General features: G+C 47.5%; 1 protein-coding gene across 1 annotated transcript; it reads right to left on the bottom strand.

Annotated features, from left to right (window-relative positions):
- Positions 1–29,254: 29,254 nt before the first annotated feature.
- LOC149356147 (uncharacterized) lies at positions 29,255–115,846 on the bottom strand. Its single transcript, XM_089577750.1, has 6 exons — positions 115,734–115,846; positions 72,457–72,618; positions 68,364–68,452; positions 55,481–55,569; positions 43,581–43,638; positions 29,255–29,387 (listed from the first exon to the last, which is right to left on the bottom strand). Exons 2-6 carry the CDS (start codon positions 72,557–72,559, stop codon positions 29,331–29,333), a joined length of 396 nt encoding a protein of 131 aa, XP_089433876.1. The 5' UTR covers positions 72,560–72,618; positions 115,734–115,846; the 3' UTR covers positions 29,255–29,330.
- Between the last annotated feature and the right edge of the window lie 28,333 nt (positions 115,847–144,179).

Here is a 144,179-nt window from a genome sequence, read left to right as displayed (position 1 = left end):
AAGCAGTAGCCGGCACCACAATCAGGCACCAAGATCTCCGTTTATGTCGAAGTCAAAACGTTAGAGGGCACTGCGGAAACCGCATCGGAGTAATGCAAAAGCTTTGACGCCTCCTCTGCACTTCGCCTCTCTTTGCTCTTAATTGCCTCTCTTCGCTAATAAATGCGTATGTCACGCACACAGTTGTCCATTTAATTGGCTTATCGATCACATACCAATCACGTATCGATCACGTGTCAGCTGCTTATCAATCACTTATCAATTACTCATCGATCACTTATCAAGCACTTATGACTTATCAATCAGTTATCGGTCACTCATCGATCACTTATCGATCACGTATCGATCTCTCACCGATTGCGCAATCATCTAGTTGTCTGTGGGAATCTGTAATTTGTCCAATTCCATCGCGCTTTATTCAAATTTGGTTCCGCGCGTTGGCTCCGCCCCTATTTCCGGTAACGTGGGCCAATCACGTGGTACGTCACGTGGTACGTCACTTCTGGCGATTCGAATTTCGCGCCACTGCCGACCCAACCACGGCCACTTTTGGTCACTTTTTTTGGCTCTAATTAATTAACTAACGATCTGACCAGTAGCAGACTTTTTGCGCCGCATCCTCACATCATACTCCTGTGATTATAACCACTTTTGAGGCGGTCTCCCTTTATAGTTTCCCACAATCGCTGCGGCCGCGGTTTTGATGACATAAACCCGCCGACATAGCCCCGTAATGCTTTCGCATCAAAATAATAATTGGCGGGGGCTTAGCTTTGGTTCCTGGTAGGTTGCGAAAGCAGGTGTTTTATACTGCATATGCAGCGCCTCTAGTGGGAAGAGCACGGCGCGCCGTGGCAAGCGTCCGCCGTTACCCGACGAGCCGAGTTGGTAGCCCGTCTCTCGCTCCTGGTATGACGTAACGCCATAACGTCACTAGCGCCTCTAACGGGAGGAGCGCGGCGCGCCGTGCCAAGCGGCCGCCGTTACCCGACGAGCCGAGTTCGTAGCCCGTCTCTCGCTCCTGGTATGACGTCACGCCATGACGTCTCTAGCGGGAGGAGCGCGGCGCGCCGTGCCAAGCGGCCGCCGTTACCCGACGAGCCGAGTTGGTAGCCCGTCTCTCGCTCCTGGTATGACGTCACGCCATAACGTCACTAGCGTCTCTAGCGGGAGGAGCGCGGCGCGCCGTGGCAAGCGGCTGCCGTTACCCGACGAGCCGAGTTCGTAGCCCGTCTCTCGCTCCTGGTATGACGTCACGCCAAACGTCACTAGCGTCTCTAGCGGGAGGAGCGCGGCGCGCCGTGGCAAGCGGCCGCCGTTACCCGACGAGCCGAGTTCGTAGCCCGTCTCTCGCTCCTGGTATGACGTCACGCCAAACGTCACTAGCGTCTCTAGCGGGAGGAGCGCGGCGCGCCGTGGCAAGCGGCTGCCGTTACCCGACGAGCCGAGTTCGTAGCCCGTCTCTCGCTCCTGGTATGACGTCACGCCATAACGTCACTAGCGTCTCTAGCGGGAGGAGCGCGGCGCGCCGTGGCAAGCGGCTGCCGTTACCCGACGAGCCGAGTTCGTAGCCCGTCTCTCGCTCCTGGTATGACGTCACGCCAAACGTCACTAGCGTCTCTAGCGGGAGGAGCGCGGCGCGCCGTGGCAAGCGGCCGCCGTTACCCGACGAGCCGAGTTCGTAGCCCGTCTCTCGCTCCTGGTATGACGTCACGCCAAACGTCACTAGCGTCTCTAGCGGGAGGAGCGCGGCGCGCCGTGGCAAGCGGCTGCCGTTACCCGACGAGCCGAGTTCGTAGCCCGTCTCTCGCTCCTGGTATGACGTCACGCCATAACGTCACTAGCGTCTCTAGCGGGAGGAGCGCGGCGCGCCGTGGCAAGCGGCTGCCGTTACCCGACGAGCCGAGTTCGTAGCCCGTCTCTCGCTCCTGGTATGACGTCACGCCAAACGTCACTAGCGTCTCTAGCGGGAGGAGCGCGGCGCGCCGTGGCAAGCGGCTGCCGTTACCCGACGAGCCGAGTTCGTAGCCCGTCTCTCGCTCCTGGTATGACGTCACGCCAAACGTCACTAGCGTCTTTAGCGGGAGGAGCGCGGCGCGCCGTGGCAAGCGGCTGCCGTTACCCGACGAGCCGAGTTCGTAGCCCGTCTCTCGCTCCTGGTATGACGTCACGCCATAACGTCACTAGCGTCTCTAGCGGGAGGAGCGCGGCGCGCCGTGGCAAGCGGCTGCCGTTACCCGACGAGCCGAGTTCGTAGCCCGTCTCTCGCTCCTGGTATGACGTCACGCCAAACGTCACTAGCGTCTCTAGCGGGAGGAGCGCGGCGCGCCGTGGCAAGCGGCCGCCGTTACCCGACGAGCCGAGTTCGTAGCCCGTCTCTCGCTCCTGGTATGACGTCACGCCAAACGTCACTAGCGTCTCTAGCGGGAGGAGCGCGGCGCGCCGTGGCAAGCGGCTGCCGTTACCCGACGAGCCGAGTTCGTAGCCCGTCTCTCGCTCCTGGTATGACGTCACGCCAAACGTCACTAGCGTCTCTAGCGGGAGGAGCGCGGCGCGCCGTGGCAAGCGGCCGCCGTTACCCGACGAGCCGAGTTCGTAGCCCGTCTCTCGCTCCTGGTATGACGTCACGCCATGACGTCTCTAGCGGGAGGAGCGCGGCGCGCCGTGCCAAGCGGCCGCCGTTACCCGACGAGTCGAGTTGGTAGCCCGTCTCCCGCTCCTGGTATGACGTAACGCCATAACGTCACTAGCGCCTCTAACGGGAGGAGCGCGGCGCGCCGTGGCAAGCGGCTGCCGTTACCCGACGAGCCGAGTTCGTAGCCCGTCTCTCGCTCCTGGTATGACGTCACGCCAAACGTCACTAGCGTCTCTAGCGGGAGGAGCGCCTTGCCAAGCGGCCGCCGTTACCCGACGAGCCGAGTTGGTAGCCCGTCTCTCGCTCCTGGTATGACGTCACGCCATAACGCCACTAGCGTCTCTAGCGGGAGCAGCGCGGCGCGCCGTGCCAAGCGGCCGCCGTTACCCGACGAGCCGAGTTCGTAGCCCGTCTCTCGCTCCTGGTATGACGTCACGCCATGACGTCTCTAGCGGGAGGAGCGCGGCGCGCCGTGCCAAGCGGCCGCCGTTACCCGACGAGCCGAGTTGGTAGCCCGTCTCTCGCTCCTGGTATGACGTCACGCCATAACGTCACTAGCGTCTCTAGCGGGAGGAGCGCGGCGCGCCGTGCCAAGCGGCCACCGTTACCCGACGAGCCGAGTTGGTAGCCCGTCTCTCGCTCCTGGTATGACGTCACGCCATAACGTCACTAGGGTCTCTAGCGGGAAGAGCGCGGCGCGCCGTGCCAAGCGGCCGCCGTTACCCGACGAGCCGAGTTGGTAGCCCGTCTCTCGCTCCTGGTATGACGTCACGCCATAACGTCACTAGCGTCTCTAGCGGGAGGAGCGCGGCGCGCCGTGCCAAGCGGCCGCCGTTACCCGACGAGCCGAGTTGGTAGCCCGTCTCTCGCTCCTGGTATGACGTCACGCCATAACGTCACTAGCGTCTCTAGCGGGAGAAGCGCGGCGCGTCGTGCCAAGCGGCCGCCGTTACCCGACGAGCCGAGTTGGTAGCCCGTCTCTTGCTCCTAGTATGACGTCACGCTGTGACGTCACTAGGCATGGTATGACGTCAGGGGTCATTCTAAAGGTCAAACGTGCCAAGTGGCCGCCGCTACGCGAAAGGCTGTTCTTGGGAGTAGTATTGCTTTCGCAATAAAAAAAAAACAGACTAAGCTCACCGAGCGGCGTTGTATCGGTCTTCTTTAGCCCTTATGAAATGAGAGGCCAGGAAAAAGCTTTTTTCAGGCAACACCGATTTGAAAACTCTAGACACATAACAAATGGGCCGTGGAACCTTCTTCTGGGACAAGAGTCAGGGCTGTTTTCTCATTGGACAAGAAAACATGTGCGTGTGCCCTAACATTTGTGTATCTAACAGATTAGCGGAATTCTGAGAGACTATACGTCGGCGCCAGGCGTCTCAAATGCGCTGGCAAAATTTCAGCCTTCCTTGGAAATGTACCTGGGCGCTTCTTGAGTTAGCTTCACCAACATACTTGTTTCCCAGCGAAAATAAACCGGTACGATAATTAAATCTTTCTGGATTTGCATAGGTATGGACCCCTTAACCACCATGAACTTCTGATGGTCATCATCTGCCTCCAAGAGCGCACAAGGAGCGAGACAGCGGAAAACCCTGTCGCTTTTTCGTGCCTAAGTACGCATTTTTTCTTTTGAGAATAAGCAACGTTAGTATTAACCCTTGCACCCTCTTAATAGCTGTCTCTAAATCATTCCGATGTGGCCACCGTCCGGAGTTTCCGCAGAAGGGTGCACGTGCCGCTTTTCTTTTTTACGAAGAATTGGAGAATGCGGTTTGAGGTCGAGACGTTTTCGTCGATTTCGGTTATAAGAAAAGATTTGCTGAAAAGGTGACAGAGATCTTCACAAATGGACTTAAGAGCCGGCATTTTCTTATCATTCACATCCTCTCTCTTTCCAAACGTAGACAGTCTCAAAACAGCCGGTTGCTCAACGTAAGCGGCTAGCCACAGTTTATTGTGAAAATTGAAATGAAATGAAATTAAATGTGTATGAAATGAAATGTTTATTCGGCCATATTTACAATATGCCCCCGGGGAGAGGCAAAAAGGAGGCAGACAAAGCATGCCTCCTGACGAGGCCAACACCCCGGCCAACACATCAGGACAGAGGTGACAAGACGGCAAATCACATATGCAAAAAAAAAAATCTTTACAACAAAAGAATAGCATACTTTAAGGTAACCTGCCTAATCTCAAAGAGAAACAAAGAAAGACACTCCTGATGTCTTAAAAAAGCAAACATGACACCGTTACGCCCGAACTATCTAACCAGAAAAGTACAGCATAATGCCAGCAAACTGAAAATCTTTTGCAAAATTGACAACAGACAATGGAGTACAAATATGCAATGAAGAGAGAAATCCACAACACTGATAAAACAACAAAAAACGGCAAAGAACAGTGCCAACCCACTCAAATAAACACAAAATTACAAAATAGGAAAAGTAGCTTCAATTTCTTTTTGAAAGCAATATAACTCGTAGCTTCCTGAGCTATTTCCACTAAAGATGGGTGCGCATTACACAAAGCTGCAATTTGATTATTTACACTTTGCGTTCTATAATTTGTTCTGGATCTTATGGTAGATAGAGAAACCGTGCAGTAAATTCCCACCTTGCGTTTATTCCTGACTCTGAGTCAGTGATTAGCATTTTTCTCACAGGATGCGCTAATATTGAGGTGGTAACAGTAGGCATGATGACCTTTCCAGTAGCCGAGGGGAGAGATAAATTCATCCATAATCTGCCTTCCGGGGCTCTCCACCAGCAATGCTACTAACGTGAGAGCGTTAAGGCTCCCGCTTTGGAGATAGCGTAGTCGTCGGCAGTGTTGGGAGTGAAAACGCAGGTCGTTTACCTGCCTCCTAGTTCACGTGAACTTGTGGCGTCATCACAACTTGCCCACACGATTGTGAGCAAACTGCCCACCTTGACAGGCGGCAGTTGATGGGGACGGTCGCGAGGGGCTTCTCGGGAAGAGCAACGTGGCGGTCTCACAAGCACCACAAGCTGTGTTTTAAGCAGCCGGGGCAGTGATCGCTTAACCGCTGCACCATGGCACGAGGAGTGCTGTCGGATCTCCCAGCGATCCGCGATTGCAAAGCAGAGAATGACCGATTCCGCATATACTGACATTAAACACATTTTCGTTATCGTGTCATATCCTTAAGACGGAGCTTAAGTGTGGCCTCCAGTTTTATTGTTCATATTTGGAAAAACGCAGCGCACCCTTAAAGGTACACTGAGGAGGAATTTGAACTCGTCTTTTTGCCGCGGGAACTCGATCTACACGTTCCCAGCATTCTTAGAAACTTCGATTTATTGCCCTGTGCGGCCGATTTCTCTAATTCAATGGGGTTAAAGTCCGGCTCCCGCCTTTTCTTTAATTCCCCGCATTCGGTGGGATGGAGTCGACCAACGCATGGAGTGCATGGTGGTTTCCGTGAATAAACAGATCTAGTCAGAGACTACATAGCTACAAATTAGGCTCACGGAAATAAAAACACGCACGAACTCTCTGCTTTTGCCGATCACTACGTATCACTACGCCCATGGCAGAGCGGCAAGCCGCCACGGGACTGGCTGAAAGGTTGGTGACTCCTCCCACCGTTTGCGGGAAATTCAAAAAAGAAAGGCGGGAGCAGGGCGTTAACGCAATTTAAATTAGGGAAATTGGCACACAGGGCTATAATTCTAAGTTTCCAAGAACGCTCGGAACGTGTAGATCGAGTTCCAGTGGTAAAAATACGAGTTCAGATTCCTCTTCAGTGCACCTTTAAGACACGCACTGAGCACGATAGGACGACATAAGATTTCGGTGCAACCACATTCCGAAGGGGAGACAGGCAACAAACGAAGGTCCTCAAGACGCAGAGGGCGCAGCTTGCATTGCACACAAAGCATACATCTGTCTTAGGCAGGACGGGCTGCGGGGTTTCCGTTTGAGCAAAATGAAATCAGGACTTCCAGGCGAGTGTTAATACACACTGACTGACGGCGAACTTAGGCTGGCCACCACCTTTGCTTTCTTCCCACAGCGCCCTCAGTGAGTGTCGCAGAGCCATGCAAGCGTTCCTACAAACTCATGCAGTTTGGATTAAGGAGTGGCCAGCTCAGCCCGAAGTGCTAGTCTCCTATATCGGAACGTGAAACTCCACATACCGCGTACTACATTAGCATTTTTGTACAGGGTTTGAAATCTGTTTTACCTGTTTCTTTTCACCTCTTGTGACCCTCTTTGCGAAGGTACATTAGCACGCATCACTATGCAAAATGCCAATCGACGAGAGCCTGCTTGGTAAATACCTTTTGGAATAGGAACATAGGGTTTTTACATGCAGAGTTCACGTTGGAATGTCGCTGTTAAAAGTGATGAGCGGTCTTTTCAGCCTGAATGGGAACGGTCGTATTTGCGCACCTAATGGAGGACCAGGCTATGAGTTTAATCTGCCGTCAGGTTGTGTTTGTGCCGAAGGAGCATAACGTGTGACACCACTTCATGTCCTGTGACAAGCAGAGTGCACTAACTGAAAACATCCGTGATGGCAATGTGGCCGAACTGAGGGCGTCACTCGGAAAACAGCAAGAGTTTCTCCAAAACCCTACCAAAAACAGACAAAAAAAGGGGAAGGAGGAGGGAGAGCAAGCTTTATTGTTTCCCTTCTAAGAGAAAAATCTAGAAAGCCTTTCACTGACGGGTTACTATCGCAGGAACTCATTTATCCGCTCCGCTTTCACCACTCTTTCTCCAAAGATTTTCTGTCCGTCCAGTGTCCGTCCGTACACACCACGAGAATATGACTGTCCCTTCCACAGTCAGAAAGGACGCATCGGCTTGCAGTGGGAGCGGATGGTCGGTGTGGCAACCGATGCTGTTGGCTCATTCCATGCCAAACGAACCAGAGTTTTGCGCTCGACCCGCTCCGATCTTTTCCATAAATTTTGTGGCTCTTTATTGAACCGTATAAAGTATTCACCCTTAATAACTGCGGGGGAAAAATTTCCTGGTCATGTGACAGCTTTTTGAATTTGTCAGACAGCTGCAAAAGTTGGTCTCACTTAGCGAACTACAAAAATCAAATATTTTACCTTCGCGCTCGAAATTTTTTTTGAGGTTATGCATAGCTATTGCGATGGTTTACTGCACAGCAACAAAAAAGATTTTTGCGTGTTTTAATTCATTATTTAACTCCGACAAGCTTCTTTCTTGTTTCTTTCACTACGGCGTCCCTCATATCCTGAGTTGCTTCGGGACGTTAAACCCCAAGAAACCAACCAATCTTGTTAGTTTCGAAAACTCTTTCGGCAAATTCGTGAGCAATATCCTATTTTTCGACAGTTCTCTACAACATGTAATATCTCATTAAATGATTTAAACTATATTGCAACACGATCAATTACGGAAAAAAACACACTTCGAAAAAAGTGTGCTGTCCCGCGTTTTCGGCCATAAGTTTCATACAGAGGCGTTCCTAGTAAAAATGTGAAATGGGCCCGATTGTTAGCTAGCCTCAATGTAATTTTGCTCGCCTATTTTTATCCGAGCCTTTTCGTTTTAAGCGAGGAAAATGTTTTGGAATTGCAGCGCCGCGCCTTGACCCATGGTTGCCCCGTACAGCCGCTGCACTCCCTGGCATGCTTTCGCCGGTTCCCGAGAGTCATCCGCTGGCCGGGGAGCGCGCTGCAGCAAACATTAAGGATATAAGAGCACTCCAGAAGATCTGTCTCGGCAACGAAGCAGGCGGTTGGGCCGGCTGAAAAAAATAACAGATCCACTGAGCTATGACCAGAAAGTTGTGCTGAAGAAAAAGAAGCCCAACTCAATCAGTGGTTTGTAATTGTTGCGCCTGTGTGTTCTGTAGTGCAGTGGCAGTACGGGTCAACCATGGCTCGAGTCGCGGCGTTGAAGCTCAAAAAATTTTTGGTCGCTTAAAAGAAAAAATTGATACGATAAAATTCGCTGAGCAAAATTACAACACAATGAGCTATTAACAGGGCTACATTTCATATTTCTGCTAGAAGCTACTAAGCGCAAAATTTATGGCATAAAACGCGGCACAACGCACTTTTTCAGTTTCCGGACTGCCGGCTATTTTCAAAATGATTGGTACTTATTTAGAGATAAACAGCATGAACTTATAGAATTATATACCTCTCAAGCAAACATTACAGCTAACCGTCATTCCCTTTGGTATAGCAGCCAGCAATTAAAGTGTATCAATAATAAAAAGAGACAAATTTTTCGGAAATCGAAGTCGTAGGGTAAAACAGAACTCTGGCCGCAGGTAAAAGATATTAGAACTCTACAAACAGCACTTAAAGAAACGAAAGTTATGTTTTTTAAATGTGACGTTGTCTTCACTGTTAACAAGCAACCCTGAAATTTTCTGGAGCATCATAAACAAGCAAGAGCAATCGGACATATCACTTCGTAATTCCGAACCAAATCCAGTTCCAGCGACTGACTGCGCTAATATGCTCACTGAAACTTTTGGTAAAGCCTTTTCACGCACTTCTAATCCAACTCCCATTTCCGACTGACCGGATAAGTTTTGATTATTCTTGAATCATTAAAATTATTGACAACATAAAACTGAGTTCATCTTGCGGGCCTCTAACATTCAGATTAATTGTCAAATATTAAAGAACGCTAAAGTTTCGCACCGCTATTGTATTATTCCAGCAATCGCTTAGGCTTGGTGTACTACCAGAGGACTGGAAATTAGCTAAGGTGGTTCCACTGCGTACATATCGCGACAAGCACGCATCAACTAATTGTCGACCAATATCACTAGCCAGAATTTGCTGAAAAATCGTAGAGCATGTCATATTATCTCATCTGGTAAGATTTCTTTAATGGAACTCATGTTACACCCATATGCAACATGGCTTCCGAAATTTTTTTTCTTGCGAAACACAGCTTCCCACTTTGACTAACGTCATCCATTTTATGCGAAGCATACTACTTTAGCTACCACTTCAGCCCTTCACCGTGGTTATGCGCCTCCAAATCACGTGATACATGACGTCACACCACGTGACACGATGACGTCACGACAGTAGAGAAACGGGGGCCCACCTAGCGCCGTCGCTGTGGTTGTGCGCCTCCAAATCACGTGATACATGACGTCACACCACGTGACACGATGACGTCACGACAGTGGAGAAACGGGGGCCCACCTCGCGCCGTCGCTGTGGTTGTGCGCCTCCAAATCACGTGATACATGACGTCACACCACGTGACACGATGACGTCACGATAGTGGAGAAACGGGGGCCCACCTCGCGCCGTCGCTGTGGTTGTGCGCCTCCAAATCACGTGATACATGACGTCACACCACGTGACACGATAACGTCACGACAGTGGAGAAACGGGGGCCCACCTAGCGCCATCGCTGTGGTTGTGCGCCTCCAAATTACGCGACACGATGATGCTTCGCATTCTCCAGGCTTAACCAAGTTAAGCCTCAGCCTTTTTTTTCTTGACCATGGTTCTGAAGTGTATTGTATTTTTTAGATTTTTGTACAGCATTTGACAAAGTGCTCCACAAATTGATTATTTATAAAGTCAGAAAGCTTAACATTGGAGCTAACGTACTGGCGTGGATTGAATCCTTCCTAATAGGTCATTCACAATCCGTGCATGCTTACAGCTGTAACTCTTCGTTAACTACAATAACATCTGGTGTGCTGCAGGGATCGGTTCTCACTCTTTCACTTTTTTTTTCTATTAACAGTCTACTTACCAACCTTCTATGTCCAATGAAACTTTTTGCTGATGATTGGGCTGTTTATAGCGCGATTAAGAATACCAATCACGTTGCTTTGGTACAAACCGACCTGGACGCATTCTCAAGCTGGTGTTCCAAATGGCGCAAAGCCATTAGTACATCTAAATACAAAGTATGCGCTTCTCATGTCACAAAACCACTTATTCTGCAATCTATTTCAGTAAAAATACATCCTTACAACCACCTGCATCCTATATATATTGTTTTTTCTTTAAACCCAAACCTCACATGGAGTGATCATGTCAGCCACATCATGGCTAATGCCAATCGCATGCTGGGGTAATTAAAAAGAAACAAAGAAACTTTTCCCATAACTCCTTCTGCCCAATGTGCGTCCTAAGCTAGAATATGCTTTGTCAATACGGGACCCCCAACTAAGTTACTGACAGCGGCTATTGAAGCAGCACAAAATCGCGCAGCCTCTTTTATTTTTTCCTAACTATAATCGTGCATCATGCGTAACACTCATGAAGCATACGTTATCAGTTCTGCCCCTTGAGGTGCGCTGGAAGGCGTCATATCTGAGAACTGCTTTAAAATTTATCACACGAGCAAGGATCTAAAAAAAGCGCTGTTCTTCTCACTTACCTGCATTTGATCACGCATTGATCATCTGCACAAGGTCGGCATCCCACTTTGCCGCAGCAGAGCTGGCTTGGAATCTTTCATCCACAGGACGTCACCAGCGGTACCAGCTACCGGCAGCTTTAGTTACTACTAACAGCTTTGAGATATTCAAAAATCGGTTAAGGGAACACACTGTAGCTGATTAGAACACACTCTTCTTGTTTTTCTTCACACTGTTATCCCGTATAGCGATGGAGCAGACTTTTCATGTTTAAGCGCTATTTTTATTGTTCTTAGTATCATTTATACATTGTTCTTGTTAACTGAATTGTCGCTGGTTTGTATTATAGCTGCTGTTATTACTGTTTCTAAGAAACTGGAACCTTTGGATACCACGGCTTATATCGTTTTTTCACCCCAATATCTTAATTGTATAACGTACATCTTTATAGAAATATGTAATCGTCATTTTATTTCCCCGTAATCCTGAATAGTGATGTCGCAATATATTAATCTACACGTGTTCATTTTTACTGGCAAAACCTGTTCAGCATTGTTCTGATGTACCACTTTGGAACCGCTCACCATCCTCTCTGATGCCCTTTGCATGTGAACCATGAGGGAACTTGAAATAAATAAATACTGGGCCCGGCGAAGACCTAACGTGCACAGCGCCTGTTTCAGTGCAGTGAGCTGTTTGCCAGTGGCACATCCTGCGTGGTAAAGAAAAAGGCTCTTAGTGCGAAACTTATGGTTGCGTTATTGCTTTGTTACTAAAGGCAATCGCCTAACTATTTTGTGGTGCAACATCTTACAAGATAACACTGTGTGAACTGCCAGATGATCGCTGAGGCCACGCATACACGTTATCGAAGAAACGTTGTCGGGATGAGTAGTTAGAACAAGGTCCAATATGTTGGCGGAGTGATCTGTGTCACGCGTAGGAGAGGCAACTGTCTTAAACCGAAGGTAAGGCACGTGTTAAGGAAATCGCGTGATAGAGTGCATTTGGTTAACGTTTACACGGTGTAAGAACAGGTTATCGACGGGAAGTTAATCACCAAAAAGCATAATAGGTGTGTTTTGGTGTTTAATTGTTACAGTAGTGAGTGCTTCACGAAGGAGGGGTAGAAAAGAAATGTCACTGTTGGGCGGATGGTAGTAGACACCAAGAAGGACGTTTCGAAAAACTGTCGTGCAAAGAAGCCATATTATTTCAAGCGGAGATAGAACTCTAAGAGAGAACAATGCATTTTAAATATTGTAGCGATAAGTACACTATTAAAGGCGCAAGCCATCCATTCTGTGCTTGCGGATATTATAAAGTTCTGATAGGAAGGCAAAACCTCAGAGTCGCGAAGCTATGTTTTAGTTAGTAGGACAATATTAGAAGAAGACGAAGATATTAGGATGCATAACCGATCTTTTTTAGGGATAAACTGCGTATATCGGTATAGAAAAATCACAAAGGACATCGGCCACGATGTCTTGTTTGGCGCTGCAGTGCGAATGGTTGCTATTCAGTCTAGAGCTTGATAGCGCTATCAGAAGCATGATAAAGTACATAAATTTTGTCTAAAACCAGAAGCCTGTGTGGTTGGAGTTTAAATTCTGGGAATTTCTACGAGGTGTTTGTGAGCAAGGCAGCCTCGGTGCGAAAAATCTTCGACAGTACTGAAACCACTCTTCTTCAGTTTGACGCTCGCCGAGAAAATGCGCCACCTTATCTACGATGGGCCTGGCCTTGTCGTTTGGAAAGATGCTGTAGCGTCCCGTGCGCTGAGCTCTGGTCACCGACCAGAACTCGTGGCGTGCGCGGTCGCGGACAAGGAAGAAGTTGGCACTAGGCCGCTGTAGCGCGACCAGCGCAATAAAAACGTGATTCAAAGCCCATTGCTGTCGGAGCTAGTTCTTTCTCACCTTAGCTTCGACAGATTTGGTGACCCGACATGGAACATGCAATTTCACTCTCCGACATGGATCCTGCTGACTTCTCCGTCCTTCCTACCGGAGGCGACACGCCCCAGGACGCTCGGCCTAGTGGCGCTTTGTTGGCCGCGTTATACCAAGTAAACCTGCCGCCATTTTGGCCCAACAGCCCCCGCGCCTGGTTCCTGCAGGTTGAGGCGCGCTCCTGTGTGCGGCGTATCACCAGCCAGGAGACCGAGGTCCTCTATGTCGTGTCCTCCCGGCCTCCTCACGTCGCCGAGGAATTAGCGGACATCACTATGTCGCCGCACACGGTCCACACCTTTGAAACGTTGAAGGCGGCTATCGTTGACCGCAAAGCAGCGTCCGGGTGTAGCAGTCTCCAGCAGTTTCTCACCGCTACAGATGCCCAGTGAATCCCGTCGTTCGCAGCTCCTCCGCGGCATGCGTCCGCTACTTGGAGACCCCGCCGCCCAGAAGGACACGTCGCTGCGTGAGTTGTTTCTCCAGCGCCTTCCTCAGAACATGGTCCTGGAGTCCTCGCGGCCGCGGGTGAAGTCTCACTGGAAAAGCTCGCCAAACTCGCTGAGCGAGTTCCGGACTACACACGGTAACCAGCGTCATACCGTTATTTCTCTGCCTCCAGCTACTACCACAGCCTCCCAGCTTGCGAGCATAGCATGTCGTTTGGATGGCCTTGCCAGACAGCTCGATGTACTCGCGCTTTTGTCAAGCCGTCGCTCCCTGGAGCTCCAACCATCCGACGCGCTGCAAGAGGCCATGCCCTCGGCTGTGTGCTGGTACCACCATACCTTCGGCAGCTCTGGCTGCAAATGCACCCACCCAGCTCCTGGTCGGGAAATGCTGCGACCGGCCACTGACGGCTGCAAGTGGTGCTGGTAGATGGCCATGCCGCCTATTTTACGTTTCGAACAACATCACTGGCGCTTATTTTCTCGTTTGCGTGTTGACACGGGGGCGTAGGTCAGCGTCATACAGGCCTCTTGGGCAGATCGCTGTCGCTACGAACCGACCTCCCCGCTCCAAGCGATAAACAACTCCCCCACCCGCACGTACGTCCAACGGTCTCTTACGCCTAACCATGGATTGCGCCCCACGCTTCGCTGCATTTTCATGATCCTGACATTTCACAAGCTGTTGTCGGCGCTTACTTCAGTTTCTTCAACATCGCGGTCGACATGCATGTTCATCGCCTCATCGATCTCGGCACGAGCCCCATCCGTCAACGGCGTGCTCTCCACCACATCGGCGACGGGGCTTCCAGCTTTCGTCTACGTTTCGCCGTACGGGAAAGTTGTCGCTGATTTTCCCAACATTACGAAGCCGCGCACCAGAGTGTCACCGTTGAAGCACTCGATCACGCCATACGTTGTGACCTGTGGACCTCAGTGTTTGCTCGCCCCCCGGCGCGTGCCCGGAAAACGCCTCGCTATCGCTCGCCGCGAGTTCCAGCACATGCTCGAGCTCGGTACCGTGCGCCCTTCCTCCAGCAACTGGGCATGCATCGCCTCTCCATATGGTGCCGAAGAAAGATCCGGGCGACTGGAAACCATGTGGAGATTACTGCGCCTAACCAGACCGCTACCCACTTCATCACATACAGATAGGATTAATGAAGGTTTACTATCAAATTTCCGTGGAGCCCGCTGATATACCGAAGACGGCTATTACCGCACCATTCGGCTTCTGAGTATGTGAGGATGCCTTTTGGATTCCGCAACGCTGCAGAGACTTTTCAGCGAATATCAACGCGGTCACGCGAGGACTCCACTTTGTGTTCGCCTACATCGATGATCTCCTCGTCGCAAGCCACTTTGGTTCTGAGCTAGAAACTCACCTGCGTGCCCCATTCCATTGGACTGATGATTACGGCCTCGTAATCAACTCTAACAAGTGCCTCTCCGGCGTCGCTAGAATAGGTTTCCTAGGTCATCTTGTCACTCCACAAGCTATCCGGCCTCTCGACAGCAAGGTGGATGCCATTATGATGCTCCACCTCCCACGTCACTTGAAAAGCTCAGAGAATACTGGGGCCCTCTGAACTTTCATCGTCGCTTTCTACCGAAGTGTGCTTATTCCCTGAAGCCTCTGACCGACCGTTCGGCTAACAAAAAAGATCCGGCTGCGCCACTTTTGTGGACTGACGACGCTGCACCTGTATTCGCTGCTGCCACGAAGGCGCTCGCAGACGCCACCTTGCTTACACATCCCGTTTCTGACGCTTCACTTCGTCTCGTCACTGATGCATGGAGCACTGCAGTCGGTGCAGTTCTCGAGAAGCACGTCTCTGGTTGGCAGTATTTCGGTTTTTTCTCACAAAAGATGAAGAGACTGGAGGCTAAATACCGCACCTATGATCGAGAACGCCTCGTGGTCGATCTCGCCATCAAGCATTTTCGCCACTTAACGAGGGCCGGGACTTTCACCTCGTCACAGACGTTATTGCCTTCCAGCGGACTCACAGCACCTACACTGCACGCGAGATGCGCCAGCTGCACTTTATCTCCGAGTTTACAGTTATTCTGATTCGGCTGCTATGGCTCCTTTAGTGCATCGTCATCTCGTTGTATGTAACTAAGCGGTCCTTCCCCAATCTGAGGTCCGGATCGACCACTGCCTGGCTGATAAATCATTGGGCATCGTTGTGGGCGGCCTAATTTCCCGGCGTGAGGAGTGCGCAGGCACCCATGATTTCAATCCGGCTGAGTGGTCTGGTCCCGCTCCTTCTTTTGATAATTCGAAATGCCGTAGAGTATATTTCCCTTTTGCTAAATTTCTGATTGCAGTTTTTGAATCGCTAAAGATAATTTCAGATTTCGTGCACGCGATCGGTAAAGTAATTCTATCTTCCGCGTCTCCTTACGGGCACCGCGTGGCTGCGCATACGGCCCCGGTGATTGAGTATACCTACGCAAAAGGCATCTCTATCAGGGTGTCCTGCCGAGTCACTGTAAACTGCTCCTTTTTTTAATCCCGTACTGTTCAAGCATAGCGTTTTGGCTTTCCCTGCTATTCTCTCTTTGATAATAAAAATAATTGGTTCTTGAGGCAAGGAAATGGCGCAGAATCTGTATCACATCTCGGTGGACACCTGAACCGCGCCGTAAGGGAAGGGGTAAAGAACGGAGTGAAAGAAAGAAGAAAGAAGTGCCACAGTGAAGGTGTGCGGTAATAATTTCGACCACCTGGGGATCTCGCCTTGTTGGGCATTATTCGTTTTAGGGATTGGTTTGATTTTTAGATTTTCGAGACGCTCTTAGGTACGATTCTATCCTCTCATTGTCAAACCTTGCATTCCATTCCACCCACATTAAAAAAGCTCTCCCATGCTTGGTCTTAGATAACCTCCAAGTTTGCGAAGTGAAAAGCGCTTCTTCGTGCACTGCTACTGTGTTGTGAATATTTAACTACTTTGCTTGTAGCGGTACTTATTGGTAGGTGTAGGGCCAAGCCTGCCGGATGAGGATATTTTCTCCTCTTCCATCTTATCAAGGTATGTATATACGGTATGATGTATAGTAGTCCTAATGCCAGACATGAAGTTTTGGCCTCGTGCCCGGCGGCCTGCAAGAAGGCGACAATACACATCGGCAGCTCTCGAGGGACGGAGTACTTGCGTGGCCAGGAAACGCGAGTCGCCTGTGAGGTGTACGCGGCTGATGATGAACCATGAAAAGCCTGCCCTTACGAACCTACCTTCTGAACGCCACACAACGAGGCAACGTGTCAGGCAAGCCTCGGCTGAAGGCACTGTGTTCTTTCCCCGTGCTTGCTGGCGCACTCAGACTATTGCTTACACGCTCTCCTGCGCAGATAGGCGGCTGTGTGCCTGCAGCGACTGAGACGCCTCCGGGAGCCCAAAGGACCGCGCTTTATGTTTTCCTGACTTTCGTTAATTCGCGGAACTCCTTAGAGCTTGCAGTCGTTTTCTGCGCCCCGCGGCTGTTTTCATGCCTCGCATGGGTGCCACTTCGAGGCCATCCTTCTTCGCTGAGAGTGCTTAAAGTCAGGGTTGGGTCTCAGACCCCCCACCAATATTGACAAGGGATGTAGACCCCCCGTGCAAGAATATGTAAGGACTGCATGAATCAGAAGCAAGCTACCATTTTGGGGCGCTAGCACTTATTCCGGCTATTTCTCACATTTAGCTGTGATGTGCTAGTTTGTCTTGCTTGTTTGCTTGCCGCATAGATGGGGCACTAATTAATTTACGCTATGCCCTCGTATATCCTTAAGGCGGAACTTGTGTTCGCTATAATTTTTTATTCTTGTCATTGGTGCTCGATTAGAACGTTTCTTCTCTGTCGTTTAAAAAATTTTGCTGTGATTTTTAGTAAGGGTCACTAACAGGTTTTCTAAAACCCGAAAGAGAGAAAAATAGCTAATTGGTAGCGCTACCCAAAGGGTAGAAGGAAAGGAAACCCGTATCCTGACGCCACGAGTCAGTCCAGAGCTGGCCGCTCAGTTCCAAGCCTAAGTGCACAAAAAACAAAGTGAGTTTCCTCCTATATGGGACCATGTTCACATTAAAAGTGCGTACTGTGTACGCCTGGGGACTCTGACGTCGGGTGTCTGAATCAGGATGAAAGCGGCCGCTGGATTTGATAGGGCTAAGCGCAACAGCCGAACGAAGAGCGAGTGCTGTGATCTTGGCGAGGATCTCCAGTTACTGAAGTGTGATGCTTTTGGCAGCTATAGACACAAGTTATATGCTATAGACACATAGCATTAGAAGGGCCTAGGGACCGGAAATTACGATCGCCGTCACGCCTGACGCGGCGCGAACCTTGTGACGCCATCACAACCTGTCCATCGAAACTTTCAGGCGTCAACAGAAAAGTTTTGGAGCTCCACAAATATTGTCCAACCCAGGCACTTCCAACGAGATAGACTTGGCGTGGCCGTTTTTATTCGGGAAAAACGAAAGCCCGCGGAGTTTAAAATATACCACGTGACTGCGCGCTCCGTGCGCCCGGATGCGCCGCGATTACAGCGCTCTCATCCGTGCTTTGTTAAAAGCATCGCACGCTTCGCGCCTTTCGTGCTGCCCAAGACAGGGCTTCGCGTTGTGCTTGGTTCCAAGATAAGCGCTAGTTGGTTCCGGCGGCATTTCAAAGAAACCGCAGCTCCTGTTTTTCAGCGTAATTCACACGACGTTATAAAGCTTGTCTTATACGTCTTTGCTTGTTGCGAACTTGCACCCAAATTCGAACTCTTGAGATTGTCGTCGTCCCTCCGCTTGCTTCGTGCTAACGTGAGAACGCAATTATCGCCGCAGAAACGGGAGCAGCTCTTTCCTTCAACGGCCGCCCGTACCCACTGGCGCTTATCTTGGAACCAAGCGCTACGGGAGGCTCTGTCTTGGGCAGCACGAAAGGCGCGAAGTGAGTGATGTTTTTTAGGAAGCACGGATGAGAGCGCTGTAATCGTGGCGCATCCCGGCGCACGGAGCGCGCAGTCACGTGGTATTTTTTATAATCCGCGGGATTTCGTTTTCCCCGAATAAAAACGGCCACGCTTAGTCTATCTCGTTGGAAGTGCCTGTGTTGGACAATATTTGTGGAGCTTCATCACTTTCCTGTTGACGCCTGAAAGTTTCAAGCTACATTTAAAAAGTTAATTGATTTATTTCGACTAATTATTCAAATAGGACGAGCTAAAAAATGGTGCTGTAACTTTAGATAAACGCTAACAATATCCAAGTGATTTCAGTTCTGAAGAACGCTTAAGTTTTTAAAAAAAAATCTTGGTCCGTGTTACCTGGGGCACTCTGTATAGCTTTAACAGATAACGAGAAATCGTCTGACTCCGTCCAAACCTCAGCAATCATGCAGACACTACGGAATCAGGGTGCAGATGTGCCTTACGTGAAAATACTGGAACATATATTTAACGGCTGCAGAGCCACCGTACTGCTCCATAAAACCAGAAATAAAATTCCAGTTATGAAGCGTGTCCGGCAGGTAGACACGACGTGTCCAATACTATTCACCGCTTTTTTACCAGAGGTACTCAAAGGCCTGGTTTTGCATCAGTTGGGGATCAGAATTAATGCAGAATACGTTTGTAATCTGCGATTCGCTGATGACATTGCCGTGCTAGGCCACACAGGGCATGAATTTCAGAGCATGATGAATAACTTTGACAGGCAGAGCAGAACGGTGGGTCTAAAAATTATTACACGGAAAACAAAAGAAATGTTCGACAGTCTCGGAAGGGAACGGAAGTTTACGATTGGCAGTGAATCGCTGGAAATGGTAAGGAAATACTTCTATTATGGGGCAGGCAGTGACCGCAGATCCGAATCACGACAATGAAATAACTAGAGGAATAACAATTGGGTGGAGCGCATTCAGCAGGTTCTGTCAGATCATGAATGGCAGTTTACCAATACCCCTCAAGAGAAAAGTATACAACAGCTGTATCTTACCAGTACTCACTTATGGGGTAGAAACGTGGAGGCTAACGAAAAGGGTTAAGGTTAAGGGTTATGGACAACGTAGCGAGCTATGAAAGGCAAAATGATAGGGGTAACGTTAAGGGACAGGAAGAGACCGAATGTGTCACGGAACAAACGAGGGATATTGTTTATCCTACTCGAAAACAAGAAGAAATGGGAGAACGCTAGCGTAGCAGGGGGCGGAAGAATGTTGGACGGGCGGATGAGGCGAATACAATTCAGTTCTCTGGTTCCTGCACTGCGCATGTGATAGCGACAAATTGGAATCCGTTCAAAATAAAGCAGTAAGATTTATTTGCCATCGTTAGGAAGTATAGGCGTGTTTCTGACCGCATTGTCAGGTTGCATAGGATCGTCCACCAACTGTCACCCATTGCAGTGCCTATCGCATTCATCGCTCATTCCTCGCCTTGAACACAGCGCACTGAACATTGTGCTTTTTCATGGTTTTTTTAGACTGTTTCCAGGTTTTTTTTTGTCATGTGGACCAATATCTAGAACAATCCTGATGGTTCGTTGAGTAGTTAGCCTCCTGAAGGTTTGCCAACATTGCCTTTTCATATTACGACCAAATACCCTGCTGTTATTTATATTATAATTTGTAACAACTCCAGCAATATGTCTCATCAGAGACAGTAGCAATTGTACTTAAATAAGAGAGTTTTCCGAGATAAGGTGACCGCAGCGGTGAGAGGACAGGTTTAATTGGATATATATGGGAGAGAGCTTTGTCCTGTAGTGAGCGTAATCATTCTGATGATTTCAGCTGCACCGCGAGATCATGTGGTTGTAATGCCACGACCCTCATGACCAATCGCTTAAGGCTATGGTGGTAACAACCGCTGTTTGAGACTCACGCATAGAAGTGTGTGAACTATGGGGACATAAAAATATGTCTGGGCTCAAATGCTTTGAAGTAAATGTTGGGGCTAAAGCGATCACACAATGTGAGACAAAAAGTCTGCGTTAGCATCGCACGCATCTACACTTCGCCTATGCGTATAGCCAGACGCACTTTACGCTGATAGACGCCCCCTAAAGTGCTGCCACCGGACCTCACTCAGTTCTCCTCCTGCGCTTCAAGCACGCGGAATTGTGCCATCCTCCGGGCCCAGTGAACGTAGAAAATATGCCCCCCCCCCCCCTCCCCCCCGGAGGCGCGTTGTGCGAGCGATGCAACAGCGCCCGGGAGAAGAATGACCTGTGCAGTTCCTTAGACTAAGCTTATCATACATAGGGTTGTTCGTTTTCAGGTAAAACCCGATTTTACCCGATTTTTGCACCCCGAACGTGTTCCTAAAATATCGGGTAAAACCCGATATTTCCTGATTTCTGAAACAATTGTACCCACGGAATGGCTGTGTCTCCGGTTGGCGCGCAGGCGAGAGGCGGCCAAGGCGGCCGACAGATAGACAAGACAGCGCCAAAATCTCCACAAAGTGGGACTGCACTTTGAAACGGAACGTCTCAGACAAAGAAAAAACCAGTTGACATTGTGGAAACTGGGAGCCGTGCTCGATCCGTTCCAGAAGCGGCTGCTGAGTCAGTCCCTTGATGACTACCCACCTCTCTTTATTTCCGTGATGGACGATGTAGGCTCGCTTCGCGAGGAGTTCAACCAGTACTTGCTGGAAGCAAGCCCCACAAATGAAGGTGTTGAAGTGATGGACTGTTGGAACGACGCAACTGTGCGTTAGCCAAGGCTAGCAAATGCAGCGTTGTCATTGTTGTGCCTAGCTAATGGCAGCTGTGACGTTGAGCGAACGTTCTCTGAGCTAAGGTACCTGCAGAGATCAGACAGGTCTCGGATGGAAACCGAGATGTTGCGCATGCAGATGATTATGTATGTTAATAAGGACATGTAGAACGTCGATGACGAGCCCTCGTGAATAAAATGTTTCTTTTCTCAAAACTGACCGTTGCCTCTCACTGCGAGTAATAATTAATTACCAAAGAAACGCCAAATTTTGCCATACTTTATTGAAAGCAGCCCAAAATATAGCCCTAATTGTTACCCACTGGATAGAGCACATCGAATAAATTATTAGTTTGCAAATTTAACCCGATAAAACATGAATTTCGGAGTTTTTCCCCGAAAAACCCGATTTCTCCCCTATTATCAAGCCGAAAAATATCGCCCGATTTTTACCCCCCGAATTTGAAAAAAATATAAAACCCGAAAATGAATAACCCTAATCATACAGTGTGGTCGCTTTCGCCTAAGCATTAGGGTTTTTCACGAGGCTCTGCTGCGGAATGCAGTGAAATTCTTGGAGAAGATAACGTCCAACCCCCGCTGTCTATGAAGCGTGCATCAGAACAAGAAGTGGCACCGGTTCCCCTCCAAGCGTTACGCAAGCGGAGCCGCGTTCTTTTGGTGTGTCTGTCAGGAGACGGTTGGAAGAGAGAACAAGAAGCACAGGCAGGTGTTCCGCTCCAACCTTTCCGCCGTGCCATGAACACTGGTTGCTATCCCCTCTGCCAAAGGCCCATGTGCCGTGACCTTAGCAGATAATGGTAACACTGCTAACGAAAGAAATTGTCAAATGAGACACCAATTTCCGTTTAAGTGAAGGTATGAGAGCTCGAACCTGGTAGATTTCTGGCCTTTCTTCTCGAGGCATACGCAAGGCGGCAATACTCAATGGACCTAATCATGCAACCCATCTCTCGTTTGGCGCATGATGGGTTCAGTTACTTGCGCGCTAATACAAAACAACAAGACACAACACTCACCCAACCAATCGCTCAACTCGGAATACTGCGAATAAAACAATAAAAGGCGGCCTGTTTTTAATAGGGAGTTATAGCACAGCTCGATCCACGACCAGCTACCGTGAACCGCTTCCGCGGGGCGCCGCTGCGCGTGCGCAGAACACCAGGGGGGCGCCAGGTGGCACCACGTTACCGTCCGCTGCATGCGCGCCTGCCGCGTCGTGACCAGTCAGCGCGTATGCAGTGGTGCACCGCGCAAGCGGATCGCGGATCGCGCTGTGCTATAGCCAGCTACGCTTATAGCGAGTTATAACTCGCTTTATAGTTACAACTCGGCAGCGGCGACAAGCCAGCGTGCACATCGCTCGTATCTTTCTGCTGTTACTGCAGGCCACTTGCAACGCAGCCGCACTAAGCGCCGGGGACGATCAAGCTGGATGCGTGCGTGCCAACGAACGCTAGAAGCAAGCTGACCACCCTGGTGTTCCATTAGGCGTCAATGTCGGCTCTGCTGTGACCTGCTACATCGCCATCACGTGACTTCGTCGCTTCTATACAACAAGCATTGGAAACTCTTCGGCACCACTTGGCAGCGGCGACAAGAACGTGCACATCACTCGTATCTTTCCGTTGTTACTGCAGGTTAGTGAACAAAGTTTACTTGCATTTCTTCTTTTGCACTTGTCGCGGCTGCCAAGTTTGCTGCAGTTCCTTGGTGACATCCAGTGTTTCAATTTCCTGCTTCTTCGCGTGTGTTCGTTTCCCTATCATAAAAGCACCCACACTTTAGAATGTCGAAGGACTTAGCCAGAGTTAGAGAAGAAATGAAAGCTGAGCTGGCAAAGTTAAAAGATGAAAGGAAACTAGCTGAATAAACATGATAAAAAGTAAAAATCAACGTTACCACTTATTTCTGCGCATGCGCTCGGAAGAGACACTAAAATTCTTCAAACAACTGAGGAACAAAGTAAACTCTGAGCTCCGTAGGGCTAAGGGGGTGTCCTATGAACGACAGTTATACACTGTTACCCGCCAGCACCCTAATATTGCCTGGACAGTGATAAATGATTTCTTGGGCTGTCATAAGGGCAGCACCATGCCTAATGCAATAAACATAAATGATCATGAAATAACAGGTAAAGCTCTTGCGGATTACTTCAATAACCACTTTGTGAACAGCATCGTTTCTTGCTTGAATGGTGCCAGTACAGACGATAATGAGATCAGTCTGACACAAGAGCGAATAATGCTCTTCTACAGCCGACGGATGAAACAAGTTTGCAGTGCATTCACGAGCTTAAGGAACAGTAAGGCTTTGGATATTGAAAATTTACTAATAAAACCAATAAAGCGCGTTATAGGCTTACTGTTCCCTGTGCTTACGCACATTTTTAATTTGGTAATCGAGTTAGGTACTTTTGCCCTTGCCATGAAAATAGCCAGGGTATCACTCATTCATAAAGGAGGTGATAGCAACGTCGCTTCAAACCACAGGCCCATTTCTGTACTTCCGGCTTTTTCAAAAGGATTAGAAAAGGTGACACTTGCTGTGACACTTTGCCTCCAAAATGTAAAATTCGAATTTATTATGCGCTGTTCCAATCACACTTAAATTATTGCAGTTTATTATGGACAACAGCTACAAAGACTAAGACGACTAAATTGTTCATAATACAAAAAAGAATTCTTCGTAATGTGGCAAATCTCGAAAAATTGAGTCCATTAAAAAACGCCCTCCAAGCAAATTCCATCAAGATAACCTACAGCAGTTTCGACTTCTTCAACAAATGTATTTTTCCACCACCATGTCAAAATTATTTGTCAACTTTGACCTCCTTAGAATTACGCCAGGCTTTAGTGCACACACGAAATCAATATGTATGGGTCATACCATTTTTTCGTAGCAACTATAAACTACAGTTGTTAGCCCATAACCTTCCACATACCTTAAACGCATTTCCAAACACCATTGGCTATAAAAGAAAGGAACTACGGAACTAGTTTGTAACGTTGTAAATACTTGTGTACTATTAATATCATTGTTAATATTGTTTGCTGTGTTGTTTAGCTCGGTGTGCTATTTGTGTTTGCTTCGTTGTTTGAAAGTGTGTCATCTTCAGTTGTCTGCTTGTTCTTACTTTTTTCTCTGTACAGCTTGAAGTTTCACGACATTTGTATATCACATGCCTCTGTTCTATGCTTTGTGTTGTTACCATTTATTGTTATATTATCCTTTATAGTTTCTGATGGTTTAAAATTTGTTGCCCCATGCTGTACGCTTTGCCTTGTATTGGTTTCCTGGACTTCGTCAATTTGCGTTAGCAGCTTTTATCCAGGAAACCATTCTGAAATGTCTGGTGAATAAATTGAATTTAAATTGAAATTACCTAATGGCGCAATACGTAATACTGAGTCATAGCTCGCTAATAGCGAGTAATGAGTCGCTATTAGCGAGTATAGCATAGAGCGATCCGATATCGTAATCCGCTTCCGCGGGGCACCACTGCATACGCGCTGACTGGTCCTGATTCGGCAGGCTCACACGAGGCTGACGGGAACGTGGTGCCACCTGGTGTTCTGCGCCGCAGAGTTCTCACATTCCATTTTTTCAACTTTGGCATTTCCAACTCACTGAATGCCGTTGTCTAGAACAGCTTTTATGACCAGTGCAGTTGGAATTTCTTCTTCTTGCTATCAGAAGACAAAATTATAGCAGACCACGATGTCTTTGCAGATTACAGAGGGCAAATTATAGCGAACCACTGTGCTTGATAACTATTTCCTTTCAGAGTGCGAGCTGTATCGCACTGAGGGCTTAAGAAGCCACGGTAGGCAGGTAACAGCATTTTTGAGCAATGGCTTTCATAGCATAGTTATTGCACGCACGCCCGACGAAGTACGCGTTTCTGCTTTCCGTAATCACGTGACCATCACCCTCTGCACGTGCCTCGAGTTGCCTCGGTCGTTTTCAGGGGGGCGGGAGGGGAGTACACTTGGGAGGGATGTGGGAGGCGTGACCACTTTTTGGATGCTGCCCCCTCCCCCCCCTTCCTTGTCCCTGCGTGCAGTCTTTGCCGCCATAAGGTGCGATACGTCGTAGTGAAAATACCCTAAAAGCTTCGAAGTTCCTCGCGATACCGCATGTAGCGGGAGGCAAGAGCCCGAACAAATGCGATGGATCCAACGTGTGTATACGTGGCATGCGCTTGGGACGCTGCTCACGAACGCGCTGCCCGATAACAGCAGCAAATTTATGCCAACACATTTCGTAGACTGGGACGTCATGTACGCCAGGCGGCTCGTGGTGAGAAACTCTAAGCAGTATCGGCTGTCTTAGGATTTCACTTCTGCCAAATAGTCCATTTTCAACAAAACGAACATTCGCATAAAACTCACTGCCAATGAAACACACTGTGATTTGCTTTCAAGAAATCTCGAAGTATTTGCCATTGTTCTTGTTCTATTTTTTAATTACAGCATTTTTTTTTCTTTTCTTCTTCCAGAAGGCTCCACAAACAATCGGATGTCACAGGGCCCGTAATTTTTCCCTCAACCAGTATTAATTCAGTCATTTACTAAGTGCATAATAAATATTATAGGTCGCGATGTTTTTCCCAATCACCGTACAGTGCACGAAAATGAAAAATTCGAAGGATGATGTTCTCCGAAAGGATGTTCTAGTTTTGGAACACTGGCAAGTAAAAGGTTAAGAAAAGAATTCATTAACTGACTGCGATTTCATATACACGTTATTGTGTCAATTTCATAGAAACCCGATGTACCTGTTTGCTCATTAAATAGGGAGGTATTCCCGAATATTGCTTGGAGGGCATGAGACCGCAGATCCATACCCCTCACTAACGATGAGTAAGCGATTCTAACACCCTTCCCACATCACACCCTCACCCTCCTTCCCTTCAACGGTGCGGCCTTCTGGGATGAAGGGTCCTATTTAATCCCTGCCAATGATGAACGCTTTGCCCAGACGGAGACAGGTCCTCTTGTCGAAATATTGGATAAGAGCCCGGAGGCTCCCCCTTCTCTTCTTGCCTTTGTGTCTTCCCTCCTTCCGTTTGCGACCATACCACTGCACCGCTAATTCTTCCGCTCTACTTATAGGTTTGCAGCCGTCGAGTGCCTTACTTGGACGCTGCTGGATTCCGTGCCGCTCGCCCAATGACTGTGATATACCGGGTGTTTTTTTTAGAAGGTCCAAAATTTTTAAAGAAAGGTAAATTCATTTAGATTTATTTTAACCCTGGGGCTATACTGAGGGCTACGGCGGACGCCAGGCAAGAGGCAATCTACTTCAATTAGTTCGCTGATTAACTGAATACGTTAATTAACTTTTATAATTTTTGTTTTAGGGGACATGTTGTATTAGCAGAATTGGAGATCGTCTTCCAAACAGTCCAGCCAAAAAAAAATTTTTCATGAAAAATTTTTTTGCGCGCGTTACGAAGCGAGAAAAAGTCACCCTGGTAGGCAGCTTCACACTGTAACACAGCGTCTGTGAGCGCCTGTGACGTAGTCGCTCCGCCCTGCGCTTTGTGTCTGCGTTTTTGTTCCAACGCGGCATTCCGTGAGACCGCGGAGCGAATCGAAACAAGGAGCGATATCGCAGGCCGCCCGTCCGGGCTTCGGGTGACGTCAGCCGTGTGACACAAAGCGCAGGGCGGAGCGAACTACGTCAGAGGCGCTCCCCGCCGCTGAGTTACGGTGTGAAGATGCCTACCAGGGTGACTTTTTCGCGCCTCGTAACGTGCGTGAAATTTTTTTAATTAAAATCGTTTTTTCTCGGTTGGACTGTTTGGAGGACGATCTCCAATTCTGCGAATAAAACATAATCCCTAAAATAAAAATTAAAAAGTTTATTAACATATTTAGTTAACCAGCGAACTAATTAAAGCAGTTACCCTCTTGCCTGACGCCCGCCATAGCCTCCATTATAGCCCCAGTGCTAAAATAAACCTAAAGCAATTTACCTTTTCTTAAAAATTTTGGACCTTCTAAAAAACACCCGTATACGACTTACGCCAGCATGGTTTACTTTGTGTATACCTGGCCGTGGTCGCTTTTTGTTGCTGTTCATATACAGGACGATTCCGCTGCCACATGCGCTTGAGCTTACAGTAGAACGCGTGTACTGAATCGGAACGTGGGGCGTCATTGTGGTGACGCTTCGCTCGGCTATCCTCCTCCCAGCCCGCCTGGTATAAAACACCGTAGAGCAGAACGTTGGGCCGGTTGGTGTAGCGACATAAGAGTTATTGTGCGCAGTTTTCTTGAATACAACACCGTCCTTCGCTGCCTGCATCGGGATTTGCGACCGTACCACTGCATCGCTAATTATTCCACTCTCACTTCTAGGTGAGTGTTTTTTCTAGTATGAAAAAAAAAGACCTTCGCTTTGCACTGTTTGGTCGCAGATCCCCCTCCTTTCCTGTTGGGTCCGGTAAAACGCGGAGTACTCATCATGGGCGACGATCTTGCGGTCTATCGCTACCGTATAAGCATGTTCACATGTTTTCACCGTAGAATGGATTTGTGCGCCGGTCAACTCTGCACCACTTACCTTTTGCTTTGCCCTGTTCCTAGAGTATGTGTAATTCTAACTGCTTTCCTTATAACTAGTTTGCTCTTGTGCTGTGCTGACGTTAGCTCAACCCCGGTCCTGGTGATAGCAAAATACTTGATGCTGTTTTTGCCAAGCTAGAATCTCCATATGCAAGCAATGTTGAATCCCAAAAGGAGAGCAGGCCCCAGCTGCATGACATTTCGGAAAAAAAAATTGATGACCTTGCTAACCATGTATCCGCTCTTGAAACTGACGTTAAAGATGCAGACAGGTTAAAAATCACTGCTGCTGTAAAATGTTCCAGCATCAACATACTGCAAACAAAACTGAACCAGCTATCGGGCGCCTTGGACGACCTAGAGAACAGATGGAGGCGCGACAACATAATTTTGAAAGGAATTCCAGAGGTGAAAACGGAGACTTGGGACGAATCCGGAAAATTGTTAGAATTTTTTGCTAGTTAACTAGTCCTCCAAGTTGGAAACATTGAAGCAAAAAGCGGTTTCAACAGGCCAATCATTATTCAGTTTCTGAACTTCAAAAGCAAACAGGAAGCGTTCTTTGTGTAGTTGAAACTAAAAGACTATAAAAACGAAAATGTGCGGTTTGAGGACGACTTCTTGTCTAAGATGCGTGGAATTAGGGGGTGATTGTGGGACTTGAGTAAACAACTCCGTGAGGAGGAACAAAAAGTACAACATTAGTTTCACAAACTTTCAGGCAACGGCCAAACATACAGGGTGTTTCACGTAACTTGAACCAAGGATTTAAAAAAAGCGGTAAACCGCAACCCGCTGAAACCAACGATACATTGTTCGCCACCATGTGGCGCTCCTCAGAATATTTTTTAATTGCGCTGAATTAGTCAATTAACTAAGTTGAATTATGCAAATTTTCAAATATTCATTTTAGCGCCAAGACCGTTACGTTAGGTTGTAGAGCCGGTTTATGAACAACCGATGCAGTTTATTGCAGCATCGTATCTCCTACGGGGTCCTTTTTTCCGGCACCTAAAGAAAGCCCGCGAAATATGATAACATACCACGTGACTACGCTCGTGCGCTACCAAATTGCAGCGCTCTCAACGGCGCTTCGAGCAAACGGGAGCGTGCGCGCTGCCCGTGGCGAAGTGAACGGCCGGCGCTCTTAGCAGCGGCTTGTGCGTCAGCACTTTCCGCAGCAGCGCGGCGGCCGTTCACTTCGCCACGGTCAGCGGGCACGCTCGGTCACAAGTACACATTTACTCTGGGTTCTAAAAAATTTGGGCTTTTTTTTTCAATTTCAGCTCGTTCATCTCTACATTAGAAAGCGTCGGACAGGTTCTGTATATTATGATATGTGATCATTCAAATGCTGATGAAAAAGAGGCATTTTTTTTCTATGTGCCAAGGAGGGAGGGCAGCCGCTGCGACACTTACGTGGCTATCGAGCCGCAGCCAAGAATAACCACCGAAATATTACTTTCGCATCAGGTGTTTTTAAAAGTCCTCTCGTGGAGAAGTGATAAAGCATTCCAGGAGACCCTTCGGGAGATGTCATTTATGATGAAATGTTTGGCGAGCCAGAAACAAACGGTGGGCTTGAGCTTTTTGTGCGGTATGAGACGAGCGTAATCTGCAGCAGGTGCGGTTTCAGGCTGACACAGTGCTGCATCGGGAGAGGCCGTCATCGGAGTGGGCGTCCTTGCCCTGCGTAGAATGCCGAGTCGTCGTGTGAGTCCCAGAAAAATGCAGACACTGTACAACAGAGTACAAGAGAATGGGCAGTAACATGAAGGTCTGCACATTCCGGAGTCACGGAATGAAAAAGCATTTATAAAAATATAAGCAAATACGCTAAAAATAAATAATGACAACACTGGCTAGATGCCTCGTGTATTGTCGTATGTGCCTTCCCAGCCAGTCCGGAGAGTGTCCTATGCATCTATTTTCGCGAAAGCTCTAGGTATTGACACCACATTTCTGTTCTACGTTTCCCCCTCATGAATGGTTTCTTTTGTTTAGACAAGAATAACAAAGGGGGTAGAAGCTGTATATTTTATAACAGTTTTATTTTACTGTTGATTGCATTGTGATGTACTTATATACAGTGATGCCACGGCTGCTGATTTATCAGTAGATCTACTGATTTTTAAAATTTTCTGCTGATTCAGTATCCACTGATTTTCTTGCTTTTCTACTGAAACGAAAGCAAAAGCTGCCACTTTTTCCAGTTGGTTATATTAACTCTATGACTTTTTCAGTACAGAACTTGTATTAATGTGATGCCACCTAGAGAGCGAAAAAAAATGCGGTTGGCTCCGAGGTTAACATCATTCTTTCCTTCCTCCATGGTTAACATACATTCTTGCGTTTCCACATTCTCAAACGTGGCGCTACCTCTGTCTTTGAGCAAAGTGGGGAAAAGATTAGGCGGTGAATTTGTGAAAGTGGGTGCACTACCGTAACCCACAACTATGAAGCCACAAGTTCACAACAATGAAACCAAAACTATCGAACCAGAACTAATGGCGCAGTACATACCGAGTGTGGCAGGTCACGCATTAAGTTCAGCGTGCGCGCTCATTAATATCTGTATGTCTTGAGTTCTCGATATGTTAGTGCTAATAATTTAGTGATTCACCCGTCGAGGTTATATTTATGTCCACTGCAGCACGGAGGCCTCTCCCAGCGATCTCCCAATCACCCCTGTCTGGAAGATACTATACTCTAAAGATTTCAGGTACTAACTACCATCTGACGCCTTTGAATATGCCATCAGAGGGCTTGACTGTTTTTCACTTCGTGCTTGACAATGGCTCTCTGGATCCCCGGATTTTTCAAAAGTATCGCCAAGAATCACGTGGCCAATTTTTGTACTATTTCTTAGAAGCTACAATACAGCAGAGTACTAATATAAGAGCTGAATTCGTGGGCTCATAAACTGAGTACAAAAATTGAAATTAAAAATCTACTGATTTCTACTGATTTTTTCGCGAAAAATCTACTACTATTTTTTTATGTGTCGTGGCAACACTGCTTATATATAGCATAGCATAGCATAGCATGCATATATATATATATATATATATATATATATATATATATATATATAGCGAAGTATACGCTTCGTTAAAGGAAACATATTTATTCAACTCGACGTTTCGATCGGAAGACCGATCTTCTTCAGGATCACTCCTGAAGAAGATCGGTCTTCCGAACGAAACGTCGAGTTGAATAAATATGTTTCCTTTAACGAAGCGTATACTTCGCTATATATTCTTATAAGCAGTCTAGTACTTCACGCTTTCGCAACCTATATATATATATATATATATATATATATATATATATATATATATATATACGTCACAGCAGCGGTAACTCAGGACGTTGTACGTCCGCCGCTTACGAACGTGGGTGGCGCTGATGAACACTCTCAAGGTTAGGTTTTTTGTAAACATAAGTACCCCCGAAAGCAGAATTGACAGCCGTCGCCGTAGCTCAGAGGTAGAGCTCCGGACGCGTAATTCGGAGGTCGTGGGTTCGGATCCCACCGGCGGCATGTGGTTGTTTTTTCTTCTGCTTTTCTTATCAATTAGCTTTAAGCGATAACATGTTTAGTAATATTCTAAATTAATCAACACCACAAAATAAGTAAATAAATTAAAAAAAATCCCCCGTACCCCTTGGTTTCTCTGGCTGTAGGCATCTCTCATACTTATAACGAGCCCCTCATCCCCTTCCCTTGTTTGCTTAATTGCTTAGCGAGGGCCTCGGTTCTGGCAACCTTGATGCCATAGGAAGCATAAGAGGGTTCTCACACAGCTTCCACCCTCGCCGTTCGATGGCGTTCTACGTCACACCAGCGGTAACTCAGGACGTTCTACGTCCGCCGCTTACGAACGTGGGTGGCGCTGATGAACACTCTCAAGGCTTAGCGAGGGCCTCGGTTCTGGCAGCCTTGATGCGATAGGAAGCATAAGAGGGTTCTCACACAGCTTCCACCCTCGCCGTTCGATGGCGTTCTACGTCACACCAGCGGTAACTCAGGACGTTCCACGTCCGCCGCTTACGAACGTGGGTGGCGCTGATGAACACTCTCAAGTTTAGGTTATTTGTAAACATAAATACCCCCGAAAGCAGAAGGTTTGACAGCCGTTGCCGTAGCTCAGAGGTAGAGCACCGGACGCGTAATTCGGAGGTCGTGGGTTCGGATCCCACCGGCGGCATGTGGTTGTTTTTTCTTCTGCTTTTCTAATCAATTAGCTTTAAGCGACAGTAATATTCGTACTTTATCAACACCCCAAAAAATAAATAAATTAAAAAAAATCCCCTGTGCTCCTTGGTTTCTGTGGCTGTTGGCTTCTCTCACTCTCAAGGTTAGGTTATTTGTAAACATAAATACCCCCGAAAGCAGAAGAATTGACAGCCGTCGCCGTAGCTCAGAGGTAGAGCACCGGACGCATAATTCGGAGGTCGTGGGTTCGGACCCCACCGGCGGAATGTGGTTGTTTTTCTTCTGCTTTTCTAATCAATTAGCTTTAAGCGATAACATATTCAGTTATATTCTAAATTAATCAACACCACAAAATAAGTAAATAAATTAAAAAAAAAATCCCCCGTGCCCCTTGGTTTCTCTGGATGTTGGCATCTCTCAAAACTTATAACGAGCCCCTCATCCCCTTCCCTTGTTTGCTCAATTGCTTAGCGAGGGCCTCTGTTCTGGCAACCTTGATGCCATAGGAAGCATAAGAGGGTTCTCACACAGCTTCCACCCTCGCCGTTCGATGGCGTTCTACGTCACACCAGCGGTAACTAAGGACGTTCTATGTCCGCCGCTTACGAACGTGGGTGGCGCTGATGAACACTCTCAAGGTTAGGTTATTTGTAAACATAAATACCCCCGAAAGCAGAAGAATTGACAGCCGTCGCCGTAGCTGAGAGGTAGAGCACCGGACGCGTAATTCGGAGGTCGTGGGTTCGGATCCCACCGGCGGCATGTGGTTGTTTTTCTTCTGCTTTTCTAATCAATTAGCTTTAAGCGATAACATATTCAGTAATATTCTAAATTAATCAGCACCACAAAATAAGTAAAGAAATTAAAAAAAATCCCCCGGGCCCCTTGGTTTCTCTGGCTATTGGCATCTCTCATATATATATATATATATATATATATATATATAGAGAGAGAGAGAGAGAGAGAGAGAGAGAGGAAGTGTGTGGTGGTGAAGTGTTGTGGAAGTGCACACCGTGGACTACGCCGCTGTTGACCCTCGGACGCTTTACACCAACGTGACAATATTCATATATATACACGCATTTGAAGAAAATCGATGGGGTGAAGAAACACTGCACTTTTTTAGACGTTTCCGCCGGGGACCGGCCTTCGTCTGGAGACTTCTAAAGACTTCAGACGAAGGCTGGTCCCCGGCCGAAACATTAAGTAGTGTTTCTTCACCACGTCTATTTTCTATATATTGCCGCAACGCGGGACCACCAGCAGGTACTGTGAGACTTGAACAGTTGACTCCGTTTTTCTCGGCGCTCTCACGACACCTGATATCGCTCGACAACAGCGAGATGACACCGAACTGCAGCCCCTCATCGATTAGCTCGAGGGAAGCGCCTCATCGCCACCTCGCCTTTTACGCGTGGCCTGTCGTCGTTCTGCTTGCGGGACGTCGTCCTTTACAAGAAAAACTACGCTTCCTGAGGCATTCAGTACCTGCTGGTGGTCCCAACGCCGCTCCGTCCCGACGTTTTGCAGGCATGCCACGACGAGCTTTCTGCCGGCCATCTCGGTTTCTCACGGACCTTGGCTCGCGTACGACAAAAGTACTACTGGCCCAAGCTTGCTGCTATTGTCCAGCGTTATGTTAAGACGTGCCGTGATTGCCAACGTTGGAAGACGCCGCCTCTCAAGCCGGCCGGCCTGCTGCAGCCTATTGGTCCTCCTCGAGTACCCTTTCACCAAGTCGGTATGGACTTGCCCGGGCCGTTCCCTACGTCATCATTGGGCAACCGCTACATTATAGTCGCCACTGATTACCTCACCCGCTATTGTGAAACCAAAGCTCTTCCCAGCGGCACTTCTACTGATATTGCGAACTTTTTCATCTTTAACCTAGTCCTTCGTCATGGTGCCCCTGCGGTCGTTTTAACTGACAGAAGCACTGCATTTACTTCAGCTCTAACCCAGGAAGTTATGCGGCTCAGTGGCACTTGTCATCGCAGAACAACAGCTTACCATCCTCAGACGAATGGCCTTACTGAGCGACTCAATAAGACCATCGCCGATATGCTTGCAATGTACGTCGACGAAGACCATAAGAACTGGGACCAGGTACTACCGTATGCAACATTTGCGTATAATACCGTAGTCCAGGAAACGACCCGCTCCACACCGTTTCGTTTGGTGTACGGTCGCGAAGCCGTTACCATGCTGGATGCAATGTTACTGCCCGATGTCGCCCTCCCATCAGTTGCCGGCGCTGACCAATTCGTCCAGCACGCTGAGGCCGCCCGTCAGCTAGCTCGAATGAGACTCCGGACGCAGCAGGTTAAAGACGCTCAACGCTATAACCTTCGTCACAGGGAGGTAATTTACAACCCTGGCGATCAAGTCTAGGTGTGGGTTCCTGTTCGCCAGCGGGGTCGCTCCGAGAAGCTTCTGCGCCGCTACTTCGGCCCGTACGAACTGCTGCGCAAACTCAGCGACGTCACCTACGAAGTGATTCCGCAAGGAACTGTTCATACGTCCCGACGGCAAACACAGTCGGAAGTTGTACACGTTGTCCGGATGAAGCCCTTCCACGCCCGCTAGGTCAAGCCTACGGTTCTGCTTGACCTCGCCACGCAGCATCGGGACGATCTTTTTTTCCACCGGGAGGGGCAATGCCGCAACGCATTACTGGCGCCGCCTAGTAGTCGCGCTCAGGAGGCTGGCACGCGCTCTTCTTCGCCCGAGAGCTCGCTCGCTAGTCGGTTCGCCGCCGGGCCGTTTCCGCTGGCGCTTGGACGTTGTGGCAAAATATAACCCTGCCTACCTGCTTCTGTGACAATATATATTAGTTACGACCAGGGGTTCGTTCAGACCAGGACGAGTGACTGAAACCAGCTGGGTCTGCTTCTCGAGCACTAGACGCATCCACCTCGTTCTCAGATCTGCATAGTAAGTGATGCCGACCACTTCTTGGGCGTCACACTTCCCCCTACACAGCCGAAGTCCGCAGGGTGAGTTAAAAGCGCCGCGCGAATGATAGGGCTTCAGCCGGGAAAAGTTAGCAACTTGAAATCGCGCAGAGCGACGGCCGCATGCCGTGTGATGCGGTATGCGGCAATCTCTTCTTTCTGATAGGCCGCCCCATCACGACCAAATCACCAGGGCCGTAAGTGACGTCACTGCGGTGGGTATCGTAGCGCGCTTTAGATCTTTGGAGGCGAGAACACGAAGGCAGGCAAGGCACCCGGCTTCTTCGGTGAGACAGGGTGTGTCGGTGACGGAGGGATCGTCATGAGGCTCGGCAGAAAATGGTAGGATGGCACCCAGGGTGTAGCGTGGGGTCGAGTGTAGAGTAAAAATAAAAGGGGGCTGAAACCAGGAGTCTCATGGCACGTGATACTGAACACGTAAGTGATGAACGCCAGGACGCTGTCCCAGTTCTTGAGCTGTGAAGCAACGTACAATGAAAGCATATTAGTGATCGTTCGGTTCGTGCGCTCAGCTCATTCGTTTGGAGGTGGTAAGGAGAGGAATGGCGAAAATGCGATGCCTCCTACTTCTCTTGTATTGACGTCCGGTTGGGGTACTGACAAATTGCTATGCACCCGCGGAATGAATTTAATGTGATGCCATTGGGGCTTTGCAATGTGCCCGCCAGGTTCGAGAGATTTATCGATACTATATTCCGCGGTTTGAAATGAAAAATAAACATGTGCTACCTAGACAATGTCGTAATTTTCGGAAAGACGTTCAGTGAGCACAACGACCATTTAGCTCTCGTCCTGGCGAGTAGGCGTAATGTTGGCGTCGTGTGTAACTCAAAAAATGCCACTTTGGTGCGCGCCAAGTGTTAGCGCTTGCACACCTGGTTGGAAAAGTCGGCGTCAGACCTGATCCAGCCAAGACCACAGCTGTCGAGTCGTTCAAGCCACCACAGTCTGTCAGAGAGCTGCAGAGTTTCTTGGGCTTATGTTCGCACTTTCGCATCTTTATTCATCGCTTTGCGAACATCGCATACCCCCTGACAGGCCTGCTTCAGAAAGATGTGGCTTTCGAGCGGACCCCTGAGTGTGACTTCACCATTCGCCAACTAAAATTCTTTCTAATGCCTTGCTGTGTGCTTCGCCAATTCGACCTGCCCGCCCCCACAGAGACTATTATCGACGCCAGCGGTGTTGGCCTCGGTGTTGTTCTCGTCCAGCGCTACGAGAAAAAAGAGCACGTTGTTGCGCATCCGAGTCGATCGCTCAGTAAGCTCGAACGCAATTAAATGGTCACCGAGCAGAAATGCCTCCCCGTTGTCTTCGCCACGGAGCGATAGCACCCGCCTATCTTTCTCGTCGTCCCCTAGGGTGTCGTTCGTGCCGAAGTACGTCGAGCGGTGCAGCCAGTGCCCTCTCCACTGCTGCCGCCTGCGCCGTATGCATGATGTACAGTGAAGCGACACGAAGCTCTACGCCAGTGCCATCGGTGTTTTTCTGCTCTACTTCTGCCGCACCGTATCAGCGATTCCCGAGTACGCCTGATCTCCCTGGCGCACCCCCACCCTTCAGCAAAGCACACGTGTGGCGCACTTCGAATAACCGGCCCCTGTGCTTCCATTGCGGTCAAGCTGGCCACGTGCTGCGCAACTGCCCCTATCGTCGAATGAGCCTGCGAGCGTTTTCACCAGACGCACCCCGGCCACGCTATGGTGAACGACCCCGTGACATTGACCAGTACCTGACCGCCAAAGTGTCCCCTGCGCCCTTGCCACAACCCAATCTAAGGTCGCCGTCGCCCCGTCCTACTCTTTCTCAGGTCGCCAGCCATTCCTCCGGCAGTTCTTTAGTCACCGGCGGGAAAATTGAGGACGGCTACATCTTGGGGTAAGGCCGCCGCCGCTCTGTATTTCGAACAACCTCCGCTCGCCGGCTTCACCCTTCCACCCGACGCTCCGAGCACCTTTCTGCACCCTGAGCAGCCTCTGCTCCAAGCCCAATTTCGACGAACGCCGCGAACCTGCACTCTGACTCCTTCCTCGATGCACGTACTATGGGGACATAATTCACCAGGACGTGCAACAAGAGATTTGGCTGAGAGTTGCTATGTTTGTTAAGGATCACCTGCTAACACTAGCGCACACCGTAGCATGCGTATCAGAATGCGTATCAGCCAGCGGCTAATCTCACAGCTGTCAGCTTCGGTTCCAGATGACGCGTCATGGAGATTTTCCTCATCGACAGTGCCAGAAGTGAGCTCGTTTCGTCGAAATACCACTCGTCGCTGACAACCACAATGTCACTGCCTTCATAGATACCGACGGCGATTTCTCCGGTATGACCCGTGGTCCTGCTATTCTCTAGAGAAAAGTCGTGACACCCTGACAAGGAGCACAAATATGGACAGCTAGCGGCCATGTGGTGATATGCTTGGCATCTGCAACGCTAGGAGAGAGATTCGCGGTATCACCTTCACAAGTTGCTTCGCTGTGTTGGTTCAATGCTCCAAGCACCTGATCCTCGGTCTCGATTTTCTTCGCGATAATAGTTCTATCACCGATCTGCGCAGTCATAGTGACATTTGCACCCCGTGCGCCATAGCCGACGAAAGCGAGCCGGGAAGGCCAGTTTTTCGCGTGTCAGACGACATCACCCTACAACAGCGTGTCAACTTGTTTGGTGCAATGGATTGCGACAATCCCCGCTCGTCCGACAGCATCGCAGATGCAAACTTGCCGTTGCTGCTGAGCCACCAAGTCTGTGGTACTCGCGGAGGGCTGTACACAACTCAGCTTCTAGTCATTAACTTTTGCGTCGAATACCACCATTTGCCGAAAAATGAAGCCATCGCCTATTCCGATGAAAAAACGCGCCCGTCGCCCACTGCGCGTTGTCAACGTTCAAGGACACCCCGCCAGGGAGCCCTAGTCGAACAGTTAAGTCTGATTTCAGTCCTGAGCAGTAGGGAAGTATGGAAATCATCCTTGATTCTTTCTACGACTGCTTTGCGACAACCTGGAAGGTCAGGCAGACGTCAATAACTAAAATTCACATTATTGTGATGACATCATAGTTGATGGCCCGTGTACACCCATATCGAGTGTCCGCGAAAGAACGTGAGGCGATACCGCTGCCGGTTGACGAAATGCTTCGGGATGATGCCACACAGCCCTCTACAAGCTCATGGGTTTCGCCGTTGTGTTGAAAGCCAAGAAGGACGGGACGCTCTGGTTTGGTCTCGACTATCGAAGGCTAAAAAAATTACCAAAATGACGTCTAGCCGTTACCACAAATCGATGACTCGTTAGACCGGCTGCGTCATGCGCTACATTTCCTCTCTTGACTTTTGCAATGGGTACTAACAGATTCAGATGGCTGCACGGGACAGGGAGATGATCGCGTTCTTTATTTCCCACGGGTTGTATGAGCTCAAGGGGCTCTCCTTCGGCTTGTGTTCCGCTCCTGGCACTTTTCAAAGAATAATGGACACTGTCGTAGTTGCCCTCAAATGGCAGTCCTGCCTCGTCAACCTTGAGGATGTCAATTTAAGCATGAAATGCTTTTAGCTCCCGTTGTCGGCAGTGTGGTGACGTCACGCCGAGACCGAGAGCCATCATCCGGGGACTGAAATCCACTCATCCGGGCACTGAAATCCACTCATCCGGACACTGAAATCCACTCATCCGGGCACTGAAATCCACTCATCCGGGCACTGAAATCCAGTCATCCGGGCACTGAAATCCACTCATCCGGGCTCTGAAACGAGAACATCCGGGCACCGTACGAGACTTAACGAGATTTAACGAGACTCTCTAAGCCCTCCTACGCGACCGTCATGCAAGCGCCGGTTGGTCTTCAAACGAGACAAAAAATAACTGCTGCCAGTGCCTTCTCAATGTTTATCAAGATATCAGTGGAGCTGTGGGTTTGATAATGCACGGAATTATAATTTCCGATTTCTAATAACGCGTGCAGAAAGCACATAAGTGCCACGTTACACTTCGTTCTCATACGTGATCTCTTAGGGGCTTCGCGCATCGAAGCAAAGCCGCGCAGGCGCACAGGGGCCCGGGGGAGAAGCGCTGCGTTCAAAGGGCAAGGCATCGCGCCGAACGGGTGGTGGCGTTCCTCCCTTCCTTTACGGTGCGGTTCGGGTGTCCACCGAGATGGCAGAGAATTACTGCGCCATTTCCTTTCCTCAAAAAACCTTGCGTTCAAATGGCAAGGCATCGCGCTGAATGGGTGGTGGCGTTCCTCCCTTCCTGTACCGTGCGGTTCGGGTGTCCACCGAGATGACATTAGGCCCGTAAACATTTCATGCTTACTCTACTCTCGTTTACGGGAGACGCAGAGATTTTTTTTTCTGCCTCCTAAGATCAGCATCTCAAGCGCTGAGTCCAGTACGAGATGCCATGTGATCGGTCGGCCTCTCCCTCAAACCAGAAAAATGCCTGCTTACTTTCAAACGGCTGAGGTGTCGGGGCCACGTCGTGGGCTCTGAGGATGTTAGTCCTGACCCCGAAAAGACGGCTGCCGTCGCTGCATCCTCGACCGCCACTGATTAGTGTGTTGTTCGCCGTTTTTTGGGTCTCTGCGCCTATTACAGACGTTTTGTGCAAGAATCCTCCCGACTAGCCGAGCTTCTAACTCGCATAAAAAAGACGAGCAACCTTTCATCTACGCCTAGGACAGTAGGAGGCCTTGTAGAACCTCAGAAACAGCCTTCAAACTACATCCATACTTGGCCACTTTGATGAGGAGGCGGGTGAGGAGGCGGACACGAAACTGCACACCGATGCCAGCAATATCGGTTTGGGTACTGTCCTCGTTCAGTGGCAAGATGGTGTTGAGCGTGTGATTGCATATGCAAGCCGCAGGCTGTCGCGATTTGAGCCGAATTATTCTACCACGGAAAATGAATGCCTTGCTGCCGTGTGCTCGGTAGGGAATTTCGCCCGTACCTGTATGGTGGCCCGTTTCGGGGCGTGAGTGATCACCATTCACTTTGATGGCTCCCGAACCTTAAAGACACCTTGGTGAGACTAGCTCGTTCGAGCGCCTGGTTACACGAATTCGACGTCACCATCATTTACAAGTCTGGCAAGAAACACAGCGATACTGACTCTCCATCCCGTGCTCCTACTCCGTGGCCTTCAGCTCAACCGCGGTTGTCTTCGCTCAGCAACAAAGAGACGACCTCGAGCTACGACCCATTGCAGAGTGCCTTGAAAGTCGCGACTCGTCAACGTCCTGTCTATTCACGCGCGTGCAGTCATCGTTCTGCTTGTGGGGTGGCATCCTCTGCACGAGAAACAACGCCCCATGGGCACGTTCTACCTGCTCGTGCCTGAAGGGCGCTTCGCGACAAAATTTTGCACGCATGCCACGACAAGTTTTCTTCTGGCCACCTCGGCTTTTCTCGTACGTTGGCGCCTTTACGTCAGAAGTACTACTGCCCGAGACTTGCTACAGGGGTCCAGCGGTATGTTAAAACTTGCCGCTAGTGTCAATGTCAGAAGTCGCCATCTGTCAAGCCGACCGGACTGCTGAAGCCCATTGGTCCCCTTCGAATCCTTTTACACCCGGTCGACACGGAGTTGCTGGGCCCATTTCTGACATTATCATTGGGCAACAGGGGCATTATAGTCGCCACGGACTACCTCACCCGGCATTGTGAGACGAAAGTCCTGCCCCGCGGCAGCGCTGCTGAAATTACTGACTTCTTCATCTTTAGCATAACCCTCGGTCACGGTGCCCCTGATGGCGTTTTAATGGACAGAGACACGTCAATTACGTCATCCTTTACTGAGCAAGTTATGTGGTTCAGTGGCACCAGTCCTCACAAAACCACTGCCTCCCATGCGCAAAACAAATAAACTCACTGAACGGCTTAATAAGACCATTTACCATATGATTTGTGCGTACGCTGACCATTTGCCGACGCTCACCATAAGAACAGGGCCAGATCTTACCTTACGTCGCGTTCGCCTGCAACACTGCTCTTCAAGAGACGACGCGCTTCAGGCCGTTCTGTTTCGTGCACGGTCGTGAAGCTACGACTGTGATCGACGCAATGTTATTGCCAGATGTTACTGCCGTCGCTGGCGATGAACAGTCCGTTTGGTACGCAGAAGCTGCCCACCAGCGAGCTAGACAGCGAACCCGTGCCCAGCAAGAAAGCGATGCTGAGCGCGACAATCTTCCATGACAGGGCGATACTTTGTTACCCTAGCGATCAAGCTTGGGTTTGGAGCCAAGTCCGCCTACATGGTGGCTCCAAAATGTTTCTGCGCCGCTACTTCAGCCCATACAAGGTACTGAACAAACTTATCGACGTGAACTACGAAGTGCTTCCGCAAGAATCTGTTCGCTCCTTCACGAGCAGGTGGCATCCGAAATTGTACACGGCGCCAGAATGAAGATCTACCACACCCCCTAGGACTTCTTCGAGAAAGTACCGCGCCACATACTCTGTTCACATCCTCCGTGATTCCGCAATTCCTTTCGTTTCCCTGCGGCATCGGATCGATGACGCTTCAAAGGGGAGGAGCAATGCGACACTGTTGGCCGTAATAAGTAATAGCGCGTGTAGTTGAAAAGAGCACTTGTAATGTGGAAAATGTCGGCGCATGTCTCAAACAACTGAAGTTTAAAAAGTAATTACTTTTATATAAAAAGGAAGTACACATTTTAGTGTGCATTCGAACACACGACCATTCTTTCACCAGATAAACACACTACCGACTAGGCCACTACAGGCACTTTTTTTCCCCTTTACTGTGGCCACGGAGGTGCACTTCCCTAAGCGGTACAAGTGTAGCCCCGAGGCCGAGCAGGCACACTTATCCCGCATTTTACAAGCTGGGTTTTATATGTATGCGGTGTAGTCTTTCACGTAAAGTGGTATGTTATGAGTGTATCCTGAGAGTGTGTTTTTAAATAAGGAATAATTAAGAAAACAGTAATTAAGCGAGCAACAAAGTGCGTGATGCCCTTTCATATTCTCTTTCCTTGGAGTGGTATAGTGGAGCCGGCATGCGGCGGCCACCGAAAAACTCGTGCGATCTGAGGTACGTACGCCGCTGCCGCAACAGACGGCGCGAGCAATATAAGGTTTTCTCAGCGTGGGACCTATGTCCGGGTGGAATGCTTCTTTGTGGCCACGTGATTGTGTGTGCAGTGCAGTGCAGTGAGTAGTAATCGATGTCTATGTATATAGAGGAACTTAATGTGCTTAAATTGCTAATACAAGAATGTGGAAACTTGTCATAAATATTTGAATGTGAACAATAAACACTAACAGTATGTGAAGAGACACCTCTGAAGGGGCCATTAACGTTATCGCTATAAAAGCTTAAAGGCGCCGCACATCCTCTTCGTTAACGCGCTAGGTACTGCTGGTTAACCAAGGACAACGTATTCTTAATCAAATAAAGCATTCACAGCGCCCTTAACGCTGCTCCGAGATGTCATCGTCGTCGTGCGCGCTCGGGACGCCGCTGTTGATTTACAGCGCAGCCATACATTTTCTTTTCTCCCTGTCACTTTCGGCCATATAGAGTGTGTCACCAGCACTGCAAATCAGCTCCTTTAGTGCAGTCTCAGATAATAGCGCTGATTATAAACGATATCGATTACCTATGCACGCTCAATGGCTTCCTCCTCTAGCTAAAGGCCACATAAGCCGCAGTGCAATCCAGAGGTTTCGAAGGGAGTAAATCTGGTCGGGTACCTACCGTGCATACCTCATGCCTTCGTACCGATCGCATAGGCCTCATGAAGCCCATAGGTACCAGAACGAGCGATATGATGCAGAGCGCTTGGTTCGAACTGAAAACGAAATTAACTTCGGCAGCGAGACTCAAGACCCAGTCAGGGACAGAAAACAGGAACAAAAGTCGACAGAAAACTTCTCAGAAATAAACCAAAAGTAGGCCTTTTACTCAATGTGTCGTTAACTTGAGATGCCTGCTCGTGAAGCACACTTAATCCACTGTAGCTCTGAACTAAGATCCGTGGTAATTTAGTTTGTTCCACTCAGGGCTCGTTGCTGCTGATTTTGGTCGAACGTGAGCGTGAAAAAGCAGCTAATACGCTGTGACTGAACGCATCACCACACCACATGGTAGTTTAAGCCTGAAACGTAGCCCTGTTTCGTGCCACCGTTTCTACACCCTTGCAAATGCTGCTCTAATACAGCGATTCTCTTTCAGGTACTGATCAACTGCGTCTACAAAGAAGCCGTTATGGGAAGTGCATAGCGAACATGCGTGTCCGAAAAATACTGCCCGCAATGTAGTACTGCTGCAACGTACGGCAACGTACAGCACTGTGCACAGCAATGTACAGCGCGTGGCAGCCGCAGTTCGCGGACCGCGCTGTGGCTGAGAAGCGACGAGACTAGGCGGCAAAGGCGCATGGCCTGTAAGAATGGCCGGCTGCTGTTTCCGCGCATGCCCCTCGTGCCGCCCATTCTCGTCGGTTGTTGGCGGCAAGGCTTTGTGAGTTACTGAGGCCACGCGCTCTCGTGTTCCCCCTCATATCGCTTCCACTGTACCTTTGCCAAAATGCCCCGGTACAATTTGCGGGTCATGTTGTACTATGTTTTGGTGCACTATCAGCCATACCACACACTAAAATTGGACTTGTGGTTACATATGGTTGACAGCAGGCTCATTGTTTTGCCATTTTACTTACCCTGTTTATCTTCTCCTCCAGGACCCTGAAGAACTCGATCTGGCTTAGCGACCTCTCTCTGAAATGAGCAATCAGATAAAAACAGGATATATTGCTAGCAGACTTTACAGTTGTGTTATGACTGTGTTGGTTTTTGGAAGCAGCAGCACATGTGACCGTCCGAGTGCCGTTAGTCAAGGCCTCGGTCCATTACTGCACGAATATCTAGAAGTTTTAGGACTATACCACAGCTCTGGTAAAACATGTCAGATAGCAAAGGTAGAACTCTTGGCGGAGATTCCTGAATGCTGCCAGAAGATTAAGGAGTTTCAAAAACGAATTCTACTCTGTCATTAGAAAACGCACAGTTATATTGGTAATTACTCACTCTCTGAGACATGGAACGCAGTGCGGTTTGGAGCCATCATTGTATTTGTATCGAAGCGGTAAACGACGTGAACCATAGCTGTCCTACCAAATAATGAAATGAAGCTGCACACAAAACAACTATGATGCACATCTACTTTATATCCACTGCCTGCTGCCTAAGTTCTCTTCCTGCCTCGGGCTCTTCATATCCACTGAAGCTTTTATTTCTGTGTCACCATATGACGGTGTAGTATCATGCTCTGCTCATGACCGCAGCAAGCTCTCATGTGACATAACATTGTTACGCGGCGGCTGCGGCACTAAAAAGAGCACGGCAACACGACTTACAGCGATCCACGTGGAAGCGATCCGCCCGTAACGAGCTCTAAAGCAGGTGAGGTGCGGCCAGTGAGTTCCGTGATTTCAATGCGTTACTGCCGCCGCGGTGGCTCAGCGGTTATGGTGCTCGGCTGCTGACCCAAAACACGCGGGTTCGATCCCGGCAGCGGCGGCTAGAATTTCTTTGGAGGAGAAATTCTAGAGGCCCGTGTACTGTGCGATGTCAGTGCACGTTAAAGAACCCCAGGTGGTCGAAATTTCCGGAACCCTCCACTACGGCGTCTCTCATAGCCTTACTCGCTTTGGGACGTTAAACCCCATAAACCTAAACCTAACCTAAACCTCAATGCGTTACTTAGTCTAAGAAACTCCGTCTCCAGGGTTTGCCTAAAGCACGTCGTCAGTGGCAGCAGGAAGCAATCTTTGTACCACTAAAAACGTTTTTCACCATGAAGGGAGTAAACACTGTACATGCAGCCTACCTGTCTTCTTTTACTTTAATTGCAGGGCTCCCACTAATAGAGCAACTGTAGGTATGCTCGCAGCATAGTCCATGAAACCTATCCTTATTTAAAGTATCTCAACCTTCATTATTGGAAACTAAATGGCGATTGGGAAGCTGGAATTTATGGCTCAATTAATCGTTTTTTGATTAGGTTGGCGCGTATTTTATCCTGGAGGACAATCTGAACATAGAACGCTGTTAAAGTGTATATCATTCTGCAGATATCGAGTTGCAGCATTCCTTTCCTACAAGATCGTAATGCCTGCTCAGCTTTTGCATTGCACTCGCTGCTTTGAAAGCTGGAAACAAATAATCGGATTGTTCGCATGACTTGTAACTATTTAAGTGAGTCAATCGGAGGCAAATAGCTGAGCTCTTGAGCCCGCGGTTTGTCGGGATAATTAACCGAAAGTCGTGCTTGCCTAACCAAACGTTGGCATGGCCTTGATGCAACTGCGCCCACATACTTGCTGATGGTCGAAGAAAGTTGAGCAGCTGCACTTGGACAAAAACATGAAATTCGAACAGATTGTCCCTTCTTCACGATCTGTGCTGCCATGTTTTTCTTTCTCTGTTGTAGGCCACATAGTGACGCTGCTAGAAGGAGAAAATAGGCAGCGCCCACTCTCCAGATAAGGAGGAAACAAGAAACTCGAGAAGAAAGCTTTACAAAGCTGCGCAAAGGAGCTACACTGTGTCACTTATTCCGAGCCACAAGAGGCACGGCTCAACTGATGAAGGAAACAGGCATTGCTACAATGCCATCGCTGGGTCTCAGGGGCCGAAAAAAAATAGGATGTGGGGACATGCGGTAACCATCGTTGGCATCAGCAGACAGAGTTGGGTGCAAAAGCTTAGCTAGTAATGCGTGTCTGCGTTGCCTTGGTTACGCGATCAAAGCGTGCAGAGTTATAGATTAGACTGGAAAGAAAAGGCAACCGCTCAAAACGCAACTGTTGTATATGCGTTTAGCATGTCCACTGTGTGTGCGCATGAATGCTCGTCCGACACTACCGCTGAAAAAAAAAATTACAGTCAATTTAGCTTACTTGGCGAAGGGCAAAGTATGTGCGCTAGGACGTCGCTTTTCGTTTCGCTTTCGGTTCGAGGCTTAGGGTTCCAAGTCCAGGCTTCAGGTAAAGGTCGACGAAATCGGTGCTTGGGAAATCTAGTCTCTCTTATTTTTCTCTTTCGTCTTTCACTCCTAGCGTCCTCTCTTCCCTTACGGCGCATTTGAGGCGTGCGCCGAGAAGTACTGCACCATTTGATCTCCTCGAAAAGCTCACCTGAGTGGTAGCGCACTATACAATTATGACCGCTTAACGCACTTTAAGGAAAGGGTTAGTTGGAGAGACATGGGAAAGGCCATTGCCCTGCAGTGGGCGTAGTGAGGCTGATGATGATAATGAACGCACCTTAAGAGGGCACTACGATAGCGGTGTTTTCTGGATCCACTGCGCAAGTATGGATGCTGGTATAAAGACGACGACATGCAGCGCACAGCGCGAGAGAGTGGCAGTTCAACACGAGGGTTGATTGGTTGTGGCGATAACATATTAGAACGTTCATGCAGGAGATGAAATGTATTTCAGAAGGGTATATGCTTGGGCTTGTTGGTTCATAACTGCAAGGTGAAAAGCTGCACCTTCATAACTGCAAGATGTGTTGTCCGTCTTTCTGTGTCCTCGTCTCTTTGCGCTACGTTTTTCACCATGCAGTTATGAAATGTACATTAGCTTAGCACACTTCAAAAAATTGGTTTCAAGAAACTCCAGATAAGGCTGCTGGTACAAAGACATATGAAACAAATACTCAGTAAACACATCAGCCATTTGTCTTCTGGAGAGGCGGTACAGGTAATATAAAGAAACGTGCACAGTGACGAAATTGAAGGTGTCAGCAACTTCTTTAAGGAATCCATATAAAGACCCTGCTGAGTCTGTCCAGTCGATGCGAATTCGAAACGCAGATGAGCACACATAAACACACCTATTAAAAAAAGAGTGGTTTGCCGATTTGAAAAAGAAAAAAAATGCAAAAAAAGCTGATGCACGATTAAATGAACATGGCTTGTTCCACCACACTCTAAGGAAAGAAAGAAGCTGTCAGGATGCATAGGCTCCTAGTGGAATAAGGGAGTAATTACTCATTGACATCCACCCAAGTGCAGCCATAAGGCTACAAAGGAAAGCATACAGCTTTCTCAGAAACTTCGCAGTTAAAGAAAAATTCGTCCTGGTCCTAGTGGAAGCGCCATACGAAGATAGCCAGTATTTTGTGCGTCACCTGCACTTTCTCCGTAGCATAATGTATAACCAGCAGGACGTATGCAAGTTCTGAAAATAAAAAAAAAATGTTGCGAACTTGAGCCAGAGCAAAGAATGCCACTTGCCTACCCATCGAAGCCTCTGTTTGTCGCCTCATGGACATTATTTGTAAACCCAATGTACTCCACCGTTGCGGATCTGATGCAGAGAAACTCCTAAGTACTGAAAAGCGCCGCAGTCCGACTTTATGCAACAAAAATGACCTGCCCTCTTACCCCCGTGACTCAACCAAAATCATTTGGATTTAACCAAATTAAGAGCTGCTCCTAATGCCTCGCAAATTGTTCATGCAAGTGCAATGCCTCAAGTACACTATTTTTGTCAGATCAAGAGAGGGTGACATCATTAGTATAGGCTAAAACCTTAATTTCATATTGAGCCGGGGAGAAAGTGCAGATATGTACGTTGTTAATAATGCTGACGCAAAAGAGTTCAAGATATAAGGCCAACAACGAAGGCGACAATGAACAACCTTGGCGAACAGATGATTTCAGTAGTATAGGCTTGATTAGCTCTTCGTTAACAATTAGCCTTGCAGAGAGTTCTTATAGCACACTCTTATCTCCCTGAGTAAAACAACACCAGTATTTACGGGTTCCAAGACCGCAAACAAGAAATCGCGACGAAAGTTCTTTATTAAACTGCACATATCGATGTTGCCTGTCAAGGTATGGCTTCACGCTAAGCAGATGTACGTGCCATGGACGGTGAATTCTCGCCTTTTCCATACGCTAGAGACCACTGACCATTGTTTTATTCTGTGCAGTGGTGCTGTATTCTTCTGGGACACACTACAATGAACACTTAAGAAGGGCATTGAAACCACACTCTACAGTAGGCGTTCTTAGTGCGAAAGGACTACTGCACCAGCAATCCTGGAAAATCTGATAAGTGCCCGAAGCTTCTCAGATACCTGCCGAAATATTGCCGCCACTGGTTCCTGAAGCCGCGGCGGCGTGAACAGATCAACTTCGCTGGCCACTGCACGAAGGCACTGTGCTACCGCCGCAGCCGATCACGCCTCGTATTGAACTGCAGCGCACACTCTGGCGTTGTGCATTGCACATGGTCGTGTTCATCAACTTCCATCTGTCTGCAAAAGTCACGAAAGAAAAGGAAACGCACATAACTGGCTCCCTGGGTCAGTGGACACCGCGATCGCGCTTTCAGCTACGTGGCGGCAGCGACACAGAGACGTGCGCTGCTGACGCTTGCGTTGAAAACATTTTGGCAGAAACGCGGAACTGAAGCGATAGGACGTCTGCGTTCACTGGGGTGTGTTGCATTGGCGTCCACATTTTAGACTCCGTTGATTTTTAGCAAAGGAAAGACTAATAGCCGGCCCTCTGGGTCAGTGGACACCTCAAGCGCGCTTTCATGTCCGTAACATTTGTGTCCGCCCGCAAAAACATGCTTTCGCACAATAGTCCGTGCTTAGCAATGGTAACCAACCAGCACCATTTGTTTGCCTGTTGAGAAAACTGTGTTCTGCTTTGTGACCTGTATCTGTTGGTGGGACTATTCAGTAGCTCTTGTGTTGTGCCATGTCCCTGCTTTTTGCGCTATAGAACCTCATAACTATTCAGTCTCTGGAAGAGCCGTATGATGGATCGCTACGCCGAATAATCGTGGTTATCAAAGTCTTTGTTCCATGAGAAGTGCGCTTGCATGGGGGAGTATATGTTTCCCTGCAAAAGCTGCCTAGCTGGCACTCCTATCTAGATGCATGTGTGTGCCTCTGAGAACTTTGATGCTTGAGACGGTGGGACGTGCGGGGGTATGGCGGGCTCATATTATCTGGCCCGGTGCTCTGTGCCATGAGCATATTGCCAGGAATCTTTCTGCTGTTTGTTTCTGCGCTCTCATAGCCACCAGCACAATTTATCATTTTGTTTGGGACGCGAGATCCGACCAAACTTATCTCGAATGATTGCAGCCAGGCACGATTGCTTCCACACTGTTCTAGATTATTGTAGTTTGTTTGCCGCCTTAGCTCGATGGTTCCTTGCCAGCTTTCAATTGAGTGCGGCCGACAGCGGCAGACATTCTGTTTTACGACCGCCGCGCGGGCGTATGGCTATCGCCGCTGCCGAGTCTTTGCTTTCTGTGTAGGCGCAAGTCAGCCCAATAAACTGTTTTTTTTTTGAAAGCCACATGCGCTCTGTTCTTGACTGGCAGACTGCCGTTACCACCACGTCACATCTTAAGATTTTCCTTTTTAGGACTTTCTGTGTGCAACAACAACAACAAAAAAATGCGGCGATAGCAGAGTGCTCTCGTCCAGGCAGAGTGCTGTCGTCCAGGGGCCAGCGAAGCTGATCTGTTCGCTGCATCGCGAGTTCGCAACCCAGGCGCGGGCGTATTTATTTTATTTTTGCAGGTCTCGCTGGCTTCAGGTAAACAGTCAACTAATTTTTTCTACACTGGATTACTTAGCGCTAGCGCAGTAAAAAAAGGCGTTCAAGGCGGATGGAAGCAAGAGCCCTGAGGAGAGCAGTTGTGAGGTATCCGATCGGTTCGTTTCATTTTTGTGCTGGACATGCCAGTGCCGCTTTTATTAAAGGGACTATGCAACTAATTAAAAGTCGCTTGTAAATCTTTTCATTGCTTAGAAATGATGCGAAGAAGCATTCACACCAAGAATGAGACTTCGGAACTGAGGTGGCAATTTATCATGAACTTTTAAGAACCGTGTTTTTTAAAATTCGCGGGCCGATTGGTGTCCTCGTAGTGACCTATTTTGAAACTAAAATCGCGAAAATAGACGTCACTAGTCCTGTGACGTCGGCAGGCCAACACACGCTGTCATTCGCTGGAGCCACGGCAGCCACGACGTCACGGCGCACTTCCGGTAGCGGTGAAAATCGTCTGCTCGTGCCGCCGCGCGACCCCCTCGTGCAAGCGCGAGCCAGGGCATGGCCTTAGCGCATATGGTTTCAATTTACTGTGCCTCCTCTTTCTGTTGGGAGTTCGGGAGCCACTCGCAGTGCCTTTGTCGCAGTGACAAGCGAAGAAATCCGACGCGCGCCGCAATCCAGGAAGGCGAAGAGAGACCGGAAAGACGTTGCAGACACGGCTGCTGGGGTGCTGGGTGCGACAACCAGAAGTCGCAAACCGAACGTCAGCGAATGACGTATTCATAGGCGGGCCCAGTCCAAGAGCTGTTTTCTTTATTTTTTTCTAGTACCCTGCGTATGCGAGTTGAGGGGCAGAGGATGAGCGTAATTTTTAACCGTTGCTATTGGTGCTAGCTCAAGAACTGTTGCGCTGGGGTGACGAGTGATGGAATGCCTATCTCTCGTCTGCTTACGTAATCTCAAATAATTTATTGCATAGTCCCTTTAATGCAAAAGCATTATATGGCTTATGTGACGGATTATACGGCATTGTCCACGCCAGACGGTCCGAAAACCCACGTGAGCTCATGACGTCAGCGGCAGTGCCTACATCATCAGGAAAGAAAGAAAAATAGAATTTGACGTAAAATTTTGCCCGGTGTGCTTCGAACCCAGGCCTGCGCGAGCAGATCAGCTTCACTGGCCACTTCATTGGAGCGTTGCGCCATCACCGCATAAAACACCACACGCTGAACTGGTTGGTTGGTTGGCCTCAAATAAAATGGCACCACTACGGGGGAGTGGCCAAGACAGGTGGTGAACGCGCTGAACTACCAGTCTCTAACGATCTTCCGCCGCAGGACGTCATTAGTTTGGTTTCCAGCGTTGTCCTGTGTGCTCCTCCTTCTTGTGAACGCGTCCTTTCCGCTGGTTTTCCACTTACCATGCACCAACTGGCCCAACAAGCTACGTTTCTCACGCTAGGTTTAGGTATCATCATCTTCATCAACTTCCAGTCGGACGGCGCGAACGGATTAGTTTCGCTGGCCACTGAATTGCGGTAGTACGCCATCACCCCAGCTGAACACGCCACGTGCATGCTTTCGCCTTCACAGCACTTAGGTAGCCTTAAGTGTCCTCCGTAATTTTTGTTGGCCCCCTCAAACGACGGAAAAAAGACTGAAAAGAAAACAAATTAGGGAGAGAAGGATCCCGGGGTAGCACAGCTTCGCCGCAATTGGAGCCATTTGATGATAAACGAAAGTAAGGTGTCGACTAAAAAAAAAGTAGTTTTACAGGAAGCACTTGAAAAGAAATAGGTGCCTAACGTTGAGTCAGAATCACCAAGTGGTAGCTCCAAGAAAAAATGAGCAGAAAAGAAGCAAACGATGACGCAGTTGTGATGACAGAAAACCCCATCATGGTAGACGAAAGTAAAATGTAAGCTGGTATGCGGCAGCTGAACCCTGGAAAACAAAAGAAACAAAGCACAGAACGGTGGTGATATGAGGAAAGCAAAGTGACTTGAACATTGGCTAGTCCAGCACGCTGGTGTAGATAAACAATTATGTGACTAGCATGGACTAGTTTTGATATTTCATTAAAAATGAAGCGTTGGAGAGCATGTATGAAGACGGCTGTAAGAAAGAAATGATGTGAATAGAAAATATAAAGTGAATATAGGATAAAAAGTCAACAGCACAGACATTTCGACACCGTAGAAGCGAGAGATGAGATACCACAGGTATATAATATGAAAGCGAACCATAGAATAAAAGTTCTAAGACCGCAAAATTACAGAAAATAAAAACAACAAATAAATAAGGAAACTAATAAAAGAAACAAAAAATAGGAAATATTTGCATGAAGAAAGGAATCATGAAGAAAAAGATAACAAGCCAATCACACTACTGCACTATGAAAATAAGACTAATTTCATTATATACAGCGTACGTTAAAATGAGGGGCGAAAACGGAGCAGAAAATAATGGAAAAAGAAAGATGCAGGGAGCTAAATAGAATGTACAAAACAAACGACCAATAGGGGCCCCAGAAAGAATATCAGAGGTGATATTGCGGACGGAGAGAGAAGAGGCCTATCTCTGCTTCGGTTTGGATAAAAGAAAATACAAACCAAAGGGCTGGGGAGGTGGTTGTAGAAAATATTAACTATATTACTGACCAAAAAAAGACGCGTGCAATAGAACAAGGAAACCTATAGTTTAACGAAATGATAACAGCAAAATGGCAAATGCGTAGGATTGTTTGGTGTGGTTAAATGACGTAATGCATAAAAACAAGAAGAAATAAAGCAAGAAAAATATCGAAGTGTTAAATTTAACAATTTAAAGAAAAATAAAAGGCATCAGCAAGTGTCAGTGCAGAGTGCAAGAAGGCACGAGAAATGCTCAAGGGTAAAACAGAGTGAATAATCTATAGCAAAGCATTGTGTTGGGCTTTTTGGTGAATGGTCGTGACTGGACGAACGTTCTGGGTGTACAAGTAATGTTAGTTGACAGCCGGAGCATATCCTGCTCTTTTGGACTTGTCTGTTCGCGCAGTAGTAGCATTCATTCGTTAATGAAAAATTAGTCATTCATTCTGGGATGGGCATGCCCGTAACATAAATGCAACTCGATTATAAAGCTCAAGCATTTGTGAGAAATTGCACTGCATAAAGCAGTCATGCAAACACGGTATTCATACCAGTATGCACGTGTCCCAGCCGGGCATATCCAGTGGAAGACGGTGCATTAAAATGCACAAAGCAGTCGTGGTGCACGTCGATCAGCGAGCAAGAAAGGGTTTGCAAAGCACCCATGCTCGACAAAGAAGTATGGAGCCGTCCTCTGTGAACAGCATGGTCTGAAGGACGGTCCGGTGAAACCCTCGACCCCACCACAGTTCGCCTCAAGTACAGGATCAATGGGTCCGTCCTGGTGCATGTTAAAGTCAGAGGGGATTAAGCGGTAGCTGCACAGCGCGCAAGCCATGACACGGTAAACATGTCAAAAATGCTTCCCAAGCAAGAGAGGGAGCAGCAGCAATAGCAGGTAAAAATATTGGCTATGAGGAGAAGCTGCACCGAAGTAATAAAAAACAATGTGCGCGAAATAAAATGAAAGGATATACATACGTACAGCCTTTGTCAAAAGTTTGGAGCCCAGGGGGTTTGCTTCTGAAGCACACTGTCTAGTTCGTAATGCATCTCCAGCGCTCCAAATTTGCTGAAAGTAAGAAGATTACTGGTCCTGCCTCCTCCAATGGGTAGGACTACCACGAATGTTACAGGAGTCCCACTGCGAGGCTTAGAAGCAAATCCCCTGGGCTGTAAACTTTTGACAAAGACTGCAGGCACGCACGCACGCACCCCCCCCCACACACACACACGCGCACGCACACGCACGCACGCACGCACGCACGCACGCACGCACACACACACACACACACACACACACACACACACACACACACACACACACACACACACACACACACACACACACACACACACACACACACACACACACACACACACACACACACACACACACACACACACACACACACACACACACACACACACACACACACACACGCCGCCGCGGTGGCTCAGTGGCTATGGTGCTCGGCTGCTGTCCCAAAAGACGCGGGTTCGATCCCGGCCGCGGCGGCTGGAATTTCTTTGGAGGAGAAATTCTAGAGGCCCGTGTACTGTGCGATGTCAGTGCACGTTAAAGAACCCCAGGTGGTCGAAATTTCCGGAGCCCTTCACTACGGCGTCTCTCATAGCCTCAGTCGCTTTGGGACGTTAAACCCCATAAACACACACACACACACACACACACACACACACACACACACACACACACACACACACACACACACACACACACACACACACACACACACACACACACACACACACACACACACACACACACACACACACACACACACACACACACACACACACACACACACACACACACACACACACACACACACGCGCACGCGCACACACACACACGTACGTACGTGTGTACGTACGTACATACATACACCCTCAAAATTCATATTCTGTAGCACTGTGGTGGCTCAGTGTTCTGGTGCCCTGCTGCTGACCCGAAAGGCGCGGGTTCGATCCCGGCTGCGGCGTTCGCATTTTGATGAAGGCAAAATGCTTGAGGCCCGCGTACTGTGCGATAACAGTGCTCGTTAAAGAACCCCAGATGGTCGAAATTATCAGCAGCGCTCCACTACTGAAGTTGATGAGTACTGACACGAACCACCAATTTATTTTCAAGAGAACGTTACGGGACTAACTGGGTCCCCTCGCCGAGCACTGTGAACACGCAGGTCACAGAACCGCTTTCGAACAGGTGAGAGTCTTGACCGTGGGGCCTCATCCGTTCAAGAGGCACCACGTTAAGTCATGGCACAACCGGCTCACACAGGCATCATATTCTCAGCAGCGCGAGCATTTTCAAGTAAGGAAGAGGTCGATAGGAAAGAACACTGAACTAACAACTTTATTTGGGTAGGCTGCGGTCAGTACATATATATCCTCAAGGCAACTCCCAGAAGGCAGAAAAACAAGAGACGTGTCGGCACAAAAATTCAAACGTGTCTTGTTTTTTCCCCCTATTGGGCGTTGCTTTGAGGCTACATATGTACTGGCCGCAGCCTACTCAAATAAAGTTATTAGTTCAACGCTCTTTCTTATCCACCTCTTCCTTCCTTGAATGTGCTTGCGCTGCTGAGAATATGATCCAACACCAACTAACTCGACAGCTTGTGTTATTCACAACGCTTCCCTCCGCGTACTATCACGATGGAAAGAAACGCGAACAGAGCGGAGCCTAGGCGCTACGCTGTTCGCATTTCTATTAAACACGCTTTTACTTCGGTGTTGGTAAAAAGATGCTAGAGTTGTCCGTGACGAATTCTAGGATGACTTTAACGTCTTTTTTCAGTCACCCCTGGAGAAGGGACCGAGTTGGTGCCGAAATGTTGAGTTGAAAATAAATTAGTGGTTGCTGTCAGCATTGCTCAAATTTCGTTTCAAAAACCCAGCCAGACGGACGTCCGTCGAAGATGTCTCGTTCCTCCACTACTGAATCCCTCATAGCCCGAGTCGCTTTGGGGACGTCGAACCTCATTAACCCATAAATCGAAAATGCATATCCGAAGAAAGAACCTAGAACAGAAATCATAATTTAGCAGAAAAAAAAATTGATGCCTCTTAAAGGAGAAATTAGAGACATTGACAAAGATATGATAAAAGACGTGCGTGCTTTTGCGTGCTGCGAAGTGTCTTTGCAGTGTGATGCGTAGCTTGTGCTGCAACGAAAGAGTTCACATGAGCCAAACACCTCAGGGGAAGGCGCGTGCGTGCTTCGATCTGCTCTGCATGCCAGCGAATTAATGACAGCATTTCGGTCCATTACGATCCCTGGTACAACTCGAACACTGTCAAGGCCTAACAACACATCATGTCAGATGGCAACACGTGGCCTCACTTGGAGGGACGGGGCTCCGCACCTGTGCACCCTGAGCGGAGTCGCAGACGGTGGGCGCCGCACGAAGCCTGCGAAAAGCTTCTTCGGTGCGTTCCCTGCGAGGCTTATTACCTGCAACATGAAAAACAAGAATAATTCAGTTCCATTAGGAGTTGTACGCCTTCGATCGTTGCTTAAGGTGCCCTCATATAAGATTAAAAATGTGATGTGTTTCCTTTTGAGATTCTTTTTGGAAACACTGATAACTTTAAAGAAAAAACTCCACCCGAGTGACACCCCCAAGGCGATCAGCAGGCCCACCACACAGGCTGTCTGTTGCACGTGGTGTGCTGGTTGTGTGAACGGCTTGCTGAGTTGTACTCTCAGCCGTCCGAGCTTTATTTCATCGAGGGCTTCCGTGTACCGAGCTCCTGGTAACTGCTACGTGGCCGAAAATATTATGAAACTGTCGTTTACATTATATTTTACACTTTAGGCACCGACCTCGAAAGTAAAAACTGCTGTTGGCATTGGCAATTACGTGGCGCTTCCAGCAGCCTTGCACATAAGCGGCCTCACTGACTCGTGTGTGTAGCCTGCTCATCGGGCCGAGGGGGAAGCCCATTTAGCTGGAATCATCGCCTGGTTGGCTGTAGCATTGAAGGACTGAATTTGGGTTCTGTATGCGGTGGCAGGTCACTCTGGCCGCACGAAGAAGCCGTAATCAAGACTTGCGAACACTATTTTGGGCTTCAGGCCTCGACGTGACCAGGCCTAAAAGCTTGTTTATTTTTGAACAAGAATTTCACAATCACGGGATGGCACTCAGACGGCGAAGAAACTACCAATGCGATGGGCACGCCCAACAAGGCCAGGTGTGAACTCCCGGACAAGATAGCAAGGAAGCACAATAAGCATCTTTTTTTTTCTGTCTCTTGCCATGATAAGGTTTCATGGCGAATTCCGCAAAAAATGAATTTATTTCGTTTGTATAATGATTGTACGTCGCCTAGATGAAATTGAACAATGACTTGATGGTGCGTTAAAAATGTACTCTGTCTTGAACAGCTGCAATGATTTCTTCAAGAATGTGCATTGCGCGAAAGTTTTCTTTAAAGTCTTCAATGTGTTTTTACATATTCCTGAGCTTCGTCTCGATTTTTGTTGCGCAGTTTAAAAATATTAAAACTGTCGGACTATTTTTCAGCCTCACCTTTCCCAAGATCTCTTGTTTGGTACTAATGGTTCCAAGAATTTCGGCAATAGCAGGTAATGTCGGGTTGGTTCTTGGGAAATAGAATGTAGGTTCGTGGGGAGTGGCCAGGATTTCATTCAATATCGCCAGAAAGAACAAACAAGATGATTTCAGCACATTCACTCTTAAGTGAACTGAAAACTGTGAGAACGGTAGCACGACTAGGCAAGGATTGCTGTACTTTTTAGCATATAGTGAAGAACTGTTACAAACCTGTAGGTTGATCAAAAGATGCCTGAGAGCAATAGCGCTGCGTGCGCTTCTCCAATGATGACTGAAGGCGAAAGTGTTGCGGAGGTTATTTAAATGCATTTCTTGACGCGCTGTCGTTCCTCGCGAAGGAGCATCGTGCTCTAAGGACACATAGTGCAGGCCAGCAGGTAGACGTAGAAAAAATACTGACGGTATCGCCGGGACAAAACACGCTGGCAATGCAGCTATAGGTGGTCATCCTAAATTATTCGTAAGCTGATACGAGCAGAATGAGAACATCAGCATAACCTATGGGGCGAACAAAATATGCTTCTGAGCCATGCTGCTTACAGACGCCGCTGGGGCATCTGCAAGATGCTGATGATGTCGAGTTCCGACACCGCGGTTTTCACAGCATCCACAGGGGCATTCCCGCACGGGGATGTTGGTGAGCAGAGTGCCACCACGGACCTGAGCACCCACGCTTAGCCGTACATGGCAGCGCCGGGTTCGAGGAAAAGGGGGTCCTGGTTGTTGAGCCGATGATGAGCGCTTAGACCTTTAAGGCCCGTCGGTGGAGGCACCACTTTGGCTCCCACTTCCCGTAGACGACACCTACGGGCTGACCCGACGAGGGGATATCGGCAATTGCCTTTTCCTCTCTTCCCCTTGCTTTCACTCTCCTATCTTCTTACACACAACTCTCCTGTCTCCCTTCTTGTCTTTTTCTTTTTTCCTGGCGGCTAGGGCTAACTTTCGCTAACTACACTGTGTTGCGCCATATTGGGTTATAGTTAGAGTGTGCTGCCGGCGTGGGCAGCGCTTGCATGCATATTCCTGCCCCGTCCCCTGATTGGGCTCCATGGTGGGTGGTTAGCACCGTAGCCGCAAACACATTTTACGGCTCCCCCTGTTTCTTCAAATAATCAACCTTTCAAGACAGGCTGGTCCGATGTAACCAAACTATTCCTCCAGAAAACAAAAGAAGTCTTCGCGAAACACCAGGCGGTCCACAGTGACGAAGCAGAAAAACCAGCAAAGAAAATATCCCTATACATAGTTTCTAAATGTCTTATAAGAAGCCTTGAGCCCCGATTACGTGGTGACAAAACTAGCTAGCGATGACTTGCTCCTAGAGATGAACAGCACATTGCAGGACGGCCATTAGTCGGAGAAAACACCGATGGAATCACATGAACAAAACCCGCTGGTGGTGCCATGAACGATGGTGGCCTTGATTTCTTCGGAAGTTTAGAGGAGATACCGACACAATTCCAACGTCAGCATAACCTAAGGGGCGAACCGAAGATTCTTGTGAGCCATGCTGCTGCATGCTTTGCTCCCATGCTCACTGACACCGTTCATTGGCGGTGTTGAGCAACTAGCAACAGCGCCAATACATCGTCGATGTGATTAATGGAAAGCAGTGCGAATTTAAAAAATAGTCAAAGCGCCCCTCCCCCTGCCCCCGCCAGGCGTTCAGAGAATATGTCAATGGAGATTGTGTTATCACGCTCAATATGCAGAACTAAACCTATCCACTGCCGCAAAAACGGGTCCAGTAGGGTAGTGTAGCAATGGAGGGGCGGCAACCCGGGACGTATATACTCTCTTCCCCTTTTTGTTTTCCAGAGAGCCCAAGGAAATGAAATACACCAGAAGTATACCCTTGTCAGCCGTGGATGAAAGCCAACGCGTTTCGCTCAGCCCTGCTTGGACGTACACCGGACTAATGTAGCATGAGAGCTATGCTTGAAGACTGTTTGGGTAGCATCCGAAGATGGAGTCCGCTCAAACACTATCTCAATTGACAACACTTAGAGATTGTTTTGCGAACTAAGAATTGCAGGCCTTTTAAAAGAACGCTGGGGGCTTCTGGCGCAATCCCTAGAGCCATGCAATAATTAAAAAGTACTGCAGGTTCTGGCAAGCTGCTGCAATCCTTAACGTCGTCTGGCATGTCCGCTGCAGGGTGTCTTATGTTCTGCAAAGAATGTGGAAGAAAAACTTCGACAATGCATACATCTGCTATACATTGCTTTGTCAGTTGATGCTATACATGAATAGTTCTTATGATTCCACAATAAAATTAGCACAGAATTCTGCACTGTGTAATGCAGTGTTCTATATCTCGATACTCTCTCACCCCTGTGATCCAACTGTGGACACATATGCGCAGTTGTAGAGCACTGCATTACTCATTGGAAGATTTTTCTGTCAATTTTTATAGTGGGAGGACCTGAACTATTCATGCATAGCAATAACTGACAATGGAATGTAGAGCAGATATAGGCATTGTCTGGGTCTTCCACATTCTTCGCAGAACAACAGATTCACTCTGTAGCAGATGTGCCTGGAGACGTCAGGATTGCGGCAGCTTGCAAGCACCTGCAACACTTTTTAATTTCAGCTTGGCAGCAGGGAATGCGCCAATGGCTTCCGGCCTTGTGAACGGATGCCAATAGAGCTGTGGCTTGAACCCTCGCTTCCTTATGCGCTCGTACTTAATGTGCAGGTTAGTTTGGCAGCATTTGGAGGAGAGTGAATTGTATTTCCAATGAATAAAGCTTTTGCATGGTTAGAGCACAAACAGACGAATAGCGAGAAAGAAGGACGAGACACGCGCTACTAATGGCAACTGAAATCTTTATTGCTGGAACACATGAATTTGTACTGCGAAAAAAGAGAGATAAGAAGATGAAGTTAAAGAAGGTACGCGCGCGCGCGCGTACGTACTCGGAAATGGTAGCCAAATTGCAGCGATGGCAAGAAAAAATAGGATGAAGTCATCAAGCGGCCGTATGAAGCACGCAGTAAGTCGAGAACCGCCACTTAACAATCCTATACCTGTCGTTCGTCTATATATACTCACCACTGGCCGACCTGCATGTGGCGCCAGTTTTCCCGACATTCGGACAGAAACTGTGGTGAAACCTTCTGTCGTACAGCGTTTCGGGGGATATCGGTTTGGTTTGGTTTATGGGGGTTTAACGTCCAAATGGACATTAAGCCCCTAGTCAGTGTGTATGTCAGTTTGGCTGGATTTCCGTCCAAGTGAGCCATTTCGGACTCCTCCTTTGTGTATCAGAGCTACGGGCTAGTATGCTCGTCATATCACGCGCACTTATTTGATGGTGTGAATGTTTTTTAAAACGAAATACAATCAATCAGAAGTGCATAAAGAAGTTGCTACAGTAGGAGGTCGCGAAGTAAAACTCACTGGGGGACATTCTGTCAGAAACATGTGAGTATATGTACACAAGTGTGGCAGAGGAGCTGAAATAAATACAGGAAAAATTGAAACTGATCAGTACAATTTACGGCAATGAGTAAGTTACAAAATAGTAACTGGTGGAAGATTTTTTGGAACATAAAACAAAGCTATAGAATGGAAAAACATAAATGTATAAAAGAAGAAACAAAAAAGACCTCAAATACTGATGGGCTATGCAAAGATGCACAGATTATCAAAAAAGAGAATGGAGACAAATCAAAGTATTTGAGATTAGGAGCAATCTGACTGTTTACAGTATGAGTGGGGAACGTAAAAACGAGAGCAAGGCAACCATAGGCATATCTTGAAGTTGAATGAGTTGATAAAAGGGGATTTTATTGATTGCTAGAGTTAATGAAGACTTTTATCGCCAAAAAAAGCCGTTTGCTTTCCATCATTTGTGTTCACCTTTAGCAGTAGCATATAGATAGAAACTGTAGTCTGCTTAGGCATTAAGAAAAATTTGGGCATTAACCACCATTCTGAATCTCTGAATAACCTACCGCAATTATTTCATGTGCTATCCATACCGCCCAATCGAGTGTATACTACACGGCACTACTTCATAATTCTGTCCACCCTATGTTCACTATTCCACTATTCCTCCACCTGCCCATCATGTCGCATTTCACCATCTGCCACCATCTATCCATAATCTGTCTGCCATTATCTCCACTGCAGTAAACCACTACGATGGTGCTTAGCACAATAACCACCATCAGGAAGGTTTCTGACGGTGCTTGAATTCAATGCTGCTGTTGTATCAGGCGGGCTCTACGTGGCTTATTGTGTCGACAATAATGTCGAACCCCGATATATCCAATTCGATGGGGATTGCGAAATAGCTTGATGTGTTAATTATTCAATATATAAAAATAGCAATAGGTAAGGTGACGTGTAACCTAGAAAAGGGAACACATTGCACGCTATTTACACGCTTCTTGTAGCGACGTGCCGCCCGGGCACCGCTTTCTAGGCGTTGCTAGGTCTAACCTGCTTTGCTTCGAAGCCGCCGCAGATTGTGCTTGGGAACTAGCGACTGCCTACACAATGCTTGTTATTCGGTTACCCGTACAGTATACATAGAACAATTAATTAAAATTGAAGTATTTCCGCGTGGATTAAAGGCGCCCTCTAGCATCGAAAACGGCACAGCTTCTTTATTAACCCTAACCCTTGTTTGGATAATACCTTGTATGGCGTATCCCAAGGTATCTTGCTCGATCTCCTGCTTTTTCCGAACAATACGAATAATCTACATGGCAGTGCAACATCTTGAGTTGAATTATACGTTCAAGAATACCTATGTCACGGGTTGTCACTCCGGTGAGACCAGGATGTAGTAAGTTGATGGTGTTCTTCCCAGCTAGTGACGCTAAAGGTCTCTGAAACAAAGCCCGTCTATTTTACTCGTAGTCTACCTCGCACTGCAACAACAATAATTCGCTGTGGTGGTTCAGTGCTTTGGCCGCTCAGCTTCTGAGCCGGAAGACCCGGGTTTGATCACGGCCGCAGTGGCTGCGTTCCGATGGAGGCGAAACACAGAAGGCGACCATCTGCTCTGCGATGTCAGCGCACATTACAGAACACCATGGGGTCTAAATTAGTCCGCAGCCCTCCATTAGAGTGTCCCTCAAGGTCGATGGGTCGATATGAGGCGTTAAATTTCCAAATTTTTTTATTTTATTGCCAACAACACTATCAAACTACGACTACATCAAAAGTACCTTGACTGCCCTTTGACTTTTACCTCACATAGCATCATGATATTAGCATTGCTGATAGCGTCTGCTAACTGCATACTCGGTCTGCTCAAACGCTGCACTAAAGAGGTACCAATAAAGTCTAAAAACTTCCCTGTACCACTACAACCCGGCTTAATAAAGGATACACCACAGCCACTTAGGGCCCTGACCAAGGTAGCTCGTACTTTTACCACTTTACTTTCAAGAGTCGTCTGTTTTGCGGAAGATATCGGCTCTTGACGGAGAAGCACGTCATGTGCAACGGTCTTACACTCTGGGCTAGGAACAGTCCACATCAGCCTCCGGGCGGCGTTCAAGGAAAAAACGCGAAAGAACCGCCCAACTAACATTACTTCTAGGCCGGCTACAGGAATATAGGTACTAGCGGCCGGGTGTCCACCTGCATGGCTGCCGGAATTCTGCCCGAATCAAACGTGCGCACGAGGAGCTTAACTGTTCCAAAGGACCCTACACAGTCTTCAGCAGCTCCAAGCACGAATAGGCCATGTGCATCGGTGTCGCAGGTGCTGCCGTTCTTGAAGGCCGGTGCACTGATGCCCTGGTGCTATGACCTTGGCGCAATAGGCTAACTGTTTGAAGAAATCAAGCCCTCACACATGCGCACCTTTCCTAAGAATACTGCACAGAGCTTAGCGGAAACAGCATGTTTGTGCGCTGTTCTCTTGGACTTAAACCTGAAGCACGCCGTTCGGTACCCCTTTGTTGAGCATTTCCATGTAGCCACATACTAATATTCGTCCGTGCTGACCTCGCCTATCCTACTTTCATGCTCATCTGCCAACTCTATTGCTATCGCCATTTCCTTGGCATCACTTCTGATCAGGCCCGCCTTCGCCAAAGGCTGCCGGAATCCTGCAGCCCGCATACTATACATCTCGAAAGATCCCGTGAAGACTGCCTCAGAAATTACATCCATCTAGAATCGAACGAACGGCCACAAGTAAATTGTTTTACTGGCTCATCTGGAACCTGGCTTCACTGGGCTATCACCCTACGAAAGTTTGTTCGCCGTAACTAGCGCGCCTTGTCCAGCGCAAGCCAACCGCGTTGGTGCTCAGCGCTGGGACAAGCAGCATCCCTTTCTTCTCGTCCGTAATGCCACGGCTCTTGAAGGACGCCTTCAGACGAACTTGGTACGCTGGCCGTTTGTCGGTGGCGTTGTCAAACTGCGGTGGGCCTGCGTAGTTGGCCATTCCGTTTGCTAAGTGATGTTGTCTGATAATCCAATCCCTGTCGCCACTAAACTGACCAGACGTCTACACTCGAAGATACCAACAAGAAAACGTACGGGTTTAGTGTTTTGGGGCGTTGCTCTTTTTTCCCATCCGAACCTGGGTCAGGAAAACGGGACCCGGGAGGTGGGGCTAGGGAAGCGATAGTCCACAATGCGCAGCGCACACGCAGACGTCATAAACCACAACAGACGTTTTCCTAGTTTGCCCACTGCTTTGGAAGATGGCTTAATTACTGTTTAGCAGACTAGGGCAGCGAGTGTGGCAGGGTTTTAATCTTGCGACTGCACTGCAGCAAAAGAGGACAGAAAAGCCTGCCACGCAGCTTCAAGGTGGCTTATGAGAGGCGCACGCAATAGCAGGATATTGAGCAAAACATGCACATCAGATATTTAAGTTGTGCTACAAAAAGAAGGCACATGCAATACATAGTGTTAGCTATTGGGCTCGTTCGTAATTTACACTCATGCTAATGTGTCTAGCTCAAAAGGACGACGAATACAGAAACTTCGTGACAACACAAACTGAACAAGCGAGGGGAGGCCTCAAGGTGCTTGACAACGTTTCGAGCAGAGGGTTTTTTAAACGAACGCTCTCTGTTCGTCGCCCGTCAGTAATCTTTGGCCTTTTGTGTTAAGATCAAGAACGCACACAATACCTGCTTGTTAGGCAAGGTCTTGGACTACGGTGTTGAAAAATTCAATTTGGTGGTCGACATCGACCGTTGGTAATGCGATTATCTGGATCCTTAATGCACAACCTTTTGAAAGTTACTTTTACTTTTTGTATTGGGGATTAATTAAAGGAACAAGATTACCACAATATACATCATAAATCAGAAACCCTCGCTAAGCCATAATGGCATCGGATATTAGCTGCAGCGGGAAGATCAGACCATTCTGCTCAAAAATCCCTGCTCAATACAGGCCATACTTTCGTACTTCGGCTGCAACGTACAAGTGCCTGAATTTTCTTGCGTTTGGACTGCATGGCGCATGGAAGAAAGTTCATGACGACGACGATTTTTAAAGTACAGCGTCAGAAATTGTATGTTTAATACTCTTGGAGAAACTAAGGGGGCAGTTTGGGCTTGTTGGTGGCACATGACATACAAAATAGCGCTCGTGTGTGTTCTTGCTTGTCCCTGTGTTCTGTTGCGCTATTTTTTATGTATTGGAGAAAGGGTGTGGCCACGGCCGAAAGGTGTAAAGCAGCGGCAGGCGAAAGTAATCTATTTGCGCCGCCTCGGGTTTGAATCCACTCGAGCCCATAAATATGGTAAGTTTTTCTGCTTTCTCGAAGGCTTTATACCGACAGACGGAAGCCGGGGTTTCCTTTGCATGGCCGTCCTAACGCTAACGAATCAGTAAACATACCATATTAGTAATCTCTGAACTGCAATGGGAGGCGAGTTTTGTTTTCTTTAGTGTCGCTGTCCACGCAGGTTGTCATCTTCCTCCTTGAACATTTCAAAGATTTTAGTTTGTAGCATGTGCTGTGTTTCACCACGCATCTACCCAAAGTGACGTAAATTCATTAATTCATTATTTATTTTTCCAGAAAGTGCCTGGAGGGTCTCCTTGGCTAAAAGCTGCTCACGCAGCTTGACTAAGGCCAAGAAGACCGTTTACATAGCAGTTACAGTGAAAACAAATTATAATTAAAACAGACATTTTACCTCTAATTTGCAATAGTGAATTCAAGTTTTGTACAACATTCGGAGCACTGAAATTATACCATGCAAATAACACAAGTCAGAAATCAAACAAAACACACAAAAAACACATTTAAAGAAACGTGGCAAGAAATATTGTACAATTGATTTACATGAAACAAAGCACAAGAACAGAACAAGAAAAAAAAGAAAAAAAAGGAAAAAAAAGAACATAATGTGCAACAAAACACAGTATAACAATACAAAGTATTACCAGGGGAGAGCAATTACAAAAAACGAGATCTCAAACCTCTTCTATTCAAACCTAAAGTGTGAGTATTTTTGTTTAGTATAATTGGGAGGTTGTGTGATAACGCTTGATACTTATAAAAGGTTCGGAACCGTGGGATTTCCCACAAATCTTTGTTTCTTGTGGGTACGTTAGCGTCGCGGCGCTGCAGTGATGCTAATGACATTAGTTGATTTATTGTAGTAAGGGAGGAAAAGTAAAATGTTTTCAATAGTCGGAATTCATAAATATCCTCAATACGAAGTATTTCAAATGACCTAAAGGTACTCGTTGTAGTGGCCATTGGCTCCATATTCGCAATATGACGAATTATTCGCTTTTGTATTACTAGAAGCCTGTTTAAATTTCTCTTTGTTGTTGTGCCCCATACTAAAGTACAATAATTTAGATGAGAATTAAATAACGCTTGATATATTTGAAGTTTCGCTTTCAAAGGCAGTATACTGCGGCAGTGTGCTACAGCTCCTGTAACTGAAGACATTTTTCTACTTAGATAATTGATATGAGTATCCCAGCCTAAGCTAGAAGAGAAGTACACTCCAAGAATTTTGTAGTCGTCAACAACTTCTATTTCTAATGTTGGATGAGCTTCGGGTGCATCGATGCAGCCAGTCGTTAGATAACTCCTTCAAACTAGCCGTTTCTATTAGTGACACATTGATGTCTTCAGAAGGTTTTCTGTTGAGGGAGCTGTGGGTCTCCGCCACCGCCTCTACCCAAGACACACAGGTAATCGGCCCAGTATAGGAATCGCATTGGCAAAGGCTGGTCCAACAAAGGCCCAGAATGAAAGCATCCGTTTGCACTATTGGGACAATTACATGTGCTGCTTGAAGTCTAGTGTTCGACAGAATCCCGTGTGGCGAGGAAAATTCATACTGATTTGTCAAAGAAAACATACAAGCGCCGATTCCGTATGCCCACGGCGTGAGTGAGAACCTTGATCGCATCTTTTCAGAGTATGACGTTCATGTGGCCCACGTTCCTTCGTGCAAACTTCGGCAACGACTCTTGCGAGTCAAGGACCCTCTTGACCTCAATATCCGTCCAGGTGTGGTCTACAAGATCCCCTGTCATGATTGTGACGCTTCCTATATCGGAGAAACAGGAAAATTCAAGACAAGGCTCCAACAGCACCAAAGTGACGTCGCCAAAGGAAGATCTAACTCAAACGCTTTAGCGCAACATCATCAGGAAACTAGCGATACCATCGACTGGGACGCAGCACGTGTGCTTGCAAAGGTAAAATCATTACCAAAACGCCTTATCATAGAATCATTGTACATTCAGTCCTCGCCAAACACTATTAACCGGACCCGTGGCAATCTCCCAGAGATATACCTGCGCACGCTTCGAAATATCGCCCATATATAGCTCCCTTCCCGTCCTTCGCTTCTTTGTGATAAAGGCACCCGTACGGGCGCCGAAACGTTCATTCCTTTTATTTTCTTCATTGGCGAGTGTATGTTTTCTTTGACAAATAAGCATGTGCTGCTTGAGTAGCTGGCAACGTGGGAAAAATAATTGGTTTTCGTAGTACATTTACCTGACTGTGCAATGCTTACGTGTTGCTTCAAGATATATAACGTGTGAAATCACATAGAACTAATTAATCCCCTGATGATAGAGGGGTTGAATATTTGTTAAAGGGTGCTCAAAATCACACATCTAAAAACTACTCATCCTTCAGAATTAACTCGCATAGACATTTGCGCTCTTTAAATATACCTTCAGCACAGAATTCTTGACCCTTAGCTTGATAGAAGAACAAGCTAATTCCTTCCGCACCACTATCGCGTACTACTTCGTTGCTTAGTAAGGTGCGAACTGCATACGTTTGCCCAAATGAGCGAGACGCAACAAGCAGCCTGTCACCAATGACTTCGGTTTTTGCAACAAATAAAATCAGACGACATGCACGTGGCCCAGCCTGCCCCTTGTCGCTGATTTGTCGCTAACGAAACTGTTCCCACGAGGTTCAGGCTTAGCAAGCGCAAATGATGGGACAGCAAGACTAAAACCGAGCCAGTTGGTGCACGTTTGTCTGGTGTGGGCCGCGAGGAAGTGTCGACGAGCCAGCGCGGTGACTGTATTCCAAGTGCTTTATTCCATAGAAAGTACGTCGAGAGCGCACGCTTCCCAGCAAAGCGCACTTCGCGAACCACTATGGCGGCACGTAACCGACTACGCGTGTCGACGGCGAGTGTTGCTCGCTGATTCAGAGGTGCATCCCTCGTATAGATCTGCAGTGGTGTGCATTGAATCCTGTACAAAGTGCATTGCCTGACAGAAACAGTCCCACACAGACACACAGAGAAGCCACAATTAAACAAGCGTCATTTGCTTTCCCTTGTATCAGGGTTGCCGATGTTACTTTCCGACAACGAAAGTGACAAAATAAGCACGCGGTTCTAGGTTACTGCTTTTTACTTAGGTATTTGGTAGCAATTTCACATTAGCTCCATGAGGTTGAAGATGTAGTTTGTACGCAACTGTCGCAGGAGCTGATTGAACGTGCCCACGTAATTGTCATAACATTAAGGGCAAGTACGAGCACAAAAAATGCACAGGACATCATCTTCGAAGACGAGAGTTGCCGAAATAATAAAGAGCGTCCCGTGAAAAACCTAAGGAGCAGACAATTATTGTAGGTTAGCCCGTTTCTTGCGTTCGCCGCTAACACGAACTGATTGATTCGCTAAAAGCCATTCCTGTGGAAGGGACTGTTCATGAACTGCAAAGCGGTAATTGTCCTGGAGAACACAAAAACATGAAATATTCAGTGCTTGATTGCCCCCTCAATACAAGGGCACAATTCCGTGTTTTTTTTTCTCACTAAATTTTGAAGAATTTGCAAATGTAAGTTGTGAGTCTTCATTGCAATTGTTTATCAGCACGCTTGTAACCTTGTGGCGTTTAGATTGAGTGATACTTATTACTGCTCATAGTGACAAAAGCTCTGCAGTTCTAGTTTTTAGCAGTAATATCGCTAGCATGACCGACGAGTATGAACGCTTGACACCGACCAGAACCTATCGACTTAACGGGAAGACATGGCTTCTACCACCTCATAGTATATTGGAAGCAAACAGGAGCTCCCATGGCTCGGTCCGGCGATTCGTGCTTTCGTTGAAACATCAGCCACTTGACTTATAATCCAACGCTATTCTCACTCTTGTGCCTTCCGTTTCTCTCTATGACTGGGTTGCGTTCACGGGGCGTGGCTTATATTTTTCCTCTCACCATGTGCGTCGACTTCGCAGCGATGGGACTGGAGGCGCGCGATGTGCCACCCTGTTGGCGGACTGCGGGGCTGGCGTCGTTCGTGCCGCCTGCAAAGAGGAACGGTCAATATGAAGCTTTCATTGTCCCGATCCTGAGCACGCGGCCTACAGGAGACGCCCTGTGGAGAACTGCGGATTTATTAAGCGCAAATGCTTTTAGTACCCATTCTCAGCAAACAGCCCACAGCCAGAGAGACACCGACGCCCAAACAGAGGGAGCCAGTAACGCCGGAACAGGTAGAACATCAGCTGAAACAGTACTTAACTTCTTCGAAAGATATGGTCCGCCCTGGGCAGCCTATAATATACTGCAGTGTAAAACTGCTCCATGTGTCGTGCACTAATGGAGAGCGGGCTATTAGCAATAAAAACACAGGGCGACACGGGAGAGCGCTGCGCGTAAGAGGCGTGTGGTCGAAGGAGACACTAGTTTTCACGTTTAACGCAATTAGGTCAGGTGTGATGATTTTAAAAGATTCGTCTGATGAGCTGCTTACCCAGCTAGACAGAATACGGGGTATGCGTAAATGAAAGACAATATGATGATGATGATGGTTTTTTATGGAGTAAAGGCATGTGTGGCCAAAGAGCGCCGTGCACGATATTTTATGCTACTCAAGGTGGGGTCCAAGACCCATTTCCCGCGCTTTTCACCCTAAATAAGCCGAGCACCAGACCAGGGGAAAGCTTGTACCCACTGTAACACCGATGGGCAACCGGCGGCACTGGGGATCGAACCCCGCACCTCGCGCATGCGAGGCGGATGTTCAGACCACTAAAGTCACCGCTGCTGTTCTGAAAGACAATATGCAAGGAATTGCATGAGCAGAGTGTTAGGGTGAAAGGGCGGCGAGAGGCCGCGACATTGAAACATGGACATAATTACGCGGGCTACAACAATATGAATTGCCGAGACGCATTCTGAACATAATAATGGTGCTCCGGCTAACTTTAGGGAATGCGGTTTGTAACTAAGTTCCGAAGTTCAGTCGGTACTAAAATAAATCAGTGCTACTAGAAGATTAAGGGCCAAATTTTCGAACACTCCATATCTAAGCGAGGAGGCCTTAACAGCGGATCGCCTTCCTTCGGTCAATCTTTAAACACGCCTTACTAAGGAGTTTTTCGTGAGGCCTCCCTTGGAACGTTTTCTTGAGGTAGCCACTACGCTACCTTCATGCTCCCTTACCTCTCTTCTTGACCACTTTGCAAGCTTCACTGCACAACAACCCGCTCTGCGCTTGTGCAACATAAGGCGCCTCCGACGGCTGCGGCGACGCCGATTTTACAATCGCACAGCGAGCAATCCCTGCTGCCGCTACATTGAAAACATTGGGACGCTGCCAGACCGTTTTACTGCCAAGCCATCGAGAGAATTTAAACAATATACGTGAAATGCAAAACCAGAGCATATAGGCGCACGTACCTCAAAACAAATATAAAGTTATAGATTAGTACCGACGTTTTTACTTTTTGAATTTTGACGATTATATTTATAATATAGATCTCACATTCTCGACCCCACCTATAGGGCAGAAACATGGACGATAGCGAAAAGGGTTGAGCATAAGTTGAGGACAACCCAGATAGCTATGGAAAAAAAAGTGATAGTTGTAACGCTAAAAGACCGGAAGCGGGCAGAGTGGATGAGGGAACAAACGCGGGTTAATGACATCCTAGTGAAAATCACGAGGAAGAAATGGGCTTGGGCAGGGCATGTAACACGAAGGCAAGATAAGCGTTGGTAACGGAGTGGGTTCCAAGAGAAGGCAAGAGTAGCAGGGGGTGGCAGAAAATCAGGTGGGCGGATGAGATTAAGAAGTTTGCCGGGATACGTTGGCCGAAGTTGGCAAAGGACAGGGTTAATTGGAGAGACATGGGTGAGGGCTTTGCCCTGCAGTGGGCGTAGTCAGGTTGATGATGATGATGATGATGATGATCAACCACAGACGCGCACAAGCGGCTCCTCGTGGCTCTGGGAGCCTCCTTACCGAAGGAGCTGCTAAGGATGGCTTGAAAATTCGATGACTCCCTTCAACGCTCCCTTGAGTTAAAGAAACGTAGAGGACGCCTCCTTTGAGGGAAGGAAACCGTGTAAGTTAAGGATCGTTCTTAAATTTGTCGTTAACACTCTCTACCCATGGCGAAACCGCAAACGAGGCAGTGAAAAGAGACATGGGCTGGGCATCGTTCGATGCAGGGGAAGCTCAGAGTAAAAAATTGTCACGGACTAAAAGAAGACTAAGTGGGCAGTGACGCGAAAAGGAGCGCTCGCATTTGGCCCGAAGCCATTAAATCATGCCATCACTACCCGTCACGTCGTTCTCTATTCATCGGCTTGCCGTCACTTGATATTTGGTGTGAGATGAGGGATATACGCATCATCCTGGCCCTGGAGCTCCGGTGTCCTACGTCTACCATGGTTGTCAGCCGGGTATTCCTGGTCTGCGCTGCCCGGTGGTGCGCCAGCCCGCAAGACTAGAGCCGACCTCACCGTTGGCCCTAGCCCCGTTCCTCACCCCGACCAGAAGACACGACGAACAGCAGACCCCACTGACCCGAGAAGCCGCCAACACGGGAGCGCACAGTACCCCTGCCAATGCCGTTTAGTGAGTCCATGAGCCTAGGTGGTCGGCTCCCGGTGACGTGTGGCTCCGAAGCTTCGTTGGCTGTGTTTCAAAGAATGGTCATTTCACATGCTTCTCACAGGCACTGAAAACCTTTATCGCGCTCTGTCGTCGCTGACGCTGCTTCCCTGTGCGCACGCCAAATTTGCTTCGGCCTATAAAAAAACGCTCAATGTAAATAAACGACGTGTGAGGAAAGAAAGATTTTGCGCTGTTGAATTCGAAAGTAGAAAATCTGCCATGGCATGTCGTACTTACGTTGACCGCTTCGGATGCGGTCCGCATCGGATACAAACAAACAATAGAAATACATGCAAAGATGCTTTTTCTAGTGTTGCCGTTATTTGTACCTATTTAGATTTCACGTGCCGTCAGTAATATAATGATTTTCTATATGGATTGCATTTTTATTGCGTAATACTTCTCCCTTTGGTACTGCATGCGAGCATGACTGCGATGACTGCATGACTGCGATGCGGGCAGTCCGTGACACAGGAAACATTCGCAAACTTTGTTTCAATGCTGTCGATTCAAGCATACGCTCTCTACGTTCGCGAATGCCTGAGTATCAAGATCAGAAAAATATTTGTTAAAGGTACTTGGTTAATAGGATTTTAAAAATTTTAACACTACCAATAAAAGAGGAGACGAGGCATTTCTTTCCTAATACTGTTCTGTTATTAAAACAAGCTGTATCGAAGAATTGAACACTTGTGGGGCAAAGCTTCGGCAAGCGACAATTATCACAAACGGTAATTGTTGTGAATATATGGCTAATGACCTAACCAACAGCAATTATCCTTCCCTCCCTCCCGCATAAGGCATACAATTCGACTGTGGAGTTCAATAAGGTTCGCAATCGGCCGCTAAAATCGAAGCGCCACTTGCTAGCTCTTGCCTCACACGCCGGCAGCCTGTCACCCTTGGAACTACGAACCTTCGGAGGGGCGAGAACGAGGGTTTCTTTCATGTTCTAAAGATCTTGCCACTCTGCATGGCCCAGAAGCAAACCATGTGGGCTGCATATTACGGCGCTAACAGTATCAGCTCAGTTCACCCGTTTCACGTCATAGTTCCAGTGCTCTAATCCTGATTGTGCTGAAAGAGTACTCCCTCACAGCGAACCCGCCAAACCACTCAAACCCCTACTGCGATTACCACAGGTCCTTTAATGACAGTACAGACGCAGTGGCAATGCTAGTCATGCGTGCACTCATCTGTAGCGGCGATCAGTTGTCGTACCGTAAGAGAAAACGGTTGTAATTTTTTACAAAGGCTTTACTACTTGACACTGACATAACAGGATAATAAAAAACTAATAATAGATTAGATTTGTGCTGCTAATCTTGTGGGATTTAAGGGAGCGTAAGGAAAGACTTAGCTAAGACCGAAGAAGTCATGCAGAAAGCTCCAAGCCGTGCTTACAGAGGTCGTCTTGACTAGGGTGACCAGTGTCCGGTGAGCTGGTCATGTCGGTGACCTTGTTGTTCATGAACCTGACCAGGTTGCAGCCCATCTCATCATTCATAACTGGTCTTGGTCAGGGCCCGTGTCTCTGGGCAGGTCCGTAGCACTTTCCATCCCGACCTGCATAGAGTACAAGCACATGAATGTTAACAGGTGCAGGTTAACTGGTTGTGACGATCTTGAGAACTGTGGCCGCTTTATCCCCGACATTTCACTTTATTACACTTCATCGAGAAAGTCGTTAGCCTGATAGTTTTTACTGTGCCTTGACGAGATGCATATATTTTACATAAGACACATTTTCAACAAGTGCGGCCCGAGCTTTGCACATGGCGCTAAAGCACACATTTTTGGAACGTCTTGAATTCCTTCATATCGTCTGGATAAGACAGCGAGAGTCAGTTGAAAGAGAAGAAAATAAAAACACAGTTTTATTTGACTGAAACTGTTGGTTCGCAATATCGACGCGTAAATCAACTCCCAATGAGAAGAACCATACCTAGTTCATATATGCCGCTGTGACACGGACGACCAGCCTTATTGTAACATCAGCCAATGGCAATGGAATAATGCGCTACACAGTACGATAAAGAGAAAGCGCCTGAACACGACAACAATTTTGAAACCTCAAAAGAGGTCAGGAACATCCAGCGCGCTATCATTCTGTGAGAAAAGCAAAATCAGCCAAGGGAACCATGCATGTTGTTAAGATCTGCGAACTCGGACCAGGCAAAAATTCCCAGCGGACCGGAGTGAAGGTGGATGAGTCACCAAAAAACAACAGCAAAGAGGCGGCGAGGACTGTCGGCGTCAAGTGGCCGCGTCTGCTCTTGGTTCGCTGGACGGAGCGGGATGCTGCTGGAAGCTCAACTTGGCGGTGTTAAAGGGCAACTCCGGCGATTTTTGGATGTTCATCGATCGAAATGAAATTTTAAGTCTGTATTCTTTATGGTAGTCTGATATCTCATGTAAAATTTCGCACCTGAAAGCGGCGTAGTTTTTCCGCAAGCGAATTTTGAAGACAAGCGCTCCTCGACGCGAGCGGCACCTATTGATTGAGCAACTTTTACAGGCAACCCTGTACTGTGACGTCACTGGCGTGGTGGCGTTTAAAGCTGGTCGGGCGCGCGCTGGCGTTAGCAGTGTAGGGGAAAACTGAAAATTGATTTTGAGGAAAGTAAATCACGCAGTAACGGACACCCGAACTGCGACGTAAGGGAGGAGTGAAAGAAGAAAGGAAGAAAGAGGTGCTGTAGTGCAGGTCTCCGGAATTATTTCGACCACCTGTGCAATTTCGCGCCATCTCAACGTGCCCGATGTGATGTGTACGCCAGAGTGATGGGTCACGGCAACTTCTCATGTGCTGTGGGCAGCACAAATTCTTCATCTGTGATAACCGGCGTGATCTACCACAGGTTTCCTAGCGATAAGAACCTTTACGACAAGTGGCTGAAAGCTGTCCGCCGTGTCAACTGGTCGATGAATCATTCCCGCTTGTGCTCGGAACTAGAGCACTGCACGGGCCTCAATCTGAGGCCCGAGCCCGGCCCGGGCCCGAGACGTGAAGCCCGAGCCCGGCCCAGGCCCGCGGCTTCAAGCCCAGGCCCGGCCCGGGCCCGCTAAATTATCGCTGTAGTGAGCCCGGCCCGGCCCGTGAATCCCGGAGTGAAGCCCAGCCCGGGCCCGGCCCGTCACAGTAACGCTTGAGGTATACTGCTCACTGAGCAAGTAGACTGCTACTACACCGATAAGGAACTTGCCGACAAAGGTTCTGAAACCGCAGTTTGGCTTGCAGAAAGTTGGTGCTATTTAACCCAGAAGGAAGTGATTAAAAGTCGTTGTCGCCAGGCCCGTATTTTGGACAGTGATCTCGTGTAGGTGGGCAAAAATAAACTCGGAAGTCCCCAGAGGTAAATAAAAAGGGCAGCATACGAGCGTAATAGACTACTTTGCAGTCCCTCATGATTTTAATCAGTGATATTTTGCCGCCCGCGAAGTATAAATATTAGAGCGTCCTCGCAAGCAGTGGGATGACATTTTTATTGTGAGCGCGATCTCACAGGTGGAACTCAGGTGGAACTGATCGCCTTTTAGTTGAAACGAAAAGCTAAAAGGCTTGAGTATTTCACGGTGTGTGTTTTAAGACTATAAGCGTCCTAAACTAATATGTTCTTCCCGAATGCACTTCTAGTAGTGTATAGGTATGTTTTGGGATGACGAACGATCAATGGCCAATTAAGGCCGGTTGAATTTTACTCTTACTGATGGAGCAGAAAATAACGCGCGAACCACGTGATAACTTACAGGGCAAAACACTTGTCATGACAACCAGGCTGAAGAAGAGAGGAGGGATAGATGTGGTTATTATATATGTCTTTGCATCAGCAAGAACAAAGGTCATGTGTTACGCAGACAGCTTTAGAATCCACATGAGCGCTGACCTCCTTTGCAAACAAGCACAGGTGGAGGGCTGTCGCGTTTGGAATAGAATAAAACATACCTTAACTCATCGACTCGTTTCAATAATTTTTAATAAAAGCGCATATGTGCATACTTATACCAAACCACTTGACACAATCAAGGATACAATTATCACATCCTTATCCTTTATGCTGTCAAGTTTCCGAAAAAGAAGTGTTTAAATTATGTTATTATCCCACAACAACTATAAATAAAATAAATGTGAATTTTAAAATGCTATAACATATGTGGCTAACAATCATATGACCATCAAATCCTCGCTTTGAACAATTGGATAGCTTTTACAATTAAATATAAATGAAAGCTATAAACTTTATGTTGATCCTGCGTACACAAATGAAACAGAAATAAAAGTAATGAAAGCTTCACATTTCGCGTAAACAAAACTAGATTAACAAAGCAGACTGACTACATATTCTTGTGCAGAAAGAGCAAGTTGTCAACCGTTGCCGGCTTCAAGCACGTTCTTCGCTCCTGAATTATGAAGCCGGCGGCACTGAAGTTTCTTTCGCTACTTGCGCTCTTGCTGGAACGGACAGCACTTTTCGTGCAAATAGGGAAAGGCGAGGTAGTTGGCTCTGCTGACTTTTCCACCACTGCAGCAAGTCTTCGGTGCTTTCACATGAATAAGCGGTGTGAAGATATTTTTGTACTTCATCACCAGCTACTTGTGGTTCAGTGGCATCACGCCAGTCCATGAATTCATCGCAAAGCCTGCTGCGTTTGGATGGATTCTCACTGCCAAGTTCACTGTCGCTTGTTTCCTCCGCAGGGAAAGATGGACGCAGCTCAAGCAACATTTTACGGACTGTGTCATAAGTGCTCCGTAGCTCGGTTTCACTGATCATGCGCAGCTGGCGAAAGGGAGGCCACAGGAACGTCGCACATTTATGAAGTTCATCCACTTGCATCTTAGCGTCAAGAAATTCCAATGCTCTAGATTTCAGTTTGGAGATTGCGGAGCTGTCTGTCGAAGTTGCCGAGAGATGTCTTTTTACTTTCGTGAAGTACATGAGTACCAGAGGCAAAGTCACTACTTTTTCCCGCTCCAGTTTGTCGCTGGCCTCCTTGAACGGTTCCAAGAACTCAATGATTTCTTTCAGCGCTGCATTGCTCATGTCCTCCATCAGTTGGTCGCCTCTCTCTTCCAAAAGTTGCTCAATGGCTTCGTACTGTATCGAAACCGACTTTATCATCGCAAGTTTCGAGTTCCATCTAGTGCTTATTTCCTGGCACACTCCGTGGGGCAGCCGGCTAGCAAGCCCGCTTTGTTTAAGGAATTTCACAACAGCCTTTACTTTCAGCAGATGTTCACGCAAGTCGGGAAGCTCTTTGGTGAGAAAATCTTCATCAAAAGTGTTCCGGAGAATAGTATTTAGCACATGGGCACTGCAGTTCAACCTCACGTAGGGTTGCAGTGAATTAATGATGTTCGCCCCTTGATCAGTAACGAATACCACATTACTTAGCATGCCTTCGTCGATTCCCAACCTCGCACACCTGCGCACAATTTCTTTGCGGATGTTATCGCCAGTTTTCTTCTCTGGGGGGAAATCGCTGGTGAACAGTACTAAGTTCTTCAATTCCCATTTATCGCTGATGAAGTGAACAGTCGCAGTAATGTAGGCCACCTTCCTGTAGTCGTCGGTCCACATATCAACGGTCATAGAACACCGACCTTCTTTCATTGCTGATTGAATCTCAGGGATTATCTCCTCTCGAACTGTAGCAGCCACTTCAGAAACTTTGCGTGACACAGTCGTAGGGTGTGGGAGCACGTGCTTGGCGGATATACTTCCATACCGCGTACCAATGCTGATTAGCTCATCGGCGACTTTCAAGAAACCATCATCGCATACAATATCGAAAGGCCTCAGATCCTTTGCGCACCACCCAACACACGCTTTCGTTAGACTTTCTTTGATACTCGCCGGTATATCTGGCTTCTTTTCGCTAAAAAAACTGGTGATGGCCGAACAGCCCTTAGGCTTGCATTTATGGCGGATCAAGTGCGACGTCCCAGTCTTCCCACCATCGTATGCGAAAAAATGTTTGCATTCTTTGCATTGGACATGCCCCACTGGTGACAGACTGCTGGCGTCAACAACTTGGAGAAATCGTTTCCGTACATCGCTCTTCTTGGCTTCTTTGGAAACGAGTTTGAGCTCTCCTGAAGCAAGGGACTCTTTTAGCTTGACTGCACTCATTGTAGCACAGTTTGTGAGCACGACAAATGACACAGGTGCTGCAGGTAACCTCACTAACACAGAACACGTGCCTCAAGATTCATGCAGCTAAAATACCACATCCCAGAAGCAGGTACTACGCGAAACCAAGGTATAAGAAAGTAATAGTCACCAGAAAGTACCCATCACATATTCGCCGTTATTTCAGCTCGCCGGCTTCAATATGACCAAGCTGGATGGTTTTGTCGGTGAGTGACGCTGAAGACGAGGTTCGGGTACCGCGAGATGGATCCTCTGGCGAAGTTGTTCCACATTCACACCTAGGCCAGGGCTGCCGTTCTTCAAGCTGTGTCATTCCGCCAAATAGTGCGGCCGCCTTAAGCGTTGTTCTCCCCCATGATCTTCCCGCGGTAAGTTCAATTTCCACTAGAGCAGCTGGCGCCATCCATTGCAGCTGCTTGTAGGTAGTAAATTTGTCGTAATGAAGAAAACTGGTTTTTTCTTAACTTTCAGCGTTGTAAGTTGGCAGCTGTGTTCGAAATATATCTTAAATAACGAATATTGACATTATAGCTTGTTTTAGAAACTCACTATTAACTGAAACTGGGGGACTACACCCCGGAGCGTAGGAAGCGAGGGCGTGCTCCGTAACTATCCATGCGCTGCCATGCTTAGCTTTCCATGCACTTGCGGAAAATTAGCCACGTGTGCGGCGTTACTCCACTCCAGACAACACCACAGTAGCGTCTCGGCTTTGCGGTTTAGAACACGCGAAAGCAGTGTCTGACCGCTGGTCCTCGGTCACCAAGAAGAGTCAGCGTATTCGCTTGCATCGTTCAACGTGTACGGCGCGCGTCTAAAATTACTTGCACATTGCACTGTAAATGACGCTGATCGACTCGGTTTGCAGACGGCTCAGCCAAGCTTTCTGTCATTTCGAATCAGTGAGATTTACAAGCTCTCGCGAGCTTTTGTGGCTATTTCATTTACGAGACGTTCCGGTCAGCAGATCAAAAAGAAAAGGCACTTTGTGAATTTTCTCACATGAGAAAAATATAGCTATAAAATAAAACCTATGTTTTTGGAGCCTAAGGGCCCAAGGGAAGTCAGGCTGTGCGAGACAGCGAATCAGAGGGCTCCGGATCATTTCGACCACCTGGGTTTCTTCAACGAGCAATGATACTACAAAGTACAAGGCTTTCATGCGTGCCACCTCAACAGAAATGCGGCCGCCGAGGCTAGGAGCAAACCCTGGTTCACCGGCTCAGTAATCAAGCGCCTTGACCACTAAGCCAAAGCGGCGAGGAAATAAGGAAATAAATAAGTCAATAAATAAAGCTTAGTTTTTTTCTCAGCGCGTGCTATAACTCAAAGCTCATCCGTGTCGCTGCTTCAATGCCGCATTTGTGCACTTCACTCCGCAAAAGTGAATGAAAAGTCGGACGCCAGCCGTTTCTGTACGGACCCAAGCGCTGCTGGGGCCCGCAGCTTTAAGCCCGAGCCCGGCCCGGGCCCGCAACTTCAGGCCCGGGCCCGGCCCAGGCCCGGCAAAACAGATCATGTCCCGGCCCGGCCCGGCCCGCGGGCCGGGCCGGGCCCGGGCTTTCGGGCTGGCCCGAGCCCGTGCAGTGCACTACTCGGAACATTTCGCGCCAGGTTGCTATGAGGACAGCGTGTACCTCAGAGCGCGCTTTGGACTCGCCAAGGCTTCGTTCAACCGGCGCTTGAAGGCAGATTCTGTGCCAACGTTATTTGAGTACAACCGCCCATCGCAGCGGCCAGCTGAACGAAGCGCGGCCGTCAAGAGGAAGCGGACCACAGTGAGCGTGCTCAAAGTATGTTGGATTGTAGGACTGTAGCTGGCGTGAATTCACTTCCAAAAGCCCGCCGTCGCAACAAAGCTTCGCAAAGAGAGGACTGTTGGTGATGCATTCCCCTGTAAGGACCGCGGCAACGTTCCGGCAGCAGATTCTTTCATCAGGCTGGGTCGGCCGGTACTCGGCACACGAACAGCTATCAGCGGGAGCATCACATTAATTTTTGTTCTGACGACTGTGTCACAAATACATGTACGAGAAATGACTCAAATACTTACTTTTCCGAGTTCAGACCGTCTCCATGCTGCAGGTGACGCGGCCTGTGATGTGACTCGGCTAGCTTGCGCGGCAGTGGATCATACCTGAAAGGCGACTCGTCCAGTCCGAAATCGTCGAATGAGTCGTCTTCTAAAGACTCGCTGGTCTCGGAAAAGCTGTTCTCCGCGCTTCAGTCACGTCGACAGCGCGGCTCCGAACTTCGCTGCGCGGCGAACCCGCTAGTGACGTCACAGTCAATACCGCACGTGGACACCTCCCCGGTTTTGGTTTCGCGGTTTCGGTTTCGAGTTTTGCGTTTTTTGTTGTTTAAAAATTATTATAAGGTTGCTTTTGAAAACCTTGTATCGTACACATTACAGGAGATTCTTAGGAACACAAAACAACCATTAATTTAAAATGGCTGAAAAATCGCCGGAGTTGCCCTTTAACTAAAAGGCAGTGGCGGCAGAGACTTCCTGTTCCCGAATCCTGCGGAGGAGGAAGAGGCCTCTCATTCCCGTTCTGAGAGACGGATTGAAATTGCGCTCCCACGGGGGCTCCGAACAGAAGGCTTGCCGCAGTGGTGAACTCGACACAACGGTGTTTGATGACTAAGTTTTGTGCCTTGCCAGCGACCGAGCAACGAAAGCGCATCAGCATCGTATCCTGCCGTGGGAACTACCCCAAGTGTCGACAGTTGTCCACCTGATTGGACATCGCTCACAGAACTTTATTACGCAGCCATAGATCTAGAGAATACAAACTGTATTTAACGGGCTGATGGTCGGTTACCGAGGTACTCGTATCTCGAATGTAAAAATGTAAATCTACTGTACAGTTTCCTTCGTAACGGTGGGAGTTCGACACGGTCGTCCCGAGCCAGGAACTGCAGGCCTAAACTAAGGGATTCGTTTGCCTGAAGTCAGGCAAACCAAGAGCTCCTCAACTGTAACACTGCTGTTTAGCTGGGAGAAAAGAAGTGGCGAACGCTGTTGCAGCAAAAGTCCTGGCCGATATACCCGAGTGCGACTACCAGCATCTATTTATTTTAACCCATCAATATTGCAACCTTAAAAGAAGGCCGACGGCTCAACTAGGTAGTTCAGTGAAGGACACGAACGACAAAAATAGTAAAGAAAACGCTAAGAATGTTTTCTTCACAGCATTTAATTTGAGAGCCATTTATTTCTACGTTTACTTTTTGTATTTTGCATCTGAGCCTTGTATTTATTGCTGTATTTTGTGTTACAACTTGTATTTAATATTTTTCAATTTTGCTAAACCTGTTCTTTTTTGCATATAATATGTATTCGCCCCTCCTGCTTGGGCCTACTGTAGGCCTGCAGTATGTTCTAAATAAAAAAAAATAAATAAAAAGAAAACTTACAATGGGTGAAATAAAAGCTGCGCTGCACTCGGAACAATCATGGAAGCAGTTAAAGAGCGATACTTGTCGCTTTGTTTGCCCAAAACATATCCTTCCACGCAAAGAGGATGTACGCCCGGGCAATTTCTGAGTTCTCACCTTTGTGTCGAACGCGCGGCGGGAGAACGGTTTGCGAAGAAGCTTGGCGGCGAAGCAGCCGAGAAAGCGCACATGCGCTCAAAGTGCTTGCCGTTTTCATCTTGTATTGTCGCTCCGCTTTGTCAGAGAGTTCTGTACAGCCAATTGTTCGAACAAACGGCTGAACAACATCATGACGATTATGATGACGCTGCACAGCCGTTTGTTCGACACTCAGATGACACTGTTAAAGAACTGGCCGGGAGTAGGGTAGTAAAGATGGAGGGCCAAAGAAAAAAATGGCTGATGGTTTAGCATGGTTAAACCTGGTAAAAAGCGACTGCTTTATCTTCGGTCTCTTCTGCACGTCGCCGCCGCATGGTTTCATTCCAACGGCGGTCTATGGCTTCCTTCAGTCGAGCCGACTCGTCCATCTCTAGCCGGGGCAGCAGCGCCAAACACCTTTTATACAACCGCCTCGATCCCCTCCGCTCTATTGCGCATGCGCAGCTGGCGGAGCGCCGGCATCGACACGGCCGCCGCAGCCACGCTAACCGCGCGAAGCGCCGGGCGAGGCGAGTGGTGTATCGTGACGTCACGCGCATGCGCAGCTGGCATAGCGCCGGCATCGACACGGCCGCCGCAGCCACGCTAACCGCGCGAAGCGCCGGGCGAGGCGAGTGGTGTGTCGTGACGTCACGCGCATGCGCAGCTGGCATAGCGCCGGCATCGACACGGCCGCCGCAGCCACGCTAACCGCGCGAAGCGCCGGGCGAGGCGAGTGGTGTGTCGTGACGTCACGCGCATGCGCAGCTGGCATAGCGCCGGCATCGACACGGCCGCCGCAGCCACGCTAACCGCGCGAAGCGCCGGGCGAGGCGAGTGGTGTGTCGTGACGTCACGCGCATGCGCAGCTGGCATAGCGCCGGCATCGACACGGCCGCCGCAGCCACGCTAACCGCGCGAAGCGCCGGGCGAGGCGAGTGGTGTATCGTGACGTCACGCGCATGCGCAGCTGGCATAGCGCCGGCATCGACACGGCCGCCGCAGCCACGCTATCCGCGCGAAGCGCCGGGCGAGGCGAGTGGTGTGTCGTGACGTCACGCGCATGCGCAGCTGCATAGCGCCGGCATCGACACGGCCGCCGCAACCACGCTAACCGCGCGAAGCGTCGGGCGAGGCGAGCGCTGTGTCGTGACGTCACGCGCAAGAATTTTTTAGTGCGTTTTGTGGAAGCCGAGTTAACTGTAGTTAAAATTGGAATTTCCCAGTTTCCGCGCCTTTCTTTCTCCTCTCTTCACTTTCGCGCTAAAAAATGTCGGCGCTCCTCCACCGCGCCCGCCCACTCGGCCCCTTCGCCGGCTGGCGACGCGCGCTGGAGTTCCCCGGGGGCCGGAGCTTCCGGCCGTGACCAGAGCACGGTAGCTGCGTGACGTAACAAAGAGTTGGCGCGGCGAACCAATGATAGCCTTCCGCTTGGTAACGCAACGAGCGCTGCATGACGCGCTGAGCGCAGATTCGGGCGAAAACCCAGCATCACTGGTCGCCTTGAGGCGATGAAGAGCTAAATTAAAAAAAATATATATATATATATATTGCAAATGATGGGCTCACTTTTGAGGTCTTGTACGCGACATGAACGCTCTGTGGCCTATACTCTACGTAATGCGAGCGTATTATAGTCAACCTGAAACACCTTTTTCAAGGATTCTTTAAAGCCGCCCAGCGTGGCGCTGGAGCTGTGGAACGTGGCGCTTGCCAGGTACACCCTGGGAAACAATGAGGCACTATAGTCACCGTCGCCATAGCGTGGGCAGAAGCTACTGGAGTCCTAAACTGAGGACCACACCCACAATCCGAAGTGGTCTCCTTTTACATAAAAGCTTATCCTCTCTCTCTCTCTGTCTCTCCCGACACATATGCTTTTTTTCCCTTCCCGTGCGAGCGAGCAGCTTTGCTCTTTCAGAGAGACTTTATTCTTTATCTGTAATACGAGCACGCGCCAACGCCTGCCGAGTCGTTCGCAGGCACCTCGCTGCCGGCGAAACAGACGCTGGGAGAAGAAGCGTGCTGGCAGTGAGAAAGCGTGCAAACAGCAGGAGAGGCCCATGCCTGGCGCTGAAATCGCCGGCCAATCCGCGTGTCTCTTTTCGGTTGTCACTCTTTTGTTCGCATTATTCTCATCATAAATACAGGACAAAATTATAGGAGCCGCAAAGAGCTCAGTGCATTTCCACTCATTTCATTGTTCCAACAGTTAGTTCCCATTTCAAATAAATTCAATGAAAACGAACCAAACTGCAGAACTGCATGTATAGAAATTGGGAAAGCAAAATCAGAAAGTAATCGTTCTTATATTACGCATTGAAGCTAGATCAGGGTGTCTTAAGAACACTAAGTTACAAAAAGAAACAGCCATAAAGACGACGCATATGCAGTGGGAGGTAGATATGAAGAATCAACTGAAAATTTAATTATAAAAAGGGCGGTATCCATCCGTATGTCCACGCAGGCACTCTCTTTGAGGCAGTAGGGTGCAGAGGTAAGAAAGGTGACGTTAATGAGTTTACAAAGGACGTTAGCAAAAAGCGATTACAAAATTGGTGACACCAATTCAGGCCGTTGACTTAAGGTTACAGTTTCCAGATTTAAAATATCGTTTAAAAAAATGGCGAGTTTATATATTAACATTGTTAAGTCAGACTCGGCTGTGTAAAACTATCAGGAAAAAAACCCGACTATGGTGGCAGCTGTCACCATCACGTTTCAAAGGTAACGCTCCTATCTTCCATCCATGCATCCAAGGTACAGCGAGTAGTTAGAAGCTTCCATCAGTGTGACCGACTCCTTCCCCCCCCCCCCCCCCCCGCCCCCGAAGTACCCGGGAATGTCTACTGGTCGTATTTAAGGTGTGGAACAGCACTGAAACAGCAACAAGTAACTTTAATGAAGCAGCAACTGTGTCGAATCCACTCTCTAATTGCATCGACGCTTGCTGAGCTTGGAGCAACACCTTTAGTACATCACCAAATTAGCACTGATGACCCCACTTATCCACACCAATCCACCAACTCTCTCGACATATATCGCGTGCCGAAAGCGGAGAATTTTAAGCTGAGATGAATGATATGCTTGAACAAGGCATTGTCTCTTCTACAAGTGCGGGTTCCTCTTGTGCTGCATTAATGAAGAAGAAAGGCTGTACGACCAGTCTTTGTGAAGACTACAAAAATTTGACCCACGACACGAAGCGCGACGTTCATCCTCGAAGCGCGACGTTCATCCTTTGTGTGTTCCTGTTCGTTCCTCTTCTTGTTGTCCTGTCTTTGCGCAGTTTTATTACGACTGATTCCAAGAACCAACTAACCCAACTTCATACCCTACTTCAGATGGGTACACTGCACGTTACCAGTCCCTGTCTGTTGCAGTACAATGGACGTCTCTGACACACTGTGCAAGAGTGGTGGCTCACTTATCCCAATACCGCTGCCGACCGTGCTTATATTAGGTACGTTTCCTTCGCGGCAGCATCACGGACGTCGTGGGATCTGTCGACGATGCATACATTGGACTAAAGGATCCATCAATGTCTAACCCAGACGTGGCCAAGAAATCAACAAGATCATGTTGCGTGAGACAGAAAAACTGTGACAAGAGAAGTAACTATGTACGGTAACATCGATTAAATGTTTGGGATGCATAGGCACGCAATCAAAACGTCTTTTATCGAAATGATCTAACACTTTATCGTAAAACAAAATACAGAGAGTTCCGTTTTTATCTGGGGATTTAAAAAAATTCTTGTGAGCAAACTACTGACCTAATCGAGAGCAAACTTCGCTGACGGGGTAGCATATTATGGTCTACGTTCTTTGAGACGTAATTGAACGTCGGTACTTGCCTGCATTTCCTGAAATTAATAAAAAAACTGCTGTCAACTGCGAGTAAAGCTGTCGCAGACGCGAGCCAAGCAGCTGGTTTGACAGGGCGCGCCATCTGCCTGAAGGCGAGGCAAACGGCGTCTCGGCTCAGTGGGTGGGAGAGTAGCACGCCGGCTTCGAAGATGCGGCTCGTCTGCTCGTCGAAATGAATGCGACGAAAAAGAGTCGTCGCTAAAACTCGCCTTCCGGCAGATGGCGCGCCCTGTCAAACCAGCTGCTTGGTTCGCGTCCACGACAACCTTACTCGCAGTTGACAGCAGTTTTTTCTTAATTACAGGAAATGCAGGGAAGTACCGACATTTAGTTACGTCTCAAATGACGTAGACCATAATGTGCTGCCCCGTGAGCGAAGGTTGCTCTCGATTAGGCCAGTAGTTTGCTCACAGGGATTTTTCAAAATCTCCCAGATAAAAACGGAACTCTCGGTACAAAAAGGAAAAAGATTTTTGCTGTCCGCGGCATCTGCCATCGTACCATCGTATCCAGACGCACCTGAGCTGCGCTGAAGACAGTGAGGGGGAAAGAAAGAGGGGAGCGATAGTAAGAAAGGACCGGGGATTGATGAACAATGTATTAAAAAACTGTATATCAAAAAAGCACCATGCGAGCCGCGATTGTTTTTTCTAAAGAGATGAGACGGCCGGCAGGCGCACGTTTTCGCACTGAGCCCACTCGCATCTGTCCACGAAAAGTAATCCCTCGCGAGTGGGCATGCAATTTCCCGCGAGTTAAAGGGACAGTGAGGAGAGCTCTATTAATATTTTTTTTAAAAGCAAAATCCGATAGTTCGGCATTTCATGGCTTTGTTGCCACTTCGTTGGCCGCGAAAGATGCATTTATTTCTAAGAAATTTGGATTCGAAGTTGAAAAAGCTTTTCCCGCCGCTCTGATTCAAACCTGAGATTCTCTTATGACGACACAGGACTAAGTGACATAAAACATGACGCGTACAAGACGTAACGCAGACTCCGTGATTTCTAGCGGCCAGCAGTACGGCCAGCAGTACAGCAGCAGCCGAAAAGAAAGCTACCGCCGGCCGCACGTTGAAGCCATCTATCGGCTATTGCGGCCGTCGCTACCGTCGCTTCGTTTACGTTTGCACCGGCGTTTTGCCAGCGTTATGATAGTACCCGTTCTCGAAGTCGTCAACGAAGTTCTCGCAAATAGGCACCTTTAGCATACCGTGTACCTTGTTACCGTTAGCGGAATACCGGGAGCCCGCCTATCGCCGGTGAGCAGGCGCTGATTGGTCCCGATGCTGCAGGCGCGCGTGTAGCTGCCGGGTACGTGGCACCATCTGGCGACGTTAAAGAGATTTACACATGTATTGGCTGCACCTCAGTGATTCTTAGCTTCTCGTGTCCTAGTGTTGCTAGAACCATTGGTTCTAGCAACACTGTTTTGTCCTATGACGTCATCACGCTTGTAGTTGCGAGTTTGGCCTGTGGCGGCGATACCTGCATTCGGGTTCTTGCTTTTTTCTACGTTACAAGAGCTTTTGTGTCAGTATGAGTGGCGTTTTTGTGACCAGGAGCTGGTATTCTGTCGATACAAGCCAACTTCAATTTCTCCTCAGTGTCGCTTTAAGGTCTCGGGTAGTTGATCTTTAATAAGAAGGAACACTGGTTAGTTTCGGGCAGCTTAGCTTGCTAGATTTACTATGCAAATGCTTTATTTTGTGAGCAAGGAATACGATCAGGTACAGTTATTTTGCGAAGTAGAGAGAAAGATGAACGGAAAAACATGGAAGTTAACTGGGTGACGCCCAGCATGCCACCCTACGCGTTGGGGAGAGGAAATGGAGATCACTTTTCCACGCACACACTGAAAGTTTACAACCTTGAAATCAATCCTGAGTCGTTCAAAAACTTGAAAAGCGCATTCACAGATTTCCTCTGCGATGAAAGCTTTGGCCAAGGTCCCGGAATCTTGGCTTCTGTAGGGGCCTAGGATCTAAGCGGCGGAGCGTTGCAGCCAGGAGTACACGCTCACGTTCAAACCGGGGGAACTCACATAGTAAGTGCTCAAATATCTCTTTGCACCCGTAGTTCTCACTCACAGGAGAGTCTTCCAGGGCGATTAAGTAGGAGTAGCCATTTGGAAACGCCAATCCCAGCCACAGGTGACACAAGAACGTAGCATCGCAGCGGGAGAGGCCGGATGAAAGATTTATTTCTAGTAATGGGTCGAGAAGCTGTAAACGTCATGCCGAGTTTGCAGAGGCAGACCATGACGCTAAAATCTCATTTCGGCGAAGCACTCGCAAACGTCTTGCTGCGTCGGCTGTTGTCAGTGGTATCCTGACATTGTTGGTACTGCCATGGGCCGATAAAGCTGCCGCGTCATCTACCTAGTTTCTGACGAAGCCGCTGTCTGCTGGTACCTATCGGAAGATGCTGTCACGACCATCTTCCAGTATTCGGTGTTGAGGATTTCTTATGTCCGGTGTGAGTTGCTCGTGGTCGCCATGGCGTAAAGCGGAATTGGGAAATTGTAGGGAAGCTTATGAATCGCTGAAGATGGTCCATTTGCAGGCTATTTGTGCACCGGTGTAATGCGCAGCCGCACGAAGAGCTGCCAATTCTGACCCGGTGTAGGTTGTTCGATGCGAAATTAGCTGGTTAATACTAGCCTGTCTCGCAGGAATGACCACGGCGAAAGGTGAACTAGTAGATGAAACCGAAAGATCTGTCTATACAGGAGTGTGGTCACTATAATCGGCGTGGAGCAGAAGAGTGTCAAGCGCTTATGGGTCGGCGTCGATAAGTTGGATTTATTTGCTATCATCGGAATTGTTAAGTCGCACATATAGCTCCCGCAGACACCACAGCGCAGAGGAATGCCGTGTGGTCGGGGTAAACTGCGATGGGTTGGACGACTGGTGGGCTGCTACCACATTTTAAAACTGTACGCGTGGGCTCTGTACCGCCACTGAAACAAGTTGATGCTGTGTGTCGTTGTTAAATGGCGTGTGTGCATCCGCAGGGTGTCATTGGCTATATACGCCGAAAGTGAGTAGTTCTTGGAGATAGCAATAATTGCAACTGTTGATGCGCTGCGAGGGGGACACAGACATTTTCGAGCAGCCTGACCTTGTAATGTCTGGAGGGCATTCAAATTCGTCTTGCATGTGCTTTAAAGAAAGGGTGTAATATACCGTAGCAATCCAAATAAAGGTGCCCTACGGATACATTTATCACCGCATTCGTTATCAGAAAAGCCTCGATGATTTCTCTGTGTTCTGACACGTGTCAGAATAGTAGTGCCCCTATACAGTGGTTCGCATTTGTCAGTCACTTTATGGTCATGAAGGTTGCGTCTTTAGAAGTTTTTTACATTACTTTTGTGTTCATTGAGCCCCTCATTGACACACCTTCCGGTCTGTGCAATGTACATGAACACAAGAAGGAGAGGCGGGCTGTGATTCCTTCAATGACTACAATTTCTCCCCGGTATAAATGCAGATGTGTCTCAAAAAGAAAAATAGTTAGAAGTTTGCACCCTGTCCGGTCGTCACGTCTCTTTTCTACCGCATTTTTTGCGCACATATATTCGAGTTAATGCAGAATGTACGAACTCGCACAAACGCAAATACTTATGGAACAAAGGCTCACACGCCGCAGCACGAGAACTCTTACCCCGGCCACCGCAGTACACATCGAGCGTAACTGCTGAACCTGCTGACCACATACTCAGAAATCCTACAACGCTGTAGACTAGACGGAAAAGAATACGCGCCACGGGATGAAGAAGTAGACAAGGAACGCAAATAACACTAACAATAGAAAGAAAGAAATACTGAAGCCAAAAAAGACTTCACGCCATCTACACAGAATGGTATGCTCAGCAGTGCGCACAGTGTGGCATAAAGGCGGACCTATACTACATGGTGTGGGCCTGCCGAAACAGCACAGGAATTGAAGAATAAAAGAACCGAGGACTGAGCCATGGAGTGAAATGCTGCCCAACTCAGACCTGAAAATTGACCAGAAGCCGACCAAAAGTACTTGAGCGGCTGCAAGATCCACGTACTCCTGGAACATGGGGGTGGCCATCAATTTTAGTTGCGATTAAAATGTATTTATATATGCCACGGTAGCTCAGTGGTTACGGCGCTCGGCTGCTGACCCGAAGGACGCGGATTCAATACCAGCCGCGGCGGCCGAATTTCGGTGAAGGCAAAATTATAGACGTCCGTGTGCTGTGCGATGTCAGTGCACGTTAAAGAACCCCAGGCGGTCGAAATTTCCGAAGCCTTTCACTACGGCGTCCCTCATAGCCTGAGTTGCTTCGGGACGTTAAACCCCGGTAAACAAACAAGCAAAGAAGCAAACTAACAAGCAAGCAAGCCAACAAACAAGCAAACAAACACGCAAACAAGCAAACAAGCAAACAAACAAGCAAACAAACAAGCAAACAAACAAGCAAGCAAGCAAACAAGCAAAGAAGCAAACAAAAACAAACAAACAAACAAACAAACAAACAAACAAGCAAGCAAGCAAACAAACAAACAAAATGTATTTATCACCATCCTCATCTTAAACAATTTTGTTTCACAGCCTGCTGGGAAGGAGGTGCTGATTGGTATTTAAGCGCTGAAAATATTCAGGATGGTTGCTGTGGTTACTTTTGACGATGGCTGCAATTCAAGCGGCCGTAATAGTGGAATTTGGTGCTTCTGGCTCAGTGGTTACGGCACTCGGCTGCTGACCCGAAAGACGCGGGTTCGATCCCGGCTGCGGCGGCTGAATTTCGATGAAGGCGAAATTCCAGAGGCCGTGTGCTGTGCGATGTCAGTGCACGTTAAAGAACCCCGGGTGTTCGAAATTTCCGGAGCCCTTCACTATGGCGTCCCTCATAGCCTGAGTTGCTTTGGGACGTTAAACCCCAATAAAGCAGTAAACCAGAATTTGGTGCTTCGCCAGGATGACAAACAGTGCAACGGCTGTTTGAGGACGACGACTACTTTGCGGAAAGGGCTACACATCGAACACAAAAGAAGCCTAGAAGAGAAGGCAGCAAATAAAGAGGTAAAGTAATCAATGCAGTGCTGGTTACTTGCTAATGGGTATGGAACAAATTTATGAACGTGCAAGTTTTCAGTGTTGTGCCACAGTCAAGCCCTTTTTTTACTTCAAAGCCAATTATCTCAAAGCATTACCTTTTGCAATATTTAGCCTTTGTCTCTGGAACCACAAGCGCTAGAAACATTGCTTTTGTCCAGTAACTAAGAAATACAAGGCGGCGTCTAGTGAACAAAAAAAAATACAAATTAATGTAGCGAATGTTGCTTCATAGAATGTTTTCTCCCCGTATCCGTTTGAAAATTGGGAGTTTTTAGATTAATCAGTTTTGCGGCTTCCCATACTCGCCCGCTACCTGGCGTGGTTGCCGTGGATGCCGCTGGAACTAACAGCGCTGCAGTTGTGCTTTTCTACAGGTCTCGCGCATCGTCAGCTGCACCTCTCCAAAGACCGGCGACGGCGCACTCATACATGCAACTGAATCATTTTTTCCGGTATTGACAAAACAAGATTGTGGCTCTCTTGCGCGTCACTAGAGGAATCCCGCCTACTGATGTGGCGAGCGCTATTTGTATGTCTGTGCTTCATTAGAAGATGGTATGCAGCACACTTGGAAGGGGAATCTGCTTGGCTAGATTCGACTCCTCCCCCTCACCCCTGAGTCCCGAGTACGGACGGACGAAGCGCCACGTGCTTGTGCGCTGCGTGTATATGTGTGTTTGTATTTTTAAAAAAAAGTTTTGAATGTTTTTAAAAACAGTTTTTAAAGTCCAGGGATGGCACCGGGTAGCGCGCAGTTCCCGCGCGGAATTCTCACATCTTGCCCATTTACATCTTGCCTGTCGTCGTTGAAAGTATCGTAATCCTTAGAATGACGCCCACATACCTTAGACCTGTGAAGCAGCTGTTCTTGCGACGCAGTATCTGCTCCCACTTTTTAAGCTGACATTCATTGCGAGGCTGTGTGACAAAATTTGGCTGCGGCTCAACCCGGCCGAGCCTAGTCCTCAGAGCCTAAGCTCGATTAAGCATGGTCAGACATGGTTTGTTACGGGCTAGCGTTTCCTCGCTCTATCCTTCGCCAACGCGCTCTGTCAGCGTTCTTGACCATAACAATAAACAAATTCAATCAGCCGTCTACGACACACATCCTAAGCACTGGTTCCAGCGCGCGACTCCCCCATGGCTATCTGTGAACGTCAAGAAACGCTTCGCCCTTTTTATTATCTTATCAGATGCACAGCGTGTCACGTGGTTCAGCGCAACTGCGAAGTGAGAGTTCAGTCACATTGTTCAACGCAGTTGCGATGGCGATCGAACGCAGCCTCCGGGCGCCGCAGCTGCGTCAAGGCGCGGCGAGTCCCATGGTACCACGTCGCAGCTGCACCCTTGATCCGCCTCTTCAAGGTCATTCTTCAGAGCCACATGACCTTGAAGTTTTGAATGGGAGGCGGAGAGCTTCCGCTCTAAAAAAGTAAGCCGACGCTAAGGCAGCGATCGAATATTGAACTTTAACACACCTAACATAGGTCGCCGGTTCGAATCCCTGCCGCGAGCTAGACTCTAACTTAACTATACTTCCTCTCACAAGATGTTTGTAGCACTACGAAAGGCAGAGCTCTCTCGTCCAATCAGGGTTGCACGTACACAAGAAATAGTCCCTTAAATATTTGAGCAGTGTAGGACTATTAACCGAACAATAAGCATATAAAATTCAAAGAATAGTTTGAACTGGTAGATTTAAATGGGAGAGAGTGGTTCAATCAATGGTGATATTAACAGACAAAGCCCGTACAGACACAGCGCTACCGAGGCCTGCTAGGAGGTAGTGATGCACCGCCATTTTCCAACAATGCGTCGGCCGAGTCAGCTGTGTCGCCTGTGTGCCCTACACCGACAGTGCGCTGTTTCCCAAAGCAGGCGAAGCAGGTGGCTTTAAATGTTACTGGAGCGCTTCGCGTCGAGTGCGGGGCAATTCAAGAACGAATGCGCTCATCAAGAGGAAGGCAAAACTCACGCAGGTGAGCGAGCGAACGCTTTTCTAGTGGTATTAGGTTTTGCCGTATGACGCTCCTCCCGAAATCCGGCGCGGACAGGCGCAATCCGTCAGGCTGGCGACCTATTACGCTGCTTAACGTAGATTATAAATAAGATGCTCACAGCCCTGCTTGTCACCCGAATCAACCGCTTTCTGCCGAAGCTAATCAGCTCCCACCAATTTTCCTCGGTTCCGGCCCGCAGTATCTTCGCTCCGTTGAGCCTTATTCGTGACCTGATTGCTTACACCGACAATCGCGAGGGTAGCGTGGTTATAGTCAGGGTGGACCAGCAGAAGGCGTTCTACCACCTATATAACGCCTATCTGTTCGAAGTACTCACGGGTTATAACTTCCCTGCTGGCTTGATCACACAGTTACGACAGCTGCACGCGACAACAACGGCGGACATCTTGCTTAACGGCGGTGCCACGCCGAGCTTTCCCGTCACGCGGGGTGTCAGGCAGGACTAGAGATGTAAAATTTCAAGAAATTTTGAATGGCGTGAAAAAACCATTTTTTTTCAAGGTTTTTTTCATGAAAAATTGGAAATTTTGCAAAACGTGTCAAAAACAGATTTACTTGCAACAGCACAACGATCAATAATAATGCTCCGAAGTTCAGTCGAATATGCAGTTATAGATGTCATATTGCGAAACGAAGTTCTTGTTCTATTGCACTGAGAAGATAAATAATGATTTGCACTTCAAGCGAATATGGGGATATAAATATAGTATTTGTGGAACGAACTTCTTGTTCCATTGCACCGAGAATGGGAACATGAAAACTCATCTATAAGTCACTCCATATCGGACTCAGAGTCACTGTCGCTGGATGCGGCACCACGAGCAGCAGCATGGATTGAAGTTGTGTCCACAGCTAGGTGCGACTGCACATACACAAGCTTTCGAACGCGTTCCCCTGAAAGCCTGTTGAGAATCCTATTATAGACGTTTCCGAAACATGACCAGTTTCGTTCGCAGCTGGCCGTTGATTGCGGTATCTGCAGCAGTCGGCAAGCCAGAAGAGTTAGCGGCTGGTTGGTTCGAAGGCCTTGCCGCCAGGCAGATGGGGCCATGTGCTTCGCTGAGTTCCAGATCCCTGTCCTGGATCAAATTCTTGCGGATGTCCTGTACTCTGCTACGCTGGAAATCAAGAAGCTAGGCTTGTATTTGGCTATGCCGTGTGTGTTAAGCTGTAGAATTTGCAGATATTTCGTTCTACTTCAGCCGTGAGTTCAAGTATTAGTGTGCTTTTAAGTCAAGCCTGGATCTTATATGTGACCTGGCCTTGAACCCGCGTACTCGCAGCACGAACGTTTTAAAAGCACTACCTGGCACCGGCGATGACGACTGCTCTCCTATCGTTCAACGATGCACATTGTAATGGTTTTCAAAGCAAAACCAAAAACCTAAACTGAAAACAAGCAATTATAAAACCTTGAAATTGCATTGTGAAATTTACGATGTTTATTTCCATTTTTTCTCCTCTGAAAAAAAAAACGAAAAAAAAAACGTTTTTTTTTTTCCAAAATTGCAGTGTTTTTTTCAGGCCTTTACATCTCTAGGCAGGACTGACCGCTCTCGCTCGATCTGTTCTCCCTCGTTACTAGACAGCCAACTCTTTACCCTTGGTGAGCAAATCTTCCTCCGCAGGCGGTCGACGCACCCCATCCAACTGAGAAAGGGTACCGTGACACCAGTGACAGCATGTTAATCTATGCGTTTGCCACACTTCAGGCGACGTTCTCTCAGCTGCCAAACCACAGTGTGTGTTAGAAATTTGGGTCTGCACAGCTAATTTTGTTTTGCTTGTGAAGTCGCAGGCGTGCGTCTCTCCTTGTATATGTGAGCCTAACGGACCACTGACTGCACAGTATTAAACATGCTGGGTGGCCGGAGCTCCCACGGGAGTTTATTTCATTTCGTTCCCTTTCATTTCAATTTGTATCAACGACGTCCATAAGATGTGATTGCATGTATTTATAATTTCTAATTTCGAGACCTTTCCCTCCTGCACCATACTACTTCAGCACGGCCCGTGTCCTTTGTTTTCTCAGTTCATAATGAACCCTTGTAGTCTAAGTATTTCGTGTTTTACAAAAACTTTTCTTCGACTGTTATTATATTATTCTATTATGAAACCACTTCGGTTACCATGACAACAACTGGGTTACGATCTGCGTTATAACGCAGAGCGGTGAGACTCCAAAACCCGAGAAGTAGAGCTTAACGCTCTAATTGATGATGGGATGCATCCTTTCTTTTGTCACTTTTTCAGCCGGCCGGAAAGCTGGACAGCACATTTAATACTCGCTTCAAGTCAGCAAGTGCACGGATTTCACCACAGAGCAGTTTTCACAGTCACTACGGGCACCATCTACAGGAAAACCGGCTTGAAAGTCAGACTAGCCTGCCCTTACTGCAGAGACCGAAATTTCCACGCTGGCAGACGACGTAGAAAAAACGACTACAGCGCCACACGCCCCATGACCACTGCTTGAACTGCCTCCCGTGCAGAGTTGTGAAACCGACCTTGTGTAAGAGCAGTGGTTTAGACCGATTTAGGGTGTTCAAGGACGTGGCCTTTTGAAAGAACGGACCGTGCAATGAGCAGGAAGGAATAGGTAAGTGGGCATAAAGTTCTACTATGTGGTACACGTCATCTTCGAGAAACAACAGTGATATGCAGAAACAAACGCAAAGAAGGTGACAGGACACATATATCGCTACTGTTTTCCGAAGCTATGTTGACGAACATAACAATGAGGACAGCCGCAGGAAGACAGGACGCAGCGCCTGTATTTAGTTTCGTCCTGTTTGTTGTGCTGTTATTGTCTGCAACCATTGTAGGCAACTATAGAGAAGCGCTTCGGTACAGAAGTGGGTTCGCGTAAAAAGTTATTTATACGCGACCTCGCTAACCAGTCATCCGCTGTTAGTGCTAGCGGAGGCTCATGGGCGTCCATTCATGCGTCGAGGCTTTTTAGTGAAGTGGTCTTGCGGACCGCACAGCAGTCTATTTTTTTCGCGCACCACATGCCGCAACCCTTCGTTCACGAGTGTACCACTACCCAACCCAAATATCTACCATCACAGGTGGCCGTAGTTAGGTAATACGTTTTGTGGAAGAGATAAGAATTACCTGACAGATATCACTAATTACAGTGGAAACAGGCACTTGGACATACAAGCGTTTCGCGCTTACAGTTTAAAACTGAGTGTGTTTTATGAGCAGTATGGAGACTTGTGCAGCATATTTGTAGACGTGCAGGTTCCGCTCAGAGTTTTAAAGCCCCTGAAGCGTTGTCAGAGCTCCGGCTGCTGCTTTTGCTTTGAAGCCATTCCTGTCCTCAAGCGTCCCTGTCGGCGTGCAGACCAACACCTCCCCTGCAAATGCTTGAGGCAAACACTGCCGACACAAGAACCGCTGTTATACAAAGCAATGAGGGTGTCCTGCGTTTTGTCGTTCCGCTGTGTATGCCAAGCGACATACCTCCTATGTAGCCTACCAGTCGGGCCATTTCTCTCGCAGTCCACTTTGTTTGGCGTGCACCGCTGCACTGCCTGCATTGATGTGGACTATCGGTCGGCGCGTGCTGGCGTGACAACCCGAGCGACGAGCCGGCGAACCACCATCGATTGTATGCGCTGCTCGAAGCGTCACCAGTGGGTGTATGGCGGTGACCGACGGTGCCATCGACCGCTTTGGGGCGACGCGTGCTCAAGGTCCATGCCACAAATTGAGTCTTGCCTTCAAATGCTTTGCCCGGAACATTTCTCTGTGCTTGTCTGGGTCGTGACTGGCTGTGACATACGCGTCTACATGCGTTCAGAGACTAAGCAAAAGCGCCCGTGATATGGTGGCGGCGCCATTCTTATCCCGGGTGGAAGAACAGGACACATGAAATGAAAGTGCAGTGCAGTAGGGCGCTGCTTCGACGCTCGTTGGCAAACAAATATTTCTGTTTGTGCGCCGTGCACGCGAAGCAAATGAGGAGAAGAACGCCTGCCGCAAGGAGCCAGTGGGCTAAAGCGAGACATGCGGCTTGGCCTTTGAGTAGTTAGCCTTCCAGGAATTTTCGAATGAATATGTGGGTTGTAAATCGTCGGGAAGTGTAATAACAAGAGATAATTTTGCGCCTGTTTTTTTTTTGAGGCTATAAAAAACTCGCGGGCTCCTGCACGAAAGAACACCGCTGTATAACTGCTGCGTTAAATGCCTGTCATTTCGCCTCTGACGAATGTTTTCTATTTCACAATGTTTACTGTACCGACTGGTATACTGTTTGGATACGAAACCTGCGTTCCATTCTTACTTGCATGTAACTTTCAGCGAGGAAAGTCCAAGGTTGGTAACGTAACCACCTAGTACTTCTCCCGCCGAGTCGCCGCAACCAAGGCGCTTTCGAAAAGAACATTGCTCCTAGTGGCTGCTTTCCGAGCTGGAAATTATTCTAGAAAGTTCCATTTTCCAAAGTTGCCGCAGTTATCGAGCAATGAAGAGAAATGAAAAATGCCCGGAAAAATCCGCGTCTTACTAATGCGTTCATCAGGTGTAGCTGTGCAATGGTTCTTGTTTTATTTTGCCACTGCTGCCTCTCTTTACGAACAGCTGCGCTCGCGATCGCCTCAAGCGCGGAGGTGATGCAGCCCGCTGGAAGGACATCGCATCAGACGGCTTTATTTGCGTTGACGTCACGACATAGCATGACGTGGACGGCGTGGGAAACAGTGTGCTCGCTCGAGTGATTTCACTTTGCTGGCCACGTGATGATGAGGCCGCTCATCATGCGACTAGCAATGCTACTGCGCCTAGCGCCTAAGAGTACAGCAGGAATAATTGGAAATGACCGGGAAAGATTAACGGCTGTGCAGTAAAAAGTAAGCTTTCGGTTTCGTACGGCAGAAACAGTGAAAACCCATACAGAAAGAGAAGCAAGGTATCCAAAAAAAAATACGCTACATTAAAATAGGCTACATGAAAAAATAGCCTACATTAATATACGCTCTGTATCGCTTCCACTGAGCGGCTTGCTGAACGTGATGAAAGTGAAAGGGGTGAACACTAATATGTTATTACTGGCTGGCAGGGCTGGCTTAGAGCTGAAGGGGAATACGAACTGTGCCTGCTTATGCAGCAAGCCATCGACATCTGGGACGCGTAATTGTTATGCCTGAATAAAGTCTCGTACTGATATCACCGAGAGCAGAGGCTCCTGGATGTTATTTTTTACGTCTAGTTCATCTATTTACTTTAACTACACTCGCGGCCCTGCAGGCATTACTGACGGGAGTGGAACAATAAGCAGAATAAAGAAAAGAAATAAACTAAGAATGTAGTGGCGCATTGCAAGACGATACAAGGCTCTCTTTGCTCAAGACAGTATCTTGCATTTGCAGAAACTGTACATCTGCATAGTAAAATTGAAAAGAAATAAGCAAACAATACCATAAATTAAAGCAAAAGGAACTCAAGTGGTGTGGAAGACAAGTTCACACAAGATTTTCTCAAAGAGTTTGAAATCGTCGTTGAGTACTGAATCTTCTAACGAATTTCTCTACACGGATAACGTATTTGCAATGAAGGAATTCAGGCGTGGATCACTATTTCCTGACGAAGAATAGGATGGAATGAGCAATGCGCCTTTCAAAAGAGGATTGAGGTGGCTGATAATATTTAAATAAAACACAGATGCGGGATATTTTGTGCGCAATATAAGCATTCTTAGCGAAAATGTGTTTTATTTTTGAGATGCCCGATGTGCGCGCATTATCTCCAACGTTCTTCGTAAGCTTCATATTATGCCCGGCCGAGAGCAGCGGTGGCTGTATTAAGCGCAGGCGGCCGCTCGCGTGTTTCTGTTGTTGTCGCCGAGTTCATCACTTTTTTTGTGGGCGAAAGTCAGCATGAAGGGTTTTCGTTTCGAAGCCATACGCTGTATTTCTTCTTGTGGGACTATCGTCCTCACAACGTGTGAATATAACGGTTCAATGATTAGTCTGGTGTCAGATATGCACCAGGATATTTGTGGGATGCGAGCAGGCCTAAAGTAGTATTGCTGATGCTTTAAGATGCTACTGATGGAGTGCGGCTGCGTTAACGACGCATTGATGGCCCGACACCGGTACAATACCGAGGAGCAACTGGGTCATTATCTAGCACAGAGTTAAGAGCCAGAAATGAGAAAAGCGGTCACAGTCAGGTCAGGTATTGCTGGAGGTTTCATCGGTGTGGCTCCTTTTCAGGGACCAATCAGGTTGTCTGGAGGAAATACTCACGCGATATGGGTATGCTAACGCTTCCTAAAATGTCGCCTGTGGTTCACCGTCTTGTTCACAGGAAGGTACCGGAGCTCACCTACTGGTTGACAGACGGGGAGCCTATCGGCCGGGCCTTGTCCACGACCCCGACCGCCACCGTTCATGGTTTCTACCCTTGACCTTAAAACCTATCGCCACGGTGCGGATGAAAGCTTCGATATAGGGGCTAAGGGTCCGTGGTGGCGCCACGCACCATCACCTTGGGAATCAAAGTGCGCTTGCGGGTCCTCTCATTTACGGCGGGAGTTGTTGCTCGCTATATGAACAAAAAAGAGATTTTTTTTTGACGCTGGATGATGAAACGTAACTTTTTTTTTTTACTCTGCATGAATTCGGAAAAACTAACATCGTACTTCCTGCTTGCTTCGCGTACCTAAAGAAAAATGGCTATTGCATCAGCAGTGCGTAAAAGATCGTTAAGAGAAGCTAAACAACAATTGTAACTGAACCTATCAATAGCCCACGGCGCACAGTTTTCGCGTAGGCCCGATGTGGACTCCTCTTCGTACATTGTCAACGAGGCATTTACCGCCGCAGCTGTGTCTTTTGAGGAAAGGAAACCAGTAACTGCTTCATATATCGGTGGACATCTCAACCGCAGCCACAGCTGGCATGGCGAGGAGGACAGGGAGGAAATGAAAGACGCAAAGCAACGCCGAAGGGGTAGGCAGGAAGGTGGAAGCGAAAGACAAAGGACAGAAAGAAGCCCCGCTACTTGCTGAGGCTTCAGCAGGGCCCTCCACTACTGCACCTCTTTTTAATTCCTTCTTGCACTCTCTCTGAATCCTCTTCTTGACGTTGCTGGTCTACTTCTGCACACCATTGCCGCTCCGTCTCTTTCAGAAATACAGACGGCATTCCTGGATGTGCGAACGTTAACTGTGATTAAGGTTTCCTGGAGACAGTACCGTACACGTACTGCATTGTTTGTGCGGTCATACCATTTTTATTTTGAGACGTCAAATTTTTAGTAGCAAGTTCAGCGCTTCTCGCTTTCTTTTGTCTTTGTTCCTCTTTAATTCGCTACCCCTGAATTGCGGCAAACCACCTGCCTTAGTCTACCGCATAACTGAATTTATAACAGGACTCTGAATTGCTTAACACGCTGACATTATCTTAATTCATAAGAAAGGAGACGCCGCGGACCCGAAAAATTACAGTCCGATCTGCTTATTATCCGCTTCCGACAAGGTAATTACTAAAGTAATCGCTAATAGAGTCAAGACAACCTTAGACTTCAATAAACCGAAAAACCAGCAGGCTTTCGTAACGGATACTGGATATGATTTAATAATTAGAATATACCCAGATATTGGTGCAAATATAAGGACAGAAGTTCAATGATATCTTATAGATACCCCATAAAGGAATTAGAGTCAGGGACTTTATCCTCCATTCGGTGAAAGCGTGCAGTATTCATTGACATTATTGGAGGCAATCGGCGCAACTTCTGAACCAAAATAGAGTCTTAAAGCAACACATACCATATGAAAGTGAATTAAAGCTTAAATGCTTTCAGCAGGGGGAGCGTAGTCAAAAATAGAGCGCTTCAAATCTGACATCATTCCATAATAAAAAATCTGCCAAGCAAATATTGCGTATAAAAATTAAAGAAAGGGAAGGCGAGATACTGGCTAATGGTCTATGGTGATTTAATGCCCCAAAGCGACTCAGGCTATGAGGGACCCCGTACTGGAGGGCTCTGTAAATTTCGACCACCTGGGGTTCTTTAACGTGCACTGACATCGCGCAGTACATGAGCCTCTAGAATTTCGCCTCCATCGAAATCGACCGCCGCGGCCAGGCCCGAACCTGCGTCTTACGGGATAGCAGCCGCGCGCCATGACCACTGAGCCACCGCGGCGAGGTAAGAAAGCGCAGTGGAAGGCGAGAGCAATTGGCGGCCTTTATTCAATATGTCAAATCTGACGTCATTTTAATTTGGTATTTAAGAACTGCACCGGACGTCCACAGGAAAAAAGTCTACTCATAGTTACTACATACATTCTCAGGCTGTTGCCTCTATTGATGCACTCAAATAATACGCGCCGGTGATATGAAAAATCACTACTCATATACAGCGTGTCCCAGCTAACTTTAGCCATAGCTTAAAAATATGCCGCGGCACTATAAGACGTTGCAACCAAATGCATGTTGCTGGGTGTTGTACGGAGCGAGTCACACTGCTTTTGCATTGTGATTAGTTGCATAATTACTCGATATTAATTAAGAAACATCGCCAGCAACCAAGATAGGTGAAAAATTCCAATGAGAAAGTTCTAGAGTAGCCCGCAAAACGCCAGGTTGAATGGTTTCTAACCTACCATGTCTAGCATATTCGCTTTTTTTCGCTAATGCCCGCGGGATACAAAAAAGAAACACTAGGTGACATGCCCGCTTCCGTGCCTGGACTGCAGTGCTCTCAAACGTTACGCGTAGAAACGAACCGACCATTTATCCCGTTTGCGGCCGTTTAAAAGGCGAGAGTGCAGCGACGCAGGCGCTGGCGGTGCGATTTACGCCATCAGCATGCTTCCCTCGCAGCGGGTCATGATAGAGAGGTGCCGCCCATATCGCTTGCGCTGGCGCTTATCGCACAGCCAGTGCCTGCGTGGCTGTCCAATCACCTTTCAAGGGCCAGGACACTCGGCTAAATGAGCTGTTCGTTTGTAGGCGGAACGTTTGGGAACACTGCAACTGCTGTGCGCAAGCGGGCATGTCACGCGGTATTTTTGTATATCGCGGGCATCTGCAGTGATTGAAAAAAAAAGCTAATACGTAATGGATGGAAAGTTATAAAATGTTGAGTCGGCCGTTGTGCGCGCCGTTCTACTACTTTCCGAGTGGACTTTTTTTACGTTCGTTGCTGAGGAGTAGCTTCATTAATCTCGGCTATTTATGTAATTAAGCACAACACAAAAAATACTGTGACTGGGAAGCGTATAGGATTGGGCAAGCTGGTCAGACATGCAAAGGGAGGGAAGAATGGCGCTGTATCAGGTAACGAGGACAGCAGAAGAGCATGCATGGCGCTTGCGCGTGTGTGTGCTCTCCTGCTGTCTTCGTTACTTGATGCTGGGCAATTTTTCCCTTTACCTTTAACTGTGACTTGCTTCTTACAACATCCAGCAACATGCATTTGGGCGCGTCTTCGTACACTGTCGCGGCATATTTTTAAGCCCTGGCTAAAGATAGCTGGGGCACCCTGCAAATAGAAACCTCAAGTCTAACATACCAGGCAAGCAATGATCTTTATTGCAAGCCTGGTAGAACAATTCTTCAACATTTTGTGCCCTTGCTTCTTTACATCGGGAACAAAGAACCCGCCTATGAACTCCAAAATATTCGGGTCGGTTGGGCGCCATCAGGCGTGTAAAGAGCCATGCGCATCAGCGGTGAAAAAAGCACGCGGCGGAGCACTTGCTAATTACTGGTCACTGGTCTTAAATAAGTCATGCACGTAGGCAGGTGCGGGCTTTTCAGGATGTTGTTGGACAGCGCCAGGGAGGACGTAGACGAAAATACACAAACTGGGCAAACCGACGCACTTGGCTGCCGACTAAAAAATTACGAGGAACTTTAGCGGCTAAAGTGGTGAAAGGCGAAAGCCTGAGTGCTGCATTCTGCTACGCGATTGTTCACTTCACATTCTATTGGTGCATTAATTAACTGCCAATTAATGACGCTTAAGCTTCGCCTTTAGGAGTGGAACGCGACAGCGTGTTGTAGCGCTGCCACGGAGTCCAAGGAACGCCACCACCCGTTCGGCGCGATGCGTTGCCCTTTGAATGCAACGCTTTTTGAGGAAAGGTTGTACGCCTTGCTCGTCGGTAAATTGGTTTTTGAGGAAAGGAAATGTATCTGTCTCTCATATCTCGGTGGACACCTAAACCTCGCCGTAATGGGAAGGGAGGAAGATGGGAGTGAACGAAGACACCGTATTCACTAGACGCGCCCTTGTTCATTCCAAACCATTGAGCTGGCGTGGCGGAGCGGTAGCGTGCTCGTCTCGCACACCGGAGGCCGGGGTTCGATTCCCGAGCTCGGCCAATTTCCTACTCGGTTTTATTTATTTATGTGGTCTGACTAGAAACGTTAATTACGCTAATTGGTTAAGTAAGTCCCACTAACTTGGAGCATCACTATACGATTCCTTTAATTGGTTGTATGGTTAGTAGCCAAAGTACAATAGGCTCCGTTTGAAATTCGCGCACTGTGACGTCACGACCGTTTCGACCAATTGAAAAGCGTGACATTTCTGTCGACAACTTCTGCTTACAACAATGAGACATTAAAGGCTTCCGCCTTAATAACAAACATGATCTATATAGCGGTAAGTTGCTGGTGGAGAACGAGGTCGCGTGGAATCCTTGCCGCGGCGGCTGCATTTCATGGGCAGGAGTGCAAAAACGCCGATGTGCTATGTGATTGCATTCGTGTTAAAGAACCCAGGAGGTCGAAGTTAGTCAAGAGCCCATCACTACTGCGTCTTTCGCCGCGCATGGTCACGTTTAGTTGCACACGAAGGTAAAGAAATATTTGATCCCTGTAGCAGAGGTAAAGGCTGCCTCTGTGCAGGAAGACCCACCGTGCCGGCCCACGTACAGGTGCGGCCAGAATAATACGGAGCACAGGAAGGGTCGCGGAGCAGCGAAAACGTGCTTACGCGCGCTGCCTAGCAGCGGCGACAGGAACTATCTTAATTTGGACGCTGCGAGATGGCGCCGGTAGCACGGACCCACTTTTTCTGCAGGCCTATCAACATCACAGCACATATCATGCAGTCCCTTGCTTCATGATCGACTGATACTCTGCTGACAGCGCCATGCGCTTCGTTGCCCCGTTTCTCGCATCGAGGAGCGGCGTGCGCGGTACATGGACGCAAGACGGCCGTTTTGGCATTACGTGTTATCTCGGCCCTTCAGTCCGCGCGGCCACCGAGGCTGAAGTGAGCACGCCTGGGTGAAGGCAGCACCTGGCGGTGTTGCCCGAACCAGCTCAGCATCTTTCCAACAGTGATAACGGCAGGGTTGCAATAAAGAGGGGGGTTCGGCGGCAGGCACTCTCGCTGCGCGCGGATAGCCAGGGGTGTCTTTGTTGTGCTGATAGGTGGCGCTTAGATGCAGTTTCTGCTAGCTTGGCCGCCTTTCGCGTGCTCCGTATTATTCTGGCCGCGCCTGTACATTGGCTTCAAGGAAAGTGGAAGAAGCTGAAGAAAGGCTACAAGACCACACCACACGGAAAACAATCAACGTTCCGTTCGATACGCGCATTAGTTCACTCAGGTCGTTTGTTACGCAGCCCTTTGGGCATAGTATACTCCTTTTTTTACTCAACAGCCTTTAGGATTGCCGCCACCGTTGAAGCCAGCTTTCCTACGAACACATAGATGCGCTTCTTGAGACAGCTTCAAGCAACGCCTTTTATAACGTAAGTTAAACGTAAAATCAAAACAGTGCTACGGTGCACTTCAGTGTCTAACTGCACTTCAGTGTCTAAATAAGGGCTGCTTTCTCGAAGTTTTGATTTAACTGGCTGCATACTTTCTCCAGGACATGCATGGTAGAGAGAAGCTGGTCACATGGCTCTAGATAGTCACAAAGTGAACAAGGGAGGGAAGAGCCTCAGGGTGCATACGAGCGTTTCCACATGCGGGCTTGTCTTCGTATGGGCACAGACAAATAAAAGTCCGTTTTTGTCGAAACGCTGGCAAGCACCCTGAGGCTTTCCCCTCCCTTGTTCACTTTGTGATTCTCCAGGACACGATAGCTTACAGCGGCAGTCTTAAGGGCTCCACTGTGCAGAAACTCCGGCGTCGTCGGCGTTGGCTGCCAGTGGAAAAGAATCTGCCGCGTCGATAAGCTAGCGTGCCAGGTGGGCACAATTGATTGCCTTAGTGGCACTCGCATGAGGCGCCCGCCAGGACTGGATGGATTAATGGATAGATGATAGATAGGAGCGTCTTCTTTGAAACAGGCTGGTCAAAGTCGCCACCATGCTCCGCTTTTCTTCTCTAAGTTTCTTTAACGGCATAATAAATCGATCTGTAAATTCCCTATTTTCTTTAAATACATTTTCACTCTTTCATTTTTAACCTTACGTGATATCTCCGCTTTTGAGCCACAAATCTTCAAATCGATTTTTGCTAACGTCCACGGCATATTCATTCACATCACCATTCTTATCTTTAAACCCTAGGGCCTCAGAGAAACTGACTCAGAGAGACTGTGCCTGCATCGACATCCCTATGAATTTTCTAGCCCCTTTCCGCCACTCTGAGCCAATTTTCTTTGTATATAACTACTTTTATACCTTAGGTGCCCACCTGTTATTGTCAAGTTTCCTCAGATGCTCTTAATGAAATATTATAACCTGACCTTCTCGTGTTTTAGGGGATGTCTAGCCCATACCACCTTCTACTGCTTCGTTTCTGGTTGTGCCTTGGGCATCTAGTGCCAAACTTCCAACAGATTTCAGATTTATTTCTGATCTCGACTGAACTTCTGCCCTTAGGAACAAAACCACATTCGCGAAAGTAAGCGCTGACACCATTATTGCCTTCCAAATAGATATCAGTACTTCATACTTGTAACCGCATAATGCCCAATGTTTCGTTATCTAAGCATCTCTTCGCCCTTTCGCCCTAACAATCTGCTCGTGCTTTTACGTGTATATCTGAGCTTCGTTAAACTATAGCACTAGATATTTGTATTCAGCCTCTTTGGGTATATAATTGTCTTGTAGTCTAAGCATCTGATCAGTAGAATTGTTGAAAATCATCAGACATGGCTTAAAATGCACTTAAGAGGAATCTGAACTCGTATTTTCACCGCTAGAACTTGATCTACACGTTCCGAGTGTTCTTGGAAACTTCGAATTATTCTAGAAAAGTGCGGTGAGGGGCTAGTTTCATTGCCCTGTGTGGTCGATTTTCCTGATTTAATTGGGATTAACGTCGGGCTCCCGCCTTTTTTTTTAAATTCCCCGCAAACGGTGGGAGGAGTCGACAAACCTTTCACCCAGTCCTGTGGCGGCTTGCCACTCTGCCATCGGCGGATTGATACGTAGTGATAGGCGAAAGCAAAGAGTCCACGCGTATTTTATTTCCGTAGGCCTAATTTGCAGCTTTGTAGTCTCTGACTGGACCTATTTATTCACCGAAACCTAAAAGAAACAAAATAAAAGCGAAAGCAAAGTCGCGACGCGACTGCCTGAAAGGCACTCCATGCGTTGGTTGACTCCTCCCACCGTATGCGGGGGGGGGGGGGGAACAGGCGGGAGCCGGTCGTTAACCTGATTTAATTAGGGAAATCGGCCGAACAGCTGGCAATAAATTAAGTTTCTTCAAATGCTGGGAACGTGTAGATTGAGTTCCCGCGGCAAAAAGACGACTTGAGTTTCCTCTTCAGTGCACCTTTAATTGCCCTTAAACTTCACCCTAGAGCGCCTCCTTCGTCTCCACAAGAATAAACCTATGTTTGCAAATCTTCTCGTTATCTGCTAACAGTAGAATATTCCCTACATACATTAGGCCGAGGAGCCGCTGGTCTCATTATAACCTTATAATATTGTAACCCAGATAACTTTCATGTAGCCTTCTTCCCTTATTTATCATATAAAGCATAAGCAGCAGCTGTGACAGAGGACAACCTTGTCTTAATCCTTTGAGTACTTCGACAGTTTTCCTAGCTCTTATCCCTTCCCATGTAATTTCAACTTTATATTCTCGGTATATTTCCTGCAGGAAATGAAATATCTGATGACCAATTCATCTTTCAGTATGCTCCACAAGAATTCTCTGCTCACATTGTCGTATGCACCTCTTATGTCCAAGAAGGGTGAATACAAAGGCGTGTTTTCTTCTCTGTAGCTCTTTCTACCCAAGCAAAACTTTTTACTGTGCTATTTCGTCCATTCTGACATAACGAAAGGAGCGCGAATAAAGGTGCCGCACCTTGTTCTAAGTTCTGAAGCACCTTACGCACAGGGTAAGCACGAACAGACTATGATCTAAGCGCCTTCCACTTCTGAACCCGTCCTGAACTTCGAGTATCTTATTAGTTTCTATCTATGGCTGCTCTTTAATTTCACCACCTGCATTGCCTGCCTGTATATAGCAGATGTTATCATAATTGGTCCGATCGATTTGGTATGAATCCTAACTCCTTTCTGTTTATAAATCGAATTCATTTTACTCTATTACCAGCAGTCCGGAATTTGCTTATTTGTTCTGACTGTTTCCAATCCTTTTAAGAAGCTTTCCTTGCTTCTTGGACGAAGTCCATTAATCAGTTTGGTTGGAAATTCGTCTGTTGAATATTTACTTCTTTTAAGACGAAAGCCTTACTAGCCCCATTGAACGAAGTAGTTCCGTCGGCGGCCGTCGTTGTTAAGGTCGAGATATGATCCCAAAAGGATGGCGTCGCCACAGCCGTCGTGTAGCCAACGAAGCAGCGAGGGCGATGGCGGCACGCACAACAGATGCCACTGGCAGCCCCCTGCCCTGCTCAGCTCCCGTCGCCTCCGACGCGCCATTTGCTCGTACGGCATAACTGGCGGACGTCTATGCGACGCTAGTTTTATAGACTTTCGTATCGAAACTGTTTTTGTCTCGTTTGGTTTGTGAGGGTTTAAAGTCCCAAAGCAGCTCAGGCTATGAGGGACGCCGTAGTGAAGGGCTCCGGAAATTTCGACCACCTGGGGATCTTGAACGTGCACTGACATCGCACAGTACACGGGCCTCTAGAATTTCGCCTCCATCGAAATGCGAACGCCGCGCCCGGTATCGAACACGCGTCTTTCGGGTCAGCAGCCGAGCGCCATAACCACTGAGCCACCGCGGCGGCCTGTATCGAAATTGGCGACATATGTACCTTTGGTGATGTGCCTTTCCCCCTCTTTTTTTTTCGCAACTGTGCCGCAATTGTTGGTCGTACAGCGTGCCGGATGGTGTCATACAATATTTAGTTGGACATAGCATGCAGCTGCTAGTCACGCTGGAGGCTAGCCCACGAGAAGGATTCCAACCGAGCGCATATAAAATCACGATGAGACCCTCATGCTTTCGCGGCCTTCACAGGACGTAAGCCGTTTTAAGTGTTCTCCGTATTTTTTCCAAACGATACGCCAAGTCTAAGCTTCATTTTAATGTGCTGTCCTTTGTTGCTCTGATTTGGGAAGATGGGCCTATTGTCGCTCCCAAATGACTAAGCTGTAAGTGATGTAATGTAGTTCACTATCTCGTCCACATCCAACCATTTTCCCTCAGCATCTTGAATCCGTTCCTGCGGTTTGATTCTTTTTACCCAGCCAGCTTGTACTTCCAGAATTTTCTCGGCCCGGCTGTAGTTGCAGCGCGAACTTCAGCCTCCAGCGAATAATGGGCTGCTTAATTTACCCTAGACGACAACCCGTACTTTCAGTTTCTTTTGTCGATATGATTTCCTTTTTTGGTCTATTTCCTCTTTAGAGAACTGCGCCTTCTTTACCTCTATCTGTTTCCTTGAAGTCGCCAGTCATTGTTCGATGACCTTCTTAATTTCCTTATTCCATCAGCTTTGTGCCTCTTTCCTTTCCTTTTCTTTCCTCTTTCCTTTCCATCGGTTTGTCACTTCTACTTGTTTCATTTTCGTACTGATGAGTTCTAACTTATAAACATCCTAACCCATGTGGCGTTTTTATACTGCTTTTTTAATGCTTGCTGCTATAAGCGCTATTTCTTCGTCATTTAATTTTGCATTCCCTTTTTGTCTTTTGCGTTCCCTCTTTTATCAGAGAAAGGCTGGCGCCCGCCAGGCGCCAGCCTTTTCTTCCACTAAAATGGATGCAGTCTCGTTCAAATCCTCTGTTCAGGCCATCTCCAAGCACTTCCCTGTTTATTTCTACCGTTGGAAACTTTTCTCGATGCTTAACCGCCTTAAATCTCTATTAAAGGAGCACTGAAGAGGAATCTGAACTCGTCTTTTTGCCCCCGGGAACTCGATGTACACGTCCCGAGCATTCTTAGAAACTGCGATTTATTTCCCTGTGCGGCCGATTTCCCTAATTAAATCAGATTGACGACCGGCTCTCGACTTTTTTTTACTTCCCCTGAGACGGTGGGAGGAGTCAACCAACGCATGGAGTGCCTTTCAGGCAGTCGTGTGGCGGCTTTGCTTTCGATTTTAATTTGTTTTTAGGTTTCCGTGAATAAACTTATCCAGTCACAGACTACATAGCTGCAAATTAGGCCCACCGAAATAAAAATACGCGCGTACTCTTTGCATTCGCCGATCACTACGTATCACTCCGCCGGTGGCAGAGGGACAAGCCGCCACGGGACTGGCTGAAAGGTTGGTCGACTCCTCCCACCGTCTGGGGGGAATAAAAAAAAAAAAGCGGGAGCCGGGACGTTTAAACAGATTTAAATTAAGGTGATCGACCGCACAGGGCAATAATTAAAGGTTTCTAAGAACGCTCGGAACGTGTAGATCGAGTTCCAGTGGTAAAAATACGAGTTGAGATTCATCTTGAGTGCACCTGTAACAGTCACCACTTCCTGGTCAACTTCTCCGTTTTTTCACAGCATTTCCGGTACTCTGTACACCACAATCTGCAGCTGCTGTGCTGTTACCTTTACGCGTATATCGTCAACTCCCAGAGCTAATCTTTTCACTACATGTGCGGCGTCACCATTAAGGACACCATTCCGTCCCGCCGCTACCACTACCAAACTGCGGCCCGCAACACTCCCCGGGAGTTTGCTTTTCGTTTCCCTTAGCACGGCATTCATTGTCCTCCCTGGCCAAGTCGCGAGTGCAACTTGTCTGTCTCCCGCTACCCGCTACATTATAGCTCCTGTGCACCTCTCGTGTTTGAGTCGCCAGCGATAAGCACCTGGGTACTCTCTCATGTTTATGCTTCCTGTTTTCACTGACGCGCTTTGTCTGCCCCCCTGTTGGCTCTGACTGTGACCTCATTTCTGGGATTTACCTTGGCTCCTTCCTCTCCATCGCCTCCAGACTTTATAGCCCTCCATACCTGCTTGACCTACCTTCTGATCGCTACCAACGCCAGTGCAGGCCCCACCCACCGCTGCAGTATCCACCACTGTGGTTTTCTATGGTGGTGGCAGCCATTTTTGCATTCATTTGAGCAAGCTGCTCATGAAGTTTCGATTTCCTGCCTCTTCAACCTACAGCTTGCTTTCTAGGGCATCAGCAAGTGAAGCTAATGTGGCGCTTTCTTGGTCAAGCCTGTCCAGTCGTCCACTTAATGCGCAACATCTGCCCTCACAATCTGCGCCTTTCGTCTCCTCTCCAGATTCGAACTACGTTTCCATCAAATTCACCAACCCCCCACAGTTAACATAAGTCCGACTTATCACGGGTTATTGCTTGTGTATACAGAATTCAGCGCTTACTTCCATCTTGGTTAAAGCTGACGTTATATTACTCTCCGTTCTATTCTAGAATAAGCTATAGTGTTTTAGCTTGGGGAACAGCAACTGATTCCAATTACAAACAGTTAATTATCTTACGGAAGAAAGTCTTACGCATATGCGAAAATTATTATGAAATAAAAGGAAAACTAAGAACACACCCACTTTTTATCGAATACATTGTACAAATGGCTGAAAAGGTGTATTACTGTAAGTTGCTGCAACGGATACATAAGAATTGTTTGCACGCCAAACCCGCAGATTCAGTAAGCTTGTATGCTATCAGAGATCCCAATATAGAGATGCCAATGGTGAGAACAAGTTATGGCCGATAAACAATATCTTCCCAGATTACCAAAATGCTCATCAGAACAGATATCTCTATAAATTATAATAAACCTTTTTCAACCTTCAAGAATGATGGTAAAAGAGTTTGTGTAGCGAGGCTCCTTATTCCTCATTAAAATTCTCTCCGTCCAATGCATGTTGTAGAGCATTTTTTTAGCAACCAGAGGTTTTTTTTCTGTTCGTTTGAATGCACATTTATGCTTGAAATGTGTGATCTGTGCATGTATCCACTCTGCTTCTTCATGGCCTAATTTCTTAGTTTCCTAGGAAACAAAGAAATGTGGCCTAGTTTCTGAGCTGTTGAAAAAGAGTGAGGAAACACATGAGATCAATGTGCTGTGTTATGCTACATATGTATTTGCTCTTTATTTATCTATGCTGCAACTTGTTCAGTGCCTTCGTCCTTTTGAGAATGTATTTCTGTGTATTTTTTTGTATACTCCGGGTATATTTGTGCATATATTTATTTTGATTACATGTCCTTATTGAAGACTGTTGTGCACCGGCCTGTCAAACTGTTGTGTTTTTATGCTTGTTATCATGTAAGAGGGGGCTGAGGCCTCGTCAGGCGACACTGAGCCTTTAGCGTCAGCCCCCTCTTAGGCAAATGTCTAAACAACAAAGAAAGAAAGGAAGGAAGAAGGAAAGAATGAAAGAAAGAAAGAAAGAAGGAAAGAAAGGAAGAAAGAAAGGAGGGAAGAAAGAAAGAAACTCTCTGCATGTAACCTTCATTTGCTTCATCGTCTCATAACCACTCGATTATTGCTACCACAAAATGATTAGATATGTACAGGCTCAAAACACCATTTGCAAACACGCGTTCAAAATAAATTTTGCCTACTGCAAATGTCGATCCCCTAGGAAAGGAATAACTATCGTCGTAAAATCGTTACCTAACACACGAACAAAATGGCTAACACAAGAATGAGCCCTGAAAATAATAGCTGCCGGTACGAATAAACTGGCCGCTATGACTATGAATTGAATTGTGCTCTCTAGTCTAGACCTAACCTAATCACAATGCACCAAAATGTCAAAATGTTAAAGAAATCTTCTACAGGTATTTGACGCTGTCACATCGCTCCCGCAGTCGTCAGTTCTGGTCCCGGTCCCCAGGCCACGGCGAGCCGGTGTGCGGGCATGCGGTGGCCACAAGAATTAAGTCGCCCGCGTAGCGATGCTGCGCCAAAGCTCTAGTACCACCGTCGCTGTCGGCAACACAGTGAATGGCGAGTCAGGGCCGCTGCGCGCTGCCGTCCCAGTTATGTTCGTGCCGAGCGCGCACAGTTATCTTGTCTGAATGAATAAGTTTTGTTGAGAAAGCAACACTACGCTAGTCGACGAGCCATTTCGTGGAGCTCTAGAAAGGCCAAGCTGCGTAAGCGCGAGGAGTGGGTGAGTCACACGGCGCACAGCTGGCGCGCCGGAGCCGCCGCCGCGCGCTCTCCATCGCCTCGCCGACAGTCTCCCCCTCTCTCTCTCTCCCTCTCTGCTGCGCAGCAGCGATTGCGCATCGCCATCTGCATGGTTTGTGGTGTATATAAAATTGGCAGTGGCTTAGCTCTGCTATGCCAGAATATACGTATAGCGCGAGGTGAGGGCGAGGTGTCCACATCTCGGTGGACACCTGAACCAGAGGGAAGATGCATAACTACCCCTCTTGGAACAGTGGACACCTCAACCATGATTTAACCAAGTGGCGGTAGTGACAGGTGTGTGCTGCATGTGTTGGCATTGACAGCGTTGCGCCAGAAACGCGGCGCTGAAGCCATCAGCCGTCGGCGTTCGTTGTGTTCATTGGCGTTGCTGTTGAGCATGTTTTAGACTCCGGTCATTTTAAGGAAAGGAAGTGCGCATAATGGCTCCCTGGGTCAGTGGACGCCTGAATCGTGCTTATAGGTACGAGGGGTGATGAGAGAGAGATGTGAACTGCAGGCATTGACAACGTTGTGCCAGAAACGCGGCGCTCAAGCCATCAGCCGTCGGCGTTCGTTGTGTTGATCGGCGTTGCCGTAGAGCATGTTTTACACTCCGATCATTTTAAGGAAAGGAAATGCGCATAATGGCTCCCTGGGTCAGTGGACGCCTGAATCGTGCTTATAGGTGCGGGGGGTGATGAGAGAGAGAGATGTGAACTGCAGGCATTCACAACGTTGTGCCAGAAACGCGGCGCTGAAGCCATGGGCCGTCGGTGTTCATTGTGTTCATTGGCATTGTCAACGTTTTACACTCCGATCATTTTAAGGAAAGGAAGGCGAGGGCGCGCGGCGAGGCACACCAGCTGGGCGTAGTGACGTCACTTGCTCCTCGCGCATGCGCAGTATGGTAGTGTAAGAGTACACGAACAGCGAGACTGTGGGCAATGTAGCTCACGCAACAATATATGGCTATGCGCAGAAGTTGCTTTCGCAATCCTCCAGGTTTAACAAGAGCTAAAGCACGGACAATTTTTCTTTCCTGGCAGCATTGCAGTCAGTCGCGGCCTTTGTTTGCCACGCATTCTTTGTGTTCGCCTCGCACTGTTCTGAGTAATGTAACTACATGTTTTAGATATGCGTTTTACTCGTGTCCTTAATTATATCAAGTAATCGCGATGCCCACTATACCTAAAAAGCTATTGTGTCATGCACTTAAGGTGTAGCTTAAGTGATTCCCGAATTTTTTGTGCTCTTATGCTCGCATTTGATTTGACACTAATAGGAAGTACTTCCCTTCAAATAATATCGTCGTTATGCGCTTTGGTAAACAAGAACGTGATATGCGACTGGCAGATCCTTATTTTTTTCACAAGGCGACTTTAGCGGTGCTCCTCTTTCTTCACACTGTCATAAAAGAACGGTTTAAGGCAATTCTCGATCTCCGAGTTGGCCTGATCAGAAAACGAGGCCAGACGAAAGAAACTGCCCTTCCATCTCGTTAAAATAGTCTACCAAAGATTGCATCCGAAATCTTCCACTCTGCTGTTTGTCAATCTCACGTCACATCACCAGCTAGCCCGATGTTAGTTTACTCCAAATATTAATGTCTTGGTGTTGATTACAATTTGTATCCTGTAATTTAACCGAATTCCTTTATATTAGTTTCATAGACCTTTTTTTCTACATCCACCAATGCGCTCGCAGAGCAAGAGGGGAATCCCCTGGCGTCGGCAGTAACCAGACCTGGTATCATCAGCGCCGCGACGAGCGAGGGAATCAGACGCCTACAGAGAAACACGCCCTGTACCTAATATTATGTACCTCAAATGGATTGTAATTAGGCGATTAATTAACCTAAATTAATTTATATTTTTTTATTTTTGATTCTAAGGGGCAAGGTTATATTGCGAAATTGATGGCCGTCAACGTGCAAGGTGAGCCGTGTTTTTAATTTTCTTAATCGGCAGTGTGGTTCGAAATACCGAATGTGAAAAATACGCATTTGACATTGCCTTTCCTGCATTACCTAACTATAAAGTGACGACGCAGCGGATGGCATTATTGCTGATATCAGTTTAACTTCTACATCATCAAATAGACCAACTGCCCATGTATTTGGCGCATATGGAGTGCGATAGGCCTCTTATAAAGATGCAATGCGAGAAAGCCAACTCAACGAGCTTTCAATGAGTATTTGCGACGTTCGATATTTCGTTGCACAACGTCGATTAAGAAAATTTCGAAACGCAGCTGACCTGTGTTGACATCAATCAATTTCGTCAAATACCCTTGCTTTCTAAATTCATAAAAGAAACTTATTCGTTAATTTCAGTTAATGAAAGGTTTTATAATTGACCTAAATTAGGTTTTAAATGTCCGCCTTGCTGTAGAACCCAGCTCAACAGATCACACCGAGAGATCTCTCATAGTTCTCGAAATAAAATCTGAAAAATTGAAAAAAAATCACCCCATTCATGTTTCTAATATATCCGTGAACTTTTCGCCTTACAGTAGTTTTAAACTGGAGAGACGCTGTGCTAAATGCCTTCTAAAATTTCTCACCGCTTACAGGAAAGGACAGTAACACGGTATACGATAACGTAAGCACTGTAATCATATCATATAACTATCTCTTATTATGAAGAAAACTGAAGTTGCATAGACTGCATTAAAACCTCCTGTTGGGCGAGTTAGTCGTTCCACTTGAAGTAGAAATGCTATAGCGCAAACAAAGACACGGACAAGAGAGACGAAACACACACACAAGTTGAGCTGGAGTTGGCAGCTAGCGCTTATGTATATGCCGTCTCTCTGGTCCGTGTCTTTGTTTACGCTATAAACCCTTTTGCATAGACTGGGAAGGCAAGAACATTTTGCGATAGCCAGCAAAATATTGGAACCTGTTTGCGAGTGAGAAGTAACAACCGATGGTCCCTGAGGGTAACAGATTGGATGGCAAGAGAACATAAGAAGAGGAGGCAACGGCGCGCATTCTCAGTCTAGATGGCAGATGTGACTAGCGGAGATCGGTGGGCCTTTTGCGGCATTCAGTGTAACCGGACTGACGACGGTGGTATTAACGGTGACGAATGTTAAAAACTGTTGTAAATTTCGTCAAAATCACATCCACATATTGGCAGTCACAACTCAGAGAATGGGATAACGATGTACTTTACTATTAAGTAGAACGTTGGACGGTACAAAAAGCGCTAGGAAACGCAGCCAAATTGGAAGCTACAGGTTGCAGGCTGCAAGGTGTTAAACACGCCTTCAATTTGTACTTTTAGTGCGCTGCCCTGTTTCTACTGCCCTGTTTCTACTAGCACCGGACTGTTTCTACTATACTGAAAGAGCCCATAGATAGCCAACTGACAATGAATATTTTCATAACACGGCCGCAGTGCAGTTAGAAAAGAATGAAAAAAAAAGAGGTGAACACGTAAAATATCAGTGCATACGACACATATCTTTGTGTAAGCTCGGTTCTTCCAGCTGCCTCGTGTACGTTGCGCTGGAATTTGGAGCGTACTACTGCTGTGGTTTGAAACTTCGCAGTCCAAATAAGCTGTATAGTTTTTTATGTGGTTTTAAGGCGCCAACAATATAACATTCGTTCTGCCAGTCTCTTTGAAAGTACGTCTATTGTGAATAGCAGGAAGACGCACAGAAGGCCATGATTGCGGACGATGTTTTACAGTCGTGATTCATTCTCTCAGTATGCTATTTTCTGAGCACGTACCTCACTTTCGCGAACGTGACGCTGTGCTCCACTCCGAAAGAATGAATGTTTGCGCCGGAAATTATTATTAGAATACCAGTGAGTTCACCTGAAACGGGGTTTCGTCGCTCAAGCTAATAGTATTTCAGGCTGTGCTCACTGGGAGATGAAGCAGCATTCAGGCGGCACCTTGCAGCCCCGTTTTAGGCAATCGTCCTGTTTGCTTCTCTCCACTAAAGATAAGGCGGAAAGTAACTTCATGATCATACATGTACCGCAGGATGACCTCAAGTACACGATTAGCAGATAGTACCGCAACGTGCCGCCTGTTACGCAGCATTGCGGCCGTGTATACAGGTAGCCCGATCTTAGGCAGGTTTACTGGAAACTTCTACGGACACACTGTTCATCACATTGGATAGAATGCGTCGCACTAGTCTACACAAAGAACCTGGATCGCTAAACGCGGCAGCCCGCTCATTGGCCAGAACACGTGCGGCAGCTTTCCAAAAGCTCTGAATTGCATGCGGATTGAGTGCCGATTTTGCTAGTCAACTAACGGTAAAGCTGACTATCCGAGAGGCACTACAACAGGTAAACATTGGCACGCTTAGGATTTTTTGTGAGGGCGTTCTTGTACTGCCAACAAACTGGAAGTCACGTCCAACAGCGCTGCATGCATCAGTAACTCAAAGGTTGCGCACGCTGAAGAATGTAGCTTGGCAAGCTGTCTGCAAACGTAGCCAGGCAAGTACGTCTTACCCTGTCATCTTTGCTTCCTCTCGAACGTGTGCTCGCCTTGCAGGCCACCAAGGCGAGCGTTGTCACGAACAACGTATTCTCGACGCTGGCGAACAGCAGCACGCGCGCGTCGAGCGCGTTCGAGCCGTCGGGGCGTCACGCCAGTCGCCGTCTCTGATTGGCCCATTGATTGGCGGCGCCCGCAGAACACGCGTTGCCCCCAGAGACGCCGGCATGACACCCCCTCCTGCCTTAGCTCGGCGAGCCTGCAGGCGTCTCAAGGGAATTATTCTTGTTTTGCCGTGGAACAGCCGACACGACTTCGCGTTTTCACGAATGAGCTCTCTCGCTAGTCGGTTGTCCCTCCGCGCGCTTCGCTTGTAGGAGAGCTTCGCCGTATCTAGAAAGCAGGGGACAAATTGGCCCCGATTTGTATATTTTCTCTTTAGCAAGATGGTCGTAATGAGCAGATATTGGTTCCGTCAGGGAACTGTTATCAGACGACTGACAGAACTAGGGCAATTTTATTCCGTTAAAGGGTCAGTTTACTGACTCATATCGATTGTATATTTTTATTCAGCAATTGAATGGTCCTCACTGAAATTAATGAATACCCGGCAGTGGCGGAGATAAACACGCCAGAATAGCTTAAAACCTAATTTTTCCGTCCATTATTCTCCTTTCCCGCGGTAGTCGGCGCCTACAAACTGATATCAGGGACACGACGACTGCCGCGACACGTACGCCACACACAATTGCAATAATTATATTGGCAATAATTGAGCACAGGTTTTGTCACAGCTACTGTGCAGGGCACTAAGGTGGTTTTAAAAACGCTATAACTTACATAAGACTGCTGACTTTATCACAGATACTAGCAACCGCTTTTCCCAGCAGCACCGCTGCTTAGGTTCTGTTTAATGTCGCAAATAGCACAGTGGCGCTCTGCCCGTCCGAGAACATAACATCCTTGAATAAGATTCAACTCGCCCAACTTTCCACCTTACTACTATAACATCCTTGCTGGAAAAGTATGGCTAAACTGGGCAAAACAGAAAATTCGCGAGCACATGCATGGGCCCACAAATAGAATGCCAAAATACATCACTACAATGATGTTTTTTTAAATAAATAGCACAGTGCAGTAGAAAGAATGCGCTTAAAAATACGCCGCAGTTCGGCAGTACAATGACACAAGACTACAAACAGGAAGCACACAAGTAGAAGGCATACCTTTGCCAATACTTACACGTTTGGCCTAAACAGTAGGCTCGGAACACGATTGTGTCGCTCAAGCTTTCAGTCGCGCTTTTAATTCTCTTTCGCAAGCGACTGAGACTTTTCTTCCCGTCGCGGGTTCGGCTCTTTTTCCTGCCTCTACAGTGGTTTTTCTTCTTTACGCGGTTTTAGCTCCGCTTCCTATTCCTACTCCTGTCTGTGTTTCTGCTCATTCTTCGAGCCCTTCCCTTTTTGCTGTGGTTAGCGCGTTTGCTGCGAACAAATTTAACGCCCTTTCGCTCATGACGGCTCCGCTCCTGTCTTCTTTCTTTTCGGTGTGCGCTCTTCTGTTTGCGCTTTCGTCTCCAGACGGAGTCCTTATTGAACGCTGGGCTAGTTCATCTGAATTTCTTTTTCTCTTTGCTGCGATGCTCGTGCAGCTCACTTGCATTCGATTCAGCTGCCTTCAGCTTAGTTCTCTTTCGTTCCATTCTCTTCATGAATTTTCTCCAGGGTTTCTGCATTTCGATTCCACCTGTATTGGCGGTGCTGGATTCGCTTCTCTTTGTCATTATTTTGTTTCACATTCTCCTTCGGGTCAAGCCCGGTTCATTGTCAATGGTGCCATCCGAGTTGTTCTCTCGCGATGAAGCAACTGGTTTCGCTCTCTTTTGTTCTTCGAGGACGGAGCTTTCTTCTTCCAAGTCCTTTTTCTTTTTCTTCTTTCTGACTACTCTTCGAGCGCAATGCTCAGAGCTCGGCTCAGGAGTCATTGGAGAATCATTCTCCTCACTTATGAATTCTCCTTTGCCAATTCCTTGCCTCAGTTGGTCACTTTTAGTGCCGTCGTAAACAGACTTTTCCTCAGTCTGCTCCTTCCCTTCCACTGCACATTCTCCTTTCTCAGAGGTAAACATGTCGTCGCCTTCCTCATAGGCAAAAATTTCCTCGCCTTCCTCATCGGGAAAGCCCTCCTCGCTGCTCGAGGGTTCACTTGGAACGGATTCCAGGTCTTTACTGAATCGGAGCTTTCGCTCTCTTCGGCATTTGACCGCTCTTCCTCACGGTCCCTACTGAAACCTTCTGGCGTGCAGCTCAGTGATTTGTCTCTGGAGCTCGAACTTCTTTCGTCGTCTTCCGGCGACTTCTTTTTAAGGTGCACTCTGACGAAAGCGCCAGAATGGCCTTCTCCTCAGTGCTTACTACCTGGGTAGTAGCTACACATTCACTTTCTTCAGGAATTGACACTCCGGTGCTGTGTTCACTCTCTTCAGTCTCAGTTGTAGAAACGAGCTGTTCCACAACCAAGTTCTGACCTGTGGTTCTACGTACGAAATTAAGTGCAAAACACAAGACGATCACAAGAAAAGTGGACAGGACAACGCGCTACCAAGGTAGATGTACTATGGTAGCGTAGGCTCCATAGAAGCCCATACGTTCAAAACATGGCGGCTCATGGTGCGCAGCCAGCGCCATCTTCGAAATGTGTGGACAACTAAAAAGTGACGTCATAATTAAAACAAAAACGTGACGTCGAAGTCACGTGTTTTAGTGACGTCATATTCGTGACGTCAGTGTCACGTGCTGCTAGGCGGGAAAAATAAACTGCTGAACGCCGCGACGCTTCAGCGCGACACCCGACACGAGAACGAAGAAAGAAGACCCGACGAGTGCCGACCACCAACGCTATTTTTAGGTAGTCAGTTCTCGTTGTGCCTTTTTCCTTCGTCCTCGCCTCAGGTGTCGCGCTGAATGTCAGGGTTGTAATGTGGCAACATGCGCAGTTATTTATGTTACTGCCACACACCTCTTTTTTGCGTACGGGGGCCCCATGGCCACAGACGATGCCCTTTTGGGGCAAAAGCGGCAGAACCGCACCCAACCGAACGAAACTACACAGAAGCGCTGGCAAAAGGGAAAAGCGGAAACTGTACACGAACGATGCCCACCAAGAACTCGGGCAACAAGCAACGAGGAAAAAGTAGGGCTAGCAGAATCGAGTTTCAAACAAAAGCAAGCAGAATGGTCAAAAGATATGACAAGGGTATGACATCAGAGCACCGTCAACCTTGGCATCATCCCGCTGCCATTGCCGCTGCTCTGAGCGAACGCTGTCATAAAAATTTTTACAAAGCAAGCGCTATAGTTTCTAACAAAATGCACACAACTAAAACATTTCAAAAAGGAATCACTCCAATTGTTTTTGAATACTTTTGAAACACAAAATATGTCCTAATTATTTTCCTCTTCTAGTCGTGTCTGTCCACTCATTTCATTTTGGCGCTTTAGTTCCACTAATTTTGATGTCGCTAGCACTTGGTTCTGGACCGCATTCGAGCTCCGGCTTCGCGACCTATTTCAATTGACCTTGGTGCTACTGTCAACTGACTCTTTATTGAAAGAAACACGCAATATATAGGCACGACCGTCACACTACCTATCAGCTGCAGCAAACGTCAGAATGATGTAAAGGGTCAAAAAAGCGGTAAAAGGCACAAAGACTTAAAACACGACGTAGCTAAAAACGATAAAAGCGGCGGAACAACATTAAAAAGCATGAAACGTGGTGTATTGGGCTAAAGAATCTTGACTGAATGGAATCCAACACGCTGATAACAAAGCGATATTGCATAAAAACCTAACATATGCAGTAAAAGAACACGTGGAGCAAGAAAACCCTGATAAAAAGCCTGTGCACTGAACACTTCACATTACATTAGGGGAAAACACCTGTACACGTTCTCGTACTCATGCAGGAAAACATTTCTGAAAGGCCTTCTTCAGTTTTGTACAGTAAGATAGATGCATCGCTAACAGCATTTACGCCCTATTTTCTGATCAAAAAAGCTTCTTTTAATTCACGGGACACTCGATCATGGCCTCCACCTAAAACAACGGTTTTCTCAAAAATGGGCCGGCAGGAGTTTAGTTTACACTCCTTGCAATAAAGAGGCAGATTCGAACCTGTTGCATTCCCCATCGAACGTTCATGCTCCCTCAACCTTTCATTCAGGCAACGCCCTGTTTGTCCAACATACACTTTTCCACATGTGAGTGGGATCTGATATATAACCCATTGACTGCATTCCACGTACCTACGAGTGTGTCTGGTTCCACATGATGTTTCTCCTCTTTTTTCAGAGTTGACACGAGGACACAACGAGGCTAGCCTACAGGGAGCAGAGAATACTACTGGAACCTTAAATTTAGATGCAACATTTTTTAGGTTATGGGCAACGCGGTGGGAGTAGGGCACCACACTTGGCTTAATTCTTTCCTCAACAAGCTTTGGCTGCTTTCGTTCCACACCTTTTATGCTATGAAGAAGGGACTCCACCACACTTGTCAGGGCAGACTGTGGGAAACCTGCTTACTGAAGCCTTACCATCTGAAACTGGAAGCTTGTTTCCATGGTATGGTAACAGGACTTCGCCGTGGCGGCCTTTAAACCTGACATGGCAGTGGCTTGCTTCACTGTCTTAGAGTGCGCCGATTTATAAGACAAAACTCCTTTTTGGGCACGAGGGTGGTACATCCAGCACATCCTCTCATTGGTTATGAAAGTTCCAGGTATAAAACCTGTAATTTATCAGTTTCCGGTTGCTCCTGTGTACACTCCAATCCTTCTCCGTTCTCGCTAAAAATTCTTAGAATCCCGTTAACTGTGCCTAAGTAGGACTGTGTGTGCTGTTTACTTGGAGAGATTAAAATATCATCGACGTACCTGAAAACCTTCAATGCCCTATATTTATCTAACTGCTGATTGACACTTCGATCAATCATTGAAAGGAAAATATTGCGCAGAACCGGCGCAACACAGGAGCCAATACAAATCCTTTTCTTCTGTATAAACAATCCACTGTCAAACTCTACCGCTGTAGCATTATGGTAAATTTCTAACAAAGTCATAAAATTCTCCTGTGACACACCAGCTGCGTTTTGAAAGGATGTAACCCTACTTTCCTCAACGCACGCTTGAACGGCTGTGAACAATTCCTTATGAGGAATGGAATAGGAAAGATCTTTCGTATCAAGAGAAAAGAAATACCCAATTGGCTGCTTATCTTGAAGAAATTCTAAGATATCCAAACAATTTTTTTTTGTTGCGAAAGGATCAGTGAACACAAGGTGGTTAAGATGCTTCAAGAGGAATTGACTTACAAGGCGTTGCCCAGATCCCCGTTCGCTTACAATGCAACGGAATGGCACATCCTCTTTGTGGGTCTTAGCTGTAAAAAACATGCTAAGACTTTTGTCCTTGCTGTCACTAACGGACTTTGCTAACCTTTGCAGTTGCAATTCGTTGCAGAGGGCGACCGATTTTGACTTGGCCTTCACGGGCTTGAGTTTTGTCGGTTTAAAGTGCCAAGCATCGTCACCCAGATATCATGGGCAGCCTGTTTAGCAAAGTCTGTTAGTGACTGCAAGGGCGAAAGTCTTAGCATGTTTTTTACAGCTAAGAGCCACAAAGAGGATGTACACCCTTCCACTTTTTCAACCTGAACGCGCGAGCATCGACTGCCCGGTGCAGCGGTGCATAGGCGAACCAGAGCGGAAATCGGGAGAGGGGACCAGCATGCGCGCCGGTCATGTCGCTGCAGGTATCGTCGTCTAATTGGCTGTTCTGTTTCGTGCGAAGCAACCCCTGCGATGCAATTTTTGTGGCCGAGTTATGAGAGCATTTGTTTCGTGTTCTATCTGATGCGTGTTTATGGCTCTGGGATGGCGCAAACGCGTAGCGTTCCAGGCACGACTCTAGACTCCGGTTGCATTTGCGGGTAGCGTCTGGAGAGCATTTGCTTTAAATAGCGAAATTAAAGCGTCAATAGGCAGGGTACTCTTCGGTCAGGTTTTTGTAAGCAACGATTGCAACTGGTTTATTAGGAATGCTAGGCTGTTCTCAAATGTATGCTCTTTTCAGAATCAACCTCGCTACATGTCGCGGACAAAATCACTTGCTCGCAGCTTCTTGGGGCTCCGATGCATAACATCCGATATTGGCAGGGATTGCTTCCTTCGCACTAATCAAAACAGCCTAGCAGACGACCCTTAGTCCAGCAGCATGAATTGTGGCGTGCCGTTGCCCTCGCAAGCTTTCCCCTCTCCTTCTTCTTCAGGCGCCGCAGCGCCGGGCAGTCGACACTCGCGCGTTCAGGTTAAAAAAGTGGAAGGGTGTGCCATTCCGTTGCATTGTAAGCGAACGGGGATCTGGGCAACGCCTTGTAAGTCAATTCCTCTTGAAGCATCTTAACCACCTTGTGGTCACTGATCCTTTCGCAACAAAAAAAATTGTTTGGATATCTTAGAATTTCTTCAAGATAAGCAGCCAATTGGGTATTTCTTTTCTCTTGATACGAAAGATCTTTTCTATTGCATTCCTCATAAGGAATTATTCACAGCCAGCATGCATTGAGGAAAGTGGGTTCACGTCGTTTCAAAACGCAGCTGGTGTGTCACAGGAGAATTTTATGACTTTGTTAGAATTTTACCGTAATGCTACAGTGGTAGAGTTCGACAGTGGATTGTTTATACAGAAGAAAAGGATTTGAAGTTCAGAATGGTGCAAAATACACACACACAGGAAAAAAGGGGATGACACAAAGGCGCTCTTTGTGTCATCCCCTTTTTTCGTGTGTGTGCGTCTTTTGCGCCATTCTGAACTTCAATCATGAACGAACTAGCCCCAAAGCAAGTTCTTCTGCAAAAGGATTTGTATTGGCTCCTGTGTTGCGCCGGTTCTGCGCAATATTTTCCTTTCAATGATTGATCGAAGTGTGAATCAGCAGTTAGATAAATATAGGGCATTCAAGGTTTTCAGGTACGTCGATGATTTTTTAATCTTTCCAAGTAAACAGCACACACAGTCCTACTTAGGCACAGTTAACGGGATTCTAAGAATTTTTAGCGAGAACGGAGAAGGATTGGAGTGTACACAGGAGCAACCGGAAACTTATAAATTACTGTTTTTATACCTGCAACTTTCCATAACCAATGAGAGGATGTGCTGGATGTACCACCCTCGTGCCCAAAAAGGAGTTTTGTCTTATAAATCGGCGCACTCTAAGACAGTGAAGCAAGCCACTGCCATGTCAGGTTTAAAGGCCGCCACGGCGAAGTCCTGTTACCATACCATGGAAACAAGCTTCCAGTTTCAGATGGTAAGGCTTCAGTAAGCAGGCTTCCCACAGTCTGCCCTGACAAGTGTGGTGGAGTCCCTTCTTCATAGCATAAAAGGTGTGGAACGAAAGCAGCCAAAGCTTGTTAAGGAAAGAATTAAGCCAAGTGTGGTGCCCTACTCCCACCGCGTTGCCCATAACCTAAAAAAAGTTGCATCTAAATTTAAGGTTCCAGTAGTATTCTCTGCTCCCTGTAGGCTAGCCTCGTTGTGTCCTCGTGTCAACTCTGAAAAAAGAGGAGAAAAATCATGTGGAACCAGACACACTCGTAGGTACGTGGAATGCAGTCAAAGGGTTATATATCAGATCCCACTCACATGTGCAAAAGTGTATGTTGGACAAACAGGGCGTTGCCTGAATGAAAGGTTGAGGGAGCATGAACGTTCGATGGGGAATGCAACAGGTTCGAATCTGCCTCTTCATTGCAAGGACTGTGAACTAAACTCCTGCCGGCCCATTTTTGAGAAAACCGTTGTTTTAGGTGGAGGCCATGATCGAGGGTCCCGTGAATTAAAAGAAGCTTTTTTGATCAGAAAATAGGGCGTAAATGCTGTTAGCGATGCATCTATCTTACTGTTCAAAACTGAAGAAGGCTTTTCAGAAATGTTTTCCTGCGTGAGTACGAGAACGTGTACAGGTGTTTTCCCCTAATGTAATGTGAAGTGTTCAGTGCACAGGCTTTTTATCAGGGTTTTCTTGCTCCACGTGTTCTTTTACTGCATTTGTTAGGTTTTTATGCAATATCGCTTTGTTATCATTCTGTTGGATTCCATTCAAAGAGGCCGCCCAAGCCAAGATAACTGAATCTTGTTCTGCCATGTTGGTGATAAAAAGGTGAACTGGAAAGTTGATATTGAAACCATGTTCTTCGTATTGTTACAATCTAAACTAAATGGTTTTGGCCAGTTCAGGCCTAGTCACCGACTGTCCATTCAACACATTATGATTGCGAGAATCTCAGGGTCACTGTTACTACCATAAGAGGGTTGTCCAATATATTTTTGCCATCTCATCTGTTACTTAATTACTGATGAAAATGAAGAGAAAGTCAGAGGTACCAGCTTTTGATGGATGTTTTCATTTTGTTAGTGGCACCACTGATGTTAAAGCACTCGCAAGCAAAACATCGGCCTATATGGTTGTGCGGTTAGAACAGACTGCCGTAAACAAATTTTTGACGGTGGATTGTGTTTCCCCTATTGATAACCACCGTGGAATGAGTGCTGTGTATGGGAAAGTGTGTAATGTGTGGAGGCAGGAGTTGGGTACGGACTGTAAGCATGGAACAGTGAGCCACATAGTGTGTGAAAGACAAGGAGCGCAGTGGATGCCCGCTGTCTGCATCCCAGCAGTGAGCTTGCTGCGCGTGTATATGAACTGGGCTGTGATGATCGACGCATTCGACAGACTTATTGTGGACATCTTAGAATCAGTTGAAGATACTGCACAACTTTCGCGCACTCTGCGAAAATTTCGTCCTCAAAAAATTGCCCACGATTACGTTACTTCCTAATGCGAAATTTGAGCGCAGCTCATCAGCTGTTTTAGCTTTTCGATAGATTGAGGCAAATAATTCGAGCAAGACATATATGCCAAATTCAAGAGAACTTGTTATTTTTCACACATTCTCCTTCTTCAAAAAACACTCCACAAACAGTTCTTGATTTTTATGAAGGAAGCTTTGTGGTCCGAGAAATAGATGCATATACGCTCGACTTGCTGCACCAGTGCCTGGTCTTCAAAGACGAGGTCTACGCAAGTATTTCGCGAAGTTGTCACAACCGTGGGTGGCGTTACGAGTGAGAGAAACGGGATGTTCTCCAGCATAAGTGGTAAGAAATTCCGTTTGTCTTTCTATGCACATTAGTGTCCCCACCCTCCCTGCCACCCAGGCAGGTGGCAGTTATTGGCTGATCGCGGGAGTTCGATCACAGTTGTCAGCGCTAACGCATGCAGCCCGTATCTCTCTCTCGTCACCCCATGTACTTATAAGCGCGATTCAGGCGTCCGCTGACCAAGGGAGCCAGTAATGCGCACTTCCTTTCCTTAAAATGATCAGAGTGTAAAACGTTGTCAACGCCAACGCCAATGAACACAATAAACGAAGAAGGCCTACGGCTTCGGCGCCGCGTTTCTGGCACAACGTTGTCAATGCCTGCAGCCCAAAGTTCTCTTTAATCACCCGACGTACCTTTAAGTGTGATTCAGGCGTGTACTGACTCAGGGAGCCAGTTATGCGCACTTCTTTTCCTTAAAATGATCGTAGTGTAAAACGCTGTCAACGCCCCCGCCAATGAACGCCGACGGCCTATGGCTTCAGCGCCGCGTTTCTGGCACAGCGTTGTCAATGCCTGCAGCCCACAATTCTCCACGTACCTATAAGCGCAATTCAGGCGCAGTTCCTTTCCTTAAAATGATCGGAGCGTAAAACGTTAACGCCAACGCCAATGAACACAATGAACGCCGACGGCCTATGGCTCCAGCGCCGCGCACCTAGCACAACGCTGTCAATGCCTGCAGGCCACATCTCTCTCTCATCACCGCGGTTCAGGCGTCCACTGACCCAGGGAGCCAGTTATGCGCAGTTCTGTTTCATAAAATGGCACAACGTCGTCAAAGCCAACGCATGCAGCGCACATCTCTTTCACTACCGCCACTTAGCTTGAAACATGGTTGAGGTGTCCACTATTCCATGAGGGCACTTATGCGCCGTTCCCTTGCTTTGTAAGCTTCCGCTCCATTGGTTTCGCAGCTTAAAGTGCGACTAAGGTCTCTACTGCTGGTTACAACGGACAACGGTGACGGCGACGCCGCGAAACGGAGAAACGGGCGCCAAAGAGCTGCGCTCTAAAATTTGATCATTGAACGGGCCAACGTTCGGACACACTGAAGGCGGGAGGCAACCGCCACGCTGTCGAAGCTGCAGTTTCTGAATTTTCTACCTCACCCACCCTATAGACGTGACGTAGCTCCAAGTGGCTTCTGGGCATTCTCGAAGCTGAAGGAACATCTGAAGGGCATGCGTTTTGTATCCGATGAAGAGTTTCCCAATGCTCTGCCTATTTGGTGTCAGTAGTCGTCCTCATTGTTCCCTTACAGCGAGCGATCAGTAGTGGATCGATAGCAGAATTGCATGATTGTTGGTGGGGACCATATAAAAAAATGAATGGTATTCCCGAAAGAAAACATTTCTAGCTTTATTTTGAGTGTAACGTCTTTCATTTTCATCAGTTACAGACGAAGCGACAAAGTATATTAAACCCCCCTCATATTTACACGCATGTAAAATGAGTTTTCCTAAAGATTTTTGTATCTTAAAGTCTACCGTCATGTTAGATTAGAATACTGCGATTTGATTGTCTTAAAGTGATCCAAAGGTGCAGCCATTTTGAACCAATCACAACTGTTTCGGTTTTCGCAGTTTTCCGATGTTATGTTGGAAGCACGATTAGCATGGGAGCCATGATGTGTCAATCCATTCAAAGTCAGAACATTGTTCGTTGCATTCGCTGCAATACCGTGCCTGTTGCATCGCGGTATCCGGTTCTTTGCACGTGAAATCATAGGTGGCGCAGTTCATTCAGTTGCTACTGCTTGCTACAGTCCACAAGATGTCAACACATGCTCAGCATGGCGCTCGTTTTAAGACGAAAGCTGCGGCTGCCGCTGAAGCTGCCTTTTAAAATGCGAGACTGACCGTAATTCCGTGGGCCTCATTTTGGCCGTCACATCGAACTGGAGGAAAACGCGGTAGACTGACTGATCTCGATGGCATTGAGGTTGACATCGTCTGAGACGTCGACCGCAATAAGGAGGGCTAACTCCGAGAACTCAACCTTCAAAAATGAGGAACAGTGAATTCGGAAACAGGGCTAGTGTCAACGTCCATTAAATGTAGTTGCTTTTTTGCATTTGTTGTTCTTCTGTTACATTCGTGGTGCAATTTTTGCACACACTAGTCAACGTATAGTCACCCCTCGCGTTATATCTGTGTCGTGTTACATTCGAGTAAATACGGTAATAATGTCACATTTATCCTGAATGAAAAATGCACAACATGGCTTTACTAAAGCCGAACAACAGCAACGACAACCACAACACTTTTTTCCAATTACCAGAGAAAATATTTTGCATGAGGGAATACAGGAAATACTGAATCACATCTGAGGGTGACAAAGCAATGCATTTGTGGGAGAAAAATAAGAAATGGTAGTTTCTTACAATGAATTCAATGACTGATACAACTGTGACAGGAAGGCAACCTTCCAACAACAGTTGCAAGCATTGCGTCAGCATTTCATTGACACTTTCATAATTTCATTCAGATTTTTTGCATGAATTTCGACACTTCAATACCTCGAGCAGCACATCTGGGCGGTTACACTGCTGAGATATCAAGTCCTGGCACCCTATCAAAATCACCTGTTCCCTAATGATAACCTACCTGTCAATGCAGTTTACGAATGCAACCTTCCCTGTAAGTGCAGTGGACAATGCATATTGGCCTTGCCTGCACAACTACACTCTCATTATCACTCAGCTGGTCCCTGATTGGAAAAACCATGCTGTCATGCGCACAGACCACCGTCTCAAGTGATTGAAAGGTAGCGGGCACAACAGCGCAATCTTAAAAGGAGTGCAGGCACCAAATTTTCGTTTGGAGTTTCTGCTTTGAATGATGGACAAGCCATCAGTAAACACAAATCATCACAAGTAAACCACCCATGCCGGGTAAATAATTTACAATCGAACATCATCTCTTCAGCAGTTTTCGTTCCAGCAGGCGAATGGTGGCTATGCTCCGAAGTCATGCAAACTGGTCATGCAAAGCATATGAAAACAGCATTTGTTTCATTCCAGCTCTTGAGCAGGCTGGAATGAAGATTTTGGTGAAGTAAAAGGCCCAAGCAGTGAGTGCACTGCATGTTTCTTACACATCACGTGACCTAAGCGGAACTTTGATATATTACTAGCCAGCATTAGCCAGCCAACCGCCATTTAGAATACTGATTAGCTGGTGTTTTGTTTCGTCCTCATTCACCTCTGCCGCTTTTTTTCTTGTCCGCGATTAAGCGACAATGGCTTCAGCGGCAGTGGGACTTTTTGACATTGCTGCCCTTTAAACAGAAATGATTATGAAGGCAGTAAGCTGTCCTCTAACACACTATTTTGTAAAAGGGAGTGAGCAAGAGGGCAACTTACTCCCTTTTTTCTCTCACATACAGGCATCTTCGCTTTTAGAAGATTGAGAGCCCCTGCCGTAGAAGCCATGGCACACTCATTTTCAAGCGCCCTGCTCTCGTGCGCATGCTCACCAGCCAGTGAAAAATCCCCACCACACGCTCGTGCCTTCATCTTCCACTGCAGAGTGAAAGGAGGAGCAAATGCAATCGACGAGTGCAAACAACAAATAGGAACAAGTGCAGAGCAAGACAATGTTCAGCGCACCATGAACAAGACATCTTGCACGCAATAAAGCATCAGAACTTGAACATGGATCTTGCTACAAACGCCTGCAAATGTTTCCAATGATCGGGAAAAATGAATTCTCGAGAAATAGTTTGCAGCTAATTTCAGGCCGTCAGGCATCGGATTCCACACTACAAGGTTGCGCACATCACATACATAGCCTACAAACCATTGCTCGTGAAGTGCGAGACGGAGTATGCTGCTCGTGCTTCAAAAAAAGCTCAGAACTAAAACCCAGTGCGACCATCGGAATACCTGACCAACTCTAAGTCATCTCCAATATACTTTCCAGCTGAAGTTGTACTAGGCAGAAGCAGAAACCCATAGCTGAGGGCAGTGGTATTCGATGCAGTGAAAAGAGGGGTCTCTGCAGTGAGCCACCTCCAGCATGTATACACTGTCTGTACACCATTTCCTCTGTCTGAACACATTGCATCTCAATACACCACCATTAAAAGACTACATTGCTGAACACACTGCATCTACTTTCCAAGCTGCTGGTTTCAAACCCGAACTCATTTTAGAATGGCTGCGATGGCCCGGTACAGTCAAAACACACATTTTGAGTTCCGCTAGGCTGTTTGGTTTGGTTTCATTAGCTTTGCTCCCAGAGACTGCCAGAGTGCCATAAGCAAGCACTGCATGCTTCAATACTTGCTCGGACAGCAGCGCTTACCAGGAACAGCTTCATCTGCAACCGATCGAGCATGCTTTACCAGTCTTTCCAACACTAAAGGGCTCAAAACGAAACAAGTTTTGTTTTACAATTTGAGGAGCTTCGAGGGTTAAAAATGTACGAAGGCTGTTGGGAAAGCATGCAGGTCTGTATTTATTTTTTCCGGTAGCAACTTATATGGCGGTGGGGCCACGAAATAAAAGTCGCAGCAGCATTCATACTTTCCCACACAGCATTATGCCAGGTGGGAACCCCGTGACGATGTCACCGGCTGGCGTGGCACATTTCCAGAGGAGGAAAGCTTCCTGGAATGAAGAAAATATATTTCATCCACCATAAAACCCAAGCTACACTGCTTGCTGACGGACAGTGGAAATCGGGCTGCTGCAGGTGATGTCAGCACTCAGCTTCTAAGTGCGGCATTGCGCCATGTGAAGAAGCCAGAATACCGCTTCGATCGGCAATTACTACGTCACCGTTTCAAATAGTATCATCAGTAAAAAAGGAATTTGCTTGCAAATGACATCCAGTCTATTTCTCCGAACTCATCAAGGTCTGCAAACTGTCCTGCGCATTAAAGGACGCTGAGTACAAAGTGGAGTTAGCCTATATGTGTATGTGAAGTTGGCATTCTAACAACAGAGACGAGCCTAACTGAAAATTTCATTTTTATAAACTACATGAAAGGCCAGGAGCAATACAGGTGAGCCAGCACCGGCCAATTACTGCACTGAAATACGTGCTTCGACACTGAACTTTTGGCCCCGTTGAGAGAAGCTATGGTATGCTGCCATTCACTTGAAAATTGTGGCAACCAGTCCTTCTTGGTATAGGCATCATGCGTTCCAATTGCAAGTTTTTTCCACAATTCGAATCAATTTTCTCAGGTATAAATGTGTTTTCTGTTGCCGAAAAAAACGTTCCCGTGCGTACCAAGAAAAACCTAGCTAAATAATCAGTGTTTACTAAGAACAACAATTCGATGCAGTTACCCCCGCTGCCCATTAACCCTCGTATGTCTGCTGGCTACATGTGTCCCACTGGCTTCAAGCGCCAAAAAACTGAAAACTGTGGACCTACGTGTTATTGTTTTGCATACTGAATACTACCGAATTATGAAACAAACCATTCAGCAAATTTTTACCTTTTGCTAAGAGGCCTTCCTGGTGTTTTGTGTGTCTTTAAGCGTGGATGTACACTTAGACGAAGCCCAGTTTGGCGAGAAAAAAGAAATGTGAAAAACTTCAGACCTTTAGTATTGCTCAACTGCCTCATAATACTTCATGGCGCAATTCTCAATTCTAATGCAAGTTGTATTATACACCCAAAAGACAGTATGAATATGCACCACATTCGAGGCCTTTTTACGAAGTCATTAGTACAACAGTACCCCTTTTTTCTATAAAACTTGTGTCTGTAACGATTTTCTAGTGATGTCATTCAATTTCTAGAGTCACTTTAACTGCAAATTCACCATTTGCATGCGTGTCTCACATGCATTGCAGATTGTGCCGTACACTAAAGTGTTAAGAGCGCCAAGCCGCACCTTTGAACTGGTCGACGCTCGAGAGGGAACTCCGCGACTGTCTGGCAGAGGAAGGCTGCCGCTGGGACCATAGGCTCTCGAGGCTCGGGGTCGAGTACATGGACTCCCTGGAAGCCCGGTCGGTCCTTGCAGACGGTTTTGCGCACTCAGGTAACTTGGCGTCGCAGAACCTCACCTGGGCCTGGAGGGAGCGGTTCTGCACGGAGGAAGCAACCGCAGAATGGCACACCGAAGGGGCCGAGCTTCGGATAGAAATCGCCACTGTCACGCAATTATCATTCAAAAGCCGACTACCATTGTCTGCTTTTCTTTTCCATCAATTATATTTGCTACTGCACAACCACCATTTTGTATTGCATTTGTTTGCGGCAACCACTGAGAAAAAAAAAGTTCCGAAGTACTATTTGTATGCTGGGATATATGGATAAAGTAAACCACGTTTAGTCTTGAATCCTACTAAGGTGCACTTTTGACAATTCAAATATCTGGCAATTCCAACAAAAACTGGTGCTCCCTCGAAGTTTTAGTTAATGATATTCTACTGTAACCATGAACAGGGATAGGGTCCATTTTTACCGAGAACAATAGCTGAATGGAGTGTGTTCTCAGTGATCCGCTAATTACCAGTGTGGATTAGCGAATTATTTTCCCACGCACCTCTGAGGCGAGCTTGTTCCGCTCCTGCATGGTGGCGGCCAACTGCTCGCTCTGCTCGGTCAGCTGGGCCTTGAGCGCAGCGATGTCATTGCTGGAGTGCTCAATGCCCTCCTTCATCTCCCCAATGTGCCTGGTCAGGCTGGACAAGAGGAGGAGGAACGATTGTTTCAACTGCCTCTCTACTCACGCAGCCAACACCGATGACGGAGCTGCTGTAGACACCGGTACTTACGCCGCCTCCCGCCTCTCGCCCAGAGCTGGCTCGCTGTGGTACTTTTTGTTCCAGGCGGCAACCTCATACCTAAGCGTGTCCTCAGTCTTCTTAAGGTAGCAGATCTTCTCGTGGTCCGTGTTAGCAGAGAGCAGGGCAGTCTGGGTCATCCTACTAAACCGTTCCGTGGGAGACTGTGATAGGAAAGAAATAAAATAGGCGAGCCTGGACATCATATCACTTCCTCCCCATCATGCATCATTAGGCTGCTTAAAAAAAAAGATGTTTCTCCGAACTGTGATTTGTTTCGCAACTGACTGCCCATTTGTTTTGCACAAGTCATTTGTCAACCACCTTTCGCACAGTTGCAGGCTTTGTGCACGTGATTACTGTTTGAAGTTACAGCATGTCTTCCAGGAAAAAAGAATGCGACCAGTAGGAAAGTACGATCGTCCACAAATTTGTCTAGAGCGCTAAACAGTGCACTCAGTTGTAGATTTATGACAACCGCCACCTCCTAGCGGACCCAGCACATCTTTTGAAAATATTGGAAGTTATACCAATGTCATCAGGGCAGTTTCAATGCCCTGAGTCAATGGACATCCAGCTCAATGAAGATTGGCCAGTGCTACACAGCCGTTTTCAAAGAACATTTGGACGGATATCGAACAGTGTAGTTTCGCTAATGAACATTGTAATCTCAAGGGTGATTGAGAAATGCCTTGCACTCACCATGGGTTGAGAAAACAACACATAAAAACTTGAAATAAAATATATTTGTTTGATGCCAAAATATAAGACAACATTAGCCGATTCACGCTAACTTTTATTGGGTAGTCAAAATGACAGTGCGCAGAAGATCCGGCGTTCAGATGTTAACAAATAGATGCTATTCTCGTTAGGCGTTGCAGCGTTCCACTTCGTTTCTCTTTTTTTTTTTCGCCTCTTAGCGTGCTTTGCGACCAGCGAGACCAAGAAATGCCCCACAAATGCTGCCTCGGTAGTGCCTATGAACGCAACAAACAAAGCCACTGATCTGTGGGTGCTTTGCCGACGAAAAGTGAATGCTTCTGAAATGAAGCGCGCATCGCTGCCTGTCGTCGGTGTGCCATCGCTGTCTGTAGCTTGTGCCTAAATGAAGTTTTTGAACAGCTTTTTGGGCAAAAGGTTTTTGTTCATATAGCATTCACTCCAACGTCAAGCTCATTATACTGAGATTCATTTTGTATTTTTTTTCATTGTTGCTACCCTTAGCACCATCTGTCGAATCGCATGCTCGCTGCTCATTCAGTGATCATCGAAATTTGGCGTATGGCATTGGTGCATCTGGATAGCCCCCGAAAATTTCGATGGCTATTGTCTCAATGGGCATTTATATTGCCTGTGTGAGAGGTGTGTTAAACAGCCCATGGGAATGAGCATGCTCGATAAGCTGTTGATATGACGCAAGTGTACTGCCCAGTGCGCTGGCTGAGTGCTCTAGACACGTGTGTGGACGACTGCACAATCCAAGCCATATGGTTGGACTAGCCGTTACTGCTATACGTTGTAACATGCAGCTGGAGTGGTCTCACAATCTTTGTGAAGTCCGTAACACAACACTCTTCATGATTTCTATTAAGTAGTGACTGTAGAACCTTGATTAAACGACTTTCAGGGATCTGCGCGAAACCGCCATATAATCCGGACGTCGCATAATATAAAATCTCTCAAAAGTGACGCAATCACGTAATATACATGTCCGCTACTCTGGCTTTCAAAAATTAAAGTTCTATTGCCTGCGAGTTATAAAGACGTCCGTTTTCATTCTGCGGGATTTAGTTTCAAGACCGTGCACATCCAGGCTTTTCGGCGTCGAATAGGCAGTCTTGGACTGGGCACGCGAGCGCTCCTATACGTGCACGTTAAGTAGATGTCCCATGCATCTCAAAAACGACGATTTGGACGACGAGCCAGAAACACATACATGGCTGCTCCGGCTTTTCCAAGATATTTTGCGACGCGCAGTACGACAATTCCAGCGACATGTCTTTCAGGCTTCCTCTAGCACCATTATCGCTCTACAGCAGCTGTATCTCTGCTAGAAATTCGCATCGTAAAGAAAAAAAAAACACGATGTTCACCTGCACCGTGAATGCGGTGGTGGTGCGCTTTATGCTAGCAGGGGTGGCCCACTGGGTGACAACAAGCCGATTGCTCCCCACTCGCTCGGTCGCTGTAGTTCCAACGTGCTCTGTAGAGAAGCTGCAGCGGCGGTTTCGAACTAGCTGCCGATTGTCTTAGCTAAGTCTAATCTTGTTATGGCATCTACATAACACTAGCAACGTAAGAACGTAGAGCTGATTTCCCCAATGCCTTAGTCAGCGAAGCGCTCTGAAAAATAGGCCAGGGGAGCCGCCTCGCACCGACGGCCGTGGGTTCCACGTGCGGAGTAAGAGTCCCAGCCGTCGGTAGAACACTCATCACAAATCGCCGTGCTCTCGATCCCATCTTTGTGCGCACATCTGCATCTTGATTACGATCTGGAACCAGCTTGGTTGACGTCATGTCTGCCAATAAAATGCTTCGCCAGCATCTCCCATAAGGTGTGGTCACCGCCGGCCATAGCACGAAGCGGGGCGTTCATATTTCTCCGTCGTATTATCGAGGCTTTTAATGCATTATCCCTAGAGCCGATTCGCCAGACCAGGGCCAATTCGTCACAAAATTCACAAAACGGAGACGCATAATCGGGGTCCTACTGTAGTCATCGTTTATCATTAGAGCATGCGCAGACTGGAACTTTCTCATCTAGTGAACAGTATCAAGAAGGGCACAAAATGGTATGTGATGTTCTGCTTTGGGGTGTAAAGCGCGATTGTGGAGGGCTGTGGATTATTATCCAGGGTCTTCCACTATGCCGCCTCTCCTTAGCATCTACTACTAGCTAGTTGATACGAGACCCTCTGCTCAACAAGCACAGAACATTCAGTGACAACACACATTCAATGAAATACTGTCTTCTGCAATTGAAGAAAAAAGTTCTTAGAAGCAATCTTGAAAGTAAATTGCAAACCCTGACAACGAGTGGTCTGTGTGAAAACGTATAAGCTTCATGGATGCTCATGTTATTGGATCTGCAAGTGATGTCCAGCCTAGTAACAATTTAGATACTGATTGCAGTCAGGTTTAAAGGGGCACCTGCCAAATTCAGAACAGTGGTCTATGCTTTCTTTACAGATTTGCCCCTTCGAGGCATGTCCAATCAACATTTGTGGGTTGTGCGGTTACGTTTACTATCTTCGGACTTTTCTTTTTTACATGTTTTCGTTGGAGAATAGAAGGGTGGCTTGCTAGAATGCAGTGACAATAGTACTCGTGAATTCTTTGAACAGAACTGCACGGATGTACTACTTAGGCATGCGACCTAGTGAAACAATTCCAAAGTACAGCAAAAGCTTGTTAATTCGAATTCCGACGTTGACACAGTTTGAATTAAGAAGTTGGAGCTACTGGAAGTGAACAGAATATGCTGTACGCTGCAACAATTGGAAGCTGTCGGGTAACGACTTTAGGCTCTTCTCTTCTAAAATATTCAATCCTTACTTTGTTTTTTTCCGGAACGCAACAGCCTTAATTCTTTTCACCCATATTTATTACAGGACTTGCGATATAGCAAATGGCGGAGCGGCAGCAGCAGCGCTAGCGTTCTTTCCTGTGCGAGCCCAAAGATTCATTGTCCAAGTGAGAAGTTAGGTGGCGACGCTGCAGTTCGCGTACTAAGCACTGTCGTCGTGTACTTAGCACTCAACTTACGTAGATGAACGGAAGGGGCAGCAGCAGCAGCACCGCAGCCGAAAGCCTTGCAACAGTTGGACGCCTTCGAGGCTGGAGCAGCTGGACCCCCCTGGCGGTGGCGATCGCTCGCATTACTAAGTACAAGGGGCCCAGGTGGCGTCGGTGACTGCGCCTAAGACGTCAAGGGACAAGAAAATGGCTAAAAAGAAACAGCCCGGGAAAGAATCGTCCTTCTAAATTTAAAACGATGAGTCCTAGGATGACGTGTAATTTGAACAAATGAAATCATGACGTAAAGGGTAAACGCAAAACATTGCCCACTCTCAATGAGAACAGCGCAATCTCAACCACGTTATGTAACACTTATCTTTTGCTTAGTGTTACAAACATATATGCTGCGGTTGGCCTCACAATGAATTACAAACTTTGGGATGAATTCTCATCTATGCGACGGCAAACAGATGTACTTTCGCTCTGACTAATCACAACTCCACTGTCCTCTTTTAAATTGCCTCTCATATGAATATACATTTGCAGCTATATAATGAGATCACCCTTCTCACCGGCATTCATTATTATGCTCGTAGTTATGATTCTACCTTTCTGCATCATCATCATCATCATCATCATTTATTGAACCCTTAAAGATCCCGTCTGGGACATTACATAAGTGGGGGGGGGGGGAAGACAGCGGTGTGAAACGGTCATACAAAGGCATGTAAACATAAAAAAGCATAACAAAAAATAACAAGAATAACAAGTTTGACGTGCAGTTAGCGTCAGGTAATTCAAATAGTACAGAATATATAAGGCAAAGCAGTTGTATATAAAATTAAACATTAAAATGTACTGAAATTAAATGAGGGGGAAAACACTTGTGGGGTGGACGGGGGGGATCGCAATGGCACAAGCAGCTCAAATTGCAGGCAGAGCAAAGCGAGGGAAGTAGCTATAGTTGGTTAAAGTGGTCTGTTATTAGCTGCCTAAATTTGGCGGGATTAGTTTCGATGACAACGGTTTCAGGAAGATTGCTCCATTCCACTATGGCGATGGGAAGGAAAGATTTGTTGAAAGCGTTCGATGAACCGTGCAACCGCTAAATGCTGAAGGAGTTGAATAATCGGCGAGATGAGCGTAGGGAGCAGATAACAAAGTTAGGCGTAGTGCAGGGAAGTTAAAATATAGTTTGTGTAAAAGACAAAGAATTGATACTTTTCTGCGGAGTGCTAATGGTTCAAGGCCGAGAGACGATTTTAGGTTGGTAACGCTGTGTCGAAACGAATATTGCGACGTTATGAAGCGCGCTGCCCGATTCTGGATAGCTTCGAGCAGTTGTATTAAAGGTGCACTGAAGAGGAATCTGAACTTGTCTTTTTGCCGCGGGAACTCGATCTACACGTTCCTAGCATTCTTAGAAACTGCGACTTATTACCCTGTGTGGCCAATTTCCCTAATTAAATCGAATTAACGCCCGGCTCCCGCCCGTTTTTTTTGAATTCTGCCTCGTACGGTGGGCGGAGTCGACGAACGCGTGGAGTGCCTTTCACCCAGTCCCGTGGCGGCTTGCCGCTCTGCCATCGGCGGAGTAATACGTAGTAGTCCGTAGTAGCAAATAGTCCGCGCGTATTTTTATTTCTGCGGGCTTATTTTGCGGCTATATTATCTGCGAATGAAACTATTTATTCATGGCAACCTAAAAACAAAATAAAGCGAAAGCAAAGCCTTCACGGAGCTGGCTGAAAGGAACTTCACGTGTTGGTCGACTCCGCCCATCGTACGAGGCAGAATTAAAAAAAAAGGGCGGGAGCTGGACGTTAATTCGATTTAATGAGGGAAATCTGTCATACAGGGCAATAAGTCGCAGTTTCTAAGAATGCTCGGAACGTGTAGATCGAGTTCCCGCGGCAAAAAAACAAGTTCAGAATCCTCTTCAGTGCACCTTTAAGTATAACTAAGATTATTGCTCTAAGAGATAGAGATGCCCCCATTTTTCTTCTTCTATAGACTACTACGTCGGTGCAGCAAAGTAAACAAATCGGCAATAATTTGTTTTTTCTTGAGCAGATGCACTTAGTATGCTGCCACTGCGGTGGCTCAGCGTGCTCGGCTACGAAGTCTAAAGACGCAGGCACGATCATGGCAGCGGCGATCGCAATACGAAAGATGCGAAATGCTGGAGACCCGTGTAATGTGCGGTGTCAGCGCAAGTTACAGAACCCTCCTGGTCGAGATTATCGGCAGTGCTACAATACGGCATCCCTCACAGCCTGAGACCCTTCGGAAGATTAACGGCCTAGGCGGAAGTACTGAGTACCACTTGCAAGAAGCGGTGGTTGTACCCCCGTTCACGAAGAGCGGTGTGAGAGATTGGTGGTCGCGAAAAGTTATGTATACAGCTGCTAATCGAAATGACACTATAACTTTTCGCAGTGCCTATCGCGGCGCACTCAAAACATATAAAGCGCAAATTGCAGGGATGTCTCCGCCGGCTCGTTACAAGTCACACTGAATGCGACAGCCCGTGTCGCCCGTGAACTTAATTTTCTACGAGGAAGCAGCATACGGTCACACGTCATCAGAGCGAACGGCCAGCCCCTAACTTTGCATCTGCTTCTAACATCTCACTACCTTTTTCACCACGCCCGCCAAGATCTTAAAGGCACCGCGAAATTTAGCTCTGAGCAAAAAGCAGAAATAATGCACTTACTAAGGCCTGCTAACCTTGCTGATTATGGACGGGCATAACACTGCCTCTGAGCTACCGCTGCGTGCAAATAGAATCCTCTATTTATTGTTTTCGGCAGAGTGGTTGGAACGCAATGCCAGACACGGAAATTTTCAGCAGGATCATCTGGTGCTCAAAAGCACTGAGAAGAGAAGGATCCGTGGCAAAGTTACCCTTCAGATCGCTGGCGGGACGGCTTACGGCTCTGCCTTAGAGGTGGACTCCCGCGCGAACGCTCCTCGAAGGTCAGGCAACCCTTGGCTTTGACCGCGATGCTGCTGGTGGTCGACATCGCCTTGTGCCCCGTGAGTTCCGCTGCACCGAGGCGAACAGAAGCCTACCAGATGACCGCGCTGCCGGTCTCGCGAGGTCCACGCAGCTCTCGTGGCAGTAGCCGGGCCCTTCTCCGAGATGACTCCGCAGCGCTCGTTGGATTGAGCAACCAGTGGCAGGTCGGTCGCGAGGGCCTTCGTGGTAGCACAGAGCGGCCTTCCCTGCAGTCAGAAGGATTCGTGAAGATGGCGCTCACTCGATGCCACGGGCAGCACGAGCAGCAGAGCGGAAAAAAACGAAAGGCGGCGAGTTTCTTTTTTCTCCCTTGTTTCCTCTTATTCTCTGCGCGCCGTGAAAAAGAAAAACATCCAGTTTGGTGCGAGCTGACACATAAACAAATCTCTAAAACATTCTAAAACTGCCCGAGAAAGTATTGCTTTTATTAATTCGGGCTTAAAGATGGAATATGAAAACGCAAATTTGATGCTTTTATTCGTTGCAGACGACGCTGAACATCAAAAGCAGAAACTTCATACGCCCGCGCAACCTGTTTGCTTTATGTTTGCCACAATGAATATCCACAAGGAATGTCCTTGACCTTGGGCGCTCAGTGTTTATGTTTTTCCGCAGTGCATTGGGAGAGAGAAAAACGTTTAATGCATAAAATGGTTGGTTGGGCCCTCATTCCAGAAGTCCATTGTCTTTTGCCGCCGCTGTTGCCCGGTTCACCAGCGGAAGGTCCCTTCAGAATGTGAGCTAGAACGCGCAACTTCCAGTCCTCAGTTGCTGGGTTACTGATCCTTTGTATAGCTGGGTTCTTCTGGCATGCCCATACCATATGGTATAACTCAGCATCTTCACCGCAGAAAGCTCAATGGGGATGGTACTAATTTGGAGACATATAGTCGAACTTTACAGGACATATATATAAGTATTCGACTCCAATTTCCTTAAAATGACCCCTTGCTCCCTGTTCAGATTTTTGTGCCATTCGGCGTATACTTTCGTTGTTAATCTCCAATGTTGGAGTGAATCCCTACTGCTTAACAGTGGTTCAGAATAATTATGTTCCTGCGAATGTTGGGGGACTCGGGGTAATAGCGCGCGGGCAGCGGCGTGAGTGCCTTCATTTCCATCATCCGCAGAATGCCCTGGAATCCATAATACTGTGGATTTGAAGACATCTTCTTTAGTTGCGAGTATTCTGTTTGTGTGTTTACCAATACTTCCTCTTGTATAGTTACTACATGGAGTCTGGGAGTCCGTAATTACGCACGAGACCGTCCTGGAACAAATGGCCAAAGCTATGAGTTTCCTTTCTAGATCTTATTTTCAGCACATAGAAAAACACCAGGCAGGCACTCCTCTCAAAGTACCCCTTAAACGTCCGCGTTTCGGACATCCTTCCGGTGTGCGCAAATTCTAACATCTATTCAGATTGTCACTGATGACATCTTTCCAAAAGACATCATCAAATGTCATAATGCCTTTCCATTTGCTGAGTGGTTTATAACAGGATTACATCATGCGCTTTAACTCTCATGTGCTCATTGCGACAGACGCAATGGCATTGGAGCCCAACGTGGTCAGCCCTGCCCCCTTGAAGTTTATTTGGAAATACATCGGAGTGAACTACGGTTAACCAACATATGGCCTTGTACTGCTGGGGGATACCGCCTGGGGCAACTGTTCTTTCTAATCAGTTCTTTTTGCTCTTACGCTCGTAGACTTTTGTACTTTTGTCTTTAAGCGCTAACGAACGTACCAAACAATTCTGAAAACAAAAACTTTTAACGCGAAAGGGTTTGTGAGGGCAAATTTTTCATCCATTTTAAGAGTTCACTATAAGAATCAATATAACTGCACATCTCCCGTCGCCAGCCTTACATTTTTTGCTATTAACGTTTTTCCTATCGTTAAAAGCGTTCCAGATCATACCTTCACGATACAATAAAAGAACGATTTTGCTGCATATCAGAAAAATTTACACTTACCTCCGATATTTCTGTATCAGTATCTTACAGTTTGCTCACTTTCAAAATTTATGTCCAAGGATGTTGGCATGTCAATTGTTCCTGCTTTGTCTTCGACCCTTCATCGGTCATTTACCATAAGAGCCCACCGCAGTGGTATAGCGGTTCAAGGTTTACGCTGGCAGAAACAGTAGCGGCGGAGAAACAGCAAGAGGTCTCCATTAGACACGCGCAACAAAAGAGAGACGACCACAAGCAAGAGGGCCGAGGTGATTTCACTACCACCAGGTATGATGGGGTGTGACATCCTTCGCCACCATACCTCGAGCGTGTCAAGCTAAAGAAACGGCGGAACTCTCAATTTTTGCTTCCGGCTGTTTCCTGGCTACTGCCGGAGATTTAATAGGCGCCCACGAATGGACAGTAAGCCACACGATACGCCGAGTTGGTGTCACCCTCGTCCGCCGCAGCAGAGATTGAATTTGGTAAGCCTTTCCTATCTTTCCTTTAACGGTGTTATTGCCGCTTGCTTCATTTCGATCTTCGTGTTCTCGAATGCATTGTAACCAGTTGGGCGGCTGAAACATCATTTGCCGTACCTACGATGTCTCAAATGTGTATCTGTTTTTGCACGTACTAGACTGCACGCGAAAGGATCGTAAGTAGTGCCTAACTATCCCTCGCCGTAAAGAATGTTTTGTTATTCAAGGGCGCATTTCATGACTCATTTCTTTCGAGTCGACTTCGTGCGAGGCTGTGCTGATGAGCATGCGATTAATATTGTGTATAAATGTGGCTCCCTTAATATGTGCGCGTGCGACTGTGAGCAAGGCCGCTCAAGATATCGGCGTTAAAACTAAAAAGCCCCCCCCCCCCCCCCCCCCCCCCTCCCGTTTTTTTTTTTCCAGCTGGCCGTCGCCTAGCCAGCTGTGGCAAGCCCAAGGCGGCTTCTACACTGTCGCTGGCTTTCCGCGCGTCGTCGGTTCTATCGACGGCACCCATCTGCGGATACAGGCTCCCGAAGATCATGAAGAAGCGTATATGAACCGGCGCTTTTATCACTCGATCAACGAGCAGCTTGTGGTTGACAGCCACTGCCGCATAATCGATGTGGTCACACGGTGACCGTGTGGCATTCGTGAGGCGGGGATGCTGGTGAAGAGCAGCGTGGCCCAACGCTTCGACAGTGGTGTATACACCGGCGTGGTGTTGGGGGACAGCGAATACCCATGCAGGCTATTGTTGACGCCGTTCCGGACTGCGGACACTAGTGATTGAATTGGTGATTGCTGCCAGTCTCGGCGACAATCACCAATCCCATCTGGCAACTACCCCTGTTCGTTACGTCACCAACCACGTGACGCGACGCTGCCCTACTTAAACAGCCGACCCACTCGGCCGACACGGGGAACGACACCGGTCCACGCAGAATGCTCACCGCACTCCTGACATTTCAGGTTGGTTACCTAAACTGTTGGAAAGCATATCGAAGTAGCAACTGGTTTTTGGTATTGGTATCGTGCCCCTACCACTCGAAGTTGCGCGGTGTTTCTCGCATATTTACTGAAGCTCTAGCGTTCAATTGCCTGTCGCAATTGATGCTGTTACTCTGCGGTGACGTCGAACTAAACCCCGGCCCTCGCTCAAATAAAGACCCATTATCCGTTGACGCTCGCATGCAACAACTAGAAGAAAGTTTTGAAACAATCTGCCCTGTGGATGATTACCTCAAGGTTGCTCTAGCCTCGCACGAAAAACAAATAGCCTCTTTATGCAACCGTCTAGAGAAACTTGAATCATCAGATCGTCAACCGAATCCTGGCAAACCCTCAAACGAAACAGACCACATAGACCGTGAAATCGTTGTCTTGAAAGCTGCAAACATTGACACCAAGAACCGAATGCGCCGCAACAACTTGCTTTTTTTAAGCCTCGATGACACAAACAAGGAATCATAGGCAGAATCGGAGAAAGAAATTCTGGCCCTGTGTTCTGATCACCTCGATCCTCATCTCGACAGCAAAAGTATTGAACGTGCTCAGCGCATATGAAGTCACTCCGACGACAAGAAACGCCCGATCGTTGTAAAATTCACACAATTCAAAACCAAAGAGAACATAATGTCCTGCGGGCGAAAACTTAAGGACACAAACTACGCCATCACGGAAGACTTTGGATTTCCTACTCGCCTAGCACGTTCAAAGCTACTTCAGTTCATTCGGCCGTAAAAGTGCGCTTTTAAACTTGCTTTTGACAAGCTTTATGTAGGCAATAAATGGTATTTTTACGACCCTGCCACTGCTAGCGTATTGGAAACCCCTAACTCAGCAGCTAGCGCGCCACGTAACACAGGACCACCCACCGAAAGCGCTCCAGGAACCACGAGATGACCCACTAAAAAACAGGTACTGTCATCTGTTCCCATCCGGCGTCTTTCGCTATGCGTTTACCAGAATATTGCATTCACGAATACCTGGAGCGTCATCCCAAAACGTGATGCACTTGAGAGCTTCATTACTGATATTGACGCTGATACTGTGCTACTAACGGAAACCTAGCTGAAGGAGGATATCAAAGACAGCGAAATCTTTTCCCCTAATCTTCACTACACGATATACCGACATGATAGCAAAAGGAGAAAAGGTGGTGGCGTCCTCATAGCTATTAAGAACATAATATCATCGTCTCGTGTCAGCATCGACGACACCCTAGAACTCAGGTGGGTATGCTTGGACGACAAGGCAAGGAAAATTCATCTTGGTCTTTGCAACAGGCCACTGGATAGCGACTGATGCTTCTGTGACACGCTTGGTCGTGCCTTAAACAACATCAAAAATAAATTTCCTAATTCCCCTATCTTTTTATTTGGCGATTTCAAATTCCCAACAGGCCCTTACTCTCAGTGCTCAATAGGTCATCTTCCAGCGATTCAAAACAATTCCTTGATTTAACACTTGACCTCAACCTACACCAAGTCATTACATGCCCAACAAGAGAAAACAACATTCTTGACCTACTCCTGACAACTTCCCTCGATGACGTAAAGGGTATAACCCTTCTACCAGGCATTAGCGACCACAACCTACTTCACATCCGTCTTTCTTTACCCATTATAAAACGGTCCTCATCAAAAAAAGTAATCACCGATGCGATCAATCATGCTTTGTCAGAATTTTGCAGCTCTTTCCAGATTGCTTATCAAACTCGCTCGGTTAGTTTGAACTTTTTAAGACCACTGTCCTTTAGTTGAAAAATGAGCACATTCCGTCATTTTTGTGTAAAATCCGATTCTAACAACGAATGGTTTAACAGTGAACTGAAAAGGCTTGTTAATAGGAAAAAACGGCTTTATAGAACTGCTTACTTTCATAACCGGCCCGCAGCGTGGGAACGGTACCATCAATGTGCGAAAGAATATAACAAAAAATTAGCCTCCGCCAAAAAGAAGTTTTTTCTAGCGACCTACATTCTATCCTCAAATACAACCGGAATAAATTCTGGCGCATTCTTTCCCCTAAATTACGATTCAATCGAATCGAACTTTATGCGCTGATCGCGATCCAATACACAGTAAAGAGTTCGCAACAATTCTAAATAAATATTTTTGTTCAGTCTTCTCCTCAGCTGCCTGCAGTCCAAATATTTCCCCATCCACCTCAATAATGCCCATGCCTCAAATCACAGTCACCGCGACGGGAATAGAAAATCTACTCAGTTCCCTCAAGACTTCATCATCTGGCTTGGACCACATAAACAGTAAACTCCT

The sequence above is a fragment of the Amblyomma mixtum genome, chromosome 3, assembly GCF_055824585.1.
Source record: "Amblyomma mixtum isolate Tamu chromosome 3, ASM5582458v1, whole genome shotgun sequence".
Lineage (NCBI taxonomy): Eukaryota > Metazoa > Arthropoda > Arachnida > Ixodida > Ixodidae > Amblyomma > Amblyomma mixtum.
This window is presented reverse-complemented; position numbering and strand designations above follow the sequence as displayed.

Excerpts from the sequence above, each read along its gene's own strand:
- LOC149356147 (XM_089577750.1), bottom strand. The coding sequence starts at position 72,559 with ATGAATGATGAGATGGGCTGCAACCTGGTCAGGTTCATGAACAACAAG. Across the intron at positions 43,639-55,480 it reads ACTCCGCTCAGGGTGCACAG|AGAGAGGTCGCTAAGCCAGA; the intron begins GTGCGGAGCCCC and ends TGCTCATTTCAG. Across the intron at positions 29,388-43,580 it reads TGGAGGAGAAGATAAACAGG|GGCAAGGACGCCCACTCCGA; the intron begins GTAAGTAAAATG and ends CATTCTACGCAG.